This window comes from Vitis riparia, chromosome 8 (assembly GCF_004353265.1).
Source record: "Vitis riparia cultivar Riparia Gloire de Montpellier isolate 1030 chromosome 8, EGFV_Vit.rip_1.0, whole genome shotgun sequence".
Lineage (NCBI taxonomy): Eukaryota > Viridiplantae > Streptophyta > Magnoliopsida > Vitales > Vitaceae > Vitis > Vitis riparia.
The window spans coordinates 13,369,789-13,487,433 of record NC_048438.1 but is presented as its reverse complement, the minus strand read 5'-3'; the positions used below and the strand labels follow the sequence as shown (position 1 = coordinate 13,487,433).

Here is a 117,645-nt window from a genome sequence, read left to right as displayed (position 1 = left end):
AAGAATTATCAAAAATTGTTTCTCACATTTTAAGATTATAATGCATTGGGCATTTGGTAAATCAATTTAATAACTTAATTTAAGTTATTAAATAAATTAAATATATTTGATAAAATAACTTAATGATATGACTTTAAAAAATAACTTTAAATAATAAGTAAAAATAAATAACTTATTCTTAAATTCACATCTTCATTTTATCTTTTTATTCTCACTTACCTTAATTATCTCCATAATATCATTACTACTCTACGAGTTCTACTATTACTCAACCTCAGTTGCCATAATTATAATTTATAAGAATAAACATGTCAATTTAATAATTTAAAATATATTTTAAATTAATTTTATCAAATAAATTTAATACTTAAAATAAGAATTAAGTAATAAGTTTTAAGTTAACAACTTAAATATAATTTAATTTAAAAGTCAATTTAATTCATATTCAGTTTTACCAAAGAACTTCTTATTAAAATATTTATATATTTTGACAAGAAAATCGTTTATACTTGGTGGTTAGCAATGTTGATAACAGAAAAAAATTTATACCACCGCTTCAAAAAGAAAAAAGGTTTGAATTTCAAACTATAATAATCTTTCTTGATTATTGAACATATGGAAGGAATATACATAGGTGTTATCCACTTTTTATTTTGCAGTAAGCTTCTTAGACTTTAGCCTTATTAGAGTATATTTAATAGTATTTTTACTCCAAATATTTTTTAATAAAAGTGTTTTCTTTTGAAGTATTTTTAAAATAATAATCTATTAGCCTATCAGGTAGTGATCTTAAAAAAAAGTTTTTAATATTTTTAATACTTTGAAAAGTGAGAATTTTTAATATTAAAAATATTAGAAACACTTTTTATTAAACACATTTTAAGGATGCGTTTTACAGTGATTTTATAAAGTGTTACTACTCTTTATAATACTTGAAATATAAAAAAAATTAAGTGTTAAAAATGTTAGAAACACTTTTAAAAATCATTATTAAACGCACTCTAAGAGTCCGTTTAGTAACGTTTTTCAAAAATATTTCTAGTCCTAAACACATTTAAAAACTTTTTTAAGATAAAAAATAAGTGTTTGATAATATTTGAAAAACACTTAAAAAATTTTAAAAATACTTGAAGTATTTTTTAGATACGTACTTGGAAGGAATTTATTTAAAAAAACACTTCAAAAATTTTCATATATTTCTAAAATACTCTTTCCCAATATCTTCTATTTCCCTTTCACTCTCTACTCCCTTCTCTCCCCTGTTCCTCTTTTACTTCCCTTTCATAAAAATATTATTTTTAAGTTTTTTTAATAATATAAATGTTTATATATATTTTTTGTAATAATAGTTAAGTTTATTATATTATTTTCCTTTTTTTAATAAATATAATTTTTAGTAATTTACTATTATTAAAAGCATTTGTATATTTATACAATATATTATAAAAAAACACCATTATAATCACTTTTCTAAATTCTCATAAAAACTTTTTTTTTTTTCACAAAAGTATTGTAAAAGAAAATACTTTCAATAAAAACACTTTCACCGAAGCAATACCAAATGAGCTCTAAGAGGCTGCTTAACAGTGATTTTAAGAAGTGCTTCTAATTTTTTTAACACTTGAAAAATTTTATCATTTAAGTATTAAAAAGAGTATAAACGTTTTATAAAATCACTATCAAACACACTTTTAAGTACTTTTTTCAAAAATCATTATAAGTGATTTTTCATATTTCTAAAAGTATTTAATAAATTTTACCAAATACCTAAACTTTTCTGAAAAAATACTTTTCAATCTAAATTTACTTATAATTATTGTCAAACGAACTCTTCATTATTTTTTTGCTACCTCAATCTAATTGAATCTGGTTCATCATGAACTCATCCACATCCACTTCATGTTTTAAATTTCACAATGTCAAAAAATTCTTATAAAAATAAAAACAAAAATTCTCAAATTTTACTCACCACTAAAATTATATTTATTGTTGAAAAGTTTGAGGGGAAAATAGAAAAAAATAATAATATATATATATATAAGAAAAGAAAAAATAAAAAGATTTTACAGAATTTTCTCTTATTTGGTTTTCCACAAAACTTAGGAAGAAAGAAATTAAATTATTGAAAAATATATTTTTCCTCTTTTTTTTTCTTTTTTTTCCTTTTTTTTTTCTTTTGAGAAAGTGGAAAGAAAAATTCATTCTAGAAACCAAAAATTATATAAAAATTTATCAAAATCACAACTTTGTTAGGAAAATTTCATAACATTGAAATGCATTCATAACAAAAGATTTAAAAAAATCTAAAAAATAAGACAACATGCCTGTATTCTTTCTTTTTTTCTGTCTGTTAGCTTTTTCCCTTTCATTTTTGCTTCAATAAGACAAAATTTTAATTTCACTTCTTTATTGAGTGATCAAATTTGAGCATTTCTTTACAAGATTAAAAAAGGATAAAACCTACCAAAATACAAATGATAGAATTTTTTTTTTTTTTTTTTAAGAATTTATGTTTTAAATGCAAATAATAAGAGCATCACAAAATTTCTAAAAGTGAAAAAAAAATATTATCAAAAAGGGAATTACAAAATAAAGGTGGGATTCTCATAAGGGATCATATATTTGCCTCTAATTTCAATCTCTGGTCCTGTGTATTTCCTTCTTGATTCTCTTTACTTGCTCTATGATCATCTTCTACTATCATCCAATGGAGTTAGTCTTTGATGATATCTTGGTATCGTCCCCACTGGAATATGCAGATTCCAGAGCAATATCCTGGAGCAATCCTCTTGTGGTATACCCTTCAATTTACTCTCATCTTCAAGAGCCACTTCTTTCACGAATTTGATGGAATTCTGTGGGGAAATAGGAGAAAGAAAATCTCTGTAAGTCACATTGAGAGGTTGGCCAAACTTTGTACTAAATCTGAATTTTTAGTTTAAAAAATGTAAGTAGCAGTTGGTTTAATGGGACCCCAGTTGGATCACTAAAGCTATGATCAGCTTTTCTGTATACTAAGGTTATGATATTCATGGGAAAAAATAATAAGTAGAGGAAAAGTGCTTTTGTACAGGCTTGCATGGATGCATTATTGCAAGGTGAAGAGATCTCAAACTTTAAGGACTTAAACCTTATAAAGAAATCCAGCAATCTGTAAAGATTACAAGGATGTGTCAGGTGATCAATTAGGGTGCAACTTGGACAGGCCAGTCCAATCCAATTCGACCTTTGATCGGGCTTAGACAATTATTTTTAATACTCGAGTTGAGCTTGAGTTAAGGTGTTTTCAATCTGAACTTAATTCAACTTGGGTTCGGGGTAAGGTTTGGATAATATGACTATGTATGAGTCTAACCCTGAAACAAATCTAATTTTTTTATAATATTTATAATTTCTAATACTTTGGACTTGGGTGAGCCACCAACCCAGCCCAACCTGCCAATTTCCAGCCCTACTGAATCTTGGAAGTGAGTTGAGCTAACTAACCATCTTAAATTCCTACTTTGCCCAGTTTGGGTTGGCATATGCATATACCTGTGAATTGTCCTGAACAGATGAAGGGCGACCCCATCTTTCTGGATCCCAAAGAATAGAGCTGTTGAATGAGAAGCCGGAAATATGAAGTGGGGATCTTGTTTCTGTTTCATTGTTCATTTTCTTTAGATGCCATCCGATGACTTGCGAAGAATCGCATACGGGTCCTTCCATGATCACCTTGTTCCTGTTTGCTGAGAGTGATGCCATTGGCCATGTCCCAAACACCCTGCAAATTCTCCATGTTAGTGAGGCTTCTACATCTACAAATCAGTAATATATTACTTTGGTTTCCAAAAAAGAAGAGTTGCTGATTAAATAATTGAGAAAATGAAAAGAAAGGGGAATACACTAATGTAGGAACTTGATTGTTTTAGTCTTCCCATTAAGTGTCAGTGCTTTCTAAAGTGAAAACATATGATATTGATATGGTACTTTTAAGATGCCCCAAACTATACCATGTAGCATTGTAGAGGAAGCTCATCCTCAATTCATTATGGATATAGCCTAAAAACAGGATGCAAAGCCTAACTTTTCCACCTACCTTTTTTTTTTCTTTTCCCTTTTTTCCCCTTTCTTTTTAAGGAAAAGTATTTTGCCACAAGATATAGTACCAGATTGTAAGTAATACAGGAAGTAGTTATGGTGATTTGCCAACTCTAAGAACTGTTTGGAGGCATGGAAAATAAAATAGAGCCCAACTAACTTCAGATCCAGACCAGAAAGAAAAAGAAAAAAGAAAAAATAAAACCCTCATGTTTGGTAGACATGCAGGGTGTTCACGGTTTCCACTCATTTTGTATTGAGATTTGTTTGAGAATTAAGGAAGCTTTTCATTCAGTGAAGTATAAGCAAAATCAAAATAAATATCAGCATGAGGGATAAGGAATTCCATACTCAATGTCTCTAATCTCATCGAAGAAGCGGAGATCATACACATTGGAAAGAGCAGCAAAATGAACGATCCCACTCAGCTTATGGTGCTCAATGTGACTGAGCGCAAGGTTCCTCTGATGATCCATTTCAGCTGCTGGCTCGGTGAAATTCTCCTTGGAAACCAAATGCCTATACATAATACCAGTTTTCCTAAGTATTTCTGAAACTTCAGAGGAATCTGTCTGTGCTTCCACTACAATCCACAGCAGTGGGGGAGGAACCAATCTTAGAGTATAAGCTAACCTCCTCAGCAAAACCCCCCGAGAAGGATCTTCCGAACCTGCCGGAGTAACAATAATCAGAAGCCTTCCAGGAACCAACTTGGGCTCATCTTCTCCTTCCTGCAAGCCTTCTGCAGTCTCCACTTCTCTAGACCTTGCCGGCACTTCCACTGGAGTTTCAGCCATCAAAGTCCTATTGCCATTCCCATCATTCGGTGTCATTGAAAGATGCAACATCTCAACTGGTTGGGGGGAAAACTGTGATTGATTCAATGCAGCAGCATTGCTAGAAAAAAATGAGGCCTTACCCGCTGGGGCAAACCCCATGAAGAAACCCATAACAAAGCAGAGAGAAAATTGGACAACAGCTTTCTTCCATAACTGAACTCTTTTCTTTGATCTCTCTGAAGACCCCATTACCAGATGAACTGCAATGGAAACCAATGAGCAAGATAGAGAGGTCTTAAGGCATGTTTATTTATGGTGAAATAATTTTAAAGAAGGGAGGAGATGGAGAGGTGTATGATGATGGAAACAGAGGAACTCAATTAGAATTGTTTTTGTGTGGAAGATGTTTGATTGGTGAGGCATTGCTTCAGAAGGTCTTCCCTTGAAGTATAAGAAAGATGGAAAGATACATGAAGGTCTATGAGTTGCTGTCTGCACCAAATAGTTGTTGAGATGCAAACCCATCACCTAAAACCTCAAGAATCATTGCATTAACCTACTGGGTTATGATATGTGTTTCTGTTTAGGGTTTGACTAATTCCTTTTATTAATCCAGAATTAGATGTTGTAAAACATCAATTATTGTTGCTCCATTAACTGTCACAACCATTCTCTATTTCCTCCTCCCAAATCTTCCAAGAATGTCTCACTTTAGAAACAAAATTTTCAAAAAGAACTAAAAAAAATAACAATGTTCAAAGGGAAATTATACTAGCAAATCTGATTTTGGGCGTTGGGCATTTTGAATCCTGAAGCGAGATATTGCAACATGCATTGAAACAAGACAACTAACTGGCAAATGTTCAAATTAGGGTGTGGCATGGTGGCATGGTGGGTCGGTCCAAACATGAAAAAAGGGAAATGATCAAACCATGGTGGAAGCCCAGAAGCACATAAAACACAAGCGAGAGGCTTTGGTTTGGGTGGATCTTGATGTTACACCAACTCAAAAACAGTAGGCACTGGTTGAATTTGACTTCAACATCAAGGATTTCGTAACAAAATTATTGATTACTTACTTGAATATTTGACAGGTTGTTATTTGGGTGGACCAACCCAGTCTTGAGAGGCTTGGGCAATACATTAGGGTTGAGCTGAAGTTGATGTTTCTCAACTGAAATTGAATTGGGATTCAGTCGACTCTTCACCCAAACTTAAAACGTCTCCAATTTCCTTCCGGGTCGGAGAATTTTGTCCAAAATTTGCATGGATGGAAGTTTAATAAAATAGAATCTACTCGGGAGTTGGAAGCAATTCTGTTTTTATTTTCCAATTGAAAACATATTCATGCTTTTGCTCCAGGTTTGTATTGAAACGCTTAATCCAGAATTCATATACAGTGAGCATGTGTTTGATGTGGGAGAATAGAAATGGGGATCCTCAGCATACTGTTGTAAGAAAGAATTCAAATATTTAAGAAAGCGAATTTTTATTTCCACCAGAGTTTATTTGGAAACAGTTTTTAAAAAATAATTTTTAAAAACAAGTCTAGGATGCATTTTAAGTAAAATATCGTTTTAAAAATGTTCTATTTTCAATCATTCTTCGTATATTTATATGACTTTTATTTATAATATTACATTTTTAACAATTCTCCGTATTTATACAATTAAATTTTAAAATAGCATGAGACAATATTTTATTTTTATAACTAATTTTCAAAATATTATTGTTTACAAAGAAAATATCAAAATTGAGTTTTCTATTTTTTTAAATAAAAAATATAGTTTTAAAACTAATTCCAAATGGACGCTAGATTTTTTTATTTCGAATTAAGTGGTGTAATTATAATCCAAATAAAATGACTTCCTTATTTAAATTCTTTATTCCACCTTTCCAAACAATGCCCTCCAGGAGGACAAACCTGATAAACTTATCAACTCAGAACTTGATTGACTTCTGACTCCGAAACTCTTTCAACTGATCGAGTTGCAGGCTCCGTACATTCAAGCACTGAGAATCTGAGGTGAGACTCATTCACTCTGACGAATAACGGAAGAGTTATTCAAATCTTTCACTAATTCAACTGTGAGAGAAAAAACTATGGCCTGTCTTCATCTTCCATCAAAACCTTTAACTTCTCCTCTTCAATTTCGAATTTTCTTCTGGGTTTTGGGAAGATAATCAACCAACCCTAACCCTAACCCTAACCCTTTCCTCGTTTGATTTTCAATTTTTAATATTAATAATATCCACTCATTTGAATAAACCACTTACGATTAATTGAGCTTTCTTTTCCATTTTTCTTTTTGGCCTTTTTATTGTTTTTGACTTGACTTAAGCGTCTAATTTCTAACATATGGTTATGAAGGAAATTTCTAGTTAAAGAATATGAAGAGTTAGGGTTTGACAAGTACAAAGAAGAAAGGAAGTGAGAATATTCACATGAAATGTAAAAGGAGCTTACCTTAAACAAGAATTCTAGCAACCGCATACTGTCCTGATGTTCACTCAAAATTGAAAATCCACCTGATGCTTCTGGAATATACAAGATTACTTTGCATATAAATTTTTCTGGTTAGGGGAACCTGTGCTGCTCTTTTAAGGGAAGACCAATCAGAAAGCAACTAGTGAAAAGTTTTGCACCATAATAATTTCATTAATTAAAAAAAATAAAAAATAAAAAAAACCACACATAGATTGGATTCCAATATCCATACGGATAAAGGTTTTTTTTTTTTTCACAAAATAAATACATTTTCTATCCCAAAAAACTTAAATTTGTCCAAATCGATAAAACTAATACAAATTTTTTAATTAAACTTTAGATTTAAAATAAAAATTTAAATTTTTAACTTTTTACATTCTATAAAAAAATAAATTATTCGGGATTTTATTATCTATACTTTTTCCCAGGTACTTTTCATTTTTCATTTTTATTATACAAAATAGATAATTATATTTCAACAACATGTAATTATATAAAATCCATAGTTAAATAACTAAAAAATCGTTAACAAAAAATATTAAAAGTTGAAAATTTTATTTTATTTAAAATTTAAATTTCAAAGTTTCAAAAAGACTTTTGCGTCAGGTGGTTAAACTTATCATTTTAACATTTTACGAAATCGGTGATGGATTAAAAACATAGATGATAAACAAATAAAAACGCAACCAACGGTTTTGTTTACTTAGAAACGCAAACCGATGATGCTCACCTCCACAAGCACAACCAGCCTACACGACAAACCCCAGAGCCCAATATTTTCATGAATTTCCCTGCTTATGATGTCAATATGAACTACCTCCTCAGATCAGCGCCTTTATTTCCCTTTTAATTGAGGCTCAAGGATAATCAAACTTCGGATCAAATTCTTCTTCAAAAATTGAGATTCAAGAGAACGAGGCTTCAGCCTCAGAGATTGGCTACAGATTGTTTTCCGCTGCTCTCTGAGATACATAATGATATGCTTGCATGTGAAAAAGATTTATATATACACATTATAAGAGGGCAAGAACCATGGGGCCGCCTGCTGAAATCTGTATTCCTATTCACTGGTAATGCTTGCCCCCTCGCCAAACACGGAAATGGATTACCAGAATTCTAAGACGAAAACAAACACTAAGCACAAACCTAGCACTGTAAAGGTAATTCAAGACGTACACCTCAAGTCTCACTGAAATGAAAACATCCAAGGGACCTCAAAACGTTTGTTATCCAATCCAAATTTGTTCTTCAACTAGAAACTAAAAACTCAGTTTACTAAAGAGGGGAAGCACAATATAACGGGTTTGTAGGTTTTGCCATTGCTTGTCAAGCCACTCAGGTTGGAACCTAAGTGCTCAACACCTCCACCATCCCCACAAGTGAGGCTAGAGTGCAGCAATAAAGGCCATAAAAGCCCATTGAGACAAAATTGACCATATAACTAAAGAAGACCATAGACACTACTTCCCTTAGCATTGGTTTTCTAAAACAAACCTTTCATTTCTTCTTGGCAGCGGACTTGGTAACCTTGGCACCACTTGGATCCTTCTTCTCAACACTCTTGATAACACCGACAGCAACAGTTTGACGCATGTCCCTAACAGCAAAACGGCCAAGTGGAGGGTACTCGGAGAAAGTTTCCACAACCATGGGCTTGGTTGGAATCATCTTAACAAATCCAGCATCACCATTCTTCAAGAACTTGGGCTCCTTCTCAAGCTCCTTGCCAGACCGCCTGTCAATCTTGGTTGTAATCTCAGCAAACTTCACCGCAATGTGGGAGGTGTGGCAGTCAAGGACTGGGGCATAACCATTTCCAATTTGGCCAGGATGGTTCATGATAATCACCTGGGCTGTGAAGTTGGCAGCTTCCTTTGCAGGATCGTCTTTGGAGTTAGATGCAACAAAGCCACGTTTTAGATCCTTGACAGCAACATTCTTCACATTGAAACCAACATTGTCACCAGGCAGACCCTCTACCAAAGACTCATGGTGCATTTCAACTGACTTGACTTCAGTAGTGAGTCCACTTGGCCCAAAGGTGACAACCATACCGGGTTTAATAATACCAGTTTCAACACGACCAACAGGAACAGTGCCAATGCCACCAATCTTGTAAACGTCCTGTAGTGGGAGACGAAGAGGCTTGTCCGAGGGCCTCTTGGGCTCGTGAATCATGTCAAGAGCCTCAAGGAGGGTAGGGCCCTTGTACCAGTCAAGGTTTGTTGACCGTTCAATCATGTTGTCACCCTCAAATCCAGAGATTGGAACAAAGGGGATCTTATCAGGGTTGTAACCGACCTTCTTAAGATAGGAAGAAACTTCCTTCACAATTTCATCATACCTGGACTTGGAGTACTTCGGTGTTGTCGCATCCATCTATATCAGATCCAAAAATAAAGATTTAGCAGGAACCAGACATGAAAACATCTGATCACCAAAAAAACATGCACATAGGCTAAATTACAAAAACCTGATTCTGTTAAACCCTGGATAACAAAACGTGGATTGACAAGCACTACAATATATTCCATCTATTGGCCATTAATTCTATGCCTCATCACAGAGGGTTAAGGAAAGATCACCTACAGGAGCAAATTTCTGTTTGTTTTGAAATGTAAAAAACCATGCCATAAACGGATTCCAAATGCAAGGAGCAATAGTAATAATGCAATACCTTATTGCAACAGCAGATCATTTGCCTGACACCAAGGGTGAAGGCAAGCAAAGCATGCTCACGGGTCTGACCATCCTTGGAAATACCAGCTTCAAAACCACCAGTGGTAGAATCAATGATAAGCACAGCACAATCAGCCTGTGAGGTACCAGTGATCATGTTCTTGATGAAGTCACGATGCCCAGGAGCATCAATGACAGTGCAGTAATATTTAGTGGTCTCAAACTTCCACAAAGCAATATCAATGGTAATACCGCGCTCACGCTCAGCCTTGAGCTTGTCCAAGACCCAAGCATACTTGAATGATCTTTTATTCATTTCAGCGGCTTCTTTTTCAAACCGCTCAATAACACGCTTGTCAATACCTCCAAGCTTGTATATCAAATGACCAGTGGTGGTCGACTTTCCAGAGTCAACATGACCAATGACCACGATATTAATGTGAACCTTCTCCTTACCCATTATAAAATTTTAGCAAGAATCTGAAATTCAAATAAAAGAAATTAAAATAAACATAAAGGGAAGAATGCCGCTCCACACTCAGCAGAAACATAAATAACAAGAGAAGAAAAACAGACCAATACAGTTGCAAGCCTCAGCAAAATAAGAAATCACTCAAACATGAAGCACATCTCTAACATCAACCTTCATTACCAAAATTAGTGAATCGAATTACTTCCAAGATAGAAGAATTTCCACCCAGAATCCTTAAATAAATCATCACAATATGGGCCAGAACAATCAGGCATCCCAACAAACAATATTCTGCCTTTGCCAACACCTTTATCAGAAAACAATTCCAACATTAGCACCTACTGCTAACTCAGGCTTGTTTTCTTACAACCCTCCCAAAACCAAGACATAATTACTCGGGCATGGGCGCATATATTATGAGTAGCTGTCTCATGAATGTCTATACCAATCTAGAAAATAATCTTATCAGCAACTCCAGTTTGTCTTAGATCTAGAAAACACATAAATAATCTGGCAAATCAATTAACAGGGTCCATCATATATCATTAAATTAAAAATAAAATAATAAAATAATCATCCATGAAAAATCAGCATATATGCTCATATGCATCCCAAGAACAACACGGATGAGTAAATTTCCTAAAATGGGTAAACAAATAAGACACACCCAACCAACACCTTGGTCATGAATTGCTATCAACACAAAATTACAAACGTACTCAACTAAAGCCATACCTAAATCCAATTAATTTTCTATTAAAGAAAACAGAGATTTCCCAATCCAGGAGTCCAAAATGAAGAATGAAAAAAACATATAAATATTTTCAAAACATGAACACTATAGATCAAAACCCATCAGAAATTTACAGTATTAAAATTCAAAAATCGAATCGAATCAGGATGCAGATCAAGATCACAGAACAATCAACCGAACCATATAAAAACGCAGAAAATTTATCATAAACCAAAAAACAAAACTAGACCACAATCTTCAATCTCAAAGGGATCAAACACACACCACTAAACAGATCAATTTTTCACCTAATCGAAACAAGGAAAACATATAAGAGATGACAGGGGCATGATGAGTACATAATTAGATCGATAGAGAAAGAAAAACCGAACCTTTCTTTAGGTCGAAAATGGCTCTCTCGGAAAATAGAGAGAGAGAGCGCAGAGGGCAAAGGCACGAGAGGGAGAAGAGTGAGAGGCTACTTCACTTTATGTACCACTATAGGTCCATGGTGTGATTAGGGTTTCTCTCTGAGCCGTTGGATTGAATAATCCAACGGCGTCAGGGAAACCCTATGTCATTCTTGGAGGTTTAGACGCGAATCGAGACGTCCGTCAGCGTCATTACTCCATCTTTATATTGGAATTCCTATTTTAGCCCTAGATAGGAATAAGAATAGGAATGGGTGTCACATTCCATTTCCGTCTGTTTCCATTTCTGCCGACTGCATATTCGTTCGGGAATGCCGATGACATTGCAACAGCTGAAAAATCATCATTAAGTTAAATTTTTTGTTTTTATTAATATGTAAATAGTGTTAAATTTATGTATTTTCTATTTAAATATTATATTAACTATTTTAATATAAAAATTAATAATTTGGAAAAAAAAAAGTAATTTAATTATGTCCAAATATCCCAAAATATTATAATTTATTACTATAATAAAAATTTTATAATAATTTCGAAATTATGAATTTAGGATTAAAAAATCTGTTAAATTACTAAATATAATTCATTATTTTTTTCTAAATTTGGGAAAGAATATTAAATTCTAAATTTTTATTTTTCAAAATTAATTGGAATTGTTAATTTTAGTAGATATTTAGATGCCTAAATTATATATTAAAATTTTTAATTAAAAAATCATTTATATTCTAAATTTTAATTTTAGATAATGAATTTAGAAAAAATTATGAAATTTAATTTTGTAATGAATTTGATGAATTATGAACCAGAAAAATGATGGTAAAGTTTTGGTTTCATTTCTAGAATTTTGTAGATTCATTTTAAAGTGCATATGAAAATGATTTTACAAAACGGTTTATAGCATTTTTATTAAAAAAATTCAAATATTAGAAAAATAAAAAATCTTATAGTATCACTATCAAATGGGTTCTAAATGATTTTTCAACACTATAAATGATTTTTCCATTTTTTAAAAGTGTTTTCTAAATTTTATAAACATATAATTATTTTTTAAATACTTTTTAAGCTAAAAATGCTTCTTAAAATTACTATCAAACGAAAATTATTATATAAAAGTAATAATATATATTGTGTGTAGATATGAATATTTTTTAAATATTTAAAATTTAAATAACCAAAACATTTTTACTTCTTCAATTTTTTAAAATTTGAAAGAAAGGTTTTTTAACTTTTAAGAAGACAAGGTAAATTTATATTTTTATATAAAATTTTATTTATTTTGTATAGGAATTTTTAAAAAATAAAAATAAAATTAAGTAGGATTTCTAAAGGTGAACTAAATCATTTCATTAAAAAATAAAATTCCAAAAATTCGTTTTTTCAACAATTAAAATTTTGTCTTAATTATTTTTAAACCCAAATCAAGCAAGAATTAAAGGAATTGCATTGGACAATATAATAAAACTCCTTCTTTTTTATGGACTCATTTTTCTTTTATTTTCTTTCCTTGGATAATCATGATAAATTTTTTTTGAAGAATTTATAATTTATTTTATTTTGTTTCTTTTTATTATATTTATAGAAATGATAATTCAAATTTTTTTTTTTTTTTACATTTTACTTTTCCTTCGTATTTTTTCTCGTCCATTTTTTTTTCTCTCTCATACGTTTCAAAAATTAGACATAGCATTAACGTCCTAAGTAGAGATGGAAATTGAGAAGTGCAAATTTTTTTGAAAAAATTATACTTAAAATAATTTTATCAAACCAACTTGTAATTTAAAAAAAAATTATAAAAGATATTTTTATCACAAAAATAAAAAAACTTATTGTACAGTGATTTTGAGTCCATTTCACATTATTTTTAAAATATTTATAAATAAAAATGAGATATTTGGTAAAATTTAGAAAATATTTTTTAAAATATAAAAAAAATAGAAAATCACTCCATGTGTATTTTTGGAAGTGACGATTCCACTCAAATAATTTTGTACAGGTTTAGTGATTAAAAAATTTAAAGTTATTCTATAAAAAATAATTTTAAATTTATGATAATTTGTATCAGTTCGATTCTACCTGCAACACATCTTGTGAAAGAACGTGGTGTAAAAAGTTTAGGGCAAAAATGTTATTATTATTTTTTATTTATTCTTCAAGCAACTTTTTTTTTGGTAATATATATATTTTTTTCTTGTTTTTTGGGAAAAAAGTTCAAATATCTTCCCACATTTTTTCCTTACAATCCACAATTTTTGGTCTCTCTTTTGTCTCCCTCATTTTAGTTTCCTTTTTCTTTTTCTGCAATTACTCCCAGGAACCAAACAATCTATACGCACTGCCTTGCCAGAAGTTATTAGTGGATTTGCCCATCTTTGTCAGCTAAACTTCACCAAACCTTTATTTTTTCTTTCCTTTTCACTCCCAGCAAACAGCAAAATATACTTCTTCATTTTCCTGCTTTCCTGTAAATTACTTCTTAAATGATAAAAGCCTTAAGACCCCAGGTGGGATTTGCTACTAATAATGTTAAAGAAACTGTTTTATCAAAGCTCAGAGCTGAACAGTCGAGCAACGAATACATAACCTCCCTCTGCAAGCAAAAGCTTTTCAATGAAGCTATCAAGGCATTTGAGTTCTTGCAAAAGAAAACGGGTTTTTGTTTAACACTTAGTACTTATGCCTATTTGATCTCTGCCTGCTCTTATCTGAGATCTCTGGAACATGGTCGAAAAATTCATGACCATATGCTGAAATCCAAGTCTCATCCAGATTTAACTCTTCAGAATCATATCCTTAACATGTATGGGAAATGTGGGTCGTTGAAGGATGCTCAGAAGGTGTTTGATGCCATGCCTGAGAGGAATGTAGTGTCGTGGACCTCGGTCATTGCTGGGTACTCTCAAAATGGTCAGGGGGGTAATGCACTGGAGTTTTACTTTCAAATGCTGCAGTCAGGCGTTATGCCGGACCAGTTCACGTTTGGAAGCATAATAAAAGCTTGTTCGAGCTTGGGTGATATTGTGTTAGGGAGGCAGCTGCATGCCCAGGTCCTAAAATCAGAATTTGGTGCCCACATCATTGCACAGAATGCTCTTATTTCAATGTACACAAAGTCTAACCTGATTATTGATGCGTTGGATGTGTTTTCTCGGATGGCAACAAGGGACCTGATCTCATGGGGTTCAATGATTGCAGGGTTTTCGCAACTTGGTTATGAGTTAGAAGCATTATGCTATTTTAAAGAAATGCTCCATCAGGGTGTTTACCTGCCCAATGAGTTTATATTTGGCAGTGTTTTTAGTGCTTGTAGTAGTCTCTTACAACCTGAATACGGAAGGCAGCTGCATGGAATGAGTATAAAATTTGGGCTTGGGAGGGATGTTTTTGCTGGATGCTCACTTTGTGACATGTATGCAAAATGTGGTTTGTTAAGTTGTGCAAGAGTAGTCTTTTATCAGATAGGAAGGCCAGATTTAGTTGCCTGGAATGCTATCATTGCAGGGTTTGCTTATGGTGGTGATGCTAAGGAAGCCATAGCGTTTTTTTCTCAGATGAGGCATCAGGGATTGATCCCAGATGAGATCACTGTTCGTTCCTTACTTTGTGCTTGCACAAGCCCTTCAGAACTTCATCAAGGTATGCAGGTTCATGGATATATTAATAAAATGGGTCTTGATTTAGATGTTCCAGTGTGCAACACTTTACTGACCATGTATGCAAAGTGTTCAGAGCTCCGTGATGCAATTTTTTTCTTTGAAGAGATGAGATGTAATGCGGATTTAGTTTCTTGGAATGCAATTCTTACAGCATGCATGCGTCATGACCAGGCTGAAGAGGTTTTCAGATTATTAAAACTAATGTGTATTTCTCAACATAGGCCTGATTATATCACTTTAACTAATGTATTGGGGGCTTCAGCAGAAACTGTTTCTATAGAAATAGGGAATCAAGTACATTGCTATGCTTTGAAAAGTGGGCTTAATTGTGATATTTCTGTCACAAATGGGCTGATTGACCTGTATGCAAAATGTGGATCCCTTAAAACTGCTCGTAAGATCTTTGATTCAATGATAAATCCTGATGTTGTGTCATGGAGTAGTTTAATTTTGGGGTATGCTCAGTTTGGATATGGAGAGGAAGCTCTCAAACTCTTTAAAACAATGAGAAGGCTGGATGTTAAGCCAAACCATGTGACATTTGTTGGGGTTCTTACCGCATGCAGTCATGTTGGACTGGTGGAAGAAGGGTGGCAATTGTATGGAACCATGGAAAAGGAGTTTGGTATTGCACCAACCAGAGAGCATTGTTCTTGTATGGTCGACTTGCTTGCTCGTGCTGGATGCTTAAATGAAGCAGAGGGTTTCATTCATCAAATGCCATTTGATCCAGACATTGTGGTGTGGAAGACACTACTTGCTGCCTGTAAGACTCATGGGAATGTTGATGTTGGAAAGCGGGCTGCAGAGAATATTCTGAAAATTGATCCTTCCAATTCTGCTGCACATGTGTTACTCTGCAACATATATGCTTCTAAAGGAAATTGGGAAGATGTTGCCAGATTGAGGAGCTTGATGAAACAAAGATGTGTCAGGAAAGTTCCAGGTCAGAGCTGGATTGAGGTTAAGGATAGGATCCATGTTTTCTTTGTGGAAGACAGTTTGCATCCAGAAAGAAATAAAATATACACAATGCTAGAGGAGTTGTTGTTGCAGATGCTGGAAGCTGGTTATGTTCCATTTCAGAAATAGGCTTGGGGTGAACCATTGCATTGAAGAAAAGAAAATTGAACATATATCCATATGTTTCGGAACATGGAATGAGACTCCTGGTTTTCTTGGAGTGTTCCAGTTTAAACCTGGAATTGATTCAGTCAATCATGGACGGTATTTAGGGGTATGTTTTTCTTCATAATTATGCTATGTGTTTCTCTATTTCATTTTTCTGTCACTTTTAGTTCTGCTTTCCTGGGAATTTGTTCAAATTAAACACTTAGTGGAACCAAAACTTGAACTTCTACATTTCTAGCTGAATAAAAAAATATTTTTTTTGCATAGGATCTGGCACAAAAAAAAAATGTCTTATCATTCATGTGAGACTGGGAACAAGCATTTGATATACTTGTAATTAGCACACTCCACACAAGCACACTGACTGAGACCAAGTGATCAACAACCTCATTCAGCATCTATAATTGGTGCTGGATGGTGTTTACTTAGATGGACCTTAGCAGCATTCACTTTTGACTTATAATTCTTGAGTAGACTTTTCTAGAGTTGGATTATTTTTACTTTATGAGTGAGAGCATTGAGGAGAGCTTGATTAAAGTTTTAATGATATTATTAAAAAATTAATGGCAAAAATTTTTAGGCAACTGTTTCAATAGTTTGTTTAATGCTAGGATTGATCACTAGTGGGGAAAATTTTGCCACCAAATGAAAGCATGGAGCATTATTGCTTAAGTAGCTCATAAGCAGCAGTCTTACTAATTAAGGTTTCCAATTTGCTTTTGTACACACTAAATCTATGTACTGTTTACAGTGAAATATATTGTCTTTAATTTCTGAGACTTTCTTGGTGTGTAGGTAAATCAGTTCATCAGGCACTAGCAAGAAGGTCAGCATAAGGTTGCAGATATTTTCTCATAAGCATTATGTCCTTTTGTTTATTTCTTGATTGAGCCTTTCATTTCAATTCTGCCATTGCCCGATGTGTTGAAAATTGTGATTCTTTATACCGGACAAATATGGAGTAAAGGAGATGAATGGAAAACAAAGGCATTGTTTTGACCCAGGGAGAAAGGAGGGAAGAAAAGGCGACAATTTTGTCTTAGTCAAGAGAGGTAGGCATACACCATTGTGGTAAATGGAGAAATGGAACAACATCATTTTGGCTATTGGAAAGAACTAATTTAGAGGTATGGAAAAAGCAGCATGAAGTCATCACCCTAGTCAAAGGAAAAGTAAACCTCTCCATTTCATCCAACATAGAATTGAGAACCCCACTGTTTCGAGGTTCAGCAAATTCAGAATCTACAAGAGAGTTGTTTTAGAAAATGGATAAACTTGGAAGATGGAAAAGTAAAAAACTTTTCTCATAAAAAAAAGTAAACAACTTCATTTTGGCCAAGGGTAAAACCATATAGAGCGGAACAATGTCATTTAATCAAACGAAGGCGGATAAATTAAAGGTAAATGTGAAAAACTTGAACAATGTCATTTACTTATCTGTATCCACTATCCATAAATCTGGAGCATATGAACGAAGTTATAGAAGTACCAACATTTCTTATGAAGTCTCACTATTTAAATCATGGCCTATGATTTGATCATTGACCGATGCCTTCATCACATTTATATCATGTGGACAAGTTTATTAATAGAAGAAACTAATTTGTAGGAGAATGTGACACAGGCATGATCACAAATGCTTTTCATTAGATTTACTATAACTCTTCGTATTACTGTTGAAAGTTCTATATAGGAAAATGTATATTCTTTTGAATTACTAGTAACTATGCTTATCACTTTGTTTTCCTGAATTACAGTTGGTATATGTGAAGCAAATTGATAGAGAAGAAGAGGCATGCTGTTGTAGTTTGAGCAAAATCAAATTTCAGTGGCATTACCTAAAAGATGTGAGATTTAAGGCTCTGAAGGGTCTGAAGATGAGAGGATTCTTGAGTGAAATACCACCTAGAGGCATTCCTGACTCTTGTGAATGGTCAAGAGTCAAAACTGATAATTCATGGAAGTGATGGCGAGGATAGGATGAACCGTAAATGGAAGTGGGGATTATGATCTCATTGAAGAAGTAGGTTGGGTGGAAGACTCAATGATGTATGTAATATTTGCTTGTTATCCCATTTCCCTAGAAGTAACTATCTTCCCAGGATTCCTACAGTTCTTTGGTTATATTTTCTAACTAGAGGAAGTTCATGCAGTTGCTACTTGCTAGTAAACAAGCCTCGGAAGCTACTGGTGAACCATGTGGCTAGATGCATGACATCAAAAGAAACACTTGCACATTTGTGATGTTGGGGCTTTGGTTGTTACCTTTTGATCGTCTTCCAATAATTAAGGCATTAGCACAGAACATAGATCAAATTATGCAAAGCATATATAAACTATTGGCCTCTGGAAGTTATCCACATTGATCCTATTTTGGGCTAGAGTTCCAGTGCATTGCAGACATGGAGGCTATCAAATTTGACAAGTAACAATGCATCTGCTGCATAGTGAAGGTGGTGCCAAAATAGAGCCCTCAAAATCAGGACTCACTACTTGTGTAGGTGAAAGCAGAGGTTGGGTTGATTCATTATTCATCTCATTAGAAAGATGTTGGACAGTGTAGTAGAGATAACCAGTAAAGGAATTCAGCAAGGAAGAGAACAGCTTGGAACAATGCTTTTTGATCATGCAATGCCAGGTTAGTGTTTTTTTTCTCCTTCTATTTTCTTGGCAGAAAAAATAGAAATGCTGGTGGAGGTCATTGCCTTCTTCATATTAGGATAGATATTTTGATGGGAAAATGTTTTTTAAACTCGCCATTGTTGGCTTTTGAGAGGAGGGTCTCACGTTGGGTGCCTAGATAATATATAACTCCATGTTCTTCTCTTGCTCACAGATGTTAGATTTGCTAAACATCCGGGTTGTCTGTTTTTGGGAAAGAGGGGAGACGACACAGGCGCCAAATGATTTTTGTAATTGCGTCTTTTTATGAAGCAGTGATAAATTTTTGAATTGGAAGGTTGATGACACTTTATTATATACGGTTATACTGGCAAGTTTAAAAAAAAAATGAAAATAAGGTCTCTGTTATATCCTGAATTGAGAAGTTCAGACTTTGGATTAAGAATTTAATGAACATTTGATCCACGTGTACAGGCTTTGTTATAATCAGAGATGAAAGGTGCATATAACATTTGTTTGTTGCATTTTCTGGGTATCTGGAGCTTATGAAATATGAATCAAATTATGTAAGAATCAGTCAGCCCAACATTCAGGTCCATTTTTTATGAACTACAGTCAACTTTGGAGTAAGCTGAATTGCTAAGCTTGTAACGTGCCTAGCCCAAACTCGATATTCGAACATGCCACACTACTAAATGCAAGGTCGTATTTGTTTTTTTAACTGAATAGAAAAAACCAAATATTTCAGTTCTTTCTATTCGACTAAAAATAACTTATTGATATCAAACAACATAATTGATAACAAATAATTATATTAGTTAATATCAAAAGGTTATTTTTGACTAAATAAAAAAAAAAGTTGAATATTTTGATATAATAAAAAAAAAATCAAATATTTTGACATTTTCTATTCAACTAAAAAATAACTCCACTTAAATTAATGAGAAGGATTTACAGTGAAAAGGGAATATTTCAAAAGATTTTAGGTATGAATAGAGGTTTTGGTTAATGAGCAAAGGGCGAATTAATTGAATTCTCGTCACAAAGATGCAACAATTTTCCTTTTTCTGTTTGGATCATTTGAATAATTATAGAGGCAAATCAGAAGATTGGCCAACGGTTTTTAACAATATCGTCACTGTAATTGGCCAGTTGCCACTTTGCTGATCATTTTGATCTGGGAATGATCCACAAAGATCCGGAACTTGGACATGGTTCCAAGCCACGCGTCCTCAACTCTAAAATGTCAAAAAAATGACTAATACAATCTCATCTCCCTCTTGCAGGGGAGAAGAAACAGCAAACTGAAATCACAAAAACCTAAAACAGTTACAACAAAATAGGAAATTTTCTAGTGGCCTTGCTCTTTCTGATCATTTGGCCAAGTAGACAGATAATCTCCTCGCGCCCTTAGTATTTCAGATCTTTTAGCCAGGTCAATGTAGAATCTCTTTGCAGCCTTGGTCTTTCTCATCTTTCGGCTTGGTGGATATGGAATCACTTTGCAGCCTTACTCTTTCTGATCTTTTGGCTTTGTGGATATAGAATCTCTTTGGGGCCGATGCTTCTTCCACTTCAGTTTGGGCAAGGCCATAATCCAAGACGGAACCTCACAGCCAGAAGCTGCCATCACATTTGCTATGTTCCGCAAAAATGGAACATCATCTTCTGTGTAAATAGTAATAGCCTCTCCTGTCCTTCCTGCTCTGCCAGAACGACCTTTTTCAAAAGATTAAAGAAACTCTGTTTCAGTGACTAGACGAAAAATACTCCAGCAAAAACTGTACAAAGGTTACTTTTAAAAGATTCAGCATACACCCTGAACAATGTATGTATCAAAACTATTTGCAGACTAAGACATTATTCGTTAGGGGAGTAAATTATTTGCTGACTCATGTAGAATAGAAAACAAACATCCTGAAATAAACTTCAAAAATAGCTCATCTGTAATTCAGTAGATCAGCTAAAAGCCTTATCTTTTGTCATTCCAAGAGCAGTTGTTCATGGTTGCTGTTAGGAAATTGGAAATCATTAAAAAGGGGGTAATATGAAACATAAAAACGGGAATTCAGTGTTAGAATTCAAGACTTCTGATCCAAATTTTGTAAATTATATTATTTTTCCGTTGTTATTTTATTGAAGCAATGACTAAGTGTCAAATTTTTGAGAATTTTATAAAGTGCACAGAATTTTATACATGAACTTGATACATCTGGGAACATATTATTTGAACTAAAACAATGGTAAATTGAAATAAAAAGTCTTGTTACATTGCATGCTTTAAAGAACTGGTGCATTACAATCATTTGTTGCCATTCTGTTTCTGGTAGAAAAGAAGAAAACTATATTAATCAATATTACAGGTAGATACATATGGACATATTTACACCCCTACAATCCTATTAACAATTATCTCCGAGCAGAGACTCCACTGTATATGAACAATTTTATATCCACAATCGAGGCATTTGACACATCCTCCTCACTTCTTTATAGACAAACATACAACATTCTCAAGTTATTTACAAATTTTGCATTTTTAAATTAGTCATTGTTTATGTAGCTCATTAAATTTTTTTTATAGAAAATGTTCATCAACCCCATTTACTCTCCATCCACAACAATGATTTAATAACTATACCTACATTAAAAAAGCTAGGATCAAGGGGTGGTTGAGAAACATACCAATCCTGTGAATATATGCAGCAGGAGAATCTGGAAAGTCATAATTAATCACACAGTTAACGCCTTTGAAATCCATACCACGAGCAATAACATCAGTTGCAATCAAAACCCAAGTTTTCCCGGCTCTGAAGTCATCCACAGCATTTTCTCGCTGTATTTAAGTACAATCAATTGGCATAAATTAAACATGAGGGTAAAGAAACTTGGAGGGATAAAAATCATGATTTATATCAATAGGCAGCTGAGTAGAGAGACAAATCTTTCTGTGTCATTCAATATTAACAAATATGATAATAAATAATATTGACATAACACTGATGACAATAGTAAAATAAGACCAAGTGAAAATGTAGCAATAGATGGTCCAGAACAATTGGACCAAGTTTCTTCTTTCCATGACCACTGGGCATGTACAGGTTACGTCTAAGAACTTATCAAGTTTTGACAGCTAACACTCGAGGTTTATCTCTTTTTCTGGATAGGCAAAAAGAATACATTGGTAGAAGTATATACCAAATTGACAAGTAATTACCTGTGATTGGGACAAATCAGCATGGATAACATCAACTCTAATGTCATCAAATGCCAGTTCCGTGTAGAGCTCCTTTGCACGTTCCTTGCTTTGGACAAAGAGAAGAATCGGTGGATTCAAACTCTAGCAAAAAGTGTGACACACAAAGGAATTAATTAATAAATTAAATATACTCCACTTGAAATTAGTAATAGGGACAATCTAATTAAAAAATGTAAATAAATCGCAGAGTCAATCCTACGAGAAAGAGGATCATGGTCAATAAGTTTGAACACAGCATTATGATCATAATGAGCATTTAAATGGTATGTCAGTACATTGTTGAAGGACATTTCTGTCCAAACACAATATATATCCTCTCATCATGAATATACCACTCATAACCATTACCATAGCACTTCCATAAAAGATGCACACCAACTAAATTAATCAACCAGAGTGAACTCATATTATTAAATGACTTCTGACAAGAATAATGCATCAGGAATATGATCCTAGGACCAAAAGCAAACCATCAATATTTATGCCCTTTCTATTTTTTATTTCAACCAGGAATCCCCTTTTTTTTTAGTTTAAACATAAATTTTGAAATCTCAAACAACCCTTGCACATAGTTTGGAATTCCAGACAGGGAGCTTGATTAGACCTCTCCCTGGAATGGAAAGGGACTCTATACCTTACCCCATTGTTACCAATGGCTTAGTGACCTAGTCCGACAAAGAAGCAATAGAAAATCCAAGCAAGCTCTTTAGCCTGTATCTCCATTCAATCTACAGGCTTGAAATCATAGTTCCAGTTCGATTATTTTGATTTATTTGCTATTTTTAGTACATAATCTATCAATAATTTTAATGACATATAAAAATTGCGAGATGGATCAGCTTTCCACCACAAGCATGTCAGCAGCATACCTCTGCAAAGCTTTGACGAAGAGCAAGAAGCTTCCCTTCTTCACTTCCAGCAAACACCAGTTTTTGCTTTATAAGTTCAGAAGCAGAATTCCTGTTCAAAATTTCAAATGAGCACTGAATTAATAATAAAATGCAAACAAAGCCTGCAAAAATTGTGGAAGAATATTCATCAAAACCATTCCATTCCATTACCAACAAACCAAACCCAACTCCTTCCCCACAATCACGACCCCTTCCCCGTCATAAATGTAAGGGACCACACAAATGTTTTCAAGGCATGATAAACATGATGCACATCAATGGAATTACAACTTGCTTTAGTGGTAAAGAGATCCATACTTCCTGCCAATGATGACTCGAACAGCATCATGCATTATTGTGCGAGCAAGCTCTTCAACAAAATCAGGTAAAGTAGCACTAAACAATGAGCGTATTATTGAGGGATTTGAGCACGCTTTGACCACGGCATCAATCTGCTTCACCAAGCCAAGCTCAAACAGTTTATCTGATTCATCCAGGACAAGATACTCAACCCTGCACAAAAGCAAAACTCAAGCAGGAAGGCAAGTTAGTTCCAATTTATTGTGCAATTTTATTTGTTTATGTTGGTTTTTCTTTTGATAGGCAAACAGACAGAATGCATTAAGAGGCACCTAGCAAAAGTAGGGAGTGCAACCAATTTATTGTGTCAATTGAATGCTGGTTCTTCCCACACGAGCATGGACAATTACTATAAATGACCTTCAGCAATTTTTTCAGTCCATTCTTCTTAAGAAGTTAGATATCCTAATTATTCATAATTCACAAGGACCATGATGGTTCTGAAATTTCCTTTGAATGTAACAAAACAGTGTTCTACAAAACAAAACCCTGATCCCTGAGATATATCAGAATCAGCAGCTTCAGTCATGATACAATCCATCACAAACAAGGAGTAAAAAGTAATGTCTCCAACAACAGTTCCCAAGTATTGAAAGATACTTTGATGTGTCATGATAGATAGCACCACGCAAAAACTTCTGTATTTTGTTTCTTTCATTCTTTATTTTCCAATAAAAACATGAAAAGGAGACATAACAGGGCACTGTAAAAGTGCATGTCCTAAAAATAAGTATGATAGCTATTCCATTCTTTTTCCAACAAAAATAAATAAACATGTAAGTCAACTCCAAGTCCACTTGTAGCAGGTTTAGTCCCTTTAAGCTCAAGTTTTAAAGGAAGCTTCAACGTTATAGAAACCTCAACCTAACAACTGTCACTCTTAACTACCCAGGTTGAGTTGAGTCATTCCTTCTTTGCCAATCAAATCTATTAAGGGTTATATCCTCCATTTACATCCTTGTGATCATATCTTTCAATAGCCACATCCCCTGCCAGATCTTTGGACATCATCCAATTTCTCACTGCTTCTACCCATGTCCTTTTTGGTGTATTTATTGTCATCTTAACTTCTTCAAATTTGAATTAAATTACTCCTCCATGCCTGTGCATTCATAGTCTTCATCACACAGCTCAACCATCTTATATGAGTTTCCCTTATGTTGTGCCACCCCTACCTTCTTATAGATGTACTTGTTTCTTATTTTAATCGTATTAACATATTTGATTTATCATCCTTTTTCTGCTATTTTTTTAAGTATTTTGTATCTTAACAGCCTAACATTTTATGAAGCACAGTTAGTTTTGTAGCTGTACTACAGAATTTCTTTTACTTGGAAGGTTAACTGTAGCACATTACTCCAAATGCACTTCTCTGCTTCACCCATCCTACTCCAAGTTTCATGTTTCAGCATCATAGCAATATAAATATAACATGACCCAATCATTGGAACAATGTTCAATTTTGTAGTAACAAACCACCAAGCAATGCCCACATCTGAAGTTGAACTAATTTGCTATCATAATTATTTAGTAATCATTGTTTAGGAATATATCAAATAACAAGAAAGAGCACATTATAAACAACAGACCATTATATATACACACACATACCACAAAAAAAAAAAAAAAAACAAACAAACAAACAAACAAAAAAAAGGAACAAAGAAACAGTTTTACCCCCTTTTTTGCACTCTTTTATCACCCAGACAAATGGATACTATGAAACACTGTAATGGGCACTTCAGTGTAGTCTAATGTGCAACCTCTACTTTTCATTTCAATACTTCAAGAAGGGTTTTTCATTTCTTTGCTTTTGATGCAAATATCGCACAATCATTCTGCATCAAACTTCATCATGTTCATTCTTTTGGTGTTTCTAACAAATTGAGGAAGTTTGCATCAACAATACATTAGAAATCCACGTACCTGCTTAAATCGAGCTTTTTTTTGCGGATAGCAGACCGCAGGCGCAGAGGTGTAGATATGAGTATATCACAAGGCAGTTTTGAAATATCACCACTTCTTAAAAGTTCTTTAGTCAATAACTTGATGTAAAATTTCTTCCCTTTAGCCAATTTCTTGGACTCTCTGGCTGTCTGAGCAGCTAGCTCCCTTGTAGGACAAAGGATAACAGCCCGGATGCCATCCTTTGATGCATGCTGATTGTATGCAACTATCATCAGAGAAATTCAAGCATTGATCTTCAACAAAGTAATTGAAAGACTTTAAACAGTACCTTAAGTTTCATAAGCATTGGACACACAAAAGCCAAGGTTTTTCCAGATCCAGTAGGAGCACAAGCAAAGCATTCACGTCCCTAACACAGAACAAAATAATTGTTAGGAAAAGAAATAAGAACCAAAACACCCTGAAAACACTAAATTAGATAACTCATATAATCGTATTAAAGATCTAATTAAGTTAAAGATTATAAAAATCCAATTTTTGGGATAACCCAATGCACCTAGGGGAGGGTGACTGGATGGAAGAAGTAAGAAGAACTAAAGTAAAGTTAGCATAAATGGAAGACCATACAGATAGTAGTACTGGAATAGCCTGTCTTTGAATTGGTGTTGGCTCTTTAAATCCAAGTTCCGCCAAGTTGTGCAATAAATATGATTCACATCCATATCTGTGAAATAACCAAATAAATTTTTATGTTGACCAAAAACTACAACTAAGTAACATTTTAAGAAGTAAAAGAACACCATATAGGTAGAAGCAATAGTCTTCCAAGGTGAGAGTCAAAAAGTTGGATACACCAGGGATGGAAAAGAAAAAGGTTAAAATAACCCAAGTCAACTTGATTTATTTTCCATTGTGAATAATTTAAATACATAGAGATGTGAGCCAACAAGTAATTAAACCTAGCATCCATACAGGTTTTGCTGTGTAGAAGATGCTCCTAGTTCCAAATCCCCCATACCATCTTATATATGATCAAGTGTATAATTTTCAAGAAAAAAAAAAATTCTATCTTAAATTCACTTGACATACATCTTTTTTAAAAATACAAAGAGCAGCAATGATATTATTTAAATGTTTTTTCTTTTATAGGCATTATTTATAGGAAATGCTTTACAAAACATATGTGTTCCAAAGCCCCAACACCATCCTATAAAAACAAAAATTTCCACCAAAAAAAAAAAAAATTCTATCTTAAATTTTCCTGAATCATCTTTCTGAAAAGCCAAAGAGCAGCATCAATATTATTTATACGAAATACTTTACAATGCATTTAACTGTGAAGCAATTTAAAGCAAAAATCGATATCATATGCGCATGGTGGTCCAAAATTAAGAACTGTGAAAAAATAGAACCAGATACCTTGAGCTCAACTCTGAAAAATTCTCCAAGGGAGATGGAACATTATTTCCAGAAATATGAATGTTATGCTTCTTCCGCAAAAGCGCATCCCTCTGAACTCATGAAATAAGAAAATTTTTAAATCGAACTCAAACAAAATAAAAACAAATATGACCGGAACCAATAATAATGAAAATAACAACCACCTCAATTTGCCGATTGAGTTCCTTCTTTGCTTGAGAAAGTTCGCTTTTTTCCTGGTCATTCTGCTGGATTCCTTGAGCGGATGATTTTGAAGTCTTGAAGACATTGAATCCTTCTACAGGATCTGATCCGAACACAAGTATAACAAAACACATTTATTTAGTAGGAAGTTGACAACCTTCACCCTCATCACCAACACCGATAACTTACCCGCAACCGTTGCCTTCCGCTTCCTCTTCTTCACAGGCCTTGCCCCCTCCTCTGCTTCAGATTTCCCACTCTCAACCAAATCATCACTCTCTTTTTTCTCCTAAACCAAAAAAGAAAAAGGCAAAAGTTGGAATTAAAACAAGTCAAACAAACTAAAGCTTCCGCTCCGCCATTGATCAAATTTGGACTTCATTAAAAAATTTCTTAAAATTTCCAAGGTTTTCCGAGCAACCAAACTGCGAATCATTGAGAAGAAAACCCTACCTTAAACCTGGCGAAATCGGCGGCGAACTTCTTTTTGTCGAAAGTAATGCCGGAGAACAGAAAAGAGGTGCCTTTCTCCATCGCTGCAACCTTCTAAATTTCCCTCTAATTCCAATAACTAATTAAAATAAATGAAACATACGAAAACCTAGGGTTTGCTTTGGTAGCCAATGGAAGCGTGCCACGTATGCACACAATGCAATGCATACATTTTCTGCTGTTAATTTTCTAGTGGTACAATGAATTTAAAATTATCATGTAATAGTGGAAAAATTATGATAAGGAGTAATAGGATGATAGTATTAAAAGAAATATATGATTTTTTTTTTAAATCCAAAAAGGTTAAAACATATTTAATTTTATACCATGAAATTTATTATTGAAATTACATTTATAATATTTTTATTAAATAATAAAAAATTATTTTATATTTTATAAATATAAAATATCACATAAATAATAACTAATTAACTTATGGATATTTTCTAAAAAGTCTATATCACATTAAGGTGATATTTATTTATTTTTTGAATAAAAAATTAAATATTTAGTTTTTTCTATTGATATAAATAACTAAATAAAAAAAATCAAATATTTTGATTTTTTTGTATTTAATTAAAAAACAAACGACTTAATCTTTTAATTCAAAATAACTTCTTTTTATTTATTTCTATTTATATATTTTTTTTTTATGAACGTAATTCATATGTTATAAAAATGATACTTTAGACATTATATTAAAAATGAAAACCAAGAGTGGTAAAGATTTCAATTTCATATGCTTGTATGGTTTATTTAAAGAATTGATTAGAATTCTAATATCACTTCCAAAGGAAGTATCAGTACAAGAACAAGCGTTTTCATAGCTGACTAATATTTATTTTGAATTGATAAAAATTGATTGAAATTGTGTGAGCCTACCAAGAGAGATTTCCAAGCTCCAAATTTCCTGTATTCGTCACAAACTCTCGGCAATCAAATGGGGCTTATAAATAAGAAACAACACGAAATTTTTGTTTTCCAGATTAATAGGTTACAAATTCAGGAAAATGAGTCCATTTCCCAGTAAACGTAAAGATGATCACTAATGTGCAAAGCGATTTAATATACAGTCCTCGACCAAACCCAGCAACACAGAGAAATGGAAGCTAAAAAATTTACATGTTTGACAACAAGAAATTCTCCAGATCCCCTTCAGATGACAGACATGTTAGATGATCAACCTACAGCAGATGAGACTTCCCCATGCAAGATCATATGTAGTGTGGACCCTAAATTTGGGTCGAACTTGCAGCAAACATTGCCAAAGAAGACTAAGAAAAAGGTGTAGTATACATCACGGATGAGGGATTGGAACCAGGGGTCATTCCAAATCCAGGCATCAGTTGGGCGAGGATGCTTTTTCTATTCGTCAAGCCCATATTCCTCCCCAAAGTACGTATCAACTAACCCGTTTGCCATGTTTCGAAGGTCTTCGTTTTCATGAAATTGGAATCTTTCCATTGCATCAATCCCATCCTCTCTCTCCACAAGCTTTGGACCCTCACCATTTGGCATCCCCCTTAAGACCTGTGTGCCACCAAATATGAACACTTTTTTGAGTAAATCACAAAGAAACATGCATCCTTTCAATATGGTATTCCTCACCCAACACAACGTTCAGTCATGATAACTCATTCAACGAAAAGGTGCTAAGATCAAGCAAAGTCATTTAAAAAAGGAAAAGATGGTATGGTCCATGTCTGTCAATTCATGAAGGCACATCATATTTTAAGTTCCGAATTCAATAACAAAAATTGATCACAAATATCATAGGGAGGGGGAAAACAAACTATTCAATCATTCAGCAACAACCAATAAGACGAACCAGAAACAAAAGCAATCTTGTCTAATATGCAATGGACAATGAACAAAATACTAGGTATAACTAGCCGCAAATTGACAGGGTATTATATTTGCTTACCAGCTCCATGAATTGAAGCCCAAGCTTTGCAGCCTCAGTATCAGCAGATCTGACCAAATCAATAAAACCCGGGAGGCAACCTCTACCAACAAGTGAAACCAAGTGTTCCAGGATCAGAGCTGGCTTTCCACCACCTTCTGATGAAACTACACACAGGTTGCCCAGTGCATATGCTACCTCTTTCCTTATATGAAATGGTGCTGTTGAAAGAAGGCGCAGTAACAATGGTACTGCTTCACTTGAATATATCAACTTCTTGTGTTCAATGGAACCAGCAGCTATATTGGATAGCACCCAAGCTGCTTCCTACATAAATGATAAGCTTCTACTGAGAATGGGTGACCATGATTAATCTCATGATAATAATGACAGACAATATACCTTCTTCAAGACCCGGTGCTCACATCCCAAACATTTTACAAGTGCTGCTATAAAATTATCTGAAAATTCAATAGATGTCAGTATTTTTATGAAAAAATATGTGCAACTAGGAAGGTAAAGAAGTAATTGCTAACCTGTCATTTCATGTCCAACCACAAGAATACAAGTTGCATGACTAGCACCAGCTCCAAGGTTTCCTAAACTTCTCAGCACCTAAAAGGAAAAACTACGTCAGAATAATCCAAAGAACCTACCAACAATTTACAAGCCCGTTTAAGAAACAACCATTATTCAATCTACAGCTATGTTAGTGTATAGCTGTGGAATTAAATATATCTTCCATCCTAGTAGACTACAACATACATGTTATTCAACAACTTGTAAGCTTGTACATCAGCAACTTAAAGGCTTGGTTTGACATGATTTGCAAGGAAAAAATCTTTCAGCAGAGATTTCAATCATGGAACTTGGCTATCCTTCTCTGCATGCTCTTATCAATTTCATAACAATGGGATTATAAAATAAGCTGTTATAGATACTCCTGATGATCTCATGATCATTACAATGAAATTTTTTTATCATCTTGTGTGCCTAGGCTGTGTTCCTCCTACTTGAGTCCATTAATCTCACAGCAAAGTCTAAATTTAAAAACTAAACCTTTCCATGCTCGCTTCCATCTAATTCTTCCATTAATAGGCAATAAGTAGAGATCATATATAAAAGGACATGATAAAAAAATAACAAAGAAGAAAATGTTATTAACAGCAAATTTTTTAATTTTCTAAAAAAGCATTAACAAAATATTGAGGAATCACTTGATGAGTTTTGGACTTAAAATGATACAGAGACATGGTTGTTCAACAAAGTAAGGAAAGATTTTGCATGGATTGATCAAGCCCTTTTGAAAATTTTGAGCCATAATATTCTTGATCTTTTCCTTCAATGGCTTTAAAAGGCTTTAAGAACAACATTTTGGAGAATGAGAGAGAAAAACTAAACAAAAAGGAACTACTTGCCTAATTAAAGAAGGAAACAGAATTATATGGGTGCACCCAACACCAGGTATTAGGAGGAAGACTGACAATGATGAAGACAAGCAAGCAATCCAAAAAGTCTAAAGCAATGCAGCAAAAACTTAAAAATGAAAACTCTCATTTTGTAAGCCTGTATGATTGTTTTTAAGATGATATAAAAACAAAGGTGAATTAGGACTTCCCTGTGGTGGATAAAGCTGGACACCAAGGTGCTCAATTTTGAAAATGCCTAGCAAGTTTTCATTCTTATCAAGAACAGCTAGTACTGTCAGTTGTGTACCAATTTAAGCACTTTACAGTAATTCAGATGAAAAAATTGTCAATACAAAAATTATGAGAATTTGGATAAGATGAACCACATTCCATTTGAATTTTGTTCTAAAAACCCAAAGCCACCCAATGGATCTAAGACTCGAGAATTCAATGGTGGAAATAGCCAAGGAAGAACCTAAAAATAGCAGGAGCATCAAAATATCCGATACAAAATAACTTGGGGTGAGAGCAACTTTTTTGCATGAAAACAAATACATATGAATGCAAGTGTGCAGTTCCAAATTATGTTACCACATATAAATTATCATTCTCAGTGTCTCCCAAGTAAATACCATTTCATTTGTTGTGCACAAGCATAAAAATCATTTTTACTTGATGCACAATCACCAAATATATAATGATGCTACTTCTCCCATTTCCATGCGAACTTTCACAAACATGAATAAGTTTAAGTATCTTTTTTAGTAATATCATTTCATCATTAATTTTTGCACAAAAGTGCTTCATTGAAAGAATATATGATGCATTCTTTTTCTAATTCTGTCAGACCATTCATCCCAAAATTATCCAACTTATTCAAAAGTATATATGTTTGAATAATTACTCTAGGTCTCTAATTCCATATTCTCTTTCTTCACTTTTACATCAAATTCATAATTATAGAAATGCCACCTCTAATTGTGCATATCATACACAAAAGTTTGTTTTATGATCATTAGTGTTGCCTTTTGTTAGCAGCCTCTAGTATTGCCGCCCATTTACCAGATCTAGCTAATAACGCCAAAAGTAAGAATCTGACACTCGACAATGGAAGCAAGAAAACAAATCGGAGTAATCCTTAATTTCCATTAGGTTAAGAGAAAATTAGTTCCCAAATGAATAATTTGAGGTTCCAAGGTGAGACACTACGATAAACGTTGCATTCATTTAAAATCTTCTAAGGCAGGAACAATGACCAGAAGGAAGAAAATGAGCAACATTGATAGCTAAATGAGAACAGAACAATGAATCCATGACTCAAAAACTCACAGCAAAATCATAGATTGCAAACATTATTTCTGGCTTTCAGCATCCAATGGATCATTTCCTAGAATCCTTCCACAGCACATAAAAAAATAGTGGGTGGAAATTTTTAACATCCAGATCAAATAAGGCCCTAAAAATATGATAGAGAATCTGGAAAGAGAGGATTATTTAACTTTCAAGGATAAGCATGTATGGTTTGAAGAATTGAAACGCTACCCTTCTATTGGAACTTATTCTGAAAGCATTATAGGGGATTAATTTCACTACAGTTTCCACTAATTGAGATCGCATCATCAACAGCAAACAATTACCTATCGGTAGATAATTTATATCATACCTGCTATAATATATAGATAAGAAAATATTTCCTAGATAGAGCCCCACATATTGCAGCTTTTAAACAAGAAAAAAATGTAAAGCCACAAATTTTTCTCCTCACCCTCTTCATTTAACAAAAAGAAGTCAAAATAACATTATTCAATAAAAAAGAAATTAAAACAGAGGGTCAAGCAAATTTAGTCACTTTTTTTGCATTACCGGAATGAGCAATTGCAAACTATTTGATGTTGCTAATCTTTCAACTAGTAGTTGAAGGAGATCACTCTTCACCAGTATGCTAGTGGCAGTGTCTGAAAGGGCTGAGAGATAAACTACCACCCATGCTACTTCAGTTGCCAACTCTTCATCCCTGAATTTGACCAATAATCTAATTATACTTTAGCTCTGTTGTTTCAACATAAAACTTTACATTAGTGAAATTTTTGCGAATAAAAACAAAAATTTCTGGGGCAAATTTGACCAATATAATAACTATCTTCTGTAAGTTACATGATAAAATTTCTCAAAGAGAAATGGACAGTGAAAACAACTTATTTCTCAAGAAAACTCCTCAATAATAATTTCCTGTCAAAACAAGGGAGCTTTAACATCATAAATTGTGAAACATAATTTCAACATACCAATGACATAAAACACTAAGCCAAATATGGTAAGATCTAATGCTAGGTGGCTTTTGCTATATTGCTTCTTCTGCAGATTCCATAAAGAGGAATAATGGAACATCACCCTGAGTCCAATTTTGAAGAAGTTCAACACAAGGAAATGACAGACACAAGTAAAAATATATGTACAGTAAACATCAAATAAATTGGAGCACCAAAACATTTTCACGAAATAGTTCAGCTATAAGTAGAAAGCCAACAAGCAAGAAAGTCACCACAGAGAATGGAGACATGAAGCTGGAATACTCAATGGACTACTGTACCCCTTAGGCACTTTTTTTGTAAAATATTATCTACCTATCAAAATACCACTTGCATTGAAAATAAAGCTGTGCACAGTAACAAGATATAAGATAGGTATGGACCAGAACTGGTGACAGAACACAAAACAAAGAATTCTGAAAGATTTTTAGGGGGGAAAGGGAAAAAAAAAAGGCAACAATTGCGTATTAGTCCCTGCTTGGTGCCTTTACATCTCCTTTCCTAGTTATCCTAAATATAAAATCCTCTTCATCTGAAAGAAATTTTAAATAAGAACAATGTAAAATAAAATAGAATTTTCCTTGGAACAAAATAAATTTAAAAGCTTCAGCTTTTAAAATAGAGAGACTGATTAAGGCTTTAGTGTGTGTGTGTGTGTGTCTGTTCTGGAAGATTTTATGGGGGGAAATAAAAAAGGAAAGGCAACAATTCTAAAAATAGTCCCACATGGTGCATATACAACTTTTTTCAGGTCATCCTAAATACTAAATCCTCTTCATTTAAAGAAGTTTTAGATAGAAATGATATCTTTTAATATAGAACATTTGCTGAAATGGAGATGAATTTGCAAAACATGGCATTTTAATATCATTTTCCATTTTAAATCTAGAATTTTAATGGTGCTTTAGCTTTTGAAATAGAAATCTAATAGATAGATAGGCAAATAAAGCCCTTGCATATTTTTCCATCCTGAACTTGGTCTTTGACGAGCAGCAGCATTGATGCTAGTGAGGAATCACAGGTAGCTAGGTGCTTGAGGTGTGTATCAACAGTATCATATTAAGCTGGGGTCTTGGTAGTTGGTATTCAGTAGTATCACTATGTATGCCATCAAGTTAATTCAAGGACGTATCCCTGAAATGTCTCACAACAGAACTAATTCATCTACCATAAGTTCCAGAAGATGTTAATAATTTTTCTACAGTAAAAATTTTTCCTGCAAAGGCCCACAAGATTAAGAGTCTGTCACTGGTTTGGCTTCTTCTATGTAACAGGTAAAGAAAATACAAAACAGTGTTCACATCCAAACCATCTCTATTTCTTCCCAAGGGGCAAATTTCTGTTCATACCCTTGACATTGGCAAAACAATCTGGCTTTCTCAACAGAATTTTTCCTTTTACCCTGGACCAAAAAAAATAATAAAAATTGATAACAAGGAAAATTGATCCATATAGAGGAGGACTAACGTAGACAGAAGAACTACCAACTATATCTTGGATGTGCAACCTAGCTAAGTCATTGTTTTGATGTGGCCTAAAATGGTATCTCAAACTTCAAGACAGCAGTTAAGAAACCTTACAGCATTAAATCTATAACTATTTTCAAGTAGCAAAAATGGCAATTACTTACCCTTTTCTCAAATGCCTAAGAATTGCATCTAGTACCCCATCAATTTGTATAAGTTCTGATGCAGCTTTAGGATCTGGTCCCTACATTCAGAAATATTGAAATTATATTGCAAATGAAATTTATAAGAAGAAAAAAATGAAGAAGATGAAGAAGGGGTGAAGCCCATTAGAAGAATGTTTGCAACCTAAAGCTATTAGGTTGTAACCCTCTGCATAGTTCTTTTAATTGAAAAGATAATTAGAGACTATCTTAAGCAAAAGGGTTCAAAACCTTGATTAGATTCGATAATGCCCAAGCAGCTGTTCTCACAGTTGAACCCTTATTTGGCACCATCATTCTAGCAAGAGGTGGTAAGGCTCCTTGTGATAGTAGAATATTTCTCAGCTCCTCTCCTTCACCAGCAACATTTCCCAACGCCCATGCACACTGCTCAGCAACAGGAGGGGAACTCTTTTCTACACAATAAGTGCATTTAAAAATGCAAAACCAGAGTCAGAAAGATCCTAATGCTTAATGACCCTAAACCCTGTCCCTCTCCAAAATTAACTCCATATTATACACTAACTTGCCATCCTAATTGTATAGTATAGATACATGGACCTGGAAAACATGTATAAAATTGGGAGAATTATCTAAAAGACAGTGGTTTCACTGTCTTCTTTTTATAATAAAGTGTTGTTCATAACAAGGAAAATGGTCTACTGAAGTGTTCAAGAACAAGATCCTACACTAGGTTAGGACCAAGGGTAAACCAGTACCAGTTGTAGGAAAAAAACTCAACCCCATGTTTGCTAAAATGGTTATTTATCAGTATGCACAGGTAGCAAAACCTGTTAAAACCTTAAGGATTTGTGCCTTATTGAAGAGTGGACTCAATGTATTGGCAATGGTCTCCCATCATTTCTTGGTTTCAATTATCAACTTTCAAGTGGTCTTTTTATTTTTTTTCTTTCAACAGCTGATTTTCAAATGGACTTTTATAATCACTCAAATTATCTTATAATGTTCTTAGACCTTTCAGCTCAAAAGGTTGATCAAAATTTTACTTGTAAGAAGAAAGAGAAGATCATTCATATCAAAAGGGAATGCAGAAACCATTACAAACCTCCCAAATGAGCAATAAGTAGTGGTAATGCAGGCAACAAAGCTTTTGTTTCTTCTGGTTTTCCAGCTGCAATATTTGTAAGGCACCAAGCTGCCTCAAGCAACTGCAATATAACAATTGTAATTATAATTGTGATAATAATCAGAAAGTTTTCTTTTAGTTCTCCCATGCCAATTTTAAATGGTAAGACAAACAGTAATCCACACAGATGCATTCTCTTTTCAAGCAAACTCTAAATCATAGGAAGATAAAAAGTGTCATTCTTAATGCAGAGAAGACTAGTAGAGGATGGGCACCTAAAAGAACTAAGATCTGCAACTTCCTCCACTTCCTTTCTCCTTTTATTGTGGAAAAACACTTGATGCCTACTTAGAAAACATTTGCATGCATATGACAAAATTTCAGACCAAGAAATGAATGACACAACAAATATACAAAAATATGAGAAATTCTTAGAACCTGCTCATCTGGAGAACCAAATGAAAGACACTGCACAAGAACAGAAACTGCTCCAGCTTTAAGAGCAGCTTCAATTGGAGGGAATTCGGATCTTGATAATAGACGCCTTAAATCACGAAGGGCACTCACCCTCTTCTGCATTGCACCTTTTCCCCTAAAATTCACAAATTGAAGATGGTAAGTCAATTGCAACAGAAATTTGAGGAGAGAGCACCTACAACGTAACTACTCATCAGGGAATGTAAATGATGTCCCACCCCAACCCTGCCACACCAACAAGGGCACAATATAGCTAGATCATGATTTGTAAAAGACGGAACATAAATAAATAAAAATAAAATAATAAGATAATGAAACATTTTAATAATAAGAAGAAGAAGAAGAAGAAAGTAAGAAAGAGAAAAAGAATATACTTATCAAAAAAAGAAAAAGAAAAAGAATATTTCCTTCTCCAAGAAAGAAAAGAGATAGAAAGAAGAAGAAGCTAAAGCATTAAAAATTCAGAAGTCAAGAAATGTTGCTTGTTTTTGCTGCCTTCACAAAAAGGAAAATCTATTTCCCAGTGATCTTAATTCATAAATATCCTTGAAGCCCACCTCAAATGGCAAGGGGTTGGCATGAGGAACTGGGAGTTTCTGGGTTCAAAGAACAATAACAACAACAATAATAAATGGTAGAAGTGATAGCAGCAGTAGTGGTGAGAGTAGTATTAATAATAATAATAATAATCTTGATCCCAAGCTAATAGATGATCACCACAAATGTTCCAAAACAACCCATTCAATAAGCATTTTACATCCTCAGAATTGATCAGAAAAGAAAAACAATGCCTGTCTTTCCAGAATCACTTCTTAAACATGCATAAATGTCGCTGTAAAATCCATTCACTTTTAAGTTGACTTCCCTAATACTTTGTATTGATTTCTACAAAGACACTCTTTAGGGGTTCCCGTTACTCTCCAAATTTCTCCTCCATTACATTTTCTGTATCTTCACACATCAATTACCACTTCCCAGACTGGCAACTATTGCTCATTTTCTCAGAAGGCACCAAACTACTGCTCTGAGCAAACAACTAATTATTAAGAAGAATAAAAACACACACACAAAGATTAATATCTGCTAATATATTAGACCGTTGCAGAAACTATAGTTTGTGTATGTCCATTAAGAACCTTGAATTTATGTAACAAATTGGCCAGCAACCCATTAGTTATGGGACTTCTAGAAGAGCTAGTGAAAGAGGTCTTGTTCTTGGAGTAGAGATACATGACCATCTCATAAGTCCTAAATGATTTGCTTCCTATTTTATTCAATCATATCTCATTTTCTTTCTAATCCATTGCAAAATATTGGCTAATAAACTAATAATATATGACCAAACTCCTGTAAAATGGTGAAATGCAGCTCTCCCTATTTGTCCGGCAATGCTAAGAAGTCACATACTGATAAATGACCGTTGACTTTAACTCTTCCACAGCTGAAGAAGTCTGTGTCTCTAATATTGACTGCTCTTCATCAACCATCATATCACCATCAACTGGAACATCACTGTCGCCGCTAATCCCCACCCTGCAAAGGCGCTTCGTGCGCACCAAAGCTTCTCTTCTTTCCTTTCCCACTGTAATAGCTTGTTGCCTCCTTCGATTTGCCGCCACATTCCCAACTGGAAACCAACCAAAGAATTAGAAATTATGCAATGGAACAACGAAAAATACTCCTTTATGAAATTAGATACCAAGGGAAATCTTTTGTGAATATAAACCAACCCTCGTCTTTTGAATTGCATAAAATCCCGTTTGGATTCTGGGAAAATGTAGGGAAAGTAGAAGAATATAAATTTTTGAATCGTATATTTTTTATTTCCCGAGACCCTGGAAAACAACCCTCCATTAAACTTAGCCTAATACCACTAGCTTCCGTGCTAGAGTCAGGGTTTCCAGTTCTAGGTTACCAAAACGAATATAAAAGAAATACAATTCAGAATTTCCTCTTGTTTTCTTTCTTTTTTTCTCGACAGCCAAGAGCTCAACAACTAAAAAATAACAAATGAACTGATATGCACACAACTCGCAAAGGGATAACATATATCTGAAACCAAAATTCTTTATGTTTAACACACGGAGAGCGAAGGGACAAAGAAACGATCGTGAGAATGAAAGTGAAGATGCCTGAAGACTTGATAGGGTCTCTTCTATGCGAAGCCAATCCATCATCAGCCATTATTGACAACTAAATCGAAGAAGCAGATGAACGAAGTGGGGTTTTACAGTAGAGATTCCGGCAAAAAACCTCAAGCGCCAAAATCCTCCGCCTTTTTTCTCCTCTTTCGGTTTTTTTATTTTTATTTTTTTGTTTTTCTTCCTTTCTTTTTCTATTTTTATATTTATCACGTGCCACACCTCACATGTTGTGCGCGTAAATATCTATTGTTTTAATTTATAATTAAAAAAAAATAATCATTTTTTAAAACTTATAATTTCAATTAAATACGTCTAATCCTTCTCCTGCATGATATATCCGTCATTTAGCATTGAAACTACACACAATGAACATAAATGTAACATTGGAAAAACAACATAATTAAGAGTATGTTTGAAATCATTTTATTCAAAAAAAAATTAATTAAAGTGTTTTTATTAAATTTATTTTTTAAATAATCACCTATAAGATATTTTTAAAAAAAACATTACAAGCGTTTTTTAAAATTTGTCAAACATCTAATTTTTTTTCAAAAACATTTTTTACTTTAAAAACGTTTCTTATAATTACCGTCAAATGAATTCAATTAAAGCGAACTTGTAAAAAAATTAAATCTAATAAAGCTGATGAAAATCGATTTAATTTAATTTAGATGGACTTGTTGTATCTAAAAAAATTTGAATTATCACCCAATAATAATTAAATAGTTTAGTAGGTAATGGTATAAATAAGCTTATTCAACGGTGGACAAATATAAATTACAAGAAATACAAGTGAAAAATTACAAATCAAAAATAAATTTCATGGTTATTGAAAGTTAAATTGGTTTAGTCATTTCAATCAAATTTTGTCGAATACGTTTGGGTAGGAACAATTCCAATTCTCTCATCTCTACTTGTGCTGTTACTTGACCATCACATTGTTTTGACTCTTGAGCATTCGCGCTATACTGCAAATACAAAGACATGCAGATAGAGCTAATATGAATGCAGGTGTAGGTGTACCACATAAAAACAAACTTCCAATTTCATAAGGTAGTTAGCCGACCAAGAAAAAGGAGTTTGCTAATCCTTCTTTACACGTCTAAAGCAATATCTAAAGACAACTTTTATGAGTAACCGACATATTATAATAGAGAATGAAAAGCAAGATGACAGTTACTATTTTACTGAGCGTTTATTTGCGAATATTTAAAAAAAAAAAATTAAGTACTTTTAAAAATTAAATTAAATTTATGAATTTAAATATGAAAATTAGTTTTTTCAATTTACTTTTTTATGAAAGTGTTATACATTTATATACAATATAAAAATTTACAAAGCGTTTTTCATATTTATAATTTTTACTGGTGACATCATATAGAAAACAATTTAAAATCGACATGTATTCTAAAAAAATAATATATTTTTATAATAAAATTTTTAAAAATTATTTTTTGTCTAAGTTAATAGGGAAATTTTGATTCATGGCACAGTACTTATGCGCTTAAGTGATTTTGTAATTTGTAGTATTCTTTCTATGTCAAACGATAGTATAACCTTAGTAGATTTGTGAGTGATGAAATTGATTTTCGAAAAAATGTTAGATTTGGTAAGTGGATTTGGAGACACAAGTATTCGACTAACTAAAGCTTGTTTGGATTAATTTATGAGAATGGAGGAATCGGGTATCAAATCAATGAAGATATTAGGGTATCGAGTCGTTAGAAGAACCGGACATTGAATTTATTACATCAAAGACATTGATCCCGGGCACAAACATGAACCGTTTAGAAACCTTTGACCCTGGCCCTGCTAGTATCCTTGCGAACGCTTGATATGGTCAGATCCATGCATTCGAACCAATCACTAGCAAACATTTCCAACATCGTTGCTCTCCTCCTAGCAAACTCTTTTAACTCTAGAAAGTTATCCCACAAACTTCAAGAAGAATAGACCATAAAGGTTTACTAGCACAAATACCAAAGGTTACATGTACAATAAACAAATCCCAATGTAAAAGTTCTATCGTTTCCTATTAGTGGAAGATATTAGATAACAAGTATGAGGAACAACCGAGGAAAAACTTGTTTTGTCTTATCAATAGGAAAAAGCTTCGCTACCAACTAGTCATGTGTTGCTTGATACACAATTGGCCAGCCAATGGCAAAACATGATAGGATCTCAAGCATTTGATCTCTTAACACGTTACTTCCCAAGGAAAAGCTCAATGTTGTTGATCGACCAAAGTCCAGTGGAAGTGACCTATAAAAGGAAAGGCAAAGTGTGAGGAAGTATGGTAAGTTATCTTCTTGGGAAAGAGAGGATAAGTCGAGGAAAAGTGTAAAAGCTCGAAAATCAATTGGAAACACTCATAAGCGAGTTGTGTAACAACAGATAACATACAAATCAATTTTCTTAATGATTATTTGTATATTATTTTGATCATTAAAAAAAATAATTACCATTTGAATAGATTTTTGAATAATCAAAAAACCTTTTTTTTTAAATTAAACAAAAAAAAAGTTTTTATTCTTACTTTTACAATCATTCAAACTTTTATAACACTAATATTATCGTTTAAAAAATATGAGTTACGCTTTAGTTAAACTTTCAACTGAGCAAAAAACACAAAGATATCTTAATTCTGCTTAACCTACGATTAAATAATGAGCTTAAGATAAAATTTAAAATAATATAGACAAATGTTTTATGTTTAGTAAAATATTTTTAATATTAAAATAATTAATGGAAAAATTACAATCATAGCATTAAATAAAAACCAAAAAATGATCCCAAGTATAATGGACTCGTGTGCTTTCTTTTGATTGAAAAATGGAGATTAATTTATTATCTTTTTTGAGGTTTTGATTAAATATGTTTAACTTTTATTGGTTTCAAATGTTGAGATATTGACTCACATATTTAACAATGATACATGACTAAGCTATTCGCTTATTGATATTTATTTTGTATCAGTTTTTCATAGTATGAGTCACCTTATGTGTAGAGCCCATTGTCATCACAGACCTTAGATGATGAACCTAAGACTCGTGAGGCCCAATTTCCAAAGGGTATGGTCCCTAAGGTAGGAGGGTATAAAATCGAAGGCTAAGTGTCTGTTCAGTTTGATCACATCATTTGAAATAAGAACAGACTTGTTTTCTTTCCCGCTCCCATCGTCAGAGATAATCCAGAAATAGGTGGTGCCCTCCACAGCCTTAGAAGATCCATACCTTGTTCATTCAACACTTAAAATGGAACCAGGTTAGTTCAGATTCTGTATGTTCCCTTTTTGTGGAAATGTTTGGCATAATTTCTTCATATGATTCAACATGCGATTCCTGTATAATAATTGGATACAAGCAAAATGGAGTTCCAACATCAAATTCCATTGATTATTCACCTTATTTTAAATGCGAGGAAAAGTGAGTTAGAATGACAAATAAAAAACATATGAGAGGTATTTGACGAAAATTATAATCAACAAAAAAATAAATTTTTGAAAATAAATTAGATAAGCGAATTGGTCATCTTCAAGCATCAAAATTTGAAAAATATAAAGATAAACAAAATTCTCAACTAAAACAAAAAATTGAAAGGTTCTATCAAGGATGGTAGTTCGTATTAATATATTGTGTTCATGTTGTGTCAAAGCCTAGACATTTTACTATATAATTCAACCAACCTAATTATGAAACGGGTAATACATCTTATCATCTACTTAAGTCATTTAATAATCAAGTTGAGTCAAATTTTATAATTAATTAATGTCCCAACAAGATATGTTTATAACTCAATTCACCTGTCTATTTAAAAAGCAAATTTAGAATGGGTTAAATAGTTTAAAAATATGAGTTGGTTAATAACGAAATTATTAAATTGATAAATTCATATCAAATTCATATTATGTGTAGTGACTCTAAAATTACTTATTTATTAAACGGGATATGTAAGTAAAGATAAATTTGACTTAAACCCATTTATACTCGATCTAAATCCATAAATTCAGATCAAATTCATATTATGTGTAGTGACTCTAAAATTACTTATTTATTAAACAGGATATGTAAATAAAGATAAATTTGATTTGAACCCATTTATACTCTATATAAATCCATAAAAAACATGTTAGGTTGGTATTAGTGCTTGTAGTAAATGGTTGTATAGTACCAATTTGAGTTTTAAATCCAACTATAACTATCATGGTACAATGACTCTCACATCATTTGGTACTTAATTATTGTATTTATTCTCATTGAAATTAATATTGTTAATTCTTGTTATGGAATAAAAGGAAAGAGAGATGAAAATTACACTCAAAGATGTGTGTATCTTCTAATTTATTTTACAAATCTCTTATTTGGCGTGTTATTTGTAGCATATTCAAACTAAACAACAATCTCAATCCCATCTCATTATTAAGAATCTCAATAACTTTAATTTGATTTAATGAATTAGAAATAGTATGATATCCCATGAATAAATGAGAGGTAAAACATTCTCAAAATTTTAGTGGATTAAATTAGTATTGAATTGATAGTCAAAATCGCGACTCTAGTTTAACAAAATTTGAACTCAGACAAGTGATATATCGTATATATATTTGACATGTGACATGCATTCAAAAAAGGTAACATGTGACAAAATTTAGAGGGTTACAAAATTAAGTTTTACAAATAAAATAAAATATTTTAATTGATGTCAAAAGAAAATTAAAAATAAATATTACCTTATTAGTTAATTTTTTAAGAAAAAGAAATCTTCTTATTCAAGTCAAAAAGAGAATTAAAAAAAAAATATAAAATCAAATAAGTTGCTAAAAATAAAATAATGAAATTATCTAAATTAAGCAACCAAATATTTGGGATTATAAATTTAATTACTTAATTTCACTTGTAAATAATGTTGTCTTCCTTGGATTGCCAAAACAACTTAATTCACAAAAAGAAAAATATTTCATAAAATTTATCTACAAGTTTGAGAAATGTCAAAAATACTACACATGTTTTTCGACATTTAATAATTTCAATTGATGAAAAAATCAACATAGATTGATTTGTTATCATCTTTCGAATTGTGATTAAAACGAAATAATTATATATGAGTATGTAACTCATAATTAATTAATTTTAATTCAAAGTTTTGTTTGTATGCACCAAAATTTTGTGTGTAAACAAATAATCAAATAAACATGGAAACTCATATTTAATGGAACAAGAGTTTTTTGATTTATCCAAAGTCGATCCAAACCCACAACAAGGTTTTCTATAGCAACAAAAGGATTACGAGGTAGGTTTCAGTATAACTTGATCGTAATGGCGGCTGAGGTGAATCAGGCCAAAGTGTCTCACCTTCAAAGTAATTAGAGACTATCAATGAAAGTCTAGCTTAAAATCATTTGGGCCACGACTAGTTTACTCTCTCAATTGCTCTTTTGTAGAGGCACGGTATACGTACAAAAGTCACTCATAATTTTTGGGAAACGACAAAACATTTCAATGAGAATACACGGACACGTGGACAATTGAAATCCAGATATTCACATCGTCGACATTCACGTTGTCCCAACTCCGTAACTTCCAACCCCACGAAGAAATCCAAAGGACGCGCGGCAGACACCACTGCCAAAGCGATGTTGACACGTAGCCATCATCTGGACGCGCCTCCCTCAACCTTTTCCCCACCGTCAACTGCTTTAGCGACACCAATTCAGTTCAAAACATTCCAGATTTGGCTCAAGTATCAACTGCCAGATTCTTCTCTCCCACCAAACCCTAGCCGGAAATCCCCAACATTCCTCGATCCCCCATCATGCCACAACCTCCCCTCAAGGCCGTGACTCTCACGCACGTCCGCTACCAGAGAGGCGACCGCTTCGGTCATTTCCTCGCATGGGTCTCACTCGTCCCCGTCTTCATCAGCCTTGGCGGCTTTGTCTCTCATTTCATCTTTCGCCGAGAGCTTCAGGGCATGTGCTTCGCTCTGGGTTTACTGATTTCCCAATTCATCAACGAAGTCATTAAGAAATCGGTCCAGCAAGCGCGGCCGGAGACGTGTGCGTTGCTCGAGATGTGCGATTCGCACGGATGGCCATCCAGTCACTCACAATACATGTTTTTCTTTGCGGTGTATTTCACTCTGTTGAGCTATAAGGGGATTGTGCTTCTTACTGGGAAATGCAGATGGATTGCGAGTTTCGCTTGGTGGTTACTGGCCGTGCTGACTATGTATTCTAGGGTTTATTTGGGGTACCACACTGTGGCTCAGGTGTTTGCTGGGGCCACTTTGGGGATTATTCTTGGGGCGGTGTGGTTTTGGGTGGTGAATTCCGTGCTTTTTCGTTACTTTCCGGTCATTGAAGAAAGCGAATTTGGCAGGCGGTTTTATATAAAGGATACTTCTCACATACATAATGTGTTGGAGTTTGAATATGAAAAGGCGAGAGCTGCTCGGAAAGATATGAATTGCAAAAGTGATTGATCCATTGATCGGCGGAGGATCTTTTGGCAGGTGGGTTTCCAATCCTCTTCCTTAATTGAATTGCTGCCGGATATGTGAATAACTGGAAGTTATATTACGAGATTGCAAAATATTAGTGATATAAATAATGGCGTTTGCTAGACATGTTTTTCCCCATTTTAGGTGAAATCTGTGACCAACTGGAAGTTGTACTCCGACATTGCAAAATATTGTTGGTATAAATAATGACATTTGCTAGACATGTTCTACCATGAGGTTAACAATACGGTTTTCACTATTTCATTTGGAAGGGCATTGATTTGTTCTTCTTGAACTTGCTATTTAGATAGTGATAAAGTTTTGTCAAAGAAGCAATATAGATAATTTGAAACTCACTGTCTTTTTTTGGATTGATGTGTTGCTTTTTAACATCTTGCTAAGTGCTATATGAAGATTAAGGGGGGGTTGGTACCATAAACATGTCTTCAGTAATTTATTAAGTTTTGTTTGAGGGCTGTTCTTTGTAGAAAGTCATGGCTGACCCTTTATGATACGTAATTTTTCATTCTCTCTTCAACATATGAAAATTAAACTTTGTCAGTATGTTAGTGTTTCATCTTGTATGAATCAATGGAACAGGTAGGATCCCCTTGTAGCTTTGTTGATCTTCATAATCACAATTCCATTGTTGTTTTTATTTATCATCCATAGTCAATCAACATATGAGGCCCAAGTCTCCACTTCCCACCTTTTTTTTCCCTTTTATCATGAATGCAAGTTCTATAGGAGCAAATAAAAACTACCACTTTGCTTTTCATATTTATACTTATCATAATTGGTGTTTTTGAGTTTACACTGTCAATTTATTTATTTACTTTTCTTGAATGACATAATCCAATTAGTTTGAATCTTTTTGGAGTTTTGTTGGTCTTCTTTGTGGTTGTGACACCTTTAACCTTTTTTTTAATAGGTAAGTAAAAATACAACACATAGAAAAAAGGTTTGCATCAAAGTACAAATGATGGGGTACACGAAGTGCGCTAATTGGCGAAGAAATAGATTAGAGAAATAAAAGAACTCCCTCCCACTGGCTAGAACCCAATGGAGCAACAATGTCAAACATAGAGACTAACCCTCATTAATGAACTTTATAGCCTAATGTAAAAATGCACAAAAGAATGAGATTTTGAATCTACTCCAATTTTTCTACATTTTCAAATGACTTGCAATTCCTCTCCTTTCAAATGGTCGAAAATAAGCATGATAGAGCAACCTTAATACCTACATATAGATTTACCTCATAAAAGTCTCATGCCTACTTAATGGAGTTTCTCTTATTGATGAAGACGACATCTACTATATGCCAAACAAAGAAAGTAATAAATGCCACAAGATCCTTGTTTTTATTGCCATAGAGAAGGATGTGATAAACTCATGTTTCTTTACCCTTGTGAAGATATCATCAATTCTCCAAGGTTCATAATTTTTTTATAAAATTATCCAAAGTTGATATACTCCTATAAGTATCTTCTCAAACAAAGAACCTTACTTTCTTGGTACTTAATTTTTTTAATATATATATATATATATATTGCTAAACTAACTTTTTTCGCCGCTTCTAGGCGTTTATAATACAAACTCTTATTTACCTATAATATATATACATACATATATATATAGTGCCAAACTAAAGCGGTGAATACACTGGACGTATACGAGTGAGACACAAAAGATTCAACCTACAGTATCTATTAAAAAAGAAAAAAGAAAAATTCAAGCGACAATAGCTACAATTCTACTTTAAGACTTGGAGTACAACCATTCTATAAAATCTAATAAAGATTATGGACTTGTTTGATCGTCAACTAGAAGATACCCATGAGACTGCATATATGGATTAATAATGAGGGAATCCTTAAAAGATTGGATAGTGTGTTTGCTCCCCTTCAAAGGTTCTTCAGTTTTATTCCTTTCAATTTGTCCAAAAAAGGCAAAGATGATGAGTTTTTTCCCAAACTTTTCTTCTCTTCTTGCCCATAAAGCTCCCATGCCAACCCATCCACGAGATGGAAGATGATGAGATGTGAATACATGTCCTTCACCGAAAATGGAAGAATCCACGAGATGCCCAAAAAAGAGAAGAGAAAGTGTCGTGACTCTAGCTTTTTCATAGTAGATGAGAAGATGATCTACTGATTTTTTTTTTTTTTTGTATTTTTGCACATACAATAATAATCCACCAAAACCCATCCTCTCCTTTTAAGTTGATCCATAGCTAAAATCCTTCTGCAAGTTGCTTTCCAAGCAAAAAACTCACTTTGTAAGAACTTTCTAAAACAACCTATCCTCACCGACATTCTCCATTTATCTCTCTTAAGGTCTCATAAGAAATGCCTCAACACTTTCTAGCTCTTAGTCATGAAACTAGCTTAAGAAACAAGGTCTTTAATGCCCTTCCCTCAACTACTTCCACACATTCCTAAACTAAACATTCTTTGAAGTAGCTACAACAAACAAAAAGGGGAAGCGACACTCAAGGATAATTCTCCACTCCAAAGATCTTTCCAAAACTTTGTTATATTAATATTTCCTATGACGAAACAAGTTATACTTTTAAAGTCTTCCTAACATCTCCTTCTCACCTTTTACAACCTTGCCCCAAATCTATTGTTCACATTACAAGAACATCAATTGTCCATTTTTCCCCAAACTTCTGAACACTAACTTGTTTCCACAAAGGTTTCTTTTTTTAGGTTAACTTTTAACAACATTGGCTATGAAGAGCCATATTAGCCACACCTAACAAAAGAGGTGCACCAAGGTCTAATGCCAAACTTTTTATTATCTATGCAAGCAATCAACCATTTCACCAAATGAAAATTTTTCTTAGGGGCTTTAACTTAAATTAAGTCCTCATGTGCATGTCCTACTAATCTTTTAGATGTTGTTCCCTTGTATTATTCTCAAGTGTGCCAAATCAAACTCCGCATAAGCACATTCATTTCATTTTATCTTTTTTCTTGTATTTTGTTCATCCCTCCCTAGTCTCCAAGTCAGGGTTTAAAGTATCAGTTAGGACCAGTATGACTTGGCATTGCCATATCTATCTCAATGCAAGTGGAGTTTTTTGTGGTTTAAGTTAAGTTAGTTTGGAATTGGATCTGAATCGCTTAATTTGGTTGACTTTTGAGATAACTTGAAATCATAACACTATAATTTAGGTGTGATAAATGTCTTCGTCCCAAAATGCTTTCGTTCAGGGAAGATAAATTCTTGATGTTGCTTCAATTGCTAATGAGGCCATAGATTCTTTGTTGAAAAGGAATGAAAGTGGTGTGTTGTGCAAGCTGGACATAGAGAAGGTGTATGATTACATAAATTGGAATTTTTTGTTGCTTGTGATGCAAAAAATGGGTTTTGGGGAGAAGTGAGGAGGTTGGATAAGATGGTGCATTTCCATTGCGATGTTCTTTGTTTTGGTTAATGGCACGCTATCGGGTTTCTTCCACAACACAATGGGATTGAGGCAAGGGGATCCTCTATCGCCCTATTTAGTTGTGATTGGGATAGAGGCTTTAAGTAGTCTTATCAATAGAACAATGAGTGAAGGTTTTTTATTTGGTTGTAGGGTAAAGGAAAGGGGTGGAGATGGGACTCAAATCACTCACTTGCTGTCCGCTGATGATACACTTGTATTTTGTGAGGCTTCCCATGATCAAATGACTTATTTGAGTTGGTTGTTAATATGGTTTGAAGTCATATCAGGTTTGAGAATCAATTTGGATATGAGTGAAATTTTACTAGTGGGAAAGGTAGAGAATTTAGAGATTTTGGCCCTTGAGCTTGGTTGGAAGGTGGGTGCACTTCCTTTCACTTACTTGGGGCTTCCTTTGGCTGCTCTGTATAAATTTGTGGTGGTTTAGGAGAGGTTGGAGGACAGTTTTCGAAAGAGTTTAGCCATGTGGAAAAGACAATTTATTTTTAAAGAGGAGAGAATCACTTTCATTCGGAGTACTTTGTCTAGTATGCTCATTTACTTCATGTCTTTGATGTGTATGCCAAGAGTGGTTAGATTGAGATTAGAGTGGATCTAAAGGGACTTTCTTTGGGACGGGGGGGCTTTGGAGAGGAAGCCTCATCTTATAAAGTGGGCGATTATCTGTTCAGGTAAAAGAAAGGGTGGCTTGCGTGTTAGATGCCTATCTACACTTAATAGGGCCCTTTTGGATAAATGGAGTTGGTGCTTTTCAGTAGAAAAGGAGACTCTTTGGAAGCAAGTTATTAGTAGGAAGTTTAGGGTGGAAAAATGAGAGTGTTGTACTCGAGAAGTGAGTGAGAGGCATGGTGTGGGGTTATAAAAGGAAATTAGGAAGGGTCTTTATTACATAACAAAGTTGTGTTCTTTATGGGGGATGGTAAAATAATGAGATTTTGGAAGGACAAGTGGTATGAGAACGATGCTTTATGTGATTCTTTACCCTTTTTGGATGTCTTGGTGGCTACAAAAAAGGCGTGGTTAGCAGAGGTTTGGGACTCTATGGGTGAGTAGGGGGGGTTGGAATTCTCAGTTCTCTAGGCCTTTTAATGATTGAGAGGTGGAGGTGGTGGAAACGTTCTTTTTGAAAATACAAGGGAAGAGGTTGATATCCAATTTGGAGGATAGGGTGTTGTGGAAAGAGACTAAGGATGGGAAATTTTGTGTTAAGTCCCTTTATAGTGTTCTTGAGCTTAGATGTGTAGGCTCATTCCCAAGGAGCATCATTTGTGTTCCTACCAAGGTGGGTTTTTTTTTTATTGCTTGAGAAGCTTTGTGGGGTAAGGTTTTAACCATGGATCAACTAAAAAGGAGGGGGTGGTCCATAGCCAACAGATATTTCCTTTGTTGCGCTGAAGAAGAGTCTATTGATCATATTCTAATCCACTGCACCAAGGTTAGGGTTTTGTGAGAGTTATTATTTGCTCTATTTGGGGTGACATGGGTCCTCTCTTTGTCGTTTAGAGAGACCCTTCTTGGTTGACATGGTTCTTTTAGGGGCAAGAAGCATAGAAAGGTGTGGAGGGCAGCTCCCTTATGTCTCTTTTGGTTGGTTTAGAAGGAAAGAAACAAGATTGTTTTTGATAAAAGGGAACTTTCAGTTCAAAGGATGAAAAATTATTTTGTATGTTATTTGTGGTCTTGGACTAAGTTGTTTATAGATGAAGGTCCTTTAACTTTAATAAACTTTTTTTATTGGTTGGGTTCTAGATGAGGGCAGGTGAGATTTTTTGTATCCTTTCCACCTTTTTTGTTCTTGCCTTTAGGCTCCTCTTATATACTCCTTGTATGCTTTGGGTTGGCCTTTGGGTGATCTTTACTTTTTTTATATATAAAATTTTTTCTGTGTTTTTACCTATCAAAAAAATTTAGGTGTGATAAAATTTTCAAAATAGCTTATTTTCAAACAATTATTGACTTGTAATCAATCAAATTTTATTTTGTTATTTTTTGAAAATAAAAAATAATTCTATTTAACAAGCTATACTTCTAATACATTTTGATATACCAATTAATCAAAAATCAATTCCAATATGTTTTGATATACCAATTATCAAAAATCGATATTGTGTTTATTGTAATGTTTTAAGAGTTTATGATTCTCAATATTATTAGAAATTAGTCCAAAGTTGTTCTACTATAATTATTTAAACAACGTCAAATGTAATAAGTGTCCTTTATTAGTTTGTTGAGCCCATCACTTTGTAATTTTTTTAATAAAAATTTTCATGTTTCTTTAAGAATTTTTTGAGCTTTTTAATTAGCATGTTGTGTGTATTGCTCAATATTGATTCAAGATGCTAAGACCAATCTACTTTGGAACCTACTGAAAACTGAGATCCAAAGTTTAATAGCTACTTGTTCCTTGGAGGCAACATTATCCCACATAAGGGTCTACCTTTTTGTATAAATCAAGGAAATTCAGTTCACATCCTTACATCTGGAACTTAAATCTGGGAACTCTCAAGTCTGTAAGCCTTAGTTTTTCCTGGCTTGAGTCTCTTAAAAAGTTCAGTTTCTTCTAGCTTAACTCTTGGTGTTCATAGGTGTAATGGCTGGTTTGATTGGTATCAGGTACAGCTTATGTTGCATGTGTTTAATGATTTAATCCTTGTTTGTTTGTTTTTTGATAGATTGATTTAATCCTTGTTTGTTGTCCCATGCATAAGGGTTTTGGGGCTTTTGGGTCTTGAAACCTAATCCTATGATAAAATGACTTATCATTTTCTATGCCTTGTAAAGGGAGCCTTTTTGTTTAGGAGGCAGCTTGGAAGAAATTTGAGTGTTGGACCCAACTTAGAAACAGGGCTGGCTGACGGCTAGTAGGTGTTTCTGTTATAATCAGGATGAGGAGTCAGTCAATCATATTATGATTCATTGTGGGATGGACCTCTGTATTCTTTGGTTCTTTCTTTGTTTGGGTCATCATAGGTTTTCATCCTTTAGTCAAGGAGCTTTTGGTAAGTTGGAGCATGCACTTTGTGATGGGTTATAGGAAGTTGGCTGTGAAGGATGGTGCCTCTTTCTTTTTTGTGGGCCATTTGGAGAAATTGTAATATAAGATGTTCTGGGGATTTTGGAGTGTTTGGAGTTGATGGTGAAATCTAACTTTACATTTACCTTGTACCATTGGTGTAGTCTTGCTCCAGATTGTTTTTTTTTTTCAGCTCCTTCTTTCAATTCATTGGCTGTTTAGGTAGGGGTTAAGGAAAGGGTGTAGTTGTGTTGCCTTAGGCACTCTTTGTATCGTCCCTGTGTTCATGGGTTACTCTCTTTCTCATTTGGCCCCTTGTGTATCATTCCTGTGTGCATGGGTTGCACCCCTTTTCATTAGATGCTTTTTAAGACCATCTTTATTCTTCCCATCAGAAAGAAAAAGAAAAAAAAAAATGGTGGCTTTCATTTTGTAGCTGTTCTTTGACATTCATTTTTGCACACAAAGTTTTACATTCCATTTTATGTGGTCCAGATTATTACGAGGTTAGTGTTTTTATTGGTGCATGGTTTGCTATTCATCTTGAGAAAAACAATCTGCTTGTTTGGCTTCAATATTCTTTTGTGTAGGCCAATATTGTGAGGTAGAACTGCTACAAAAGGTCCTGTACCAATTATGTTGTCAGTATGCCTGTCATTGCTTAGTTTGTTGTTGTTAGATGTTATTGCTGTGCAAGTGTCACTGATGGTCATCTCATTTATTTGGTTGAATGAGCTTCTAGGAATTTTTTAAAGTAAGTACTGTAGTTTCTTGATTTATTTCTTGCATGGTGAAGCTAAAGATGGACAAGCTCCTATAAAAAAAATGGACAAGCTTAATGTAGATGTTTCTCATAGAACACAGTAGCAGGTAGGATGAACTTAGAAGTGCTTTGGCGGTATTTTCTTACTACATAATGTCAAATCCTTGTTGAATTAAAAGGGAGATTCCATAAGATGGCCATAAGGCCGATCATGCTTTATGGTAATGACATTTGGGTGGTGAAGCAAAAAAAAAAGAAGTGCATAAAATGGCATAGTACTGCTGGAAAAAGTATATGGAGATGGATTTTTGGGAAAATAAAACCAATGAAAATTATAAGTAAATATGTTTGTGAGAAGTTAGGTTGCACCGATTAAGGCTAGGGATATAGAAGATTTATCATGTTTGTTCATACACTGGAAAGAGGAGTAGATTTTGTTTAAGTTAAAAGTGGTACATAAATTTTGTTTTAAGTTGAAGGTACAAGGACAAGATAGAGTCGATACTTGAACTAGAAAAAAGAATAGGAAGTAAAAATATGGAGGCTGCTTGATTAAATGTCGAGCAAGCCCATGAAATACAGGGTTAAGATTTAGTAGCAAGAGAGAATGCAAGCATGCACTTGCAAATGCAGGCACTTTGCTCACACCCATTCGGCTGCAGCATGCACAGATCACAACAGACATGCCCAAAATAATGCACTTATATGGTTTAAATTTGATTTTTTGGAAACTCCATATATCATACTTCATAATTCTAAATGCTTCCCTTGTTTATTTTCCAGGTAAAATAATCCAGGATTTTTTGTCTTGGCATCTACAAGAAGACACCGGTACGCTAAATGACTGCTGCTATTGTTTCAATCATTTCCTTAAGAAAAAGCATTGGGAAGCCGGCAGCTGGAGCAGAAAAGTAGCTACTGATTTATTTTGGGCACATATTGAGATACTTGCAGATGATGTGTAGTATTGAAAGAACGGTTCTTGGTAGAGAAACATGATTCTATCATGGTCTATGAATTTGAGGGCTGAGAACCATGGTTCTCTTTTGAAACCTGGGGAGATTTGAGAACGTATAGATTACTTTTCAAGAAAGCATATTCTAAATTAAAGGCATCTGGCAAAAATGTGAGGTTTGCTGCTGCCTTCTTCTAAACTTATTATATATATATATATATATATATATGCAGGCATCGGTCTGGCTTTTGTTGGGCTTGTCAAGGAGCATGGGGCAAGTTACGACAACATCTTAATTTGTGGTCCGTGCTAACTGCTAGCCCGGTGGCTGGACTACGTCATTCATGTCCCCCAAAATCTTACATTGGGTGGTGGTCTCCACGTTGGCCCAAACGGCAGCCACTTTTTTATTTTTTATTTCTATTAACCTAACAGGGAAGGATCGTTTTATTTGACAGGGAATTCCACTTTTATATATATATATATATATTTTATATGCACTTATAACGATGAATAATTATTAGGACTTCACTTGGGTAGATTGATAGGGTTGATAATTAACATGAATTTAGCGCGAATTAAGAAACAATCTATCAAATCTCAACTTCTAACCCGAGGTATTTAAATTCAAACTTAATCCAACTTCATTTTTTTTTTTTTAGTTCGGGTTGAGTTTGAGTTGTTCAAGTTAAATTCGAGTTTATCTAGTTAAATTCAAGTTGTATGATTCAAGAAATAATAAATAGGACAAAATTTCAAGAATAAACATAAATTTATGTTTTTTTTTTTTTAAATAAAATATATATGATATAATATAATTTGATTTTTTAAATAAAAAATAAATTTTATTATACAAGATAATATGAATTATAAAAATATTAAATTGTGTTTGGATTATATTTGGATTTGAGTCGGAATTCAACATAAATTAATTAAATTGAAAAAACATAATTCAACCTCATTTGAAGTATTGAAAATGATTGTCAAAGCTTGCCTAAATGTTGGACTGGGTTTAAGTTGGATCAGGTCAACTTCTTCAGATTATATATATAACTTCAATTTTTTGTTTTCTAAACCTTTGATATCAATATTTTTGAAATACAAGAAAGTAGAAAAATATATATATATTTTATCTTTTTGTCTAAGAAGGAAAAATTGGAAAGCATGGAAACAACACATAAAGTATTTTAAAAGGAAAAAAAAATTTAAAATTTAATTGTTTTTTTAAACCTTTGATATCCATATTTTTGAAATACAAGGAAGTAGAAAAATATTTTGATTTTTTATGTCTAAGAAGGAAAAAGTGGGAAGCATTGAAAAAACACGTAAGTATTTTAAGAGGAAAAAAAATTCCAATTTAAGAGAATTTAAATAAAAAAATGCTATCTAATATATTTTCTTTCCAATTTTGAGTGACAGAATTAGGTTAAGTTTTGAATGTTCATTTAAAGGCTTTGGAATGGCAGGATATAATTACTTTAAAAATAACATATTACTTGCAATAATAATTTAATTTAATTTGTCCTAAAATTTGTTATGATTTATTTCTTCCCATAAAAACCAACCATATTAGTGAGTAAAGCTGGCACTAGAGGCGAAGGCGGAGGCAAAAAAGTTAAAAGTTGAATGCAAAAGATAGAAAGCGGGAAACACGTGAGATCAAACCACTCGCCCCACCAACCCAAATTCAAAGCCATAGCTGAGTCATCTCACTACTCTGCGTTCTCAAAAATTCACAAAATGTGGCAAGTTCTCTTGGCAGCTGCAGTCGCAGGATCAGGGATCTTTGCTAAAAACCTCTTTTCCAACAACAATGCCGATCCCACCGTTTCACCACCACCGCCTCAGGCGGAACTTCAAACACATGACAAATGTGATCAGAACCACCACAGACGATCTTCTTCTCGTTCAGCCTCAAAGGAGGTTAGTCAATCGAATCAGAGTGGAGTTGTTGGAGAAGCTGAGGAGATCTTTAGGTTTTCCAGTTCCGGTGTTTCGAAAAAACCGAGGACCAGACCTCGTGGATTCAAGAAGAAGGTTGAAGTTGAGGGAATCTCTCTTTCCTTCAAGAAGAGGAGGACCGGCAAGGCTGCTTCTGTAAAGTCATCTACAGGTTAGTTTCTTTGACTCTTTCTTTGTGCTGTATGCTCTCTCTTTGATTTCCCACAAAATGCGGGCAGGAAATCAAACCAAAATGTCGGATACATTATTGATCACCATTGATCGGAAAGCCTGAAACAACTATTTGGTTTCGTTTTTATTTTCTCGGGGGTTCATGAAATAATTCCTATTTTGATACAATTTCGACTTTATATTTTTGTCAGATGTTTATTGATCTCCAAGAAGATGCATCTAGCTACTTGAATTATTAACTGCATTTTAAGTCCTCAAAATTGAATTTAGCATTTTCGTAATAAGCGTTCCACGGGTTCCATTTATTTGATATCCTGAAGTTAATTTTCTTGCTGATTTTAGGGAAGGGCTGTGAGTAATTAGATAATAAATTAGTTGCCTGAGAAATTTTCATCAATTATCTCTCTTCATTTATTTTATATTTTGTTTTCCATTTGTGTGATTTAACTGGTACATGAATTCCCTCAACTTCTAGGTTCTTCTATAGTATCTGCTTGGAATTTCTGACAAATCTTCTATGTTTTCTAGTGTGTATGCTTTGATCATCATGCCTTGTTAGTGGGTCAATTGGGTCACCAACATTGTCCAACCTCCGGACCCACTCCTACATATCATGGTATGCTGTTATATGCAAAGACAGAAAGCAAAACTGGGACTTTTAAGACAACATTAAGACTATGTTTGGATGTTCCCGGAAAGCAAGTCTGAGGGAAAGGGAAAGAAAATAGAAAGTGAAAGAAAAAGTTATGGAAAATAAAAACTTGATTTAAAACTAATAAATTATTTTTATATACTATTTTAAACTCATTTAATTTATTTTAACTCTTTTATATAAAAATTAAATAATTTTAAAATATTTAAGTTTTTGACTGAGTATAATTATATTTAACCTTTATTTTTTTTGGGTATTTTTTTATAGTAAAAGCAAAAATGAGAAAATAATTTCTTTTTATCATTTTTTTTCTTTCCTTAGCCATAGCCTAAAAGAAAACATCACTGTTAGTATACTATAAATCAGGCATAGCTCGAGACCATCACTTCTGTGAAAGTATCATTGTTTTGGTTTGGATTTTTCAAGGAGTCAGTCTTAAATGTATTGATATCAGACGATACCTCAAGTGATTGTTCCTAAAAAGAGGAGTGAGAATATTTTAGTGATGAACAAGTAAAAAGGAATTATAACTTTTATAAAAAGAATGTTCATGCAGGCTTATTGGACCGGTTTTTGATTGAAAAAACTAAAATGATGTAATTTGAATGTATGGGTTGTCATACGTGCATCACTGATTTTTTTCCCTGAGGAAGTCTTTTGGCATGAAATCATTTTACAATCTGAATCACACATATTAAAGCTGTAACAACAGGATATGACATTCACCTCTCTGCAAGAGAGGTAGTTTGTATCAACTGTTCATTTTTGTGGTCTTCCTTCATATGAAGTCTGGATGAATTTCTTCAGAGAGAAATTTCTGGATTCCTTTTCATCACATTTAGAGACTGCCTATAAAAGAAATTGAGTATGTACACTCGTATCATGCTGCTTCTTCAAACATGCTTTTTCCATGATTTTTAGGCTCTGTTTGGCTCAACTTCTGAGAAGCCCAAAACTCTTTTATGAGCTCAATAAGAGCTTCTATGCATGTTTGGTTGATTTTGTTCAAAGAGTTTGTCTTAAAAAAGAGTAATATGGATACCAGGAAAATGTTGCTTCTTGTAGAAGCTTTTTTTTAGCTTATGCAAGAAGTTCTTTCATGTCTATTAAGTCTTTTATAATACCAATATTGCCTTTAAAAATTATGACTTTGGTTTCAGCTTTAGCTTCCAGCTAAAGCCAAAAGCAAGCAGCTATCCCAAATGAGGCTGTAAAAGGGTTTACTTTTTGTACATGAGAGGTGAGACAAGGATATTGTATCAACTTATTGTACTATTTGTAGTGGAATGATATCGTCAATTTCATCCATGCTAATAAGCTTGACTGTGATATGCATTGTGATAGCTGCAAAAAGAATAAGACATATTGGATTTTGATGCCAATCCAAAAAATGATTTTCTTAGCTAAAATTGGAAGTTCTATTGAACTCCAAAAAAAAAAAAAACAGCAGCTCTATGGTCTATGATTTATTTGAGAGTACATATGGTAGACTGTCCATCTATAGCACCTGTGCTTGTTGAATGATGAGAGCTGCAATAATGAGGTTTCTGTACGTTTCTCTCTAGGTAGATTCTAGAAAAATATTTATAATTAATTGCTTCCAATCTTTTATGTTCTCACAGAAAGATCCTTGTCGATGCTTTTCAGTGGTTTGCCCCTAAACTGGTTTTTGTCACTTTGCATTTTATTTGTGTAACTGTGCTTAATTCTCAAGTTTGTGTTTGATTTATATATATTTAGCTAAACTATAGTTCCAAATTTTCATTCAAAACCATGTTATACATTACAGATGGCTCAAGTTTTGTTTGGGGACTTGGCGTTGGAATGATGTACATGATGTCAGCTGGGAAAGCCGAAATCAGTAAGCTGAACACAAGCATGGATGAGACTGCAAAAGTAGTTCAGGAATTAAAGACTGAACTTTACAAAAGAAAATCATCACGTAATTTGCAAGTTTCAAGTTTTTCAAGTGAAGCAGACACTAGTCCAAAGAAAATTAGAGGCAAGCATACTGCACAAGTGCTTGCTAAGTCAAGTACTGGAAACCAAGATCCTAATGATGTCAATATTTCTTCTCTTCCTGTCATTGATGATGGTGAATATGCAAGTAGTGTTCTTACTGAAGAGCCACGGCCAGAGGTGCTTGAAATGGATCAACTGGAAGCAGAGCTTGAGTCTGAACTGCAAAAACTTCCTTGTTGTGCCACAGATGCTCCTGACTGTGAAGAAATAAGACCAGATTTGGGTGACGTAAGCCTTTTTCTTCTTATATTCCCATATGCTTGGTAGTATTAACTTAAAACGTAATGTGTCTATCATGCTGGTGCATTCACCTTTGCCTAACATTAAGATAGAGTTATCTGTATGGATTATTTCTTGGGGACTGCAATTTTTACTTTTTGAGTCTCTAGACACAGTTTTTATCCATAAATGCAGTTGTAGATCTCACTTGACAAATCTCTTAAGGACATTAAGAGGTTGGATCCCTCATGGACCGTTGGTTATTCTATTTTAAGCATAACATAGACTTGATACAGTAAATAATGACTCATGAGTAAAGATGCTGGTGTCTTTTGTTCTAGTTGGTGATATGTAACATCCCTATGACCAAAAGTACTCAATGGGTTGAAAATTCAGTTCTTAGCATTTGTAGCAGCCACCATAACCTGAATTCTTGTGTATAGACTGGTTGTAAATCCAAAACATTGCAACCTCTAATCTTATGGTTAACCCATATTTCCTCTCTTATTTTTGAACTATGCCTTCTTATAGTTTTCTAAATCAGTTATTACCTATTTCAGTGGACTAACTAATCTGATAGATTCTGGAAAAACCTTCATGTCAGTATAAACTGGTTCATGTCATGCTCACTTGTTCATGTATATCATGTTCTTTATCAACTAATTACCAAGCTTTATGACTATGCTTTTGTAGGAAATTTTAACCCTAATTAAGACCACATTGTAGATAACATGATTTGTGAACTAAACTGGCTAAAATACAGGAAGTCTCTCCTAGTTTTAAGTTTTCAGTGAAAGAAATGCAGACACTATCAAGTAAACTGTATGAGAAATAGGATAATTCTTTTCATATGGCTTTTAGATTATTTTCCATGTTGGAGTTGGCAAGTGAATGCCATATGGTAAGACATTGCTTAGGCTCATATGTTAATATGTTATGATGAGTTGGGTTTGTTCCTCCCTTAGCAAACTATGCTTCTTCCCAAATATACAATGTTGTCTTAGATTGACCTGGAAAATGCTGTGCAGACTCGAGAAGTTTCAGCCAAAGAGTTTCATGAACTGGAAGGTCAGAATTCCAATTCTTATCAGTTCCATGGTGTGTTGCCAGCTGAACTGGATCAGAAACTGTGCCATGTGCTCATCGAACAGCAGGAAAATCAAATTGTGGATCTGGAGTCTGAACTGCACTTGGCCCAGTCCAAACTACTTGAAAAGGAAGCAGAACTCCAAGCACTGAAAGACTGCGTTAAACGCCTAACTGAATTCTCCCTGTCAACTGTCTCAGGCAATGTTTCTTAACTTTAAATAAAGTTTTAAGTCACTGCTTTCTATTTATCTATTTATTTTTTCCCTTCGATTCTTCACTTGCTGCTAGTATTGGAACCTTCGCATGATGCCAAGGCTATCTGTTATTTCTATACTCTAGTCTAAGAAACGGCCTTCTTATGTCAATTGCCATGGTTTCTTTGACACTTGACATTGTTTCTCAGATGATGAAGCTGAATCACAAGTGGAACAAAAGAGGCTCATCAATGGGAATTACAATAACGACACTGGAAATGGCTCAAAACGATCAGCCGTTGGGATGAAAAGGGCCCTTGATTCTGAAGCATCCAGTTACTATGTAAAATGACACTTATCTGCAGGTAATTAAATGGAAAGATCATAGAATGTTGTCAAATCTAAGTAAGCTATGGGTGGGCCATACAAATAAAACTATTAGCAGCTCTTGTACATTACCAGTATTTTATTATGTCTCTCTCTCTCTCTCTCTCTCTTAATAGTATCAACATGTTCATTCTCTTTTCTTGCATTCAGCATATCATCCTTAAGAATATTAATATCGTAAGGACATGAGATCTTCAGGATAGCCCCTGAACTTGAAAACTTTGCCATTAAGATGCTGGCTGCCATAAACTCCTAACCATGTGTCACCACCTTCTCGAAACACTATAATTTATTAGTATTGTTTTGGGTTATTTTCTTTATTTTTTTGGCGCAGTGTCCTGAGCTGAACTCTCTTTTAACAGTGATTCCTGATTGACTTTAGCGGGCCTTCCTGCATCTGCCTCGATGGTCAAGCTCATTTTCGAGTGCCAGAAAGGGGCCTGAAACCTTGGTTGACTTTTTGTTTCCCTGTTGGGTTGAGAATATGGCTCACATGCCCATTCAACAGGAAATTACTAGTCGCATTGAGCGATCCAGAGGTGGGTTTGAGTTCAGTAGGGATAGTTTCGGAAATTGGTAAAAACTACAAAACTGAAAAAAGAATGATAACTGTATGACATGGTGGCTGTTGCTTGTGCAGAAAGATGTGTAAAAAGATAGGTGGAGCCATGATGGGGCTGCCCCTTTTTTCCCTCCTGTGAAAATTCAGATGACCCCATTTGATGTTTGCCACTTCAGAAAAAAAAAAAAAAAAAAAAAAAAAGAGGAAAGAAATAATATAGTTAATAGTCTTGCTTTAGCATTTTTTGGTTGTAGGGGCATTTCTTTAGTGTCATATCCACAGCAACAACCACAGAGCCTTGTAGCCTAGTGGTGCCTACCTGCCTCCTCGTAGGCACTGGGTACTTTTCTAGAGCATAAATCCTCTTGTGGGGTGGATGGAGCCAAAGATTGAAATAACCAACTTATGGACTAAGGGTTGTGGTTCGTGACATTAAAAGACGTGACAACACGAAGCAGGTAAAAATTGGTAATCTTGATGATCTGACCATACTTAGAAGGTGGCCCAGCCATCAAAGGAGTACTTGGAGCAAAGACTAGAAGATGTAAGCATAAGTTATTGATTCATATGCTACCACCATTAAAAAAAAAAAAGAAGTCTGATAATTGAAAAACCATGTTCCGAAAACCAGGGATCTGAGAACGAGTGTGACCACTGCCTGTTATAGCAATGAATGCCAGTTGTGGCTTTCAACGCCTGTGATTAAGACGGGCAGGGGTGATAATATTATTTAAAACGAAAAATTAGGTAGAAAATCATGTAATGAAGTCTTTAAGAACAAGCAGGTTGCTTCTGAACCAAAAATTATTGATGTGGAAAAATTGGAAGCTCCAAATCAATCAAAGCGTTGGTGGTAAATTGGTAATGCCTCATTTTAAAGAGATAAATCCATGACCATCCAATCATGGATGGTTGAGTGAGTGAGTGGACAACTACCCCCCTTATCATCTTACAAGCCCCCAGACCTCATCATCATCATATCATGATCCAACGGTCAATATTGCACTAAATGTATACTGCAGATATGTGTCATGTATGAGAGTACAGTAATAATACAGGATATTTTATTTATTTCCAAAAAGGCCCCTACGAGTTACGCCCTTGGAAATATAGTAAAAAATCCACACAGTTGGTTCACCCATCCGTGCAAGGATAAAAATAAATAAATGGCCAACACAGAGACAAAAAAATATATGGAAACAAAGACGAGGTGATCTCAATATCTTCTCTCTCTTCTTCAATCTCTCGTACCAAGGCAAGGCACTTAGGCACCCGAGGAGGGGAGTTTCAGAGCGACGAGAGACAGAGCAGGGAAGCGGAGAGAGAAGGGGTGAAGTTGGTGAAAATGAAGCTTTCTTCGAAGACCATGTCGAGTCCGGGTCGGACCGAGAAGTTCCCACCGCCATTGATGAGGTTTTTGAGGAGTAATGTGGGGAGCAGAAGCAGAGGTAGGTCACGTTCCAGCCCTATGTTCGTGAGGAAGAAGAACACTGCTATTGAAACCCAGGAGCCTTCTTCTCCAAAGGTTACGTGTATTGGTCAAGTCCGAGTCAGGCGGTCCAAACAGGGCAGTGGCAAGGCTACTAAGGCTCGGAAAAAGCCCCGAGGGTGGTGCAGGTGGATCAGAAATGCTCTGTGTTGCAACCATTTCGTTGGGAGGCTGAAGCCTAAGCCATTTCGACCAGTTTGGCGCAAGTGGGTCTTGTTTTTTAGAGTTCGATTTCGGAGAAAATCCGAAATTAGAGAGGATTCATCGAGAATTGAATCAAAACTGGAAGATAGAGTCGAAGAATCAGAGCAAAGCGACGACGTAGGAAACGAAGAAGAAGAAGCAAGGGTTTTTTATTCTTCGTCCTTCTCACCACCCAAAAACGCTTTACTGCTAACCCGATGCAGATCTGCTCCGTACAGGTCATCATCCCTCGCCAGTCGGTTCTGGGGTTCGCCTTTGGCCACAGAGGAAGAGCAAAAAACAGAGCCAGAAAACACAGACCAACAAAACCCCACATCGGAAAACGAACCCAGCAGCAGAGATTCGGCTGCAGAATCGAGAACAGATCCAGAAACTGATAGAGACTCCGAATATTTGAACCAATCTGAAGATTCGACCAGTGAAAGAAGCACAAAACCCACCAAAACCGAAGCATTCAAAACAGGGGAAGAAGCCACTGCTCGTCCTCTTATACTCACCAGGTGTAAATCAGAACCGGCGAGAACCGGAGCTAGGCTCAACCCGGACACCACTCTGTTTTGGAAGAAGAGAAGGTTGGGTTTTGCAGAGCCACGTTCACCATCCGTCTGTGATTAATCAATTTTTATCTCTCCGTTTCTTCCTCCTTTTATTTTATATTACTGCTCTCCGATTAAAATTTTCTTGTTTCGATTCCTCAAACTAAAATACATTTTCCCTTGGATGCAGTCCCACTGTACAGGCCATTTCTCCCCAATAAAATTCTGCCGCGTCACTATATACAACTCTGCTTTCATGCATTATGTGTATAAAAAAACTTGATAACTCAGCCTAGTTGCTCCACAAGTGTACAGGTGAAAGTTGAAACTTGAAACTGCACCCAAAGTCTCAAGTCTTCATTTTATTTTTAATTTTCTTTTTCTTGATTTATTATTACTCTGTTTTTTTTCACATCCGAGGGGTGTACTAAGAGAATCTCTATGGCCTATGGTAATATAAAAAGCGAGGTTGGATCGTACGCTGAGAGAGATGAAACAATAAAGCTGTTGTGCATTCATCTACTCTGCCACCCCTCATGGGCAGGTGTATTTACTACTGTCTTTAGTGCCATCGAAGTATCAAACTATTCTACACATTTTCTTGGTACATTTTTCAGTGTTCTGGTTTTCTGCCATTTTCTTTGTGGGGTTTTGGGGATTGGGGTTTGGGGTTTTGGTGTTCTTTTATTAAATTTTCATCCTCTTTGGATACCCTGACCCTTTTTCTTCCCCTGTTTGATAAGGATTCATATGATATCTTCATGGTGTGACCCACCTGTTCTGCTTCTACTGTTCAATGCTGGCCCTTGCATTTGTTGGGTTTTTCATTTATAGTAATGCTGATGAAAAGCTTGTTTCTTGATGGGCTTGTTTGACTTTAAGACCATTTATGTCAAGTCTAAGATTGGTGCTTGAATGCAGTAAAAGAAATCTATAATTGTCTGTATTATGCGAAGCCTATAAATTTCATAGGCTGAAGAGTCAGTTAGATAGGGAAACCTGGGGCTGGAATCAAACTATGAAGCTTAATTGCTGCAAATCTTTGTACGGCAGGTTAATTACTTTGAACCCATGCGTTTGCTGCAGGGGAAAACTTATCTTTTCATCAGTTGCCTTTTATGATTTGATTAGTGGGAAATGGGCACCTTAAATCGTGGATGTTCACATTCCAGTAGTCACTGCTGCCTACATTTACTACTAGGTTTTGGGACCCATGGGGCCTTATATTAGTAGTAAACGGTGGTCATGAGCTTGACTGGTTTCTCAACAGTTCTGTCATTTGCAACTTTATGATGATGATAGAGTTGACATTTGATTAAGTGATTAGAGGTGGCAACTGAATAAAATATGATATGCTTTTGACTCTTTGGTCATGCTGTCTCACCTCAAGAGAAAAGGCCAACTCTTTACTAATCCAATTATGTAGCCATCTTATAGCATCAATATAGCTAGAGCCTCTGGAACATGTTAATGTAAATTGGTGATGGTATTTGGATTCCCACTTTGAATGGGGCTTTGTATCTTCTAAGACCCCAAAATATAAATTTGACTTCCTTGTGTTGGGCATGGCAGTCTGGATGCCTGTTATAGTTTCATCCAATCTGATTTTGCCACGTTGCAGACCCAGTAACACAAAGCTCAGTCCTTGTCATATCACAGGCTAATAGGAGAAAGAAGAGAGAAGAAGATTCACCAACATTCGTAGGACCTGTATGCTCTGTGCCACAAACTATTTTTAGATTGTCACATACCTGGTAATACAAAGATTCACATTTTTAATATAATGGCTAGTGCTATTCTCTGAAACTGTAATAATATGTTTAGTACATTTGGTCAGGCCCCAAATTGATCAGCCTGCAGGGTCCTGAAGTTTGTCTCAGTTGGGGACGCACATGCTACCATTTGCTTATGAAGAATATGGGTTTGATGCAGGCACTCAGATAACGAATTTCACGGCTTTTGGATCCAGAAAAGCAAAGCTATTTTTGTGCAAAAGCCCATGAAGGTCAAGGTTACTATAGTGATCAAACAACTCAGTGGGTCGCCACAGAAACAGTCCATAGAGCAATTATAACTGCATAAATGGCCACTGCTCATGTCCCCTGGGCCAGTAACCTTTTCGGTTGAGGCCTTGTTCTGTTTGGTGTATGGGAAAATATGATGAAAGAAATGATTGAAAGAGAATTTCCATTCATATGCATCATCATGATGTTTGCCCCGTATAATTATTTCAAATTTTCATTTGGGCTCGTCTTTTTATCCACCAGAATCATGCCAGCTGAATTTTCCTTTTAAAGGTTCACTTTATGCTCTAATTCTCTCCTTTCAAGGTTCAAGTGATGAACATCAAATATCGTGAACCGTACCAGAATTTCACAAGATTCGGGGACTTTCTTTTTCTTAGGTTACTGAACAGAAACAGGTAATCTACAGGCAGATTGGAAAGTGTAGTGTGTAGACGGTATTTGGTTTGGCCTGGATTGTTGAGGTGGTGAAACCACTGCAATAGAAATTAGAAACAGAATGGGGATTTGATGGATAAGACGTAGACGTTTGCCCTTGCAGCACACTGCACAGTGGCTATGGAGAAGTATACGACTTGATGTTCTTCCTTTCCCATGTGGGATTGGTATGATTCTATGAACACCCTCACGCCCTCTTTTCAACAATTAGCAAGAGGGAGATTGGTAACCGCATATGGGGAAGCAAAAAGTCATTCAGAAACTACTGAAACTAGTAAGAAAAAAGGGAGACTCATCTCTCCGAACTTTTGTTCTGAGTCATTTTTCTTGGTTCCTTGCATTGGCCAACTCCAATTAAGATTCCCTTGCTGCAAGGGTGGCTATCACTCTGGACGATTTCGTAGGACATTGGGCTCTGCCTCAGTCCTTTTCTCAGCTTTTTCCATTATTTGGACTTGGTTGATGAACAAGCTGTCGGTGATATGCATTCTCCTAAGCTTTTGCTTCATCCAATCATCCATGCCTTGCGTTTTTAAGACTACTAGTTCTAATTATCAAATTACTAGTAACAGAGTAATTTTATTAATATCTCATCCATTCTAAGTGAATCTATCTTTCAAATGATTTCTCTCAAGATCACCGAAAGATGAAGCTTTTTGTAGACAGGTTTAAAAAAGAGGAAGAAAATGGAATGAGACACCTAATGGGTCATTTGCTTTGTTCAGAATAGACCCTGGGATGTTGACAGAAGTCCATCCATGGTACCTCTCTCTTTGGTTACCAATAAAATCCCAATTTGTCAATTCTTTTAACAGTGGAAAATTGCATAAATCTCTTTAGTTTGGTTAAAAAAGCCTCATACAACATCACTAGGGAAAAATTTTCTATGGGCTCACACCGCCCTACAGATGGGCTCAAGGAATCTGGTTATACAGTTTCACTCCCGTACAGATTTATTTGCCTTTGCCTCCTGTAGTCATGTGGTCACAGACTCACATGAAGTGCTCTTCAAGCTTTTGAAGATGGAGTAACAAAATTTATAACAAGGAATCCAAAACTACAAAGGCTTCAAGTAAAGAGTATATCTAGATGTAAGGAAGACCCATTCCATTCCAGCCATGATATTACTGTTGATGTTGGACTCAACTACACCCACACAGAAGGTGAACATTTGTATTTGGTTATGTGCATGAACCCTTCACATTACCCTCATTTAATACTCACCCAATAGATATATATGCCACATTCATAACTAGTTTTATCACCCAACAGAAATCATCCGGACACTGAAAGAGTTTGGAAGGAAGAACTTGTATTGCATAAGCATTCTGCTCTTGCATACCTGGAGTGAGGGATCCTTAATTAGCTAGTGCTTATATTTTATAATTAACTTTCACAGAAAAAAGAAAAAAAGAAGAAAAGAAAAAAGTTCATAGATATCCTGGTAGCATGCATCTGAGAGCTTATTAGTTTTCAGGATTGTCCACTAGAAATTATATGGTTGTAAACAGGCCAAACAATTCATCATCTACATATTGACCACATCTTCAGAAATGTCCCAAAGATATCCATCCTTTGAACACAACCTTCCAACAAGCGTCCCAAACATTTTGGGCCCCCTAATAATTCCCTTGAAAATGACCTACTATTGACCGATATCATCGAATTCTTTTGTAAGTTTCCCTCCAGGAAGATGTGATCATTTCGTTATGAAATGACCAGCCTGTACAATTTATTGTAAGTTCTTCATGTAATAAATTTTGGATGAAAAAAGGCAGGTCCCTAATTCAAATATGCTGCAGAGGATGTATCTTGCTTTAGAAGGATAAAGCTTTCCTGACTTGAGCAGAGGGAATTAGTAGCAGCCCTCGTTTTTCTTGGTTTTATTGGAGACCATTGAAAGATGTATTAAAAGCATAAGTGCTGTAGAGAGCCTTAAATCTTACGTCTACGGTTGGAACTTCATGAATTTTTAATTGCATTAACTACCGCATCAGGCATGATGAATGAACCCTTAAACAAAATTGAGGATAAGGTGAGAAATCATCTCTTTGTCTTTACTGATCAGCATGGTGGGAGAGAGTTGAGGTATGAGCATTGCCTGCAAAGCATGGCATGTCCCTTAGGACTTGTGGCACCAACCATCAATATTGCCGACATAGCCTACCATTTATAGGCTCAGAAGTCAGGATTCGCATCTTCCCTTGCCGTCCCCTTAATATACAGTTCTCCATCCAGTACCAACCAACATGTGGCACAGCAGGGTTTATAATGTGATTTGCCTGCGTTACCAGTAAATCACTCAAATTCCCGTTCGTCAATAAGACCAGTGAGGACCCTCTACGCCATGCTTTGAACCCCCAGAGTTAGATGACATGAAGAGACAGCAAAAGAAAGAGGGTGGGGGTGTGGCCCTGTGGGTGGTCTGAATCCCAGCACTGGGGGGCTAAATGGTATGTGTCCCTCTGGGACACTTCAATAATACACACATGGGGATGTCCAGACCCAAATTAATAAAGACTAATTACCTGAAGTTTTTTAGGTACATGGTGTGGTTGCAATACATAAATGTTCCAGCCCATCACATCCCCATCGACCCCTTGCAACTAATTGCTGTGCAGATAAAGACGGTTTCAATACCCAAAAGCTGAAAAATACCCCAACTGCATGCTTTGCCACCCCCCATAACTTAATTGCCCTCCTCACCAAACCACCACTAAAAGTCTGGCACTTGTGAAAAAGTTCAGTTTTGGAATGCCATGGAGCTCAAGTCCACCACTGCCGCTTTCTTCCTTCTTTTCCTCCTGCTCTCCGCTCCTTATTTCTCAAGAGGTTTGCTGTTCTATAACCTTCTCCTTGCTTCCTCTCTTTCAATATACAGGAATCGTTATAAATGAAGTGTGGCACACATGTCAACTAACTCTGTATTGGATTTGCTGTTTCATAGGGGAATTGGATATGTCTGATAAGAATCCAGAGATTTATGAAATTGACTATAGGGGTCCAGAGACCCACTCCTACATTCCTCCACCAAACCGATCCGGTGGCTTGCCCTTTATTCATGGAGAAAACCCCAGAGGTCACCGCAAATCCAAGGGCTTAAAAGGGGGCAAAATTGGAGAAAATGTAAGATCCCTATAGATCCCATTCCATTTTTTTTTTATTCAGCTTGTAATTTGGGTTGGGTTCTGATTGTCTGGGAAAACAAAGAAGAGGAATGATTACAAGGGTACTCTTGAAACCAGTGCAATTAATGAAGTCCCTTGTGGCTTTATATTCTCTGTCCATATATTTCAGACTTCCTACTCCAGATCCAAGACTACTTAAGACACCAAAATTTGGGTCTGTTCAATACCATTTTTCACTAAATCATGCTCATTAATTCAGCTTTATTTGCTTTTGGGAGGTGGGCAAGTGAAATTAACTTGCTTTATTCTACCTTGTTTGGTCATTGTTCTGGTTTTGCAGGCCCAAAAAACTCATGGATGAACAAGTTTTTTGGAGTCGGAGTGCTTTTTATTTATTTGGTTCAAGTTACTACAGTAAATCTGTCTGTTTTCAGTATGATGGATGTGTAGAGTGTGTACTACAGGAGTGGAACTGGCAAGACAAACTTATGTTGTGTTTTTACCTATAATAACTTTATGTAAATGTGGATTGCAGGTTTTGTTGTTTGCAGTTTGATTATATGTAATTGTATTAATAAAGTTTAGGTTTAGAGTCATAGAATTATACAGTTCACCTTCCCTGCTTTTTTTTTTTTCTTTTTTCTTTTTTGAGAATATGAAAAATTGAGAAGTCCTTCTCATTAATCGATATGGATCGAACGATCCTCAAGTTAAATTGTGCCGGGTTTTTATTATCTTATCGTTAAATCAATTGATATCTATTGATGATAAGTGAACTCTTTTACAGGATCCAAACATACATTTCAAGAATTGTTTTAAGAGTTATCATTTGAATGACTTATCCTGAGCTTAAGAACATGCCTAATAGCAAGATGAATGTTAATTAAGATTTTAGTTATATAGATGGCAATGTGATCATTCAAGCAAGCTTTTTACCGGTATTATTTTTTATAAGTAAACCTATTTTCCAATATCTCATAAAAAACAAATGAAGCCAACTCAAAATCTTGAAAGTTACTCAAAGCTGCCTTTGTGGCTAAGGGATCCTTTTGGTTCCTCTTCTCTTCAGAAATTCATGAGTGATGGCATTGATTCCCTTCTTCCTCTCCATTCTTAAATGATATTTCTACTTGTTACTTAAAGTGAGTGATGCTTCCACCCCCATGTGAATAGTGAAATAGAAGGAAAGAAATTGTGTGGGTTTTTTATTGGTTAAATAATTCAACAAAATAGTACAAATATAAGTTGTGTGAGGTAACTGATTTTTAAAATTATTTTATGTTTTGGATAAGAAAAAAAAAAACTATTTTTTAACTTAAAAAAATAATTTAGAAAATTTTTACAAAAATAGTTTTTAAGATTTTGTTTTAAAAATATGTCTTTTTTGGAATAAAGTTTAGGCCTTTTTTTTTTAATTATTTAAATGCTTTGATTAATATTTGAAAATATGAAGACTATTTTAAAAAGGGTATTGTATAAAAGTGTAGCATGGTACCTTAATAGTGAATAAATCAAGAAAATTATTTTAATTGAAATTTTAAAATAGAATTTTATTTCCAAAAATAATTAAGAATTTTTTTTTTGAGAAACTTTTCAAATTTTAATCTCTCTTTTTTGTCTATGATCTCCTTAATTTACCATCTTACCAAGAAATCTCTCATATGAAACAAATCTCATTGTCATTTTACCTTTTTACACATTTTTCACCCTTGTAGTTAAGATAAAGTCTTAGATGACATTTGTATTTTTTTTTTAACTTTTTATTGAAAGCAATTTACTTCGTACTTAAAGTTATTTGTTTTTCTATTTTTTTTATAACTTATTATAAATTTTTTATTAAATAGAAAAAATCAAAATATTTGACTTTTTCTAAATGAAAAAAATAATATGTTGAATTTTCTTTATTTTTTAATACTTAATATAAATAAAATATTACAAAAATAGACAACTTAATACTTAATATTGTTAAATATTAAAGTTCTATTTAGACTTAAGTAAAAAAATAAATACCACCTTAGATGATGTCAATTTTTTTTATTTACAATTAAATATAACTTAACTCTAAATACAACTTAATAATATTAAGTATTAAGTTGTTTATTTTTTATTAGTATTTTATTTTTATTAAATGTTAAGTATCAATACGATAAGAATCATGTTGAGATTGTGCTTAAGTTGTTTCAAAAAGTTATTTTTAACATTTATCCAAAAGATAAATATTTTGATTTTTTTTCATTTAGTTTAAAAAATTAAAATAAGAAATAAATAAAAGAAAAATAAAAAACAAATATTAAAAATCTGAAAACAAATTGGATTCAACATTAACTTAAAAAAACTTTTTCTTAATGTGTGCCCCTAGTCTCTCTTGGGAGGAAAGAGAAAGGGGTCCCTGGGATTAAGGGGTCCCCTCGCCTTGAATCAAACAATTACATATCAATAAACTTTCCAAGTCTCCGTCTTCTTAATGTGTGCCCTCACATGTAACGTGGGGGTAGGCTCCTCATTTTTAAGCATGATAGTAACATATAACCAAGATTGTCCATTTGGAGGCCGTCAGAACTTTGACCAGCAAGCTGGGTTCTCCTTAAATACCATTGCTTCCCTGTGTTTTTAATTAAGCAAATTGAATCCAGAATTATTTCACTGAAATTCCATTCTACAGAAGTTGCAAAGAACCCTTTGAACGTAATGAATTTGTTTGAATTATGCCAATTCCAATCATGAAAGTAACCGAATTCTACATTGGATAAAGAAGCCTGTCAATGAGATTGGTCATCCTAATGGTAATTCATGTTACTGAAATGTGATTGTATCATGTCAAAATACATACCCTTGAATTCAAATATAATATATATGAATAATGATCTAAGTTAAAAATATCAGCACGAATACAAATTAATTATTAAATGAGTACGATCTACTTATTAAACATGTAATATGACGTGTAATTGTTTGATAATCAGGTCAAGTTAGGTTTTGGTTTTTAATTATTGTCATTAACCTACCAACTTGATATGTTTACGACTTGATTAACTTATTTATTCAAGATCAATTTTAAATGGATTATAGTTATAATGACTAATAAGATTAATCAGTGTAATTATTAAATAGTTGTCAATTTAGTATTATATAGGCTAATAGAAATTTAACCCAAACATAATTATGCTCAAAACTAATAGAGAAAATAAATAATTTAATATTTATCCTTAATTTAACTATTAATATTTACTTATTTATTTGTTTGGATTAGAGTACGAGATAGAGTTTGAATATAATAGAACTCAAATGTGTTTATATATATAAATATTCCCTATCATCATTAACAATATTATACCATAATTTTCAAAATTCTCTTTACTTCATTATGGTATCAAAGCAGTATCCTCCTTGGCTACCTCTCTCCACCTCTCCTATTCAGAGGCTAAATAATCCTATGCAATCAAGTTTCAATGGCTATAATAAACACTATCAATTCAATGAAATCGCAACTCAATTTCGGGAATCCTTGTAATGAATCTTGGCACCTTTTCACAACATTAGGCCACAATCATCCACCCCATGTAGTCATTGACCACCTCCTAAGCCCTATCTTAGCTATTGTCAAGCTTGTAGTGCACAAGGTCACACTGCCAAACGCTACCTCACTTATTGGATGATGTCAACGACATTAACTCTGACTTTGGCCACACAACTGCACCACAATGGCAACCTCGTACCAACTTTGCTTTCACAAACAACTCTAACACTCTAAATTGGCTTCTTGATAGTAGAGTATCACACCATGTCACCCTAACTTAAGTAATGTTTCCATTCATCCTCCTTATGACGACTCTGATGACATTGTGATCAATGATGACATAGGTTTTCCCATCACATATACTGGTTCCACATCTTTCTCTATATTCTCTCACATTTTTTATTTAAATAATGTCTTTTGTGTTCCAACCATGAAAAATAATCTTATTTCTATCTCCCAATTTTGTAAATCTAATAATGCATCAATTACATTCTCACTTTCTACTTTTCATGTGAAAGATCTACACACAGGGGCAATCCTTTTGTGGAGTTGGACTAAAAATGGTGTGCATGAGTTGTAGATTTATCTGTTAAGTCTTCTCCTTTAATTGCTTTCTTAAGTGTCAAGACCACTTTGTTTCAATAACATCATAGATTAGGATATCCATCATCTTCTATTCTTAGACACATTGTTTTTAACTTTAATTTAGACTTACCTAGTCCTTTACCCTTTAATTGCAATACTTGTCAATGCAATAAAAGTCATAAATTAACATTTTCTACTTCTTCAATCATTTTATCTCAACCTTTTGAAATAATTTTTTTTTATGTATAGATCTCTCTTGTTCATTTGTTTGATGATTTAAAATACTATGTTGTCTTTATCAATCACTTTACAAAATATATTTGGTTTTACCCTCTTAAGTAAAAATCTCATGTCTCTGATGTTTTTATTCGATTTAAAGCACTTGTGAAAAAAAATATTTAATCGAAAAATCATTACACTCTACTCTAACAATAGTGGGGAATATCAAGCCCTTGGTACATTCATGGCAACTAATGTTATTTCTCATCTCATCACTACTCCACACATACCATAACATAATAGGTATTCTGAATGTTGTCATCGTCTTATGGTTGAAAGGGGTCTATCTCTTCTCTCTCATGCTTTCATGCTTTTTTCATATTAGTCATATGCATTTGTCAATGATGTCTATCTCATTAATTGTATGCCAACTCCTACTCATCACTTTTCTTCTCCATATGTAAAACTCTTTGTATTTCAACCAAATTACTCCAAACTTCGCATCTTTGGTTGTTTGTATTATCTTTGGCTTTGTCCACTCTCCACACAAACCAACACCTCACTCTACACCATGTGTCTTCCTTGGATATTCTCTTATCCAAAGTGTCTACATTTGCTTAGATCATTCTACCTCCAAAATGTACTCATCTCATCATGTAAAATTTGTTGAAAACATTTTTCCTTTCAATTCTCTTCAGAGTCATCTCAATTGTCTGTAATCAAACACCTTATTTGATTGACCCCATTTTGTGTTTAGTATCATGATTTTACCCTTTTTGGGTGCTCGACATGTCATCTTCATCATCGACCCTTGTAGTTTCAACATTTGACTCCATTTGATGTCTATTGAGCCATTTACATCCCCATCTCCATCTCCTTCATCCTCACATCCTTTTTCACCTTGAGTTATTATTATTTGCTCTTAAAACCACATTCATAAACCCATTAAAAAACTTTACCTTTCTGCTCAAATCTCATATTTTGATGATCTTGAACCTACTGTCCCTACCCAAGCCCTTAAAGATCCCACATGGCGTCGAGTTATATAAGTCAAAAGAGTATGATGTTCTCGTTTGGAATGATACATGAGAACTTGTTCCCTCGAAACCAAAACACAATCTTCTTGGGTGTAAGTGGATTTTTCGCATTAAACATTTACTTGATAGTTTTGTGATAGGTATAAAGCCCACCTTGTTGCCAAATGATTTCAACAATGATATGATATTGATTATCATGATACTTTCAATCTTGTTGTCAAACCCACCACTATACGTCTCGTTCTCAATATCGTGGTCAGCTGTGGTTGGTTTTTTTGTCAACTTGATGTTAATAATGTTTTTTTTCAAGGTTACTTGTTTGAAAATGTTTTCATGGTTCAACCATTGGGATTTATTGATTGTGATTATCCTTATTATGTGTGCAAAATTTGCAAACCTATCTATGGTCTCAAGCAAGTCCCACGTGTTTGTTATCATAAGCTTTGTTAGTTTCTTATGACCTTTGGCTTTATTTACTCCCATGCTAGCATGACCTATCTCTTTATTTATGTTGATGACATTGTCATAACATGTGACAATGATGGTATCATGTAGAAGTTTATCGTAACTCTTGCTTAACAATTCTCTCTCAAGGATCTCGAGCATCTCTTTTATTTTCGTGGAATTGAAGTCACACACCATCATCATGTGTTATTTTTCTCTCAATACCGATATATTAGTGTGATTTTTTAGTTCGCACTTGCATGCCAGATGCTAAACTAGTTACCATACCACTTGCTATATCTCCAACTCTTGAACTTTACATTGGTACTGCCCTCTCTAATCTAACAAAATATCATACTGTTATTGGCAGTCTTCAGTACTTGTCTCTCACTCGGTTTGATATCATTTTTGTAGTGAGTAAACTCTCGCAATTTGTGCAACGCCCTACCAATGATCATTGGATTGCTGTTAAACACCTTTTTGGTATCTTTGTGGCAATTTCATCATGGTCTAGTTCTTTATGACAACTTTCTATCTCTTTTCATACATTTTTTGATGTTGATACTAAAGATGATTTCACTTCTACAAAGTGCTTATATCATCTACGTTGGCCGTAACACTATCTCATGACGTTCTAAAAAGCAAAAAAACTATTGCATGCTCTTCTATTAAAGTAGCTATTATGTGTATATTTGTAGAATTGCATTGAGTATATTCACTTCTTATTGAACTTGGTGTTTATGTTCCATAAATACTTGTAATCTACTGTGATGATGTTGGTGTTACTCATCTTTACTCTAATCCGGTCTTTCATCCCTGCATAAAACATGTTGCATTGGATTATCACTTTATTTGTAAACAAGTTCAAAGATCAGTTAGTTGATGTACTCACTAAGCTTTTTCTATGTGTACGATTTCTCACTCAAGCCAAGATTGGACTTTTCTCCCAAAGCTCCATCTTGCGAGCATAGAAACTAAATAATTTAAATATTTATCCTTAATTTAATTATTATTAATTATTGATTTATAATTAGGATATAATATAAAATTTGAATTATAATAGAAGTTAAATGTATTTGTATATAAATATTCTTCAAAATTTTCTTTACTTCATTTAAATTATGCAATTTCATCATCTTCTGTAGTGTTGTCTTTGAAAATGAATACCACCCTACATATTTAATAATTTTAAATATATTAGTTAATCACGAGCCGCAACTTGTGTAGCTATTATTAAATTAAATTTGGTCAGAGTCACACACATGCCCACTTCTCTCGAATGACAAGTTTTTGGTCGAAAAAATAGGTTGACAGTTGGCAGGTTGTAACGGATGATGGATGATGTACAATGCCCCCATCCCTCGCTAAATTGGGCGGTGGAGGTGCTACCACTTACCAACTATATTTTGATGGTTATGTCTCTCTCATTTATTTATAACCCTTGTCTAAATTTATCATTTTGGAGGTAGTGGCCCTAGTGGGCTTTGGTGGAGGCTAGTCTTATGGCCCAATTTTGTTGGTCGGCTCTTTTTACTGAAAGGACAGCTTAGGTTGACTTTTTAACTGAAGAAATGCAAAGCCTTCCATGACGTATGAAATTTTTTTAAATGTAAATTGTGAGCAGTTGACCAACCGTAGAATTGAGATTGCAGGTAACACCATCCAACGGGGCGTAAGAAGCGAGGATCACGCTGTGGACGCGGTTTGTCGGTCTGGAGGAAACGACGCCGTATTGGCATATTCTCTCTCTCTCACTGTCCATTTCTTCCCCTCAGATCGGTCCTCTCTCTTCAGGAGACCGCAGTTGTAGGATTCCTTTAGTCTTTCTTCAATGGGGAACGATCATGAGGAATCAAGCCCTCTTCTCACCAAGCAAGTGAATGCTGATGATAAAAAACCTAATCCTACCGAAACTTTTGCTCAGACTTTGCCTCCGACCAAGCCGTCGCCGCCGGTGTGCGCTTCCAGCTTCGGATGGACCGCCGATGGATTGCCTTTGGGCCACGGGAGCGTGGTAGGTGAGCCGATGGGGCGGACTCAGTGGGACTCTAGCCTCTTTGCTTGCCTAGGTCGTAACGATGAGTTCTGCAGCAGCGATCTTGAAGTTTGTGAGTTATTCCTTTTTTCTCTTATGATTTTTATATTCTCCATTTTCCGATCTTTGGATAAGATTGAATTGTTCCATTCCGTTTTTCCTTGTTTTGTAACATTTGTGTTTGGCCCCCAATTGGATCTGGTTTTTAATTTTATTGTTACGTTTTCTGCTGAATCGTGGTCGAAATTACACGTTTTTTGGGTGAGTTATCACTGGATTTTATTTGCTGATCCCTGCACAAGGGATGACTTTTCTTATGTTGATTTCTCTGATCCGATCAAACACGAAATCACAGTACTATTTCTTAATTTTTTCTGATCCATCGCTGCCAAGCTGAAAGTTCTTTGAGGATTTTCTTGCCTGAGATCTCTCTTGTGATCTCTTTTTTCTTCCTTTGTAAATTATTGCCCATCTATCCATGATCTGTTACCAATCAATCTTTAGAATTTCCACATATTCCAAAAAAAAAATTGGGGAAATTTCATGGTTATTTTAGCTGACAGATCCATTCGTTGTATTTTGATTATAATTTTGTAAAATGAAATGTTAGCTAATCTAGTTGTGCACGTGTTGGTGTGGCTGTGCCACTTTATACCCTTCACGCCTGGCTCTATGCTACATTGGGGGAGTAATGTGTCTAACAATTTTGTTATATTATCATCACTTAGTTCCTGTTTGGTTCACGGAAACTAGAGAATGGGAAAATTAAACCTTAAGGGATGTAAATTCCTAGAATTGGTATCACAAGAATCTATTATTACTACTCGAACCAGGAATTCAATTGCATAGTATCATTTTTATATTTAGTTTATATAGGAGTTGAAGTTTGATCAGTTTTTAAAAATTGGAAAAGATAATTTTTGTCAAAATTTATAATTTTTGGATTAATTCTGCAATGTTTAGTTTATGTTTTTTGATAAACTATAGGCTGATATATGTGAATCAAATACAAGAATGGTGGGAATAGGAATCACATTCTTGTTCCTGTTCGTGGATTCCTAGAACCGAACATGGATGGGCTCACGGTTGGGATCCCTGCCCTCACTCATTGTCAATCTGTTGATTGTTGAATATATGGGTTTTATTTGGGCTTTTGTGGAGGATTATCTGTATACTGAAGTTCCAACCATTGCGCAACCCCCATATGGAGGATGATTGGTTTTCAATTGTAACAATTATGCTTCTCATTAATCTTTAGTAATGTTAATTATGATGCATGGATAGGTCTTCTTGGAAGCATGGCTCCCTGTGTGCTGTATGGAGGCAATGCTGAGAGGCTTGGATCTGGGGCCGGATCTTTTGCTAATCACTGCTTGCCTTACACTGGTTTATACCTGATTGGAAATTCCTTTTTTGGTTATAACTGCCTGGCACCTTGGTTTTCATATCCTAGCAGGACAGCCATCCGTCGGAAATTTAATCTAGAGGCAAGTTCTTCTCTTCACTTCCATGCTTTGACCATTTATCTATTTTTTTTTTTTTTATAATGTTGAGGTCTAGATGCATTTATAAGATTACCTATACGTTCTGGTTGATTTAACCTTTATATATATATATATGCCTGCATTCATGGGGTTATATATTGGCATGATTATGCTCATTTATTTGAAAATTATTTATTTATTCTATGGTTCTTTTATGTTTTATGCTTTATTTGCAAGTTGTCCTTTTTTTTCAAAACATTAAGTACTTCACCAGTCTATCCAAGGTTTTGTTTTTAATTTTATTTTTTGTTTTGTTGTGTTTGGGGATGGGTTAGATGCTTAGATGGGTGTAGTTTGTTTTTAATAGTTGAAATTGTGAAGGGTCTTTATCTTGATCCTGAAATATTTTAACGTGTCTACTAAGGTTAAACTTATCTTGATGCCAATTTAGTTTATTACAAAGCTTTGGAAAAATAGGTTGTGATTTTGTGAGGTTGGAGAAAGTGGATCTCAATATATGGTAGAAATCCTAGAGGGGGAATGAATAGGTTTTAATTAAACCCTCCAGTTAGTATGATGCAAATTTCTTAAAAACTTGTAAAACACTCCAAATTTCTTAAAGCTTCACTGTTTTAAACCACTTCTAAAGATCATCGCATACACTCAGAAATCACATGCAAGATGACATCAGCCAACACTTTCGCAATTCATTTCAACAACGATCAAGAATATTAGCAATTCAGAAGAATCGGAACTTAGATCACAAGTAGCAATTATATGTATCAACACTCACCGACAGCATGCTATAGTTCAATTCTTCAATTCAATGAACAATAGAATCAACTACCAGTAAAATTGCTTGCAACATGAAATTCTATGCTCCCCCAACACAATTAGCTTTGACTGCAAGGTAAATAAGCTAGATTAATTCATGATTTTTTTCAATTCAGCTCAAGCATTTATATGAATAAAAGAGCATTGAAATCAAAGAGAGTTGAAAGGGAAAAGAAAACTGAAAGATGCATGTGATTTAACGTGGAGAATTTCTGAATAGAGGAAAACCACAGGTCTAAGGTTATCAATGGGCTTGAGTATGAAGATGAAAAGAGTTAATGTTTTACCTAGTCCGAGCCTCTCAGTCCACTCTTAGACCCCTTGCTTAGCACACTTTGATCTCAATTCTTCAGCTCCACCTCATCTTATTTGTGTAATTCACTTGGAGTCAACACCAAACACAAACACAAGCCGCTCCTTTAAGTCTCATTAAGGAGAAGTTGGATTTTACTCCAAAAAATTAAGCAAAAACAAAAGTCTAGATGGTGATTTTTCAAAAACAGGTAAGCATACAAAACTGAGCACTGGTTTCTTACTCAAGGTGAAAATCAATTTCCTTGGAAAAAATCCATTTTCTTTCCCAAACAAAGATTTCCCATTTTGGAGCTCATTTCTCACCCAACTATGAAGGCTTACTTGATCTTTGCCAAAAATTAAAAGAGAATATATATATATATACATAGGTTAGTTACATTATCAAAAAACTCAAGAATAGCTCAGAGGTATGTGAATTTTTGGGCATTGATTGACTGGTCATTGATCAACCAATTGAGTGATGACCAAATTTCATGTTGCTACATGGAACTTGGAACTACGATCAGTTGGTCCATTTGATCAGCTTTATCAATTGGTTCCTACAGGTTGTCAATCATCTAACTAGTGGAATGATAGTCCACCTTTGGGAAACAACAGAATTTTATATCTAGCCAAGTTTTGAGCTGTCTGATATACAATGAATATCCAAACCACACCATAGACATTTTAGCTGGGCTTTTCAAAAACAATGGTAACAACCCTTTTATACACCAACAATGACTCTTACCTAAGGAAAAGCTATTCTTCTCAAACCAATGTACGTGATTTTGGCTCTCTTGTGGGTGAGAAGTCCGGGAGTGGATTCAAGGTAACTGAGCTAGATATAATCAAGCTTGTGATCAGAATCGCTAACTAAAGTAATTACAGTAACAGTTTTCAACATTTTTTTGGTATTGAAAAGTCATATATCACTGTATTTTGATCACTAATATAAACTGAAGTTATTGAATGTTTGTTTTACATAGAATCATCAGAGGATCAAGCTTAAATTACATACCTTGAAGGAGGCAGCCTTTTGGTTTATTTGCTCCTGTGTATTCTCGTTTCTTTATTATTATTTTTATTTTTATTTTTTTCTCTTTCAGTTCAAATCCTACTTTCAGAATATTTAGAAAATTACAAGTTATAATGTAGGTGCATTTACATGAATATATTCATTTTTATTTATTTATTTTAAATTTACTACTTTGGGATAAGGGCATATTACGGTGCCCATGAGTAGGAGGGCCTCATCTATGATCCAACATGCATTACAGCATGGGCGCTTATCTCCATCTTTGTTCCCCTTTCAGCTTATCAGAATGCTTTTCTACTTTTCTCATATTCCTATGAACTTCAGTGCTTAAAACTGGTGCTAAATTTCTTTTGGTATGTTGAAATATATCTAATGTCTAAAGAATGAACAAATAGATTAACATTCATCTCTCCATTAATGTCAATAAAATATTTATAATGTCATAACCAAGATCCCCACATTTTATTTGCCCTGATGTTATTAGTTATATTAATATGATGTTAATATCGGATCAGTGATTGTTGTAACATTATTTTGTCCATTGATTTTCCTTGGCAATGTGGTGCATTATAAATTTCCAGCGTCTTCCAGTCATTTAACTGGAGTTGCTCAAGGAAATAATGGACAAATATGTTGAAAAGGGAGCTTATGCGTGTGTCACCTTTGTTTTAATGATGTTAACTAGAGGGCAGCTGTGAGGCATTTGCTAGATCATGTGGGTGCTGTGGAAGCTTTGTGGAGGACGAGTTGCAGCGCGAACATTGTGAGACAGCTTGTGACTTTGCAACTCATGTGTTCTGCCATGCCTGTGCCCTGTGCCAGGAAGGTCGTGAGCTGAGGCGAAGGTTGCCTCATCCTGGTTTCAATGCCCAACCAGTCTTGGTAATGATCCCTCCGGGAGAGCAGACCATGGGCCGCAGTGTGCCCTAAGCATCTCAGCATGGAAATAGTAGCCTGTGTATATCTTATCAGTATGATGTTCGAGACTGTCTTAAAACTCTATTTGCAGTATCTGAGTTGTATTTGAGAACTGTTTGCTTGGTTTGCTTGACCACGATATAAATAAGCTACTTTGAAATTGAGACATTATTTTGTTTATACTCGTATGATACTTATGGATCTTGCTTTTTGTTCTTGGAAAAGAGTGTGCAATGGGTTAAAGTCTTGAAAGGAAAAAGCTTATTTATTAATGAACGAGGAAAGGGGCAAGGAAGTGTCATATTCCCATCTTAATTAAATCCAGGTTATTCAACAAAGCATGCTTTTTTAACTAAAGTCAATTACGACTAATGCTTGATCATCAACCAATGGAGCGGGTGAGGAGGCAGAGTTTATATGGGAAGAACTGGTTATTTGAAATTTTTTGTTTCATTTCTTTGGCTCTGGATCTGGATGATTGAACAATCCAGAAGCATGGGTACAAACAGTAATTGCCTGGTGAAAGAAAAAGAAAGGACTTGGTCATTTTGTTTTGATTGGAACAAAGAAAATTTCAGAAATTGATTTTCACGGTCTGGTTTTCTGCAAAGTAGCTCGATGGATCAGGATGTCCTGCATACTAACAGAGGCAAGCAGGTGCGCTTCAGATTGCATTTGTTGACATCGATACACTTCCAGGAGCCACATGGATCCTGGTCATGCATTAATGCCTGCACACCTAGATACCCCACATATATTGGAGCCGATTTGGATTGGCAAGAGCGCATGTGGACATCCTCCTTCCATTGAATGCATGGCCACAAGCTTAAACATGGTAATTATTCAGTTTGACCAGGCAAATAAAATCAGTTGTAATTGCCCGTTTAGTCGTGCACCAGTATGGTTACTTCCTCTTTTAATTGAAGAAAATTCTCAATTTAACTAAACAGATGGCTTTCATTGTTACTCTTTTCCCTATTCATGGTAATTAAGAAAATGGATAAGAGATTAAGATGAATTGGAGAGAGAGAATTGCACTTCCATACTGATGGAAACAAAGTAAAGAGACTCGAACATAAGATAAAGGGGGGAAGAGAATTACCCTTCCCTACTGATGCTAACAAAGAAAAATGTATATGATAAACAGTATAAGATAAGCTGCAGAGAAAGTGAGTTTTACGACACTAAATTTTCTACTCAGTATGAATGAAAAGAAAAAGAGCAACTATGGTAATGCGACCATCTCGTGACAAATGGTACTTGGCCACTGGGAAAAGAGAATTATGAGCGTCTATGACCACATCTGCTGATGATGATATTCTACGCACAAGGAGGACTGATCCATATCAAGTTTAAACTTTAAAATGCCTACTCCCCTGGTGCTGATACACCTTGCTTCAGTCTCTCCCTCTTCATCTTCTTCTTGGAGACCGGTTTCTTTTTCATCCGAGGAAGGGTCTTCTGTGCATACATGTAAAGAAGAAAATTCCCAACAAGGAATACTAATAGCACCCCAACAACAAGAAGCAGCACTATCAATCCAGGGTTAAAACCTTTGGCTTCTGCGTCTTTGACCATATTTTCCTGCGTATCCAACAAAGAAGATGCAAATATAAACCATGTGCCACGACAAATTATCAGATGGTAAACAACAATAGGAAAAATGGAAAGGAAAAATCACACAACTTGATGTTTTAGTTCAAAACAGTAACCTAAATGAACCAATCAACCAAAACAAATCACTTAAACAATAAAAATGAAAAACCCTGACAATGCCATAACCAATCAATTTTAGAATAATTTTGGGTTAAATTGAGTAGTTTCATTGTCACAACATACTAGAATTTCAAAATAGATTACTTCACCATAGGATGGGCATGGATACAAATGTGGGTGGCAATACACATTTCAAGAAAACCCAGTAGGTAAATATCACAATTCATTCATTCAAATGCTATATAGGCCAATGTGAGTGTGTGAGAGAGAGTGAGACGGAGAAAGACCCCAAGCAAAAGAAATTCAGAAAAATATATTAAGAAGGATGAATAGCAATTAAGTAATTGTGACCTGTCAAGACTCAAGAGGGACTCCATAATAGAATCCTATCTTCAGAGAATGAAATCATCAAATGCTTATAACATTATTTAATCAGAAAAACACAGACTGAAAATGTAATAAAGTCCATATGCCCAGGCCAAGTTAAGAGATAAATAAGTTATTCATTTCTAGATTTGATTGGTATCACATTGAATCCATGTCATGAGAAACTAAATAATGAAACTCAATAATCCTGTTTGGACTTATTTACCAGGCAACTGAAATGCAGATTACCACAGCAAAGGTGTAGGATTCTATTTTAAAGATTATTTACCTTCTTAGTATCTCTCCTTTTATCTTCTTGTCAAAAGCTCATCATAGATGCAATCATGCAAGAACCCAAGCATTGTAAAATCCAACTTTAAAAAAAAAAAAAAAAGAATTCCAAAAGATGTATTTTAGCTTATCTTGACTCAGATTACTTTTTGAGTTTACCGGAAAAGCAATTCTTTTTTTAAAATAAAATTCACATCGAGATTACTTTTCAAAATATTTACCAAACTAATCTCCTAGCCACATCAACTTTTATTTTATTATTTTTTAATGGCAAAGCCATAGCCACCAATTGTGGTTTTAGCTTTAAAGTTAAAACCACAGTTGATGACCGTGGTTTTAGTCTTAAAGCTAAAACCAAAGTCAACAACTATGGTTTTGTCATAAAAAAATAATAATAATAATGTGTAGATGCTGACATGGCATGGATGCACTACTCTGGTGAATATTTTGAAAACAAATTTAGTTTGATATATTTTTTTTCTTCAAAAAAGCTTGCTTTGATGGCAAACTCTTACATTTCCGTTCCTTTCTTTCACTTATGTACCCTCTTTTCATAATAATTTAGTGATGAGCTCGTTAACTGAACAAGCTAAGCTAAAAACCGCTAAAACCGAAAATAATTTAAGATGTAAAAGGGTTTTTTTAGATAAAATGATAATTTTAATTCAGCAAATGAAACTGAATTTATTTATTTTTATTTTTATTTTTGTTCTTGCAGGAGAAAGGATAAAAATGCCAAATTAAGGTCAGTTTCGTTTAAATCTCAAGCGCTTAACCAAGAGATTAGAGTCTAGTTCAATAATGGCAAAAAACCAATAATGTAAAAATCGACAATAATATTTTTATTCCTTCTGATTTGCTTCCTGCAACACACCAAATGAACCGATGATTCTGAACATGGCATAATGTGTAGAAGAAGCAAATCCGAGTATCTATTTGCAAACAAATTATTTCCATTCATAAAAATTTATCAGAACACCAGGCTAAAGGAGATAAGAACAGTCAAACAATTGGATCACAACATAGAATTTCCAAAGAATACAAATCAATGAAAGAAAATCTCAACACACGATTAACTATATTGCAGGACGAAATCGATCAATTGAAGCTCGAAAAACACTACAAAATTGACAATTAGATTAAGAAAATGATCGGAACCAAGTAAAAGAAAACAAGGAAAGCAACAGATCGTGACGAGAGCATATCAGGACAAACTAAGAACCCTAGATCATCGAATTATAGAACCTAAAACCCAAATCGATCGCGACAGATTCCCGAAAAATCAACAGAGAAAACAGAAAGATGGAGTTGTGTTACCGGGAATCATACCATGCGATCAAACGACGGAGGAACCTTTTCCGCGAACTCGAACTCGTCGTCCATGGCTTCCACTCGGATCAACTGTACGAATTGGGGGGAAAACGACAGCAGATGATTCAGAGGTTGGTGGTATTGGTGAGGATAATAAAGTAACAACAGTGGAGAAATTAGTTGTTGTTGGTATTGGTAAGGATAATAAAGTAACAACAGTGGAGAAATTAGTTGCACATTGACGTATTTGGGTGCCAAGATCTGCAATATTATCAAAATTGCCATCTATATATAAGTTCATGTTTATTATGAACATTCAACGTTGGGTTAAAGATGAAAATTTAAAATATTTATTGAATTTTAAATAAATCAAAATATTTTTTTTATGAAGAAGACATGGTCAAACTTTATATGACTATGTTTGATTTTTCAAAAATATTATGGAAAGAAAAAACATGTCGAGAAGATGATTTTCTTTTATTCAGTCAAATTATAAAAATAAAAAAAATTAAAAAAAATAAAATATAATTAAAATTAATTAAAATTTTATATATTTTAAAATTATTTAATTTTTACGTAAAAAAGTTAAAATAAATTAAATGGCTTTCAAATGACATATAAAAATAATTTCAAATAACATGGTTTTCAATAAAAACTATTATTTAATAATTAAAATTAAAAATTAGATTTTGATATACTTAAAATTTATTTTGTAAATATTTTTACTCAATTTAATTAGCAAAGAAATATAAAATAGGGATATTTACTTAAATGTTTACAATATAAATCCCGTTAAAAGAGGAAATTGAAACAAAAGAAAGTTGAACTACAAATTGTAGAAGGAAATTAGAATAAAGGAAATCTCAACCAAAGATTATAAGAGGAAAAAAAAAAAAAAAAAAAACTTAATTAGGGAAAAAAGGTTGGGAATAAGCGTGTGCCCAAAGAATATGGGCTCGGAGCAAGGGTCAATGTAAGCATTACCATAGAAGGAAACTCGAACAAAGGAAAGCTTAATTGGAGAAAATAAGCATATGCATAGAGAATATGTTGTGCATGCATGCAAAGGCATGAGTGCAAGGATTATATACATGTAGAGTATCATACGTAGACGAGAAAACATGAAATTATGGGGTGAAAATGAAAAATAATATAATTTGAAAAGTAATATCCAATGATATATTTTGAATTTTTACTTAAGCACCCAATTAAACTTTATATGTTTTTTGTTGTCTTACAAATCACATACTAGGTGTCATAACCATGAGATGCAAATTTAGAATTAAAGAAGCTAATCATGGTTTCAAGACTTGGGGTACGATAGATCCGCCCTAAACTCGTCTTGTTGGCATTACTAAATAAGAATATAAAGCTATAATGAACAAAAGAGTAGGAAAAAAAGTGTGCAAATAGAGATTTTATGATGGTTCAACAAATCCTGCCCGCATCCATACTCCCTAGCTTCCTTCAAGCCTTTAAAATTTTTCACTATTTCTTTAAAAGTCTTCTAACCAAGACTTAGATGCATACACTTGATGTTTAGAGTACCAAGAGATATCTATAAGAATTAGACTTATTCTCAATACACTCATGAATATTGAAATCAATACAAAGTTATAATGTGTTAACTCAAAGTTCATATTTTGAACACTTAGATTGTTGTGTGTGAATGGTGATTTTTTATTTCTCATGAGTACTTATAATTTAAGGGTGAGACCACCTACTAATTTTTCAATACAAATTTGTAGTTTACATTTTTTTTGCTTAAGGATACAAAAAAATGAGGATTGATTAGGTACACTAAGAATGAAATGCAATTTTAAGTTTAATGCTATCAAAATATTTTCCTAAGGCTCAAGAGATGATTGAATAATAGTTTCGAACTCTTTTCTCATTTACAAATATAAATGAAGTATAAAGCCTTTATATAAAAGTTAAAATACCAAACTAGCCATAAGAAATAAGTTTCTTAGAATCGAGCATCCAAATGATCAATTGCTTATTGATTGTTAAAACATTTAATGAGTTGCAAAGATATATTGAAGATTAAAGGATAAATATGGACGTCTAACTGATTGTTTACATTACCTAGTAGTCATCGAAGTATATGTTCACATGGCTTTTAGTAGCCAAAACTCCATTCTCAAGGTAAGTAGTCATCTATGTAGATGGACACTCAACTTCCAATGGTTAAAAGCCCAAAAACAAACTTCTTTATTTCAACTTTGATTCACACATTATTTGAAGTTTTGGATTTTTGACTTTCTGATCTTCAAATTGACATATGAGTTGCTCTAAGATAACTTTGATCAATTATTTGAAATTGGCCTCAAAATGAAACTCTACCAAGTTTTGAAATATAACTCAATGTCAAACTTTAACCTATTGACTTCAAATATCTTTTCTCTTATTTGTTGGACATTACATCTCTTTTCATAATTTTCTTTTCAAATTTCTTGTACTATGCACTACTCTTCGTGCATTTATTGGATCTTTTTCTCCTCTTAAACTTTTTCTTAATTCTTCTTTTTTAATGTTTCCAAAGAGATCTTCTTATTTATTATACTTAAATATTAACCATTAGATCCAAACTTTGTTTTATTATCATTAAAACACAAGATTAATCAAACCTTGATCTAACAAATTGTACTTCACTTATTTTTTTAAATTGTAAAGGGCTTGAAGCTCCTTCAAGTTTGTTCCCTTTAAAATCATTATCACCTTCAACTACCCCATTTATATAATTGTTCCATAACCTAATTGCTCTTGTTTTGTTTCTTAATTATGACCTTAATTTTTGATACTATTTGAAATCCTACCTAGAGCAAATACGTATAGAAAATAAATGAATTTTTTTAATGAACTCGTCTTTTGAAAAGAGAGTTTATTATTATTAAAATAATACATTATTTTAACTTTCAATTCATTTTTTCAAACAACGAGTTTGGCTGATATTAATAGTTTTCACCGCAAAGTTCTCAATAATTTGCAAATGATCATATTTTAATAATCTATATTTACCGACAAAAATCCCTTTCAGAGTAGAATCTAATCACCTTGATTGTCTCTTACTACAACACAAACTGTCCAAAAGACAAGAGTGTGATTTAATAATATATATTCTCAATGCACTCGTGAATATTGAAATCAATACAAAGTCATAATGTGTTAACTCAATGTTCATATTGTGAACACTTAGATTGTTGTGTGTGAATGGTGATTTTTTATTTCCCATGAGTACTTATAATTTAAGTGTGAGACCACCTACTAATTTTTCAATACAAATTTGTAGTTTACATTTTTTTACACTAAGAATGAAATGCAATTTTAAGCTTAATGCAATCAAAGTATTTTCCTAAGGCTCAATAGATGATTGAATAATAGTTTTGAACTCTTTTCTCATTTACAAATATAAATGAGGTATAAAGCCCTTATATAAAAGTTAAAATACCAAACTAGCCATAAGAAATAAGTTTCTTAGAATCGAGCATCCAATTGATCGATTGCTTATTGATTGTTAAAACATTTAATGAGTTGCAAAGATATATTGAAGATTAAAGGAACTGATTGTTTACATTACCTAGTAGTCATCCAAGTGTATGTTCACATGGCTTTTAGTAGCCAAAACTCCATTCTCAAGGTAAGTAATCATCTATGTAGAAGGACACTCAACTTCCAATGGTCAAAAGCCCAAAAACAAACTTCTTTATTTCAACTTCGATTCACACATTATTTGAAGTATTGGATTTCTGACTTTCTGATCTTCAAATTGACATATGAGTTGCTCCAAGATAACTTTGATCAATTATTTGAAATTGGCCTCAAAATGAAACTCTACCAAGTTTTGAAATATAACTCAATGTCAAACTTCAACCTATTGACTTCAAATATCTTTTCTCTTATTTGTTGGACATTACATCTCTTTTCATAATTTTCTTTTCAAATTTCTTGTACTATGCACTACTCTTTGTGCATTTATTGGATATTTTTCTCCTCTTAAACTTTTTCTTAATTCTTCTTTTTTAATGTTTCCAAAGAGATCTTCTTATTTATTATACTTAAATATTAACAATTAGATCCAAACTTTGTTTTATCATCATTAAAACACAAGATTAATCAAACTTGGTTTAACAAATTGTACTTCACTTATTTTTAAAATTGTAAAGGGCTTGAAGCTCCTTCATGTGTGTCCCCTTTAAAATCATTATCACCTTCAACTACCCCATTTATATAATTGTCCCATAACCTAATTGCTCTTGTTTTGTTTCTTAATTATGACCTTAATTTTCGATACTATTTGAAATCCTACCTAGAGCAAATATTTATAAAAAATAAATGAATTTTTTCAATGAACCCGTCATTTGAAAAAAGAGTTTATTATTATTAAAATAATACATTATTTTAACTTTCAGTTCATTTTTTCAAACAACGAGTTTGGCTGATATCAATAGTTTTCACCGCAAAGTTCTCAATCATTTGCAAATGATCTTATTTTAATAATATATATTTATCGACAAAAATCCCTTTCAGAATAGAATCTAATCACCTTGATTGTCCCTTACTACAACACAAACTTTCCAAAAGACAAGAGTGTGATTTAAGCATGAATTTTCCTAGGACATTCAGTACTACAAAATGTGGCTCCAATAGGCGATGAGATTGGAATGTGTTAGTGTTGATTTATAGTTTATGTCAAACAAACGTTGATAGTGTTTGACACCAGAGTGTTGAACTGAATGAGAAAGAGGCAATTAAAGGGCAGTGTGGGATGTGGGAAGCAGCCTTGGTGCTGAAGTCTTATAATTTATTCGTCTGTCATTAGTCATTACGCACTTTTTCAAGAGGAAATTGCGTTTATCATGATGCTTAGCCACCAGCCGCATGCAATTCAAAGATTTTTATGAGTGCCACTTTTCTTTTAATGCTGGTAGAATGTCGAACGTAGAAGATAAGAAATTCAATCATTTTGACCCACCCATGTTTATATTTTTGAGAATTATATATATTCCCTTTTGTTAGTCAACTTGGTTATGCATGATAAGTTTGGTAAATTCATTTTATTTTATTTTATTTTTTGACTTTACATGTTTCTTAGGATTTACATTATCCTTGATATTTTTATAGATTCTGTCATAGGTAAATTAAATAAGAAATATTTGATTAAAATGAGTAAAGTAATATCTATATTTAAAAAAAAAAATAACTTTCATATATTGAAAATTATACATATAATCTTATTTTGGTTTTTTATTTTTTATTTTTTATCTAAAAAGTGTTTGATGAGTGGTATGAATTAAAAAATTATTGAAGGGTATTGTTTCTTTTGATAAAAGGTTACATTTCATGTTTTTAAGGAAGGAAGATCATTCCTCCGATATAAGTATAAGTATTTTATGGGAGAGGTAGTGTTTTACTTGTAAATTTGTATACTTGCTCTTTTATAATTAGTGGATTAATTCTACCATTTGTTAATGTTGTGAGTTTTTACATTCACAAAGCCTTTGAAGGATTTTATCACGTTTCCGTTATATGATTGATTGCTTTTTATCTTGTTAATTGAATATGTCCTAATGAAATAAAAATTAAAAACTTAATTTTTGATCTAAAATTAAAAAAAAAAACTACATATTAACTTTTTCTAAGTAATTTCATAATACAAGATGTAAAACCTTATAATTTATAATGCGTTTAACAATGTTTTTATGTGAAATGTTTTTAACAGAAATATTTTATTTAAAAGCGCTTTTAGAAAACTCACCTAAGAGTGTGTTAGAAAATGATTCTGAAAAACGGTTTTAATATTTCTATTACTTAAATGATAAAAATTTTCAAGTACTATAAATATTAAAAGCGTTTCCTAAAATTACTATTAAATGACATCAAATGTTTTTTCAAAAAATATTATAAGTGATTTTTCAAAATTTTAATTGTAATTTTTAAAATTTGTCAAACGCCCGATTTTTTTAAAAAACACTTTTTAACTTAAACACGCTTTTTATAATTACTACAAAATGGGTTCTCAATTTCATAAGCAATTTAAGAAGGTAGGAATTAGGATAGGAGAGTACCTTAACAAAAAGAATGCATTTTGGATACCCACGTGATCGAAAGCAACATTTCAACAAACATAACCTTGGTGATTTATCATTTAAGTATGATACAAATTACATGGACTGTGAACGAGTCCCTCCACTACAATCCCATCACACATACCACACGTTAAACTCAATATTCCTTTCCTCAATGTCTAAATCTTACGTCGGCAACCATTATCCCAACGTGCGGGGCCCATTCACATTTCCCTTTATACATCACACTTCGCTCTCGCCACTCACAAATTCTCCATCCGTACAAAACAAATTTCAAGCCCACCCCCAATATCAAACCCATGAGATAAAGTAAGGCAGGAAATTTGGACGTTATTAGCTTTCTATTCATAACATACAAGTATACAACACACAGGGTAGGTGTAAATGTGTAATGCATACTTCACCGTGACCCATTTTACAAGAAATAGAATAATACTGGTGTTGTTTTTTTAGTTTTTTATTAAAAATAATTTGTTTTTAGAATTTAAGATGTTTGTTTTTTTATTTTTTTATGACTTATTATAAACTTTTTACTAAATATGAAAAGATAAAATATATAATTTTTTTAAATAGAAAAAATAATACATTGAGTTTTTTTTTACTTTTTAATACTTAATAAAAATAAAATACTACAAAAACAAATAATATGATATTTAATAGTATTAAGCATTAATATTCTATTCAAAATTAAGTAAAAAAATAAATACCACTTGTTTTTTTTTTACTTTTTGCTGAAATAATTCATTTTTAAAATTTAGATTGTTTGTTTTTCTATTTTTTCATGACTTATTATAAATTTTTTACTAAATAAAAAAAACCAAAATGTATAACTTTTTTTAAATAAAAAAAATAATATATTGATTTTTTTTTTTTACTTTTTAATATTTAATAAAAATAAAATACTACAAAAACAAATAACATAATATTTAATTTAATAGTATTAAAGTTCTATTTAAAATTAAAGAAAAAAATAAACACCACCTAACTTATCCACTAATTTCAATATAAATTACTTAAAAAAGGATAGTAATTAAAAAATAATTAATCACGGAAAATGCAACTTGCACTTGAATTTTAGCCAGAAAATTCATCAACATTGGCGTATGTGGTGGGTGGGTGCCGAGTGGCTCTGATAAATTGGAGGTGGTACGTCTCGGGGTAGAGAATTTGTCAGCTTGCCCTGCGTTTAAGGGTCGGGACAATGAGACATTAACTTTTGCTTTGTAAATTTCTGATTCTCATACTATTTCTATTTCAATTGGTAAAGGGCAGTTAATGCGTACATGGAATCTTAGTATCAGCCAATTGTTTGTAATAAAAAATGTAAAATATAAAAATGATAAAATAATTTTTAGCATTATCTTTTAACGTTGTGACTTGGCACAAAATGTTACCGTTCCTTTGAAACCCACGTGGATATGATAAGTTTGTAGGCTGGTAGGTTGTTAAATGGGGAAAGGGTAAATGAGAGGAAGGCATCATCCATAGGAATCAACATAACATGCAATAGAAGGACATTTCAAGGGTACAATCACTCACTTCATGAATCCATAATTCAATGTCCCGTTATCCAAGCCACCCATGCATTGGGAAAATAAAAAATCTAAAAAAGGTCAATAATAAATGCGCACTCCTTTTTTCACTATACTTTACCAGACCTCTACTCAAGCTCCGGTGTCTGCTTTTTGACTATGAGATTACTTGTGAAAGCAACCACCCACCATCTCTTCCTCTCTCTCGTTCTCTCCGGTATCCACACACCACAATACAAGAAACCAAATGTCTCCTTACAACTATTTTATAAGCGAAGAAACAGCAAAATTTATGATAATCAAGGCTAAAACCCTCCCCCAAAAGGAAAAATAAAATAAAATAAAATAAAATAAAATAAAAAAACTTCTCACGGCTCTCTGAACATTCCTCTGCATAGAGATTGCCTGTTATTGTGTGTTACATTACATACATAAATAAACGAATTTTTATGTAAAAGGAAAATGAATAAATATATGAAAATTCACTCACTCACACCGGTTCCGCACCTCCGTTGAAGCTGTGATTAGATGAGGAGGTGGAGATAGTGATCATGCCATTGAAGTCGGACACACTGTCCTGCAAGCTCAGCAAGAGATGGGATGTGCTGAAACTCATGGAAGGCTTTGCTCTTGGGACAATGGGGACTTCAGCCTCGCCCACCAGCATCTGGACCACGCCCCTCATTGTGGGTCTAGCGTTTGGGTCTGGGTGTGAGCAAGACAGTCCAACCATCAGCACCCTCCTCATTTCTCCCTCCTCGAACTCTCCTCCAAGCCTTGCGTCTGCTGCGGTCAACAGCCTTCCTTCTCTGTGTAAACTCCACACCCATTCCACCAAATTGCTGCTCACTAAATTTTTTCCAACCCCACTTGTGTCTTTCTCAATGGGCCGCCTTCCACTGGCCACCTCTAGAACCACGGCTCCGTAGCTGAACACGTCGGTCTTATCAGTTGCTCTTCCAGTGAGGAGATACTCAGGGGCCAGGTACCCCATTGTTCCGGCCGCGACTGTTGCGTCCGGGGACTTATCGTGCTCAATTTGCCTTGCCAAGCCGAAATCTCCTAACCGGGCATTGAAGCCTTCGTCCAACATTATGTTGCTGGTCTTGATATCTCTGTGGATGACCTGGTTTTCACATTCTTCGTGCAAGTAGGCCAGAGCAGAGGCAACGCCCATTAGGATCTTTCTTCTATGGGACCATGGCAAAGGTGTTCTGGCTTCAAACAGGGCTTTATCAAGACTCCCATTCAGCATCAAATCATAGACCAACAGAATTTCACCTTTCTCGTGGCACCAACCTTGAAGCCTGACGAGATTCCTATGCCTGAGACTTCCAATTATGGATAACTCAGACAAAAATTCATTCTTTCCCTGGGTGCTATGGCTACATCTCTTCACCGCGATAATGTCGCCTGTGTCCGGTATTATACCCTTGTAGACCGTCCCAAACGCGCCGTGCCCGATAATTCTAGTCGAATTGAAGCATTTTGTTGCAGACTTGAGCTCCTTGTAGGTGAATTCTTTAGGCATTTTGATGACATCTGACGCCAGAGACTCGGATTTCTTCACATGTTTGAATTTTTTAGAGAATACCCAGATAAGAACACCAGCAAACAGAACAAGAAAAGCTCCCGCTGTTACCACTCCTGCAACAGCGCCTGGTCCTTGCTTACATAGCTGGTTATGGCATGAAGACGGCTTAGCCGTATGAGAGACTGAATCAGAAGCAGAAGGAGCCATAGATGGTGGTGGCGGTGGGATCACTGAATTAGCCGTTGGATTCATCAAACTAGCCGTTGGAGGTGGTGGAGATGATGACCCAGTGGCCGAGACCACATCAAAAGATGAACTGAAGCTCCACCACTCGATACTGTGAATCTCTGTGCTGCCCTGAGTCGACCCGGAGAACCCAACAAACATGAAATCGTTCACGTACTGATCCAGATCAAGATCGAAAGATAAAAGGGGTTCTTTGGGTTTGAGATTGGAGTAAGACACTGATATGTTGAACAACTGAGTTGACCCGTCGTATTCGACCCACACGTTCACGAGATCGCCGCTTTTAAGATCGATTCCGATGGCTCCCAAATCGCCAACCTGCGAAGATACCATGCTGTTCAGATCTAGTCCCACATGATTTCCATTAATGTCTTTAAACTCCACGTCCATGAGAGTGTCGAATTCTACTGCAACGAAGCCCGAGGAGAGACCCTTCATATCGATGAGTCCAAGGAATCCGCCGGCCTCACCGACGGCTTCGTCGTCCGGGGAAATGAGAAACGTGAGTCCACCGCCGATTGAAGATGGGTTGAGATTTATGACAGAGAAGGAGAAGAAAGTCGAGAAACTCGCAGTAACATGACTGTCCGGCTGACGGAATCTCACCGGCTTACTATACAGAACCCTCCCGGCGCCGGAGTTGGGAACGGCAAGGTCTCGTGTGAGCCTCACGCTCCCATTACTCAAATGAGCGTCCCCGAGAAGCCTCAAACTGCTCAGAGTCAACGTCCCGAAGTCGAATTCAGTCGAGCCGGCGGTGAGAACATCACCGGAGAAACAGAGAAGCAGAGGCAAACAGAGAAAAATAATGCTGTAAAATTCGCCTGAAAGAATCAACATTGCTAGTTTTTACAACCACCCATTACATACACAATCAAGGATTAAAATTTGTTTCGCCGGAGGACTGAGAAATGAGATTGAATCTCGGGTTTAGGGAGAGAGAGATGGAGAGAGAGTCTCGTATAGTGGAATTTTTTTCTTCTTAAAAAGCACAAGAAGGCCGAGCAAACAAACAACGAATACTAGGAGTGAGCATCCAAGAATAGTGATGAAGACAGGTGGCTGTGTTGATTGACACGTGTTCATCCCAACGGCTAAATTTTCGGTGATAAAGAAACCTTTCTCTTCCTCTTCGGTTTCCACTTTAGATTGCAACTCCATCTGCTACACCGTTTCATCAATATCCGCCGGCTCACGCTATCATTTCCACTTCTAATTAGGATTTAAAACTAAAATTAAAAGAACGAAAAACACCTCCCTCTAATAATTTAAAATTCGATTGAATGAATATAAATCTCTCAGACTTCAGATTTCATACCGATTTAATTATTTTCATTTTTTTTTTTTTTTTACAAATAATGCCTGAATTTTCAAGTAAATGCTGATGCTGTGTCACGTGATGCTCTTCATATATCAGCAAGGGCGCGTGGAACACGGACCACGAGGGACGAAATGCGGGATTAAAATAGCAGACGAACAGTTTAATAAAACACGATGAGTGCACGTGACGTAGTCAGCCAAAGCTCGTGCAGTAGTGACAAAGGCGGCTCTATAGTCTATTGTATAGTACGTCTAACCACCACCACCGCCACTCCCCCTCGCTTGGCGCTTTTCTGCCACGTAAGCCATCGGAATTCTTGGATTTTGAGAGTTCTCCAACCTTCGAGAGCATCAGGCTTCGGCCCTTGTGCATCATTATTGCTGCTGCACCGGCACGTGTCACCATTCGGTAACTCCGATGATTGCCACGTGGTGGGCCCACAGGGTCCTACAGTTAGGTGGCCATGGTGGCTACACGCAATCATTTTTGTTTGAGTTATTTGGATCAGAGGGGTATTAGTGCGTTGATTGGGAGGTTGAGTGCATTTCAATGTAACTGAGAACAATCCTTCATGCCACAAGTAATTAATTTCATTCATATCTTTCTTCTATTTGAATTTTTGGAAGAAAATGATAAATTTCTATTTAACAAGCTGTTTTCGTTAGGTATACGTACTCGTCCGACGTTAATTCAAGTGTATGCAAAGTCAAGAGAATGCGTGATCTAAAGGACAATTACCAACAAAGTTTCTGGCAAAGTGTGCCAATGAAAAGTGGTCAGGTATCTATACAAGAATAAGGCAAGAGACCCTTTGTTAATTTTTGGACGTGTTTGGGCTTTGTTAAGCTTTTCCCTAACGAAATTGTTCCGTTAATTTTGGGGGCAGGAAAGGAATATAGAAAGGTGAACAAATGTGGGGTGCTTCAGCCCATAACTTTCCTGGCTTTGGATGAGATTCCTTGCTATAGAATTGACTGAATAGGCATCTAAGTATTGAGCTATTTTCTATGTGCGCCTGCAGTCTTCTACTTTTTAGAATTGCCAAACTTCTGCAACAGACACATGCACTGCCATTCCCTATCTTGTAAACCAACTCATGACTTGTTTGTTTCGTATATTTTAGTAGTGTCTAGACGTACCCTTCTACCTAATTTTGTATGAAAAGATTACGCCGTTCACAATATTTATACACAAGTTATGTTGAGTTGGGCTTCCACCAGCACATGTCCATTGACTTTTAAGGTTGAAATATCTTCCTATAATTGATCAGACATCTTGATAAGGAGTGAGGTATGAGCCATTCAATTATATGTCACCTATTAAAAAAAGCATCGTCCGAGAAAAGTGAGGAAGCATGGGTAAAGAGGAGGAGGCACATGTGGAAAGTAGCTTCTACCATACTCTGTTAGGGCCTATCTAGGCCCATTAAGCCCAGATTGGGCCGAAGATGCATGATGATGGTCTTTGATTTGATTATTCAATCTCTGTTCTACATATAAGGATATCACTTTATTGAAGCATACGAGAAGTTGGCATTTGGTTTTACTTATGGGAGAGTTGTAACTACTATACGTTCACATAGCGGCAGTCCTTCCTAATCTCTCCGTCGTCTCCGGTAAGAGGGTTATTCTCAGATAACAAGAGCAGAGCCCTAGAGAACTGGTCATGGAAGTAGCCATTGTCATCAGCCATCTTCTCCACAAAGGGAGATGTAGTTGGGTCTGAAACGAGTTGTTGATCAACTAATAGTAGTCCCTTGTGGCTCAAAATGTTCCTGTAATACATATTATCAAGCACCATTGGCGTTTCTAGATCGTTCCTTGCATACTGCACTGCCTTTGGGTCAGGTTCCGGCGAAGGGCACCGGCGTTTAAGGTATTCAGCATACTCAGGATCCAAGGTTGGGTCCACTGTGGGGTAGAGCCTATTTACGACATTCACACAGTGTACTCGACCAACTGAGTGAGCTCCTGGATCATGGAAACATAATCGAAAGATTTATATACAGCACTCCTTCGAAATCTAAGATGTATAGTGGATATACAGTGGACTGGGATAATCACATACCTAAAAGCGCAACAGTCCCTTCGGCATCGATGCCAATGGATTGAAAGCGGGAGAGGACTAATGACATGGAATCATTGTGATTAGGGATGGAGTCTTCTACCACTGTTGTATAGCTTTCCTTGCTGTCTCGTCGCCCGGTCTTCATTTCAATGTATGGTCCTCCTAACTGTAGAACATAGGCACAGGATTCAGTTCAAGGTTATTTTGGTTTTTGATTGTGCGATTGTTTTCAACAAATACATACCAACTCAAAGCCATCTCTTGCGGAAAGGACCACAATATCAGCACAGGAAACCGTCTGTGGGCACTCACTCTCGACAGCCTTTTTTATTGTGTCGATGTACTTGAAATTTCTCATCCCAAAGCTCCTGGAAGAAAGCTTCTCCGACTCTACGCCCCTCGCTGTCTCCAGCAAGAGCGAGGCATCGCATGACTACATCATAAAAATCACGTATTAATTAATAATTAATTAGCCAATAGGAGATTCTATTAATTACGTACTTGAAGCAGAGTAGTACCTTAACCATGCAATCGTGGAAAAGATTTCTAATCCATGAAACAGCTGTGTTTCCATGTTTATGGTAGAGGTTGACGACTTGCTGTTTGATGATCTCTTCGGCTCTGGGGCAGCTCTCTGAGTAATAATTTAACTGGAGATCACCTTTGCCTATTTCAAAAAATAATATAGACCACTCATATTACCTTTGGTAGTTACCAGAGCTATCTTATGTAATGTGGTAGGCATGAGTTGCAAGGCGAAATTCATTTACATATTTAGTAAAGGTGTATAATGAGATACCAGAGTAGAAGTGTAAGAGTAACGCCAGAAACAGAAAGGTGATGCCGGGGCCGCTAAGTTGACGCCTGTTGCGGGCCATTTCTCTTGGCTCTCTCACTAAACGAGGTTAAGTCTTATATAGGAATGCCTTCCAAGTGCAAGCCTCTCCACTACGCCACTTTCTTTGACCTTTCGGCTATTTTACCCACGCGTGTTGCTCCACTGAAAGCAACTATTCTTTCGGTTTTTACACCCAAAAATAAAAAAATGCTCATTATCATATTTAAGTAACCTTCTTTTTTGGGCAGGCTACCAACCAGTGGTAGAACTAGCACTTTACATATAGTATACATACAAATTTTTCCACTTAAAATTAGGCTAAAGTTGTAATTATTTAAGACGAGCAGAAGTAGACTTGGGTTCGAATCTCCTCTAAGAAGGGGAGGTTTTTTTTTCTAATATTTTCAGGGTGGCCCTTTGGCCTCACCCTTTGGCCCCTGCTACCAACCATATAACGCTAATTCATCCTCTCTTTTTATTTATTTATTTTGTTGGTTTCCTAATAATTTCTCATGAATGATGAGAATCACCTGATAATTGCCAAAAGGAAAAAAAAGGAAGAGAATCTTGCATTTACAATAATAAAATAAAGACGTCAACTTCCACCATAACTGATAATCTATTAAACTTGGTGGCCACTTCGTTTAAGTTGGAAGCAATTTTAAAATTTAGTTTTTTTGTCTTTTTGGGTGCAGTGCCTTTAATCTGCAATCATTGTGAGTCCACATATAAAAAAAAATTTGATTAAAAAAATTTGCTTACAGTTCATTGATTCCTTCATTTTGTTGCCACTGGGCCCATTCCTCCTACACGCTTTCAGACTTTCCAACTTACTTATTCAATCATCTATATTATCTCCCATAACATTCTCTATTCAATTTTAAAATTTTGATCAAAATGTTAAGAAGTGTGATATTTATACTGAGCCATATCCAGAAAATTGATGGTTCAATATTATGAGGTCCAGATTGGTAATTTGCATCTCCCTATCTTCATTAAAAAAGATCTGGGAGAACATCAGAAGTTTATCATCATAGACAGTGTGTCATAATTTGCCCATCTTTTCCCGATCTTTTTTTAATTAAAAGATGCCTACATATTTAATTGATATCTCCTTATCAAATTTACATTTTTTGATCTTTTGAAAATATTATGGAACAAAATATTTTACAGCAAGTAGCCATTTGGTTGGGTTCAAACTCAGGAGCCATTTGGTGAGTGAGTAAAATATTTTAGTGCAATATTAACCTCTGAACATGGGGTGCCATGTCACTGCTAGTGGACCAAAAGCATAGTGGAATTCATTGTAATTAGATAGGAGCACCATTACTGGTATGTGGCTGACCAAGAAATAGGATGGGATTGGTCCCTTGGAAAGATTAGTGGGGATTCAGTATTTAGTCAATATAAGGATAAGTAGTGGGGATTTGGGAGTGTATTTGTGGTCAATCCATCCAATTCCACCTAGGATGTGGTGGAAATTCTTTTGTAAATCAGATAGGCCTTGCTTGTAATTCGTTGGGCAGTAAGGTAGAGTAGGGTATCATTGACGCAATCAATGCATCATTTTGTTGTTCCTGTAATTTTTAATGTGATTTTATCCATATAATGCTTCGAGCTTTTCATTCTTTATTTTCTTTTGGTGCGCCAACATTTTGGCTTTTGGGAAGTCTCATCTGCCCCTAAAGTGGATAAAATAGTCTAAAACTCAAGAAATTTACCAGTACTTATGATTACACTGGGTCCTTTATTTGATGGGCCAAGCAATGAAAAATTCTTAGTTCAACCGAATTGGGCCAGATCCTCAAAGTAGGTAACAAAAGACGGTAGGGGGCTCAACAGTGGGCACCCTGATCCATGTCCTTTGGCCCATTTTCCCTCGTGAGGGTAAACCCTTTTAAAATTGAGAAATAAGGCCAAAATTAAGCCCACAATTTTAATCCTGTGCTGATAATTGAGTCCATGTTGCTTTGGCAGGTTGCATGCCCATTCTGTTCCCAGCATCAGTCTTTTGTGAAATAGATATTTCCTCCGGCCTAATGAGAGAAGAGTTGTCGCCGTAAAGATGTAAGTTTAGCCGGGTCCCGACCTATCAGAGAATTTTTGGCCCAGATCAATCCGCCTTGCTGTCGGGGGTTGATGGGATAAACGCAAATAATGCACAACCAGATTTTATCCCCTCTTGTAAGAACCTAATAGGAATCAATTTAATAGAGTAACAACAATTCACCCAATGCAATAAGAATATGAACACCAACAATTTTTAGCGTGGAAAACCTTCCCAAATGTGAGAAGTAAAAACCACGGGACTCTTAGACCACTTAAACCTTCCACTAATATAATCAATGGGTTACACAATTCTCTCTAGATGAAACTAGAGATTTACATCAGTCATATTTTAAGACAATTAGTCTTGACAAATACAAAACAACTTGCATAAAACAATGGAGAGATCTCACCAAAACAGAGTCACTGTTCCCGAACACAAATCACCACTGTTCCAAACTCCAAATCCAATCTCCACTGTTCAAAATGAAGATCAATGAGTTAAGAACGTGCTAACCAAAAATCATCTCGATCAGACCACGGATTAATCTCGATCAAAGCTGAAGATCAGAACTGCCCGGGTGAGAAGAAATTCAACAACAAAGACGCACTATTCACGGACTGAAACAAGTAACAACAACCTTCCAGAACTTCAAATCTGATCTCCACCGTTCAGATTAGAGATCAATGAGTTGAAAATCTCTCCTTAAAATTTCAGGTCGATCGGACCACACACGAAGCGGGATCGACCGTTTGATGAAATCTGGACAATAAAGAGAAGAAAAGAAATCAGCGTTTTTCTTCTCTCTAACTTCAAAAATCTAGTGGCTCTTTTTCTTTTTCTCTCTAACTTTCTCTTCCTTTTTCTTCTTACTCTCCTCTTAGGGCTGCAAAGATGATGAAGAAGAAGAGAAAACGGTTTCTTCTTCCCTTTTATACATTAAGGCTTAATAAGCCTTAAATGTTTGGGCTTTGGGCTTTCCTCCACAAGAAGGAAATAACCCAACCCAACAAATCTCCCCCTTTCCGACTATGTGGAGGGATTCACCATCCCAGCGATGGAACAAAAAACTCCAAGCTTCTCCCTTGGTAGTGTCTTTGTCAACATATCTGAGCCATTGTTATCTATATGTATCTTCTCAATTTCAAACAAGTTGTCATTGAGAGCATCTCTCATCAAATGATACCTCACATCAATGTGTTTTGATCTTGCATGATAGGTAGAATTCTTACTGAGGTGGATAGCACTTTGGTTATCACAGTATACCACATAGCGCTGTTGTTTAAACCAGAGCTCTTGCATGAAACACTTCATCCACAACAACTCTTTACATGCTTCTGCTGCTACAATGTACTCTGCCTCTGTTGTAGAAAGTGCAATACATTTATGTAGTCTCGATTGCCAAGACACAGCACCTCCTGAGAATGTCATCAAATAGCCTGAAGTAGACCTTCTATTATCCACATCCCCTGCCATGTCTGAATCAGTGTATCCAACAAGTATTGGTTTCCCACCTCCAAAAGTGAGTTTCAACTTGGAAGTGCCTCGTAAATATCTCATAATCCACTTGACTGCTTCCCAATGATGTCTTCCTGGATTCGATAAAAACCGGCTAACAACACCAACTGCATAAGCTATGTCTGGTTTAGTACATACCATGGCATACATCAAACTTCCTACTGTTGAGGCATACAGAACTCTTCTTATGTCTTCCTTCTCCTTATTTGTAGAAGGGCTATGTCTGCTGCTTAGCTTAAAGTGACTAGTTAGAGGAGAACTAACCACGTTGGCTTTGCTCATGTTAAACCTTGCAAGCACATTTTCAATATATTGCTCTTGTAACATACATAGCTTCTTGGATGCTCTATCCCACTCAATTCTGATGCCAAGAATTCTCTTTACTGGCCCTAAATCCTTCATGGCAAAGGATTTGCTTAACTGCTTCTTCAAGTTATCAATTCTTGAAACATTCCTGCCAACAATCAAGATATCATCAACATAGAACAACAATATAACAAAATCATCATCAGAGAATTTCTGCACAAATACACAATGGTCAGAAGTAGTTTTCCGGTAGCCTTGCTCCCCCATAACTGACTCAAACTTCTTATACCACTGCCTCGGTGCTTGCTTCAAGCCATAAAAACTTTTCTTCAGCTTACACACATAATCCTCTTTCCCATTTAGTACGAAACCCTCTGGTTGTTCCATATAAATTTCTTTGTCTAAATCACCATGAAGAAATGCAGTCTTAACATCCATCTGTTGAATCTCCAAATCAAGACTAGCTGTCAAGCCCAAAACCACACGAATAGATGACATCTTAACAACAGGAGAAAAAATCTCATCAAAATCAATACCTTTCTTTTGATTGAACCCTTTGATGACCAATCTAGCTTTGTAATGAGGTTGTGAAGTGTGTTCTTCTTGCTTCACTCTGTAAACCCACCTGTTCTTCAAAGCTCTTTTTCCTTTTGGCAACTTGACAAGCTCAAAAGAATGGTTCTCATGCAATGACTCCATCTCATCTTGCATAGCATCAACCCACTTCATCTTATTTTCATCTTCCATGGCTTCCACATAACTTTCAGGTTCTCCCCCGTCAATTAGTAATACATAGTCATCAACAAAATACCGTGTGGAAGGATGTCGGTCTCTAGTAGACCTTCTAAGTGGAATATTTGATGGAGCCTCTGCTGCTGGTGACTGCTCATGAACATCATCATCCACCTCAACTTGTGTGGGTGTTTCAACATCACCCATGTCATGTTGGTCATCATGTGCTTCATCTTCAACCTGTGTAGGAAGATTTGTCAGAGGGGCTGGATCTAAATCAATCAAATCACCACTATGTTGAGACTCCATTGGATTAATCTTCTCAATATCCTGTATAGTATGGTCTTCCATAAACACAACATCTTGGCTTCTTACAAGTTTTTTCTGCACCGGATCATAAAACCTGTAACCAAGCTCATCCTGACCATAGCCAATAAATACACAAGGTATTGTCTTAGCATCAAGCTTAGATCTCTCATCTTTAGGAATATGCACAAAAGCCTTGCATCCAAAGACACGCAAGTGATCATAAGAGATTTCATTATTTGACCAAATTCTATTCGGAACATCAAATTCTAAAGGAACACATGGTGTAAGATTAAGAACATGTACAACAATATTCAAAGCCTCACCCCAAAAAGATCTTGGCAACTGTGACTGCGAAAGTAAGCATCTTACTCTTTCAACTAGTGTCCTATTCATTCTCTCAGCCAACCCATTCAACTGAGGAGTCTTAGGAGGTGTCTTTTGATGTCAAATATCATGTTGTCTACAATACTCATCAAAAGGACCAGAATACTCACCCCCATTATCAGTCAGGATACATTTCAACTTTTCATCAGATTGTCTTTCAACAAGCGCATGAAACTGCTTAAACACGTTTAACACTTGGTCTTTTGTTTTCAAGGTATAAACCCAAATCTTTCTTGAATGATCATCTATAAAAGTCACAAAATATAGAGATCCACCAAGTTTTTTTGTTTTCATAGGGCCACACACATCAGAATACACTAAATCAAGCATACTTGGCTTCCTTGTATGGTGAAGTGTTTTGAATGCAACTTTGGTCTGCTTTCCTGCTAAGCAATGAGCACACCTCTTCAAAGATCCCTTCTTCATACCAGAAAGAAGATTCTTCTTAGCCAAAATCATCAAGCCCTTCTCACTCATGTGACCAAGCCTGTTGTGTCAAAGCTTAAATATACTATCATCATCCACTGCATTGATACTGGAATCAATTACCCTTGCCTGCATCAAATACAATGAGGAACTTATATTTCCTTTTGCTATCACCATAGAACCTCTAGTGAGCTTCCACTGACTATCACGGAAGGTGTTGCAAAACCCTTCATCATCAAGCTTTCCTGTGGAGATTAAATTCATGCGAATATCCGGAATGTGTTTAACATTCTTCAAAGTCAACATAGTACCATTACTAGTCTCCAAACGTATATCTCCCATACCAATGGCTTTAGCTGAGCCATCATTACCCATCCTAACACTTCCAAAATCATCGGATGTGTAGGATGTAAAGAAATCCTTCCGAGGTGTAGCATGAATAGAGGCACCACTGTCAATCACCCAACTGGTTTCCTGGTAAGCAAAATTAACAACATCACTATCATAAACAATAAGGAAATCTGAAGTGGTAGTGGCAACTTGATCATCTTCACCACCATTGTCATTCTTCTTTTCTTTCACTTTCCTTTGTTTCATATCTCTCTTCAATTGGTGACAATATTTTTTTATATGCCCTTTCAAATGGCAGTAGTGACAGTCAACATTGGCAAACTTGTTAGTCTTGTTTTTGCTTCTATCTCTATTTTTCGAATCTCTACTCTTACTCATCCCCCTCTTCTCAGTAACTAGGACATTTGACTGTGAAGAAGAGCCCTGTGACTTTCTTCTCATTTCTTCATTTAGAACACAACTCTTAACTAAGTCCATATTCATAATACCATCTGGGGCTGAGTTAGACAAAGAAGTTCTAAACGTCTCCCACGAGTCCGGCAATGTACCAAGAAGCCACAACCCTTGCACCTCTTCCTCAAACTTGATATTCATTCCAGCCAATTGATTAATAATACCTTGGAATGTATTCAAATGATCTGTCATAGGAGTTCCATCTTGATACTTCAAACTCATCATCTTCTTGATTAGAAACAATTTATTATTGCAAGTCTTTCGAGCATATAACTGTTCGAGCTTATTCCATAGACTCCTTACATGTTTCTCTTCACTAACATGATTGAGAACATTATCATCTACCCACTGTCTGATATAACCGCAAACTTGTCAATGAAGTAAATTCCATTCTGCATCAGTTTTATTTTCTGGTCTTTCAGAAGCAAACACAGGCAAATAATAATCCTTCACATACAATAAGTCTTCCATTTTTCCTTTCCAAACATGATAATTGGAACCATTCAGAGTGATCATTCTACTTATATTGCTTTCCATTGTTCTACACAAGGCACAAATTATCTTGAACCAATGCTCTGATACCACTTTGATGGGATAAACGCAAACAATGCACAACCAGATTTTATCCCCTCTTGTAAGAACCTAATAGGAATCAATTTAATAGAGTAACAACAATTCACCCAATGCAATAAGAATATGAACACCAACAATTTTTAGCGTAGAAAACCTTCCCAAATGTGAGAAGTAAAAACCACGGGACCCTTAGGCCACTTAAACCCTCCACTAATATAATCAATGGGTTACACAATTCTCTCTAGATGAAACTAGAGATTTACATCAGCCATATCTCAAGACAATTAGTCTTGGCAAATACAAAACAACTTGCATAAAACAATGGAGAGATCTCACCAAAACAGAGTCACGGTTCCCGGACACAAATCACCACTGTTCCAAACTCCAAATCCAATCTCCACTGTTCAAAATGAAGATCAATGAGTTAAGAACGTGCTAACAAAAAATCATCTCGATCAGACCACGGATTAATCTCGATCAAAGCTGAAGATCAGAACTGCCCGGGTGAGAAGAAATTCAACAACAAAGACGCACTGTTCACGGACTGAAACAACAACCTTCTAGAACTCCAAATCTAATCTCCACCGTTCAGATTAGAGATCAATGAGTTGAAAATCTCTCCTTCAAATTTCAGGTCGATCAGACCACACACGAAGCAGGATCGACTGTTTGATGAAATCTGGACAGTAAAGAGAAGAAAAGAAATCAGCGTTTTTCTTCTCTCTAACTTCAAAAATTCAGTGGCTTTTTTTCTTTTTCTCTCTAACTTTCTCTTCCTTTTTCTTTTTACTCTCCTCCTAGGGCTGCAAAGATGAAGAAGAAGAAGAGAAAACGGTTTCTTCTTCCCTTTTATACATTAAGGCCTAAGAAGCCTTAAATGTTTGGGCTTTGGGCTTTTCTCCACAAGAAGGAAATAACCCAACCCAACAGGGGTAACCGTAGGCGGGATTGCATTCGACTTTAGATGAGAGTAACATGAGCAAATGATTCATTTATTAAATTATTCAAATTTTAAATTAAAGATATTTATATTTAAATATATAATAATTAGAGTTATACTCTCAATATCCATGATTAATTCATCGATTGTGATAATTTCCTTTATTTGTTTAATAAATACACAATTAGGGCTTTAAAAAAAATGCTATCTTGTGACACATTTTAGATAAATGATTGTATTTTTCATTTTATTTTTTAAAAATAAGGGATGATTCTAATTTTTAAAAATTCAAATTTTTACTAAGTTTCGCCTCTAAGTGAAAACATACATGAAAAAAAATATAGGTTCACACATAGTTTACAATTAAGGGTGATAATGGAAAAAGTTTTTTAGATGAATTACAAAGTTTAGGATAAAAATGAGTAGATTTGACAGCTTTAAATTTTTAAAAAAAAACTATGGATGATTTGAAATGGGTCGAATACAACTTTATCCCATTAATATTATTATTTAAAACCTTTTTACATATATAAAATATTGATTTTATAAAAACAAATTATAAATATTCATAATATTTAATTATTTATAAATTGTTTTATTTTTAATAAAATTTAAACTTTTAAAAATAAAAAAAAAATGAAAAAAAAATTAAAATTATATGGAATTTATCACGCCAATTCCACCCTGTTTATTTTTATTATTATTATTTTATGGAGATGGAAATAAATACATGTGAGGGGCTGGGATGGTGTGACCAGAACCTCCTGTTGTCATCCACTCTCAACACCAAGGACGGCCGAAAAGCTCCGGAATCCACAAGCTAGCTTCGAAACATCTCTGTCCTCTAGCTTAAGTGGGAATGCCCGATGCAACAGGAGGTCACGTCCAGCAAAAAATTGACCCTGCCACATGTAAGAATGGGGATGTGATAATTATGTTGGAAGGAAGGAACACCTCTAGTAAGAAAAAGTTGATGGGCTTCATATGGGCCTCATTTCTAACATGTGAAGAACTTTGCTTGTGATATAAGATGGGAGAAGGATACGTTTGGGTAGTGCCAACTCCCCACACAAGTTGTTCATCATCCATCCTTTGTGAATTGTGATCCCTATTATCACATACTTCAATTGGTTGGAAGATGATTACCACTACGTATCCCAATCCAACAAAACTCTTGCCATCACATGAATCACTCTCAACGGCCACATCGAGACAAAGCAACATGGAATTATATCGTGGGGTTCTTGCCTTGTGCTAAAAGCTATCTTGTAAATCATAGCTTAGTGTTTTTTTTTCTCTCACCCTCAACGTGGTGGGACTGCTTTAATCTTGTGGACGTGTTCGTTCTCTTTTTGTTGCCTTATCCCTTCATGCTCATCTGTTTGGATTATGAGAGGCGGAAAAGAACAAAGAAATTAATCCTTGAAATTGCTTTTGTATGGATTTTAATTTTTTCTGCTCTCATTGTTTATGAGATTCAAATGGAGGCTTAAAAGTTTGGAAGGAAAGCAAGATAAAGTAGAACGAAAGTTCCGATTTGCTTTACTTACAAAAAAACATTCTATTCCGTTCCTTGTTTGGGGAAAGGAAAGGTAAACAGTAACAAAAATACATTTGCACACTTTGTTTCACATCGATCTTTATTCCTTTTTACAATTGCAGCTGTGTTTGAAAGAGATTCTTGATTCCGGATTGATTGTTTGATCTCCACAGCATGAGCATATGCATCTCTGTAGTTATGTGGGAGGATGAACTACTTTCAAGATTGCTGCTGAATTACATATGCCACAGTTCTAGCCCAGTGCCATAGATGTTTCTTCATGTCAGCAGAGGCAGACACCCTTGGCATCTTTAGGTTTAGTAATGGAGAATCAGGTCTCTTTATTAACCATGCTTCAGAAAGATACGGCCTCACTACAGCTCTCTCCTCCTCTTCTTCTTCTTCGATTTTATCATCTTTATAATTAGCTGATTGAGTGGAATCTGATAGTTCAGTTTCCTGATCATTGTTGTATCCTCCGAGTCTCTGCAAGCCAGGGATTACGGTTATCATTCGTGGACTTAAATGTTCTCTTTTGAATTTGAAACCTAAATCCATGAACCCCTTCACTTCTTCAAGTTCTAGCTCCCTCAAGCTCTTGCAGCTCATGGTTTTGGGTAAACTTGTCACTGCACCCAAGTATCTGTGATTTTTAGCACGTTTTTTAGTGGCAGGTGATGATGAAAATGAGCGGGTTTTTCTTGTCATAAGATTCAACCTGTTGGGTCTTTCCTTCTGCTTCATTTCCTTGTCTTCACCTTCATTCTTGGGATCATCTTCCTCATCTACTAACTATGATATAAAAAGGAAACGTCATTCAACAAGAGTGTCAAATTTAAGTTTGGAGACAGAAGTGGCTTTTTATTACCTGTGGAAGAGGGCTTGCGGATGAGTGAGCTGAGGTTTCTTCTTCTGAAGGAGGTGGTGCAGAAAGGTCGGATGAGCAATACAAAAGAGAATCTGATGAGGTAGTTTGTGGTGCAATTCTGAGGGTAGTGGGGCAGAGTAGTGACATGGGGTTCGAGAAAAGAATGACTTGGTTAAACCAGAGACCATCCATGGCTGCTACAAGCAAGCTGAGAGAGTGATTCTGGGCCATGGAGAAAGAGAGAGAGGGAGAGGGGGGGAAGAGAGAGAGATGAAATTGTGAATATAAGGAGGATGGTTGTGGTGGTGATGAAAGAAGAGAGAGAATGAATATGAAAAGTGAGTGGGGGAGGCTTTGGAGAGTGGGAGGATGTGGTCATGACTCAGGTTCCTCCTCATTTCCACTTCTTTTGCGTATTAATTTACTCTTTTGCCCTTATTCTTCGATCCTACTCCCCCATCTGGTGGGGCATCCAATCACTGACAACTGACAAGTACGAAGAGATTTGGGCCTGGACCAGGCAGACTTTGTGCTTTGTCTAATTGTTTGGGCTCAAACGACTCCAGTCCAACATACGATGAGCCATTTGAGCCCAAGGTTCAACAGGCTTCCTCAATGCTGCCCAAATGTGGGGGCCACTCCATCTCACCCCTCCGGGCATTGCCGCATCAGGTTAAACTAGTTCTGAAAATTAGGAAAACAAAAAGATTATTCCCAAAAGCATGAAAGAAAAAAAATTATTAATGTTGGTTTGACCATTAATATATATATATATATATATATATATATAATTAAAATTACTTAGAGATTTATATATTTTTTGACTATTTAATTTTTGTAAATATATTTTTTATAAAAATAATTTAATTGGTATTTGGTAAAATTAAATACTTATTACTTAATAATTTAAATTAATTTTAAGTTAAATTGTTCTTAAGTTATTAATTTAAAACTTATCATTGATTTTTTTTACTTTAAATATTGAGATTGTTAGTTAAAATTAATTTAATATTTCATTTGATTTACATATTTATCCTAATTAATTTAACTAATATTTTATTTTCACTAATTTTAAGTAATAAATTTATTTGTTAAATATTTTTATAAGTTAACTACAAAAATATATTTTATAAAAAATGAGTTGTGAATGTAGAGTCGTAGTTGTAAAACATATTTTTATTAAATATAATTAAATAAGATAAAAAGAGTTTGAGATTAAAAATAAGTTAATTATTTTGAATTAATATGTAAAGTTATTTTTCACTTAAAGTTTTACTTTATTAAATATATTTAATCTATTTAATGATTTAAATCAAGTCATTAAATTTATTTATCGAACACCCTTTTAATTACACCCTCGACATATAACAATTAATTCTATTAATTAAAAAAAAAAACTAAGCTTTGTTTTATAATTATTTTCAAAAATAATTTTTTATTCTAAAGAACAAAAAAACAAATAAGATCATAGACAATGGAACGGGTTCAGGATACGTGACTCATTGTGCTTACATACAACTTAATTACTTACATATAAAAAAAAATTATTAGTTCTTAGCTACTATGGTATGGGGTAGCAGCCACATGTAATAGCATTCAAGTCAAGTGTAAAATCCGCCCATATATCCCTCTGGAAAAAAAATATATAAATATAGTACAATAATTTTATAAGAATTCACATCATATGCTAATGGGTATTCATTAGAAAACGATAATGGAGAAGACAAATTGGCAAATCAATTATTTTTCATACAATATTAAGTGTGTGAATGCAAGAATAATGGAGAAAACCCACAAATAAAAAAAATAAAAAAAAATGATAGAGACTAGGAAGATTTCACCATCCCTTATGACATCACCATCAGTTCTTGTTTTGTCTTAATAAATATAGGATCAAATAATAGTGTGTATATAATTATTACAGTTTATGGATGTCATTCATGGATGCACACATATTTGTAAAGATATAGAGAGAAACCAGCCACGGCTTGACTCACTGCCCTTCTTGTTGTACATGGATTTCCCAGAAACACTCCCAATACCATGATGCGCCCAAGCCACGCATATGCCTTGCTTTAGCCATGAGCTCGCTTTTGCCCAATCCCAAACAAACCTCACCTCCCTGCCATTCCTCCTACTCTCTTTCTTTCCATCTCCCATCTCGCTTCACTGCTTGCAGTTCTAGCATGGGCACAGACCGAAACCTTGACCAGGCAGCCTCGTTTCTTACACTTTCTTCTTCTTCCACCTCCACGATTTCTCCTTTGCTAGTAGGGCTTCCTCCTAGCCTACATTGTCGTAGAAGCGATGAAGATTCAGTCACACTACTCCTCCTGGGGCTCCATTCTGTCGTCCAAGATGTCCGAGGAGATTGTAACGACTGTTCTTGCCTCTTCCTCCTTTCCCTTACCTCCGCGTGCCACTGCTTTATGATTTTGGCCGTCTGCTCTTCCAGTGCCTTACCCTTGTATTGTGATCCCATCTGTAAACCCAAAAAAAAAAAAAAAAAATCGAATTTATGTTCATACTGAGAAAATTGACAATATGCATGAACGGGCGGTGGTGATAAAGCCACTGATTTCAAGAATGCTTCACCTGTGTCACTAGTGCATATAGGGGAAGTGTAATATAGCTGCAAAGGACTTGAACTGTCACACTGAGGAGTCAAAACGTTGGAATTAGTAGTGGGAAATTAAAATTTGGAAATCAATACATAATCATTAACACTGTACGTAGTAGCTAATTAATGAGCCCTTACGCCAACACCACTCTTATGGCAGTGATCACCGTGTGCTCATGGTAACAAGAGTCCCACCCAAATTCTATCTGAAGATCAAGGACATAATCAGAGGTTAAACCAAATTAATGAAGAATATTAAATCATTGCTAATACATAGAGTTTTAAAAGAATAAATGAACAAACGAATACTCACTGAAACCCAGATAAAGAAGGCCATCTCGAATGCATTCTAAAATAAATCAGTAAAGGTAGTATGCGTTAGTTCAATAATGATCCACCAATATTCGACAAAGAACTTGGTTTATGGAGAAAAATTACCGTAAAAAGAGTGTAATGAATAAGAGTCAGAACAAATCTTGGGTCCCCAAACCAGAAGAGATTGTCATTGGGCTTAACCAGAGGCGTTCCTTTGATTACATAGTTCTGATGTTTTAGCTGAAGGGCCATTCTCTCCACAATGACTTCCAGTTTGGTTCCCAGAATCAGCACTATCTACAAAGACAACAAAATGGACTGGTGATTGAAAGATTGAAGAAAAGATGAATTAAATTACATTGCAGCAATTTATTCTTACCAAGAGTGGAACGCAGGACACCCAGAGATACACATGCCAACCTGGTTAATCGAGTTCAAACAGAGTTTATGACACCATACTACAAAATATCCAAATAATAAATGTCTTGAACGTAAGCAACCATACTTACCATGTACGTCTAGGAGCAAGAAGATAACCACAATAAACCGCATCAGAGGGCTATCAAAGGATTTTCAAAAATACACATTATGAGAGTTAGAGAAAGGCAATTTGAAAAATGCAGATATGGCCACAAATATTTTAGTATTTAAATCTACAACCTGATGCTGACTACGACCTTGAAATCCTCGTCCAGTGATCGTCGTATGTACTTTTGGAAATTGAAGTTGCTATTGGGTGCCAAATGAGCCTGAGATATTCATGAAACATATGGTCGACGTTAATCCATGAAGTTCCCTTTTCATTCATTAGGAAGATAGGATTTGAGAGACATAGGAATGGTTACCGAGATGAAACCATGCCTCAAAGTGATATAGTCCACCTTTACCACTGATCGAAAGAACTGTCTGAAGAAGCATTTCTGCATCATTAATTACACTCATTATTATTATTTTATCCGTTGTTAAAACTTCCATATTGTCAAACTATTTATTACTGCAGATTCAAGGAACTGGTTAGTAATTCATTTCTGCTGAATGTGCAACTCACTGTCCACAATTGAAGGGATGTTTCTGTACAAGAAGACATGTGCCGTCTTCCGAAAGTTGTTTGCCTCGTGAATCTGAATCGATTAGGATCTGACGAATACAAAGATGAATTATATAACTTCCCAGACAAAAAAATTCGTAGGTTCTTGCATAATTTTCTCCCTGGAGAAACATGAAAATTCAGATTTTTCTTTCTACATTGATGAAAGTGATGCGACAATAACGTAGTTTTCGTACTAAACACGCAGCAATTTTTATTGAGAAACAAATATACAGGTAAAGAACGCGGACAACGGACGCGCAATAGTCAATGCATCATATAGAATATAAATAAATTGGTTTTCGTTTATTCAACATCCTAAAGAGCCGGCAACCGAGTTGACCTGAGGAACTACTCAGCCTGACCGTCATAGTCAAATCGAAACTAGTGAAACGGGCAGCAAGAAAGGATTTAAAAATTAAAAAAAAAAAAAATCAAATCAAACAAGCAAAATGTTTTCAAAAGGCAACATCACACGTGGCGATGCGCGTGAATACACGCGCCTTCTTATGTCTCTCGAGTCTAGATAACCCTCGCAGAATAAAAAAATGTGACCCACTTGTGGGCGTTGAGTAATTTGGTCCGGTGCATTGGAAACGTGGTAAGGGCTGATTAACAAAATATCAGAATAAAAAAACAGCACCCCATTTAGGACTCAGGAATTCCTAGAACCCATTTTCCTGTCAAGCTAAGCTATCATTTTGGGCCAAGAAGCGCTTTTCAAACACACATCATCCCTCTAGAACCTTGGAATTTTTTACAAGAAATCTTAATATCCTGGTCCACTTCTATGGCCACAGCCCCTTCATATTCTGATTTCAATACATATGAGGACAAGAGATCCATGCATTTTATGTTACTGTGGCTCCAAATTCTTGGTGTGGAAGAGAGATCTAGAAATATTCATGAAGTCTCTGCTTTCACTTTAGAGTTTATGAAACACATTAGTTTAATTAATGGTATATATGCCCAAGTGAAGCTCTTGCAACCTTGCGGGTTTTCCTGGGAAGGTCGGAGCACGCTACACTAAAATTCATACTGTATTACTTGGTGGTCAAATTATAAATGCGTATCAAGCCATTAACCGACCAACAATTTGCATCGAAATAGATTTAAACATACCGTTGGCAGCGAGGTACTCCGTTGTTTGTGTTTCTTTCTCCCAAGCACTCCAACGTCTCATCTAGAGAAATGAAAATGAGAAAATTAAGAAACTCTACATTTGACGGTTCTAATGGAAAGAAGAAAAAGAAAATCTGGAAATGGAGAAAGAGAGTCTAAACCCTAGCTGCAAGTCCAGAATATTGTTGGTAATATTAAATTTAGACAGCATGTAACATGAGCATTTTACCTTAAGCCTGCCCAAAGCCATGGTGAGAACACTATAAACAATTTGCATGACAGCCAGCACAAAGATGAAGATTTGAAGCTGCTGGATCCCTTTTTGGGTCACTAAAGAAACCATACCCTGCAAATTTCATTTGGGTCATCAATACTCAATCATCAAACCAATTCCCCTCTTAGAGACATATATACATACCTTAGACGTGCAAGGATCAGTAGTATTTGCACTTTGATCTTCAACCAGTCGCCTATATTGTTGCCATAACACATCATCATACAAATTTCCAATAAATTGGGTTGCCATGTGCTGGTATTGTTGTACTTTTGAATTTTGGATTTCAGTCTCTTACCGACAGGGAAGCATCTTGTCAGCATACTTGGGTGGTATGCAGATTTTGGAAATAGGCTCTTGAGTTACTGCTAGTAGTAGAGACATGAACCCCAGAAGCATCAGCTCTGCATCGAATCCAACCAGAACAAGAAAATCAAAATCCAGTCAGTCCCCACACCAAAACCTAAGCCAACACATAAAATCCCTAATCTGAACCGCACCGGATTTGAGTCTGTCCACGGCATCGCACAACGCAGTCTTCCGATGTCTCTTAAGCCACTGCACCAACTCCCCATCAGCAGAAAATTCAAACAAAATAACAATAAAAAGGAACAAGTTTCAACTGAAATGCTTACGTTGGTGAGAAGATGGATACAGTGCTCAAGAACAATGGAAATGGCTATGAAGAAGAAGCAGACAACCGCCAATGCCCACGTCGGGGTGTGTTCCAGAGAGCGAACGGAGTTGTTTCCAGTCGCCATGGATATTTCCTACGCTGAAAACACGATCAACATGGGGAACTTGTGTGTGTATATATAACCAAACAGGAAAAACTATTTCTTTCTTTCCGCAATTCACACTAGGCGTCAGCTTCTGACACAGAAATCATCATACAATCATATGGATGTTTTGATCGATCAGTCATTTCATATGGGACCCATTTGATGCAGGGCCGTGATCTTCTGTCCAAGTGGGAATTAAATCAACTGTATTGACACGAAAGTAGTCAAGTTTTCCCCGTTTGTGAAATACTGAAATCTCTCACCTATAAAATTTTTGTGCAGACTGACGGCCAAATTTTTTCTAGGTGTGTGTGTAACCATGGTTTCATCGCGTTCCCCGTGTTCCAATGGTGGGGGAAGTGAGGACCAGTCTTGACGATCAAAGGGAAATCAAGTGTCCACGTGCCACTAAAATCCACCAGTCCCACGGCCTACAATCATCTCTGAGTTTCAATCTGTTACAATCCCAACCAAACCGACACAGACAATTCATCTCTGACAGCTTGATGAATCATTTATTCGAATTGATGTGGAACTAACACATGTGGGACCCTCAGCTTGCTTCACCCTCAGCTTCCCTTAGTTCCAATCTTGGAATTTTTTCTCTTTTGATTCTCATTCTCCACCATAAAAAACACATCTTTAAAATATAAAATATATATTTATTTGTGCCCTTGCAAAGAAAGAGTCGTTGACTTGACTCAAGAATATAGAAATTATTGTAGGGACTCTACTCCACGTTTCACATCTGTCCGGATTCAAGGTTTTTCATCTAAACCATGAGGCCAGACAGCAAGTAGGATCGGACTCCTTAAACGGAAAGAACCATCCAGTCAATTTTCAAGGTACATTGACTTGCATAATCATTCATATCTCGTAAGGAATAACTGATGAGACCTCCCACAATCCTCAAATCTATATAAATTAATTACCGCACACAACCCCACACCACTAGTAGGTTGAAGGGACGAGTAACTACACGATCAAACTTCATGCCATATCTTTTTACAACATCTACCAGTCGCTCAAAGCTATAATGATTGTCCTGCCACCTGCAGGCCAGACAGTCATTATTATAGAGAAAGTCAAAGTGTTTAGTCAAAACTAAAGTGGCTTCCTTTGAGCACTATAAAAACCTTCCTGGAGCATAAACAAGGTACGCATGCTGAAATTGGTCTACTTATTCTCTCCTTAAAAGAATTTGATCTATCTTCGTTTAACTTAATCTTTAAAGGGGCATGCCCAAACTACTTGTTCTAATATCCTTTGTGTATGGAAGAAACTCACCTAGTTCCCCATCATTGGTCAGAAGCTCTGAGAGATACAATGTAATAAGAATTCGACTCCAATTTACTTTGTATCAACAATTATTTTAAGTCTTAACTTCAATTTCATTTTCTATTCGATTCTTCCAATTAACTATACATTTTGTCTGGTTAGAAAATGAAAATAATTTAGTACGGGGGCAAGTATATATTTATAAGTCTTAACAAAATAATTATTAGACTTTTGTATGACCGTTCCGGGAGTTTACTGCGCATGCAGTAAACCAAGGTGTCGTCCTAAAATCGGGACGACGTCGGGTCCCACAAGATGTAACACGGAATCAATGTGAATTCGGTTAAAACGCCCATTTTCGTATTTCAAAAATGGGCCCCGAACTCAAGAATATTGGTTCCAAATTAAATTAATGCAATGAAGAAACTAGGATTCCCCTCCTCGCAAACCGGAGGACTTTGAAAAAGTCATGTTTTGATATGACAATCTTAAACGTACTAGTTAAGAAAGTCCATTAAAAAAATATATATTTATTATCATCACAGTTTTTTTTGTATGGAGCAGTCACTTTCCTTTCTGTTCTAAGTTGTAATAGGACCCCAAAAGATTCCGGATCTATTATTAAAGCACTCTTTTTTTTTTTTTTTTTTTTTTAATTTCTTAGTGTTGGAATTTTGTTACCTAACGTTAACGATGTCAATAAAATAGAAATTAGAATCACCGGCGGATTCAACCAGGACTTATAGGGGCACATAATAAGGAATTGAACCTATGGCCTTAATTTTAAAAGAGAAATAAACCAATTGATTAATCAAACATTGCTTTTTTACTTATATTTGCTTTTTGAAACTAATTTTTATCCTATTTCTACCTCGATTAGAATGATAAAAAATATTGATTTGTAGAAGTTTTTTCAATTTTGTTTAAAATAGTAATTGATTTCTTTGTAATACATCTTTGAGTGTGCCTAACTTCTAATTAATTTCTTATAACTTCGTTGACTTTTATCATTATTCAAACAAACTCCAAATCGATTGAAATTTAACGTTTTGTATATTAAAAAAAATATTATTAAATTTAAAAAATAATTTAGAATAAAAAACTAAGTGAGTAACTACCATGCTCTTGTGGTGTCTATTGAGTGGCATGCAAGTTTCTTGTTAGACTTTAGAACTTAAAAACAATTAACTTCCCCACATTTAGTAAAGTAACAAAAATTGTAGCATTTTTTAATTAGATTTCAATGGGATGTTGTTTTAAAAAATATTTTCTTTCACGAATTTCCTTTCTTTCTTTTCTCCAATTTGTTTTGAAAAAATTTATAGGATAGTTGAAGGAGGAGTTACGAAACGAATTGTGTTTTGGTTAGATTGGGAGGTTCTCTCATGAAATGCATAAATGTTATCAAGCCCATATTTTATATGTATCATCCAGTTTGTTGGTTTTCTAAATTTGTTGGGCATGATTATGATATAACTAATATGTTATCAAACAAATTTATTTATATAAAAAGTTAAAATTTAAAATCTAACATGAAGAATTTTAAAACATTTTTTTATGATATCCTACCTCAATTAGTGAAGAAGTTTGTGTTATTATATATATACAATAGATTACTTTTAATCATATAGACTCCTTTTAAAGT

At 34.8% G+C, this 117,645-nt stretch overlaps 15 protein-coding genes across 22 annotated transcripts; 6 read left to right on the top strand and 9 right to left on the bottom strand.

Annotated features, from left to right (window-relative positions):
• Positions 1 to 2,544: 2,544 nt before the first annotated feature.
• LOC117919867 (beta-1,4-xylosyltransferase IRX9) lies at positions 2,545 to 8,233 on the bottom strand. Of its 2 annotated transcripts, XM_034837142.1 has the most exons (5): positions 8,078 to 8,233; positions 7,327 to 7,452; positions 4,432 to 5,119; positions 3,535 to 3,763; positions 2,545 to 2,855 (listed from the first exon to the last, which is right to left on the bottom strand). In XM_034837142.1, exons 3-5 carry the CDS (start codon positions 5,106 to 5,108, stop codon positions 2,688 to 2,690), a joined length of 1,074 nt encoding a protein of 357 aa, XP_034693033.1. In that variant the 5' UTR covers positions 5,109 to 5,119; positions 7,327 to 7,452; positions 8,078 to 8,233; the 3' UTR covers positions 2,545 to 2,687. The 2 variants fall into 2 exon arrangements, with proteins under 2 accessions (XP_034693033.1, XP_034693034.1); XM_034837143.1 differs by lacking the exons at positions 7,327 to 7,452; positions 8,078 to 8,233 and having other exon boundaries at positions 4,432 to 6,353.
• Positions 8,234 to 8,477: 244 nt separating this feature from the next.
• Positions 8,478 to 11,726, bottom strand: LOC117919866 (elongation factor 1-alpha-like). The gene is made up of 3 exons (XM_034837141.1): positions 11,624 to 11,726; positions 10,025 to 10,506; positions 8,478 to 9,726 (listed from the first exon to the last, which is right to left on the bottom strand). The coding sequence occupies exons 2-3, from the start codon at positions 10,484 to 10,486 to the stop codon at positions 8,845 to 8,847; spliced, it is 1,344 nt and encodes a 447-aa protein (XP_034693032.1). The 5' UTR covers positions 10,487 to 10,506; positions 11,624 to 11,726; the 3' UTR covers positions 8,478 to 8,844.
• Positions 11,727 to 13,911: 2,185 nt separating this feature from the next.
• Positions 13,912 to 19,531, top strand: LOC117919920 (pentatricopeptide repeat-containing protein At3g53360, mitochondrial). 4 transcript variants are annotated; one of them, XM_034837224.1, is made up of 5 exons: positions 13,912 to 16,552; positions 17,242 to 17,498; positions 18,204 to 18,495; positions 18,600 to 19,084; positions 19,283 to 19,531. In XM_034837224.1, exon 1 carries the CDS (start codon positions 14,140 to 14,142, stop codon positions 16,405 to 16,407), a length of 2,268 nt encoding a protein of 755 aa, XP_034693115.1. In that variant the 5' UTR covers positions 13,912 to 14,139; the 3' UTR covers positions 16,408 to 16,552; positions 17,242 to 17,498; positions 18,204 to 18,495; positions 18,600 to 19,084; positions 19,283 to 19,531. The 4 variants fall into 4 exon arrangements, with proteins under 4 accessions (XP_034693115.1, XP_034693116.1, XP_034693113.1 ...); XM_034837225.1 differs by having other exon boundaries at positions 17,242 to 17,272; positions 18,204 to 19,084; XM_034837222.1 differs by having other exon boundaries at positions 17,242 to 17,283; positions 18,204 to 19,084.
• A 585-nt stretch (positions 19,532 to 20,116) lies between these two features.
• On the bottom strand, positions 20,117 to 27,659 carry LOC117921035 (DEAD-box ATP-dependent RNA helicase 57). 3 transcript variants are annotated; one of them, XM_034838789.1, is made up of 12 exons: positions 27,562 to 27,659; positions 27,298 to 27,397; positions 27,090 to 27,211; positions 26,905 to 26,996; positions 26,113 to 26,209; positions 25,814 to 25,894; positions 25,504 to 25,736; positions 23,536 to 23,730; positions 23,197 to 23,287; positions 22,286 to 22,408; positions 21,754 to 21,904; positions 20,117 to 20,787 (listed from the first exon to the last, which is right to left on the bottom strand). In XM_034838789.1, the coding sequence occupies exons 1-12, from the start codon at positions 27,640 to 27,642 to the stop codon at positions 20,579 to 20,581; spliced, it is 1,575 nt and encodes a 524-aa protein (XP_034694680.1). In that variant the 5' UTR covers positions 27,643 to 27,659; the 3' UTR covers positions 20,117 to 20,578. The 3 variants fall into 3 exon arrangements, with proteins under 3 accessions (XP_034694680.1, XP_034694682.1, XP_034694681.1); XM_034838791.1 differs by lacking the exon at positions 20,117 to 20,787 and adding an exon at positions 20,809 to 21,078; XM_034838790.1 differs by lacking the exon at positions 20,117 to 20,787 and adding an exon at positions 21,091 to 21,391.
• Positions 27,660 to 28,529: 870 nt separating this feature from the next.
• Positions 28,530 to 38,759, bottom strand: LOC117920854 (importin subunit alpha-9). Its single transcript, XM_034838516.1, has 11 exons — positions 38,587 to 38,759; positions 37,862 to 38,081; positions 36,416 to 36,569; positions 35,957 to 36,059; positions 35,122 to 35,306; positions 34,852 to 34,931; positions 32,776 to 32,926; positions 30,040 to 30,118; positions 29,906 to 29,964; positions 29,525 to 29,830; positions 28,530 to 29,130 (listed from the first exon to the last, which is right to left on the bottom strand). Exons 1-11 carry the CDS (start codon positions 38,636 to 38,638, stop codon positions 28,966 to 28,968), a joined length of 1,554 nt encoding a protein of 517 aa, XP_034694407.1. The 5' UTR covers positions 38,639 to 38,759; the 3' UTR covers positions 28,530 to 28,965.
• A 5,500-nt stretch (positions 38,760 to 44,259) lies between these two features.
• On the top strand, positions 44,260 to 53,739 carry LOC117920987 (lipid phosphate phosphatase gamma). The gene is made up of 2 exons (XM_034838720.1): positions 44,260 to 45,108; positions 53,113 to 53,739. Exon 1 carries the CDS (start codon positions 44,410 to 44,412, stop codon positions 45,076 to 45,078), a length of 669 nt encoding a protein of 222 aa, XP_034694611.1. The 5' UTR covers positions 44,260 to 44,409; the 3' UTR covers positions 45,079 to 45,108; positions 53,113 to 53,739.
• A 902-nt stretch (positions 53,740 to 54,641) lies between these two features.
• On the top strand, positions 54,642 to 60,697 carry LOC117920814. 2 transcript variants are annotated; one of them, XM_034838458.1, is made up of 5 exons: positions 54,642 to 55,397; positions 57,859 to 58,319; positions 59,339 to 59,597; positions 59,803 to 59,958; positions 60,343 to 60,697. In XM_034838458.1, exons 1-4 carry the CDS (start codon positions 54,911 to 54,913, stop codon positions 59,943 to 59,945), a joined length of 1,350 nt encoding a protein of 449 aa, XP_034694349.1. In that variant the 5' UTR covers positions 54,642 to 54,910; the 3' UTR covers positions 59,946 to 59,958; positions 60,343 to 60,697. The 2 variants fall into 2 exon arrangements, with proteins under 2 accessions (XP_034694349.1, XP_034694347.1); XM_034838456.1 differs by lacking the exon at positions 60,343 to 60,697 and having other exon boundaries at positions 54,643 to 55,397; positions 59,803 to 60,115.
• Positions 60,698 to 61,759: 1,062 nt separating this feature from the next.
• On the top strand, positions 61,760 to 64,440 carry LOC117920815. Its single transcript, XM_034838459.1, has 2 exons — positions 61,760 to 62,807; positions 62,962 to 64,440. The coding sequence occupies exons 1-2, from the start codon at positions 61,888 to 61,890 to the stop codon at positions 62,990 to 62,992; spliced, it is 951 nt and encodes a 316-aa protein (XP_034694350.1). The 5' UTR covers positions 61,760 to 61,887; the 3' UTR covers positions 62,993 to 64,440.
• A 3,391-nt stretch (positions 64,441 to 67,831) lies between these two features.
• LOC117920868 lies at positions 67,832 to 69,076 on the top strand. Its single transcript, XM_034838534.1, has 3 exons — positions 67,832 to 68,065; positions 68,181 to 68,359; positions 68,702 to 69,076. The coding sequence occupies exons 1-3, from the start codon at positions 67,993 to 67,995 to the stop codon at positions 68,720 to 68,722; spliced, it is 273 nt and encodes a 90-aa protein (XP_034694425.1). The 5' UTR covers positions 67,832 to 67,992; the 3' UTR covers positions 68,723 to 69,076.
• A 6,775-nt stretch (positions 69,077 to 75,851) lies between these two features.
• LOC117920219 (cell number regulator 8) lies at positions 75,852 to 80,955 on the top strand. Its single transcript, XM_034837626.1, has 3 exons — positions 75,852 to 76,271; positions 77,483 to 77,685; positions 80,534 to 80,955. The coding sequence occupies exons 1-3, from the start codon at positions 75,995 to 75,997 to the stop codon at positions 80,774 to 80,776; spliced, it is 723 nt and encodes a 240-aa protein (XP_034693517.1). The 5' UTR covers positions 75,852 to 75,994; the 3' UTR covers positions 80,777 to 80,955.
• Positions 80,956 to 81,788: 833 nt separating this feature from the next.
• Positions 81,789 to 84,623, bottom strand: LOC117920220 (DNA-binding protein S1FA-like). The gene is made up of 2 exons (XM_034837627.1): positions 84,467 to 84,623; positions 81,789 to 82,348 (listed from the first exon to the last, which is right to left on the bottom strand). The coding sequence occupies exons 1-2, from the start codon at positions 84,518 to 84,520 to the stop codon at positions 82,133 to 82,135; spliced, it is 270 nt and encodes an 89-aa protein (XP_034693518.1). The 5' UTR covers positions 84,521 to 84,623; the 3' UTR covers positions 81,789 to 82,132.
• A 7,682-nt stretch (positions 84,624 to 92,305) lies between these two features.
• LOC117921054 (L-type lectin-domain containing receptor kinase VIII.1) lies at positions 92,306 to 94,929 on the bottom strand. The gene has a single exon (XM_034838820.1). The coding sequence runs from the start codon at positions 94,687 to 94,689 to the stop codon at positions 92,560 to 92,562; it is 2,130 nt and encodes a 709-aa protein (XP_034694711.1). The 5' UTR covers positions 94,690 to 94,929; the 3' UTR covers positions 92,306 to 92,559.
• Positions 94,930 to 96,547: 1,618 nt separating this feature from the next.
• On the bottom strand, positions 96,548 to 98,138 carry LOC117919983 (peroxidase 21). The gene is made up of 5 exons (XM_034837316.1): positions 98,037 to 98,138; positions 97,756 to 97,904; positions 97,482 to 97,670; positions 97,238 to 97,403; positions 96,548 to 97,140 (listed from the first exon to the last, which is right to left on the bottom strand). Exons 1-5 carry the CDS (start codon positions 98,113 to 98,115, stop codon positions 96,737 to 96,739), a joined length of 987 nt encoding a protein of 328 aa, XP_034693207.1. The 5' UTR covers positions 98,116 to 98,138; the 3' UTR covers positions 96,548 to 96,736.
• A 9,487-nt stretch (positions 98,139 to 107,625) lies between these two features.
• On the bottom strand, positions 107,626 to 108,833 carry LOC117920804. Its single transcript, XM_034838441.1, has 2 exons — positions 108,523 to 108,833; positions 107,626 to 108,446 (listed from the first exon to the last, which is right to left on the bottom strand). The coding sequence occupies exons 1-2, from the start codon at positions 108,751 to 108,753 to the stop codon at positions 107,874 to 107,876; spliced, it is 804 nt and encodes a 267-aa protein (XP_034694332.1). The 5' UTR covers positions 108,754 to 108,833; the 3' UTR covers positions 107,626 to 107,873.
• Positions 108,834 to 110,357: 1,524 nt separating this feature from the next.
• On the bottom strand, positions 110,358 to 115,057 carry LOC117919936 (MLO-like protein 3). Its single transcript, XM_034837247.1, has 16 exons — positions 114,576 to 115,057; positions 114,441 to 114,498; positions 114,239 to 114,344; positions 114,085 to 114,136; positions 113,896 to 114,012; positions 113,667 to 113,727; positions 112,506 to 112,594; positions 112,303 to 112,377; positions 112,118 to 112,206; positions 111,967 to 112,016; positions 111,837 to 111,877; positions 111,581 to 111,754; positions 111,456 to 111,491; positions 111,281 to 111,348; positions 111,118 to 111,178; positions 110,358 to 111,004 (listed from the first exon to the last, which is right to left on the bottom strand). Exons 1-16 carry the CDS (start codon positions 114,699 to 114,701, stop codon positions 110,657 to 110,659), a joined length of 1,551 nt encoding a protein of 516 aa, XP_034693138.1. The 5' UTR covers positions 114,702 to 115,057; the 3' UTR covers positions 110,358 to 110,656.
• Positions 115,058 to 117,645: the final 2,588 nt, after the last annotated feature.

Coding starts and splice junctions, on each gene's coding strand:
- LOC117919936 (XM_034837247.1), bottom strand. CDS start 114,701: ATGGCGACTGGAAACAACTCCGTTCGCTCTCTGGAACACACCCCGACG. Junction 114,499..114,575: donor GTATCCATCTTCTCACCAAC/GTAAGCATTTCA, acceptor GAGTTGGTGCAG/TGGCTTAAGAGACATCGGAA. Junction 112,595..113,666: donor GGAGTACCTCGCTGCCAACG/GTATGTTTAAAT, acceptor TGTATTCGTCAG/ATCCTAATCGATTCAGATTC.
- LOC117920220 (XM_034837627.1), bottom strand. CDS start 84,520: ATGGACGACGAGTTCGAGTTCGCGGAAAAGGTTCCTCCGTCGTTTGAT. Junction 82,349..84,466: donor CTCCGTCGTTTGATCGCATG/GTATGATTCCCG, acceptor TTGGATACGCAG/GAAAATATGGTCAAAGACGC.
- LOC117921054 (XM_034838820.1), bottom strand. CDS start 94,689: ATGTTGATTCTTTCAGGCGAATTTTACAGCATTATTTTTCTCTGTTTG.
- LOC117920219 (XM_034837626.1), top strand. CDS start 75,995: ATGGGGAACGATCATGAGGAATCAAGCCCTCTTCTCACCAAGCAAGTG. Junction 76,272..77,482: donor CAGCAGCGATCTTGAAGTTT/GTGAGTTATTCC, acceptor ATGCATGGATAG/GTCTTCTTGGAAGCATGGCT. Junction 77,686..80,533: donor GTCGGAAATTTAATCTAGAG/GCAAGTTCTTCT, acceptor TGTTAACTAGAG/GGCAGCTGTGAGGCATTTGC.
- LOC117919920 (XM_034837225.1), top strand. CDS start 14,140: ATGATAAAAGCCTTAAGACCCCAGGTGGGATTTGCTACTAATAATGTT.
- LOC117919866 (XM_034837141.1), bottom strand. CDS start 10,486: ATGGGTAAGGAGAAGGTTCACATTAATATCGTGGTCATTGGTCATGTT. Junction 9,727..10,024: donor TGATCTGCTGTTGCAATAAG/GTATTGCATTAT, acceptor GATCTGATATAG/ATGGATGCGACAACACCGAA.
- LOC117919867 (XM_034837142.1), bottom strand. CDS start 5,108: ATGGGGTCTTCAGAGAGATCAAAGAAAAGAGTTCAGTTATGGAAGAAA. Junction 3,764..4,431: donor GATGAGATTAGAGACATTGA/GTATGGAATTCC, acceptor GAGAATTTGCAG/GGTGTTTGGGACATGGCCAA. Junction 2,856..3,534: donor CTGTTCAGGACAATTCACAG/GTATATGCATAT, acceptor ATTTCCCCACAG/AATTCCATCAAATTCGTGAA.
- LOC117921035 (XM_034838789.1), bottom strand. CDS start 27,642: ATGGAGAAAGGCACCTCTTTTCTGTTCTCCGGCATTACTTTCGACAAA. Junction 26,210..26,904: donor TTTTCAGAGTTGAGCTCAAG/GTATCTGGTTCT, acceptor GTTATTTCACAG/ATATGGATGTGAATCATATT. Junction 22,409..23,196: donor TTCGTCAAAGCTTTGCAGAG/GTATGCTGCTGA, acceptor ACTTTTTGCTAG/AGTTTGAATCCACCGATTCT.
- LOC117920814 (XM_034838458.1), top strand. CDS start 54,911: ATGCAAAAGATAGAAAGCGGGAAACACGTGAGATCAAACCACTCGCCC. Junction 58,320..59,338: donor TAAGACCAGATTTGGGTGAC/GTAAGCCTTTTT, acceptor AATGCTGTGCAG/ACTCGAGAAGTTTCAGCCAA. Junction 59,598..59,802: donor CTCCCTGTCAACTGTCTCAG/GCAATGTTTCTT, acceptor ATTGTTTCTCAG/ATGATGAAGCTGAATCACAA.
- LOC117920987 (XM_034838720.1), top strand. CDS start 44,410: ATGCCACAACCTCCCCTCAAGGCCGTGACTCTCACGCACGTCCGCTAC.
- LOC117920868 (XM_034838534.1), top strand. CDS start 67,993: ATGGAGCTCAAGTCCACCACTGCCGCTTTCTTCCTTCTTTTCCTCCTG. Junction 68,066..68,180: donor CGCTCCTTATTTCTCAAGAG/GTTTGCTGTTCT, acceptor GCTGTTTCATAG/GGGAATTGGATATGTCTGAT. Junction 68,360..68,701: donor GGGGCAAAATTGGAGAAAAT/GTAAGATCCCTA, acceptor CTGGTTTTGCAG/GCCCAAAAAACTCATGGATG.
- LOC117920854 (XM_034838516.1), bottom strand. CDS start 38,638: ATGGCTGATGATGGATTGGCTTCGCATAGAAGAGACCCTATCAAGTCT. Junction 30,119..32,775: donor GTTTGCAATTGCTCATTCCG/GTAATGCAAAAA, acceptor TTTTCCTTTTAG/GTGCTGAGAAGTTTAGGAAA. Junction 29,831..29,905: donor AGCACCGGGTCTTGAAGAAG/GTATATTGTCTG, acceptor TCATTTATGTAG/GAAGCAGCTTGGGTGCTATC.
- LOC117920815 (XM_034838459.1), top strand. CDS start 61,888: ATGAAGCTTTCTTCGAAGACCATGTCGAGTCCGGGTCGGACCGAGAAG. Junction 62,808..62,961: donor CTGTTTTGGAAGAAGAGAAG/GTTGGGTTTTGC, acceptor CCTTGGATGCAG/TCCCACTGTACAGGCCATTT.
- LOC117919983 (XM_034837316.1), bottom strand. CDS start 98,115: ATGGCCCGCAACAGGCGTCAACTTAGCGGCCCCGGCATCACCTTTCTG. Junction 97,404..97,481: donor CAAGAGATGGCTTTGAGTTG/GTATGTATTTGT, acceptor TATGTTCTACAG/TTAGGAGGACCATACATTGA. Junction 97,141..97,237: donor AGGGACTGTTGCGCTTTTAG/GTATGTGATTAT, acceptor TCCATGATCCAG/GAGCTCACTCAGTTGGTCGA.
- LOC117920804 (XM_034838441.1), bottom strand. CDS start 108,753: ATGGCCCAGAATCACTCTCTCAGCTTGCTTGTAGCAGCCATGGATGGT. Junction 108,447..108,522: donor CCGCAAGCCCTCTTCCACAG/GTAATAAAAAGC, acceptor TTTATATCATAG/TTAGTAGATGAGGAAGATGA.